This window comes from Prunus mume, linkage group LG2 (assembly GCF_029339155.1).
Source record: "Prunus mume cultivar Tortuosa linkage group LG2, ASM2933915v1, whole genome shotgun sequence".
Classification (NCBI taxonomy): Eukaryota; Viridiplantae; Streptophyta; class Magnoliopsida; order Rosales; family Rosaceae; genus Prunus; species Prunus mume.
The window spans coordinates 28,324,265-28,438,727 of NC_142699.1; the positions used below are offsets into that span (position 1 = coordinate 28,324,265).

At 36.8% G+C, this 114,463-nt stretch overlaps 14 protein-coding genes, 1 long non-coding RNA gene and 1 pseudogene across 29 annotated transcripts in view; 10 read left to right on the forward strand and 6 right to left on the reverse strand.

Moving 5' to 3' along the window:
- The window catches only part of LOC103324102 (putative inorganic phosphate transporter 1-3), a 3,777-nt gene extending 888 nt beyond the window's left edge, over positions 1 to 2,889 (forward strand). For both annotated transcript variants that reach the window (XM_008226140.3, XM_016792296.2), the window contains exon 2: positions 1,013 to 2,889. In XM_008226140.3, coding sequence (XP_008224362.2) covers positions 1,060 to 2,670 — 1,611 coding nt within the window. In that variant the 5' untranslated portion in view covers positions 1,013 to 1,059 and the 3' untranslated portion in view covers positions 2,671 to 2,889. The remainder of the gene's footprint in view (positions 1 to 1,012) is intronic.
- A 12,415-nt stretch (positions 2,890 to 15,304) lies between these two features.
- LOC103324101 (low affinity inorganic phosphate transporter 1 pseudogene) lies at positions 15,305 to 18,792 on the forward strand (annotated as a pseudogene). Its single transcript, XR_016124708.1, has 2 exons — positions 15,305 to 15,540; positions 16,985 to 18,792. The product of XR_016124708.1 is annotated as a low affinity inorganic phosphate transporter 1 pseudogene (transcript).
- Positions 18,793 to 21,211: 2,419 nt separating this feature from the next.
- LOC103324100 (phosphoenolpyruvate carboxylase kinase 1-like) lies at positions 21,212 to 23,025 on the reverse strand. Its single transcript, XM_008226138.2, has 2 exons — positions 21,767 to 23,025; positions 21,212 to 21,562 (listed from the first exon to the last, which is right to left on the reverse strand). The coding sequence occupies exons 1-2, from the start codon at positions 22,542 to 22,544 to the stop codon at positions 21,513 to 21,515; spliced, it is 828 nt and encodes a 275-aa protein (XP_008224360.1). The 5' UTR covers positions 22,545 to 23,025; the 3' UTR covers positions 21,212 to 21,512.
- A 5,863-nt stretch (positions 23,026 to 28,888) lies between these two features.
- CRY2 (cryptochrome 2) lies at positions 28,889 to 33,741 on the reverse strand. Of its 8 annotated transcripts, none has more exons than XR_016124709.1 (7): positions 33,456 to 33,605; positions 32,407 to 33,293; positions 31,511 to 31,732; positions 30,699 to 31,405; positions 29,874 to 30,549; positions 29,353 to 29,626; positions 28,889 to 29,257 (listed from the first exon to the last, which is right to left on the reverse strand). XR_016124709.1 is itself a non-coding variant. In XM_016792206.2 (7 exons), exons 3-7 carry the CDS (start codon positions 32,714 to 32,716, stop codon positions 29,232 to 29,234), a joined length of 1,941 nt encoding a protein of 646 aa, XP_016647692.1. In that variant the 5' UTR covers positions 32,717 to 33,100; positions 33,229 to 33,293; positions 33,612 to 33,741; the 3' UTR covers positions 28,889 to 29,231. The 8 variants fall into 8 exon arrangements, 7 of the variants coding, with proteins under 7 accessions (XP_016647692.1, XP_016647694.1, XP_016647690.1 ...); XM_016792206.2 differs by lacking the exons at positions 29,353 to 29,626; positions 33,456 to 33,605 and adding an exon at positions 33,612 to 33,741 and having other exon boundaries at positions 32,407 to 33,100; positions 33,229 to 33,293; XM_016792208.2 differs by lacking the exons at positions 29,353 to 29,626; positions 33,456 to 33,605 and adding an exon at positions 33,612 to 33,735 and having other exon boundaries at positions 32,407 to 33,084; positions 33,229 to 33,293.
- Positions 33,742 to 35,448: 1,707 nt separating this feature from the next.
- LOC103324098 (actin-depolymerizing factor) lies at positions 35,449 to 37,881 on the reverse strand. Its single transcript, XM_008226136.3, has 3 exons — positions 37,718 to 37,881; positions 36,513 to 36,778; positions 35,449 to 35,897 (listed from the first exon to the last, which is right to left on the reverse strand). Exons 1-3 carry the CDS (start codon positions 37,730 to 37,732, stop codon positions 35,747 to 35,749), a joined length of 432 nt encoding a protein of 143 aa, XP_008224358.1. The 5' UTR covers positions 37,733 to 37,881; the 3' UTR covers positions 35,449 to 35,746.
- A 1,373-nt stretch (positions 37,882 to 39,254) lies between these two features.
- On the reverse strand, positions 39,255 to 40,398 carry LOC103324097 (large ribosomal subunit protein uL18y-like). The gene has a single exon (XM_008226135.3). It carries the CDS (start codon positions 40,340 to 40,342, stop codon positions 39,446 to 39,448), a length of 897 nt encoding a protein of 298 aa, XP_008224357.1. The 5' UTR covers positions 40,343 to 40,398; the 3' UTR covers positions 39,255 to 39,445.
- Positions 40,399 to 47,915: 7,517 nt separating this feature from the next.
- On the forward strand, positions 47,916 to 50,240 carry LOC103324096 (transcription factor MYB14-like). The gene is made up of 3 exons (XM_008226134.3): positions 47,916 to 48,289; positions 48,451 to 48,580; positions 49,209 to 50,240. The coding sequence occupies exons 1-3, from the start codon at positions 48,157 to 48,159 to the stop codon at positions 49,708 to 49,710; spliced, it is 765 nt and encodes a 254-aa protein (XP_008224356.2). The 5' UTR covers positions 47,916 to 48,156; the 3' UTR covers positions 49,711 to 50,240.
- Positions 50,241 to 53,703: 3,463 nt separating this feature from the next.
- Positions 53,704 to 55,671, forward strand: LOC103324095 (uncharacterized). Of its 2 annotated transcripts, XR_016124368.1 has the most exons (3): positions 53,704 to 53,992; positions 54,088 to 54,320; positions 54,465 to 55,671. It is a non-coding gene; the product is annotated as an uncharacterized LOC103324095 (long non-coding RNA). The 2 variants fall into 2 exon arrangements; XR_016124367.1 differs by having other exon boundaries at positions 53,704 to 54,320.
- Positions 55,672 to 60,213: 4,542 nt separating this feature from the next.
- Positions 60,214 to 63,336, reverse strand: C-NAD-MDH1 (Lactate/malate dehydrogenase family protein). The gene is made up of 7 exons (XM_008226133.2): positions 62,777 to 63,336; positions 62,143 to 62,301; positions 61,876 to 62,051; positions 61,229 to 61,506; positions 61,011 to 61,146; positions 60,815 to 60,926; positions 60,214 to 60,729 (listed from the first exon to the last, which is right to left on the reverse strand). Exons 1-7 carry the CDS (start codon positions 62,817 to 62,819, stop codon positions 60,635 to 60,637), a joined length of 999 nt encoding a protein of 332 aa, XP_008224355.2. The 5' UTR covers positions 62,820 to 63,336; the 3' UTR covers positions 60,214 to 60,634.
- Positions 63,337 to 69,639: 6,303 nt separating this feature from the next.
- Positions 69,640 to 74,491, forward strand: LOC103324093 (pre-mRNA-splicing factor SLU7-like). 2 transcript variants are annotated; one of them, XM_089046828.1, is made up of 11 exons: positions 69,678 to 69,780; positions 70,668 to 70,831; positions 70,924 to 71,036; positions 71,224 to 71,291; positions 71,618 to 72,031; positions 72,169 to 72,304; positions 72,420 to 72,719; positions 73,419 to 73,635; positions 73,809 to 73,912; positions 74,059 to 74,127; positions 74,229 to 74,491. In XM_089046828.1, exons 4-11 carry the CDS (start codon positions 71,227 to 71,229, stop codon positions 74,304 to 74,306), a joined length of 1,383 nt encoding a protein of 460 aa, XP_088902954.1. In that variant the 5' UTR covers positions 69,678 to 69,780; positions 70,668 to 70,831; positions 70,924 to 71,036; positions 71,224 to 71,226; the 3' UTR covers positions 74,307 to 74,491. The 2 variants fall into 2 exon arrangements, with proteins under 2 accessions (XP_008224354.2, XP_088902954.1); XM_008226132.3 differs by lacking the exon at positions 71,224 to 71,291 and having other exon boundaries at positions 69,640 to 69,780.
- A 480-nt stretch (positions 74,492 to 74,971) lies between these two features.
- On the reverse strand, positions 74,972 to 76,091 carry LOC103324092 (cotton fiber protein). Its single transcript, XM_008226131.3, has one exon. It carries the CDS (start codon positions 75,952 to 75,954, stop codon positions 75,280 to 75,282), a length of 675 nt encoding a protein of 224 aa, XP_008224353.2. The 5' UTR covers positions 75,955 to 76,091; the 3' UTR covers positions 74,972 to 75,279.
- A 1,995-nt stretch (positions 76,092 to 78,086) lies between these two features.
- On the forward strand, positions 78,087 to 82,214 carry LOC103324091 (uncharacterized). Of its 2 annotated transcripts, XM_089047205.1 has the most exons (8): positions 78,087 to 78,207; positions 78,299 to 78,614; positions 78,712 to 78,795; positions 78,930 to 79,090; positions 79,982 to 80,099; positions 80,465 to 80,600; positions 81,187 to 81,365; positions 81,880 to 82,214. In XM_089047205.1, the coding sequence occupies exons 1-8, from the start codon at positions 78,173 to 78,175 to the stop codon at positions 82,117 to 82,119; spliced, it is 1,269 nt and encodes a 422-aa protein (XP_088903331.1). In that variant the 5' UTR covers positions 78,087 to 78,172; the 3' UTR covers positions 82,120 to 82,214. The 2 variants fall into 2 exon arrangements, with proteins under 2 accessions (XP_088903331.1, XP_008224352.2); XM_008226130.2 differs by lacking the exon at positions 78,087 to 78,207 and having other exon boundaries at positions 78,312 to 78,614.
- Positions 82,215 to 85,170: 2,956 nt separating this feature from the next.
- Positions 85,171 to 86,558, forward strand: LOC103324090 (putative glutathione S-transferase). The gene is made up of 2 exons (XM_008226129.3): positions 85,171 to 85,549; positions 86,012 to 86,558. Exons 1-2 carry the CDS (start codon positions 85,235 to 85,237, stop codon positions 86,369 to 86,371), a joined length of 675 nt encoding a protein of 224 aa, XP_008224351.2. The 5' UTR covers positions 85,171 to 85,234; the 3' UTR covers positions 86,372 to 86,558.
- Positions 86,559 to 86,856: 298 nt separating this feature from the next.
- Positions 86,857 to 91,157, forward strand: LOC103324089 (uncharacterized). Its single transcript, XM_008226127.3, is given in 8 exon segments — positions 86,857 to 87,062; positions 87,064 to 87,256; positions 87,354 to 87,437; positions 87,574 to 87,734; positions 88,626 to 88,743; positions 89,112 to 89,247; positions 89,812 to 89,990; positions 90,505 to 91,157. Coding segments are annotated over 8 exon segments (1,221 nt in total). The 5' UTR covers positions 86,857 to 86,952; the 3' UTR covers positions 90,745 to 91,157.
- A 695-nt stretch (positions 91,158 to 91,852) lies between these two features.
- LOC103324088 (PH, RCC1 and FYVE domains-containing protein 1) lies at positions 91,853 to 98,299 on the forward strand. Of its 2 annotated transcripts, XM_016791374.2 has the most exons (9): positions 91,946 to 92,144; positions 92,943 to 93,029; positions 93,266 to 93,355; positions 93,489 to 93,575; positions 93,669 to 93,773; positions 94,402 to 96,447; positions 96,550 to 96,696; positions 97,102 to 97,466; positions 97,834 to 98,299. In XM_016791374.2, the coding sequence occupies exons 1-9, from the start codon at positions 92,097 to 92,099 to the stop codon at positions 98,009 to 98,011; spliced, it is 3,153 nt and encodes a 1,050-aa protein (XP_016646860.2). In that variant the 5' UTR covers positions 91,946 to 92,096; the 3' UTR covers positions 98,012 to 98,299. The 2 variants fall into 2 exon arrangements, with proteins under 2 accessions (XP_088901515.1, XP_016646860.2); XM_089045389.1 differs by lacking the exon at positions 92,943 to 93,029 and having other exon boundaries at positions 91,853 to 92,144.
- A 1,535-nt stretch (positions 98,300 to 99,834) lies between these two features.
- LOC103324086 (putative E3 ubiquitin-protein ligase XBAT35) lies at positions 99,835 to 105,309 on the forward strand. Of its 2 annotated transcripts, XM_008226123.2 has the most exons (10): positions 99,835 to 100,314; positions 100,458 to 100,572; positions 101,211 to 101,291; positions 101,437 to 101,525; positions 101,674 to 101,765; positions 102,002 to 102,083; positions 103,277 to 103,379; positions 103,511 to 103,585; positions 103,839 to 103,924; positions 104,309 to 105,309. In XM_008226123.2, the coding sequence occupies exons 1-10, from the start codon at positions 100,213 to 100,215 to the stop codon at positions 104,948 to 104,950; spliced, it is 1,467 nt and encodes a 488-aa protein (XP_008224345.2). In that variant the 5' UTR covers positions 99,835 to 100,212; the 3' UTR covers positions 104,951 to 105,309. The 2 variants fall into 2 exon arrangements, with proteins under 2 accessions (XP_008224345.2, XP_008224346.2); XM_008226124.2 differs by lacking the exon at positions 103,511 to 103,585.
- Positions 105,310 to 114,463: the final 9,154 nt, after the last annotated feature.

Sequence of the window (114,463 nt, forward strand, 5' to 3'; positions counted from 1 at the left end):
TCTTCACTCAGGACCGACTCCTTGGAAATTTTGAAACTTCCTCAGTTCTGATTTGTTTTTTTTTCACACAAATGATATGAATTCCAGTTTCTGGACCAAAAAAATATGTGGTGTTCGTTTCTCTGTCTGCGTTTTTTCTCTTGTTCAATTAAAGCCATTCATAGAGTATGCCTCCAACTTGCAACTTGGAATTTAGCCCCATATGACAGGCCCTTGATGTTCCCCTTTCTGTCTTCGTTCATTCAAATCCCATAAAACCTACCATTTAATTTCTGTAAATAAAAAAAAATACTTTGCCGATTCTTCCTCCCTTTTTTAAAATATATTATTTTGTCTTTATATGAAAAAGTCTACGTACATTATGGAATGAGAAATTTTTATCTTTGGTACAATAATTGAGAAGTTAGGATATGTCACTTCTGGATGACGTTTTGAATCGAATTTGAAAAACAAAAATATATCTGTTTAAAATAAATAAAAAATTTACTCCTCCTTTGAAGTCAATAGTCAACCAGTCAATTTGCCAAAACGCTATAAACAAAACCAGCGCTGCATTGACCAAAAAAAAAACAGCGGTGCATGTACTATAATACAAAGTTTACAAACAAAAGAATGGCCTGTGTGAGCTGAGCGAAGTAGTTGGTCCATCAATTCCATCGATGCAGACCTGCAGACTGCAGTTAATAAAAACAAGCATTTCCTTTGAAAATTCAACATCCTGCTCCCCCTTATGTCAAAGTGATTACAAGCTAGAAGAAAACTTGGTTGGTTCCCATGTCATGTCTTTCTTTCCTTCTTCACAGTAACACATAGTCATGAGCTAATTTTTCCTCTAAGTCGTATGCTTCTAGAAAGTTATGATTTTGATTGATCTGGGGTCACCAAAAAATGATGGGAATTTTATTTTATTTTTTATTTTTTATTTATCATATGGTCAATTAAGTTACAGAAACAATATATTTCTTGTATTTTCTTGCTTCTGATGCAGTGATTATTGATTTTTCATATGCAGAACAATTTAATTTTCAGTGGACTGTTGGAGGCAATTACAAGCAAGCGATGGCTAAAGAGCAATTGGGAGTGCTTAATGCACTCGATGTGGCCAAGACTCAGTTGTACCATTTCACTGCAATTGTGATTGCAGGAATGGGGTTTTTTACTGATGCTTACGATCTGTTCTGCATTTCCTTGGTCACCAAGTTACTCGGCCGCATATACTACACGGACCTAAACAAGCCAAAGCCGGGCACATTGCCTCCCAATGTGGCTGCTGCTGTTAATGCTGTGGCTCTATGTGGCACCTTAGCAGGCCAGCTCTTTTTTGGCTGGCTTGGTGACAAATTGGGTCGTAAAAAGGTCTATGGGATCACCCTTGTTCTCATGGTCCTATGCTCCATTGCATCAGGACTTTCATTTTCTGATCACCCAAAGGGTGTGATCACCACTCTTTGCTTCTTCCGGTTCTGGCTTGGATTTGGCATTGGTGGTGATTATCCCCTTTCAGCTACAATCATGTCTGAGTATGCCAACAAAAAGACTCGTGGGGCATTTATAGCCGCGGTGTTTGCGATGCAAGGATTCGGGATTTTGGGTGGTGGGATTGTGGCTTTGATTGTGTCAACCGCGTTCGATCACAGTTTCAATGCTCCTGCATACTCTGTGGACAGAGCTGCTTCTCTTGCGCCTCAAGCTGACTATGTTTGGCGTATCATTTTGATGGTTGGAGCTCTTCCTGCTGCTTTAACTTACTACTGGCGTATGAAAATGCCCGAGACAGCTCGGTACACAGCCCTTGTGGCCAAAAATGCCAAGCAAGCTGCACAAGACATGTCTAAGGTGTTGCAAGTTGACCTTGAAGCTGAAGAGGAAAAACTAGAAAAAATTACTCAAGAGAAATCCAATACCTTTGGCTTGTTCACCAGGCAATTTGCTCGTCGCCATGGTCTTCACTTGCTTGGCACCACTTCCACTTGGTTCTTGCTAGACATTGCCTTCTACAGCCAAAACCTTTTCCAAAAGGATATCTTCAGCGCCATTGGGTGGATCCCGAAAGCAGAGAGCATGAATGCAATTAATGAGGTTTATAGAATTGCAAGAGCACAAACACTCATAGCAATGTGCAGCACTGTCCCTGGATACTGGTTCACTGTCTTCTTCATTGATTACTTGGGCAGGTTTGCAATCCAGTTAATGGGTTTCTTCTTCATGACAGTGTTCATGTTTGCATTAGCAATTCCTTACCACCACTGGACCTTGAAGCCCAACAGAATTGCATTTGTTGTCATGTACTCATTCACCTTCTTCTTCGCCAATTTTGGACCCAATGCCACCACATTTGTTGTGCCAGCTGAGATTTTCCCAGCAAGGTTGCGGTCTACGTGTCACGGTATATCAGCTGCAGCTGGGAAGGCTGGGGCTATTATTGGAGCACTTGGGTTTTTGTATGCAGCACAGAGCAAGGACCCTACAAAGACTGATGCAGGGTACCCAACTGGTATTGGTGTGAAGAATTCTCTAATTATGCTTGGTGTGATCAACTTTTTCGGCATGCTGTTTACTCTGTTGGTGCCAGAATCCAAGGGAAAATCACTTGAAGAGCTAACTGGTGAGAATGAAGAAGAAGAGGGGACAGAGCAGCAGGCCACTTCTGCTAGAACTGTTCCAGTTTGATGAGGTCGTTTAATCAAAGCTTCGTGAATTTACAATGATTTTTATTTACTTTATTTGCAATGCAATAAAAATAATGTAGATATATATATGCTTGTGGAAGCCTAATTGCAGACGCAATTGTATCGTGTTTTCGATTTGTTTCGATTGTGTATGTTATTTATTTGTACGATTTTTATTTTGTTCTGTTTTGAAATATATCTCCACCTCTTTTTGCTTGCACTTGTTTGAACAAGCCTAATGGATCTCTTGGAGTTGGGGGAAAGCATATGCAACCTAGTTTGCAAGCCCAAATTTGAAACCATTTCCTTCTGTTTTCTGAATTCAACCAGAGACGCTCGAATACGAAGGATTTTAGTCTAAAACTTTTGTTCAGGGAAAAGTGGTGTAGTTGTTTGTTGCTACTTGCATCTCTTCCTAGACAAAAGCATATATACCCTTCAACCAACGGCAAGACGCAAAATGCCAAAAACTCAGGAAAATATAGGTGCCCTTCATAGGCAGGGGCGGATGCACAGATGGACAAGATGGGTCAAGTGACCCCATAGTGGACGGAAAGCGGGCTGTGGAAGTGCTCAGGCGACCCCATGGTTGGTTGGTGTGCGACCCCAAGCCGCACACCAGGTGTTCGACAAAAGGCTTGAAAGAGTACATTTGTCGTTCAAAGATAATCAGAGCCACCGTCGACAGCACTAATGGAGTTACGACTCGTGAGTGTGATAGAGAGAGCCGTGAGAAAGAATAGCACTGGAGAGAGAGAGAGAGAGAGCCATGAACTTTGGAGCGATAGAGGGAGAGTCATGGAAAGAGAGAATAATAAATGTGGGCGGGGAGATATTGGAGTTCGAAGTGGTTGGAAATACATTGGGTCTTTCAATATCATAAAGATTGATGTTTTCCAAAGAGGCAATTGCTGGAAATAAGAAACGGGTATTTCAAAGTAATTATAACATTAAACTAAAAAATTATATTATATTAACTTTTTCTTTAAAATAACTAGTTTCCAGGTTGAGATAGTTAATGTTGTGTGTTTTTAAAACTTCATATGCTTTTGCTGTCTACATTCATATATTTATACATTTTTAATTTTCACGTACCAGGTAACTATGTGAAGGACCTTGCACTTGCTACAAGGTTTTTTTTTTGCTTTTCTTTTTTTTAAGCGCCAAGCCAAAATGACTTCACGAATCAATACAGATGTAAGACTCGTACTCAGTGTTAGTCCAACTAATTTACAACAAATTGGTTTCTATTTTTTCAGTGTTATTTTGATTTTGTTTAAAAATTTGAAACTTTTACACTATGACCTCATGATGTAACAATCTTGGATCCACCACTATTCACATGTATTTTTTATGATACTAAAGCAAAGTGCAGTGCGATGACCAACTAGCCCTTGGTCTAATGGCTTTTCTTCTCGATGTGAAATGATATTACAAGTTCGAATATAAAAATAGTGCAAATACAAACCAATTCTGTAAATGCAAAATTTTATGTAAGTTGTTGGACCCACCAACCGCTTAAGTGGATAACATAACTTATGTACGTGGGTTCTGAGGTAAATCAAGGCAAGTTAGATGGTAATCTCTTTCTTTCCAGGAATGTATTTTATAGATCAAGTAAATGGGCTTCACTAGAGGGAGAAAAAACCATGCTCTTCTACAAGAGCTCCCCCCCTTATTTATAGGGGGTTTTGATAATAAAATGTATTACAAGCCAACCACCTCGGCTAGGAGCCGAACCGCATATGTCACATCCTATTTTTGACAGGGAGTAGTTGGATGGGCTTATCACCCATGTCCGTAGTTCAAGGTGGCATGTGTCTTCTGTCTTTGCTTGGGGGGGCGCCACTGGCAGAGTAGCCTTCCTGTCAGGTGTGGAAGCAGTCTTATCTTGACGGGATGGGGTCTTGTCATCAGTGTGGGCGGTTCCTCATACTGTGGCTTTTGGGCGAGGTAGTGTTAGGAGCCAACGCCGAGACCTTTGGGTGTAGTTTTCTGCACAGGGTCCACGTGTTGTCTTTTTATTGGGTAGTTAGGCTCGGCGTATGCTGAGCATCAACAAGTCCCTTAACTCTCGAGCTGAGGTGAGGTGAGGTGGGGAGGGATGCCGAGGAGCCTGATTGTGCTAGGGTAGATTTGGACCGGGTGCTTGTGAAAGTGAGTACGACACGAGGTGTGGGGGAGGCATCTTGTTCATATAGGCAGGGTGTGCCCATGCATCCATATTTTTACGAGGATGGGGAGTGGTCAGCGGATATCGTGCCGACGCGCATGACTCGTGAGTTGATGGTGCGGATTCAGCGAGAGTACGAGGTGCCTATGGATATGGTTTTTGCTCTGCCACAACCGGATGACCGACCGAGTCATTGCCAAGAGGGTGGGTAACGCTGTATCTTGGGAGATGTTTAAAAATGGTATGCGCCTACCCTTACACCCGTTCGTGTAGAGATGGATCACCCCACACCAGATGAATCTAAATCTGCTGAGGACTATTTTTTGTATGTTCGTGTTGTGGAAGAGGCATCACGGGATCGAGCCCAGCACGAACATCCTGAGATGTTGCTATAGGTTGAGGAAGAGCCCAAAGCAAGCTGGTTTCTTCTATCTGCAAGCATTGCAGGGGAAGTTGCTGGAAAATAACCCAAGTTCGCAGAAGTTGTGGAAAGATCATTAGTTTTTTGCGACTAGGTGTTGGGAGGTGGCCTTAGGATGGAGAGGTCGAGGGCCTAGTGGCGAGGTGTTTTAGGTAGAAAGGAGGGGTTATTGTTTCCACCAATAGGCCTGTTGAGAAAAAACTTGCCGCTCTCTTTTTCCTTTGTTCTTTTGTTTTTTGTTTTTTGTTTTTTGTTTTTTTTTTGCGCTCAGAGTTTGGTTTGGACTAATAGGTTCTGTTGCAAATGGTAGTGGATTGGGAGAGCGGGGAGTTGTCCGAGGATGAGGAGGGACAACTAGAGCGAGGAGCTATCATGATCGAGCTATTGTTAAGCAGTTCCTTGAGAGAGTTTGGCTTCTTGGACCGGATCCCGAAGGTAAAGGCTTTCTTGGTATTGTGCCGAGGTTTTATTTTTATTTTTTGGGCTAACTCGGGTCGTGTAGTGATGAGTGTTGAGGAACGACCCAAAAGCTTGGCAAGCTGTTGGAGAGGCTTCTAAAGAAGGGGCCCGTCGGGCTCTGGGCCGAGAGTGACGCTCCTACCTCGAGCTAAGGCGAGGTGTGGCGCCTACCATGCGGTAAGGTAGGCTAAGGTTCGCTCGCTTGTTCGGTGAAGGGCCGGGACTATGGAAAGAGGCCGATTGTGGAGAAGGGAGAGCTAGCCATAGCGAAGAGGTGAGGCGAGGAGGGGAGGAGGAAGGGTTATCCCTCCGCCGACCATACATCCAAAGAGGATGAAAGACTTCTTGGATACGGCGGGATTGGTGCTATCAGGGGAGATGTTGTGGGAGGGCCTGGTAGGCAACAAGAGCACCTATGCTATTTCCACTGCCATGTCGTTCGAGCAGAGCGTGCGGGTAAGTTTAGTCGTAGTTTCTTGGCACGGGTTTGTGAGGGTTTCGATTTGGTTTTTGACGATTCCTTGCATAACGCCTAGCATCACTCTTCACACACTTCCGAATCTCCTGAATTCCACAGAGCCAAAACGGCCGAGAAGATGCCTTTGCCAAATTGCCTCGGCCCTCGACGGGGGGATCAAACGGTCCGTACCAATTGAGTACCTCACCAAACCTACCTTCACTGATGCACCTAACAAGACCATGACTGTAGGGATCGACGCCAACTAGATGACTCCTATCTATGGCTACCTTGTCGACATAAATTTACCTACCGATACCAGCGCAGCCCGTCAACTACAGCTCCAGTCCAGCCGGTACACCATCATCAATAAACAACTCTACAAACGAGGCTTTTCTGGTGCATAACTCCCAAGGAAGGACACGAGATACTCCGAGAGGTACACGAGGGCATCTGCGGAGACCACTCCCCTCTAGGGTGATGGCCTCCAAAATCCTCCGCCGAGGGTATTATTGGCCCTCCCTAAGAACTGACACTCTCCTCGTCACCCGCAAGTGTTGACCGTACCAGTTCTTTTCAAACATCATATATCAACCCCCCGAGCCATTCACAACCATGGCTAGCCCGTGGCCCTTCACCCAGTGGGGTTTGGATATGATCGGGCCCATCTTTTACTATTAGTCTATGCTCTTGCCCCTGACTTGGTATGTATTATTGATCTGGTGGACGATAAGCATTGAATCGCTATTGCGCTGATAGTTTCGGCCCCGAGGTCTCGAGCAAAGGGAAGCCCCGCTAGTAAAGCCTTATACTCTGCCTTGCTATTCATTGTTTTGAATTTGAAGCGGATTGCATATTCCACCTCGGTCTTGTCCGGGGCAAGAGCATAATCCCGGCCCCGCTGCTATGCACTTATGAGGTCTTGTCAGCGTCGCAGCGTCGGTGGTCCTCCGGTGGTGGTTGGCGCTAGCTAGTCGATTGTGTCATGTATGGCGGCGGTGCATTCAGTGGATAGGACATTCGCGTGGAATTCTGAGATGAAATTGGCCACCGCTTGTCCCTTCAGGGCTGGTCGGGTTTGTAGTAGATAGGAAACTCGTTAAGCTCTATGGACCACTTGATGAGTCGGCCTGACACTTGGCGATGGAGAACCTGTCGGAGTGGCTAGTTAGTAAGGACCAAGATAGGATAGGCCTGGAGATAAGGCCGTAGGCGTCAGGCTGTCACCACCAAGGCCAGCGCGAGTTTATCAATGAGTGCTCGACTTACATAATATACAGCCATTGGATGGCATCGGCCTCTCGGGTGAGGACCGAAGCGATGGCACAGCGAAGCAGAGAGATAGAGGCCCGGTCTCGTCAAATTCTAGATTATTCAGAATGGGGTAGTCCCTATATGTGATTTCAATTTTTGAAAGGCCTCATCGCATTCTTTGGTCTAGTTGATGTGGCAATGCGCCCCTCATATGGCTTTGAAAAGGGCAGGCAGCGTGATCGGTGAACTGTGATATAAAGCGGTTAAGAGCGGCTACTCGTCCGATGAGGCTTTGTATTTCTTTTTTATTTGTTGGCGAGACCATCTCTATTAGGGCCTGTATCTTTTCGGGGTTTGCTTTGATCCCTCGCTAGTGACCATGAAGCGAGGAACTTGCGGATTTGACACGAATACACATTTAGCTGGGTTCAACCTCATTTTGTACTGCCGGAGAACCAAGAATACCTCGGTGAGGCGGTCAACATGTTGGCAGGTTGTACGACTTTTGACGAGCTTCTCATCCTCGTACACCTCTATGGACTGGCCAATGAGTTGAGCGAACATTGGTTTACCAACCGTTGATATGTAGCGCCTCATTTTTAGTTCGAAGGGCACGACAGTAGCGATAAAGCCCTCGATCGGTGATGAAGGCGTGTTCTCGACATCGGCGGGATCCATGCAGCTTTGGTTATATCCGGAATAGACATCCAAGAAACTGAGGAGTGCGAATCTGGTAGTGGCGTCGACAAGTTGGTCGATCCGAGGGAGCGAGAAACTATCCTTGGGGCAATTTTTATCAAGATTCGTGAAGTCCACGCACATTCTTCACTTCTCGGGGGGCTTTTTCACCATCATCACGTTGGACACCCATCTCGGGTAATCTACCTCACGGATGAAGCCGACCTCCTTTAGCTTTTGTACTTCCTTTTTCATAGGGCCGAGTAATGAGAATTGTCATAAGGCCAGCGTTTATGACGGATTAGCCGGGCTCCTGGGCTGATGCCCAAACGATCCGAGTTTGTCCGTATGAAGGTGAGGACCCTTTCCTAGTCATCAGTCCCTAGGCTCATTCCTATGACCACGAATTCCAAGTCTTCTAGCGGCTAGGGCCGTGGGTACTCTTCAGGGGATCATCTATAGGCTCCGCCAATTAGTCTTCTGTGGAGATAGTGTTTGTGGAATGGTTGTGTTCCGACGAATACCGTTGCCACCCCCTAGTACATAGGGAGGCATAGAGTCCGCGTGTAGTAGTACAATGTTACGTGTAGGCTTCGCAAGAGGGGGCGTCTAAAGATTGCTAGGTATGGGCTCGGATGGTCCACCACTAGAAAGTGTGCCACCGTCCCGACCTACGCCGGGAACAACCTGACCAAGGCCAGGAGGTTAAGGTAACAAAGGACGCGAACCTATGTTCTATCAAAAACTTATAGCTTGCGATGGTGGGGGAAGAATATTTTGGATTCCAATCCGAGCATGGGTAGCGCCAAGGAGAACAGAATGTTGACGGAGCTCTGCTTTTCCAGCAAAACATTGGAGGTATCCAGTCACACTATGTCGGCCGTGATTGTCATGAGTCGGTTGCCATTACGCTGGTGTGACTAAGTGAGAGTGCTGGAAATACGGAGGTCCAAGCTAGTGACGAAGGTTTTACCTCGAGTGTTTTTGCTTCTTAGGGCTGAGATGTAGCAGTTTCGTCCCAAGACTTGGTCTCGATGGACCGTCCCTACCCCATGGGAGGTTCTAAATTTTAGCATAAGGGTGTGGTAGCTAATAGTGAAGCCGAGCTAGGTGATTACCGGTCACCCTAAGATTACATTATATGTGGTCGGGCAATCGACAACCACGAAGTTGGCGACGGTGGTTGCTTATCGTGGGCACTTCCTTATGGTCAAGGAGAGGTGGATGTTACCTAGGGTGTACGCGCCTCCCCCGAATGCGTAAATGGGAGGCGTTTTATCGAGCAGAGCTCGGTCTATCCCAAGTTGGTTGAACACCAGCGCGAAGAGGATGTTCGAAGAGCTCATTCCGTCGATGAGGACCCGATTTATGTCGTAATTTGCGATTCCCATTGTAATGACCAAAAGGTCGCTATGTGGTTGGGACATGTGGTCGTCATAGGGGCGAACCGTATTACTGATGGAGAAGGCGTGGCTAGTCTCTTGACCGAGCAACCGAGTGTACATTTTCTCGACCGGTTGGTGTCCCCACCCGGGGAGGGACCTCCGCCGATGGTGGATATTAGGTTTCGGGAGGCGACGCCCAAGTCAACCTTCCCGATGGGTTGGCGGTCCCCCGTCGCTCGTACTCCCTTAGTTTTCCCCGCCTGACTAGTGCTTCAATTTCCTCCTTTAGATAGTAGCAGTCCTCCGTTGAATTGCCATACGACCGGTGGTACTTGCAGTATCGGGCCATATCTCGCTTCCCTTGGTACTCTTATCGGCTCTATCGTGGAATCGGCTCTTTTCCAATGGCGGATGGCTTCTTTATTGGTTTTTAGGCGTATAGCTCGAATAGCGCTCGAGGGCGTAGTTTTGCCAATCGGTTGGCTTATTTTGTTGACTTTCTTTTCTTTGGGGATTCTCTTTGCGCTGTTCTCGGGGGCGATGTGCGGGCTCGTGGTCGTGTTCGGCCTTGCGGTGGTATTGGTTCGGGTCGAGTTGAGTTACTCGGCTCGGTGTAGCATGTGGTCTCTCGGAGGAGGTCCTTGTATGCCTCAGGTGGTTACTGGTGAGGTCAAAAGAAATCGTCGCCCGAGTCCTCCCATGAGTGCGTTGTGGGCTGTGGCCTCATCGTAACCCTCACATCGAGCATACTCGTTATATCAGGTTATATAGTCCCAGAGGAATTCATTCGTTTTCGTCTAACGGCCGAGAGATTGTTGGCCGTGTACGATCGGCTCGATATGATCATATATCTATCCAGGAAAGCCTGGTGTAGCTCAAAGAACTAGCCAATGAACTCGGGGCTTGAACGTTTGAACCAATTTAACGTCGCGCCCTTCAGGGGTTGTCGGGAAGAGTCGGCACTTAGTGGCCTCGTTCGCCCCCTGCCCTCTATAGCGTAGCAAAAGCTGTCGAGGTGATTCGTAGGGGTCGGTGAGTCCTTCGTAAAGGGCAATTTTGGGCGCCTTTGTGTCGCATACTATGACCAAGTCAAGGAGGTCCTTCGTATAGGGAAGGGGGATCTCGTCTTCGGAGAACGAGGGGATAAGTGGGTGGTAGGTCTTCTCGACCTTGCTGAGTCGGTCCCAGACGCTCCCCATCTCTCCTTTGATCATGGCTCTCATAGTTTCTCTTAGGTCAACCTCGTTGGCGGTAATGGCTGGGGCGTCGGGTCCAACCTCACCTCACCCTCCCTCCTGCGGGGTGGGTCCTCGTGGTGTACCTCCCTTGATTGATCTCGAAGTCTTTGTCGAGCCCGACGTTTCGATCGAGGCTTGTGCGGATGCCGTTTCCTTGCCAAACAGGCGTCGTTCCACCTACCTCGTGCGACTAGAATCCCTGATGGCTCTTCTCTGGGCTCTTCGTAAGTTCACCTGGAGGCCGATCTGCTGCTCCTCGAGGGGTTCATTTTGGTTTTGAAGAACCTTGTTTTGGTCTTGAATGACGTCGGCCTCGTTTAGGAGTAGCTCCATCTTGGCTTCGAGGCGTTCAGCCGCTGTTTTTCGCCCTTCGCGCTTCATGCTTTTCTGGCTAGGAGTCTCTAGGGTGGAGGCTCCCTTCATTTTCCGGCTCAACATGTTGGTAGTGAAGTAGCCAACGCGTAACCTTTGAGTGTGTCTTCCCACAGACGGTGCCAAATGTTGAACCCACCAACCGCTTAAGTGGATAACACAATTTATGTACGTGGGTTCTGAGGTAAATCAAGGCAAGTTAGATCATAATCTCTTCTTTTCCAGGAATGTATTTTATAGATCAAGTAAATGGGCTTCACTAGAGGGAGAAAAAACCATGCTTCTGCAAGAGGTCCCCCTCTTTATTTATAGGGGGTTTTGATAATAAAATGTATTACAAGCTGACCACCTCCGCTAGGAGCCGAGCCGTATATGTCACATCCTGTTTTTGCTATAGAGCAGTTGGATGGGCTTATCACCCATGTTCATAGTTCAAGGTGGCATGTGTCTTGTCTTTCTTTGTGTTGGGGCGCCTCTGCGAGTAGCCTTCTGTCAGTGTGGAGGCGATCTTATCTTGTTGTCAATGTGGGTGGTTCCTCATATTGTGGCTTTTGGGTGGGGTAGTGTTAGGAGCTGACGCCGAGACCTTTGGGTGTAGTTTTCTGCACAGGGTCCATGTGTTGTCTTTTTATTAGGCAGTTAGGCTCGGCATATGCCGAGCGTCAACATAAGTAATGTCTATCTCCGTCTTCCATCATCCAGAATCTGAGAGATATGATCAAATGACCGGTCTAGTAGTGGTAGTTCATAGCATTCATGATCATATGTCAAACACATGCCGGAATGTTAGAGCCATTTGTGTTGAACCATCTGAAATTGAATTTTTTGTTGCTCCTTCTCGATTAAGGTTAAACTAGAGTGACACTTCAGGTTTTCTGACCCCAAAAAAGTGACAATGGGGCAGAGTTAAGCTTGAACTCTTAGTTCCAACCCCACATACAATAATTACAAAACAAAACAAAACAAAAACTGTGAAACCAGAAAAATGAGCAAGTCTTTGTGACCCTATTCAAGTGACGAAATGTTAGGAGGAGAATTTGACTACCAAAAATGATGAAAAATAGGTCAAGATTTGAAGGGTTCGGCCGATTTTTTGTCCACTAAAAAATCTGTATGTTGCGAGAATATATTGTATGCATAATTAATATTAGAAGAGGCTAATGTGAAAAAAATATTTTGAACCTAATGGCAGCCAAGAAAATGCTTAATTATTGGACTGGTAAACTGGCAAAGTTTAAAACGAGATGGTTTAGACTGTTTTGGTGAAAATGGTGGGTAGGATTTCCAGTCATTGACTCTTACCAGCTTTGCTGTACTAGTAGCTAGCTTGGCTTGAAAGGGAAGGTCATCACTTCACTAGGATGACAAGTTGACTAGACATGTCAAAAAGTTTGGAAAAGAAGCCATGGGGACAAAGAGCAGGATGAGAGAAGGTGCATGTGCATCACTAATTTGAAATTAATTATGTGCCTCACACTACTTAATCATCTATAGCAAATCACTTGTAGATATTAATGATGGATTTGAAGGTTCATAACAAATGTATGAACAAAAGATCTATAAAATGTTAAAATATTACTAAAAGTTCATCCTATTGTGTCAAATTGTTATAAGCATTAATGCTTTGCAGGCAATGCGGCTGCATTCAGTTCAGTTATTTTCTCGCATGCTCACTTCACTTGGTGACAGATTTGCGTCTAAATCTCTTGATTCATGTGATTGGGATCGCTTGCTCCCAACACTTAGAAAATATGTAAACATGTTTTTCATGAATGAAATCATCTTTTTCAGATTTGCGTCTAAATCTCTTGGTCCAAAATTTTCTTTGACATGAATGAATCATCTTTTTCCCCTGTAGAGTAACATGTTAGCTGTAAGCGTACACAAAGAAGAAAAGGACATGCTGCAACTTGCAAGCATACCAAGACTCTTTGAGACAACTTGGTTGCATCATCTTTAGACTTGTTAGCTCTTCTTTCAGTTTCGATCAGCATACGAAAATTTTGGATAAAATATATACACTTCCTGCAATATTTTCCTTCACCAAAATTTCAAAACTTGCCAATCTTACATTTGGGAAGCGTGTTCTAATTATGTATAACTATAAGTTGGTCCACATAGAAATATTGAAACGCAATCCAACTAGCTCTCTTTCATGTGACTTCAGGTCAACAAAAACAATTTGAAACCACAAATACATGGGTAGGTAACAGTGGCGGTCCTACGTTTTGGTAGTACTAGACAAACATCCTAAATGAGGCCTTCTACTCTATGTGTATATTTATGTGAATTTTTTTTTTTCTGTAAGTTAAAAAAATATTATATGAACTCAAATTCACAATTGTAACATAAAAGAAACAGTCAATGTGTAAATTACACAAGAACTTTATAAAATGCATCACTTAAATGTCACTCATTTTTCATTTTTCGATTCAAAAATATTAATTAACATATTCAAGTTTTTCTCCCATGTATTTTTTAGTTTCCTAATTGATTCAACTAGGTTAATTGATTTAAGCTATAAGTTTTAAATAAAAAATAAAAAAATTGGGTCTTTATTGAGTTTTCTCTTTTTAATTTTGAATTGAGTAATTGGGCAATTTTTTATTTTCTTTTATCTATTTTTACAATTAGTGGGTCTTTATTGAGTTTACACTTTTTAATTTTGAATTGAATAGTTATGTAAATTAATTTACAATAATTGGTTTGGGCCTAACATAATATTTATATAATATAGTTTTTAAAATAATATAGGTATGTATATATAGGGTATTATACAAATTGGAGGCCCTCCCAATTTGGAGACCTTAGACGTCCGCTTTGTCTGTTTGTGCCCAAAGCCTCTCCTGGTAGGTTAACTTACGTGTAGCTAGGGTTATCTTTTTTTCTTCATGATCAGGTTGGTTGAATGAATATAATGACCTCACTTTCGTGAGAACTCAGAAACTTTGGTGGTCCAACTTTTCTTGGCATTCATGAGTTGTTTGAATCTATATGGCTAGCTTTTCTTTTGAAATCGTAGCTTTTTTACTTTGACGGACATATTAATCTGTGCTAAGCATCAAAACACCATGCATGCATGTTTTTCACGCGAATATCTCAATTTAGATGCTTTTTTCTAGACCAAAAGCTTTGCATTTTAGTTCAAAGATATATCAACTAATCACATCGACAGAGATGTTATTGATATATTATTTATTTAAGACTCCAATTAAACTTCTATTATGTGTTATTGTCATTTGACAATAACATTAGATAAAAAGAGCATTTTATTTTTTAGTTGTACATTTTTACTTTAAAAAATTTCTTGTAGTCCCGGTCTACTAGTACGATTCTTTCTCTTTCAAAAGTTAGGAGATATCTCAAATTCAAATCTCTCTCCTCATTAATCAAAAAATAAAAATCATTTTGGACAAGGTATATATTTTCTTCTTGTAATGCTAGGGGAGACAACTCGTCTCAATTTTTTTTTTCCCTATAATTGATCTGCTACCCACCCATAGTGAATGGGGTTATCTTATCTCAGTTTTTTATATCAACTAATATGACACATACCATAACAATTAGTATGAATAAAGACATAAAAATAAGTTCATGCAAAAAAAAATCTAGTTGAGTTAGGAAATCCACCCAAGTCTATTGTATTTATATATTCTTCTCTGATTTTAATCTTGATTTGATGTTCACAAATACTGAATGACAGCCCATAATTAAGTTATAGAAGCTCTCATAGAAATTATTCCAATTTTCGTTTTTCTTTATAATTCCCTCATATAGTCATCAAAAGAATAACACAATGGAATAAAGTTAGATGGTTGGACTCTAAAACTAAAATGGGTCTCGCAAGGAGCTTGTAAATCTTGTGATTAAAAGCGATTTTCCTTACACTTAAGATCTTGTGTTCATATTTCCGCCTTCAATATTGTTTCTACAAAATAAAATAAAAATGAGTTCTGTATTTGGACGTAGGGAATAGTCAGAGAATTTTTTGTATGGGTAAAAAAAACCTTTTTTGAGAAAAATAAAGTTACTATGTTGACTAATAGGAAAGATAGGGTCAAAGAAGAGAGGTGAGGTGAGTGAGAAATAAGGGGGGGAATATGCCTGGTAAAAACGAAGATTCCTCTGAACATTTACTGGGAGATGATGAGGGTCTGTTGCAGTTAAATACGGAACCAACCCCGCTTCCCTTCCCTCCACTCCCGTACTTTCGCTCTCTCGCTCCTCCTTTTCTTTCTGAGTCTAAATATAATAGAAAGAAACATACAAAGAAAACCACTCTCCTTAGCTTCATCACTCTCTTTAAACCTCTCTGTTTTCTTTTTTCCACTACTAATTGCATTAAGACAAGACATGGGTTTTTCTCCTTGCACTGTGATTTCCTCATAATTGCATTCAGATTCTCTCACCTTCGTTTTCAGCTACAGCTACAAGGTTTGCCGATTCTTTCCACTCTACCTTTTTTTTTTTGCTTTGATTTTTCACTCACGTGGGTTTGTTTTGTTCATATCTGTTCTTTAATTGCCTGCATAATTTGGGATCAATCAATGCCTGGAATTTTCAATTCCTTTCTTTCTCAGCTCTCACAAGCTTCATTCTTTTCCATGAAAGTAAATAAATTGTAACATATTGCAGAGATTTATCTAATGCGCAGAGTTTGTTTTGCTAAGCCTTGTGTTGCATTTTGCAACGTTATCAAGAACCCAATATAAAAATTTAGAAAAAGCAAACACTTTTTCTTGATTTGGGCACGTGAAAATCAGTTTCTTTTCATCTTTGGTGTTGGATGGTAATTGGGTAATTACCGTAATGTCAAGCAACTTGGGCATCTTTTGTTGCTCTTGTTCAAGAATATTCCTGGATGTTCTTTTCTGTTTCTCCATACTTCACGTCTGTTCTCAAAGAAAGCAGAGGAAAAAGGGAGATATTTTATTTGCGTGACAGATTTTTCAAGTAGTGAAATGAAAAGGTGTAACTGAAAATCATACTATATAATCTGGGCTTATAAAGCACAATTCTTTCATAAGTTTTCTGCTTCAAAGTAAATTATAAAGGTTTGTTGCTTTCAAATTTTGCGTTCTCTAAGCTCCTGTAGTATTGGAGATCATTTCCCTGTGTGTTTTTTTGTTTCTAGTTCTTTCTTTGTTGTGTAGTGAATCATTAATTCTCCTTTCTTTGATGGAAATTGAGTTGCATGATAAATTATTTAACTCTATGTTTATCCCTTTTATTTTGTCTGTTTAGAGCTCAGAAAACGAGTAGTTGTAGTTGTAGTTGCAGTTGTAGATGCAGATGCAGCTGTAGTTTGACCATATCCCTGCTTTCAAGAATTTTAAATTCACTGTTTGAAATCCATATGTTAATCCATCTGTCTGCTAATTCAGCTGCATCCATTAGCAATTTAATATATTCTGACTGATGAACATTTAATTTAGTTTCTGAATTTGACATAGACCAACTTTTGTTTTCTTCTTATAGAAGAAGAAGAAAAGTATTTTATTCCACTTTCTTTAGAATTAATTTCACTTTATTGACCCATGACTTCCTGTGCTCCGGGTCATTTTCTCATGTTTCTTTTAGTTGTCAATTGTCATCATTCTGGCGAACTTGGTCTAGCTAGTGAAAAACATCTTGAACTTCCATAATATTAGTTTTATGTGTGTGAGAAACTTCATCCCCTTTAGTTATAGCTTCTCCTCGTACTTCTTAAAGAAAAGGTCGAATGGTTCTCTTTAAAACTCATCTGTTCACAGAGGAATCATATCAACCCCTATTTTGTCCTCTTCTCAATACCTGTTTTCTTTTCTGTCTTTTTTTTGTTGTGCAGTCACAAGTTTAATAGATTGATTTTTTTTCCTTTCTGCAATCAAAATTTCAGGTTAAACAGTTGAAGAAAATACAACAGGGCAGACCAACTTCAGAGAAGGGGTGATTTTGTGATGGCCAAGGAACAACTGGAAGTGCTGAATGCACTTGATGTGGCGAAAACACAATGGTACCATTTCACAGCAATTGTGATTGCTGGCATGGGCTTCTTCACAGATGCCTATGATCTCTTCTGCATTTCCCTTGTCACCAAATTGATTGGCCGCATATATTATCAACAACCTGGAGCTGCTGAGCCTGGAAGTTTGCCTTCAAATGTCTCGGCTGCTGTTAATGGTGTGGCCTTCTGCGGCACCCTCACAGGCCAGCTCTTCTTCGGCTGGCTTGGTGACAAATTGGGCCGAAAACGAGTCTACGGCATGGTCCTTATGGTCATGGTCATATGCTCAGTTGCATCCGGCCTCTCATTTGGGAGAGACGCCAAGGCTGTGGTTTCGACACTTTGCTTTTTCAGGTTCTGGCTAGGCTTTGGAATTGGCGGCGACTATCCTCTCTCAGCCACTATCATGTCTGAGTATGCAAATAAAAAGACCCGTGGTGCCTTCATTGCTGCTGTGTTTGCCATGCAAGGTTTTGGGATTTTGGCTGGTGGAATGGTTGCAATTATAGTATCTGCAGCATTCAAGCACAGTTTTCCTGCACCCTCTTATGAAGCTGATGCAGCTGCCTCTATTTTCCCACAAGCCGATTATGTTTGGCGAATTATTTTGATGTTTGGTGCACTCCCAGCTTTGCTTACTTATTACTGGCGTGCCAAAATGCCCGAAACTGCTCGGTACACTGCCTTGGTTGCCAAGAATGCCAAGCAGGCTGCTGCTGATATGTCGAAAGTTTTGCAGGTTGAGGTAGAACCAGAGCAGGAGAAGATAGAGCAACAAGGAGGGAATGATTTTGGTTTGTTTTCCAAAGACTTTCTTAGCCGCCATGGCTGGCACTTGCTTGGAACTACCAGCACATGGTTCTTGCTGGACATTGCCTTCTACAGCCAGAATCTATTCCAAAAGGACATCTTCAGTGCCATTGGCTGGATCCCAAAGGCAAAGACCATGAGCGCTCTTGAAGAGGTCTTCAAAATTGCCAGAGCACAAACTCTCATTGCTCTCTGCAGCACAGTCCCCGGGTACTGGTTCACCGTGGCATTCATAGACAGGATTGGAAGGTTCACAATTCAAATAATGGGGTTTTTCTTCATGACAGTCTTCATGTTTGCCTTGGCCATTCCTTACCAGCACTGGACTCTTAGAGAGAACCGAGTTGGGTTTGTTGTGATGTACTCATTGACCTTCTTCTTCTCCAATTTCGGTCCAAATGCCACGACATTCGTGGTGCCTGCAGAGATTTTCCCAGCAAGGCTGAGGTCCACATGCCATGGTATATCAGCTGCAGCAGGGAAGGCTGGGGCAATTGTGGGTGCATTTGGATTTCAGTATGCAGAAAAGGGTATTGGGGTGAGGAACTCCCTCATAATTCTGGGTGTGGTTAACTTCCTAGGGCTGTTGTTTACATTCTTGGTGCCTGAGTCAAAGGGAAGATCACTGGAGGACCTGTCTGGTGAAGCAGAGCAAGAAAATGCAGCACCATCAGAATCAAGGCAGCAGGAGATTGAAAGTGGCACAAGAACTGCTCCAGTTTAATTAGGCTTTTTCTTTTCTTATCAGATTATTATAGCATTGTTGTGTAGGATTTTTCGAATGTTTGATCATGTTGCTTTATCTTCATGCTCTGAGCCTGTTTATTGTTTGTGGTAGCCTACGTTCCAATTAAAAGTAATTAAAAAGAAAGTTGGCTAAATGCTCCTAATTTTCCCAGTTGTAATTTTTTTTTTATATATCATTTATGCCCCCTCATCTAGCATACCTTCTACTTTCTGTCCAAATAATTGCATGAATGCACTCTCTGATCAAATTTATGCAAATTATTACCTTCATTTGGACTCATAGTCAAGGCACTCATGGTCAAGATACTCCCCAAACACGACCCATAGTCAAGACAAGGCATGAGCGATTTTGACATTTTTAAAAATAAAACGGGGTCAAAACGAAATTTAACAATCTGGGGCAAAAATTATAATTTCAAAACTCTCTTAAACTTATTCCAATTACCTTATCAGCCCCTCTTCTTTCTTTCCCGAGTCCGACTTCCCCCACATTTTTTTTTATTCTCCTTTTTTTCTTTTTCTTTTTCCTTTTCAGTTTTCATTATATTTTCTTCTCTTCTTGGTACTTGAGATCAATTTTTGTTTTATTTTATGTGGTTTAATTATTATGTGAATGAATCATGAAGAATACATGAGTACTTTTTTTATCTTATGGTATTAAAAATTGAAGTATGAACATGAACATTTTGTTTATTTAATATATAGAGTTTTTAATTCAAATTGTCCTCAAATTTATATCCGAATTGTATTTTTATTCATCAACTAAATTATTCGTTCAAATGGTCTACCAACTCTTTATTATTGGTGCATTGGCCCTATCGTTACATTTTTTATGAGATTTATTCATGTGAACGGCATATGAGGGGTACAAGAATGGTATATATGTCTTTTCATAGCTCATTTAAAAAAAAAATCATTATATAAAATGAGAAAATAACATTTTCTAATAATCTATATACATATATTAAAAAAAAACATAAAAATAAAAATAAAAGATAAAAGATCCTACTCTCTCTCTCTCTCTCTCTCTCTCTCTCTCTCTCTCTCTCTGTTTGATTAGTTTTGAACTAGGCTTTGCATCATCAATGGCTTCCAACAACGAAAATCGTAAAGCCGCTGATGAGTGTTATGATACCCCGTGAGGTTTTCCACTTTACAATTCCAAAACCAGAAGAGTATGAGCTCATGGATAGAAGAAGAAGAAGAAGATGTTAGTTGCCGCTGATGCGTGTTCATGATCAAACATAATCCCAACATAATCGAAACCATAAAGTAACCCAAGAGCCTAAATGAACTCTACCACCACCACCTGAAAAAATATCGTTGTATTCACCGCCACCTGAAAAAGTAACGTCATGCTCATTCTTTGTGCTCTCTCACGCTCGCTTCACTACACATAGAGAAGCTTACATATTTCTTGCTATTTGCATCCCTCTCTCTATTTCTCTCGTCGCATAACTAGTCACGTACATAAAAAGAAATAGTTATATTATAACTACGGATGCGTACGGATAAAACGGATATAAATGCAAATATGCCACGGTGCCACCCCACCATGGCCACCACCACCTCTCAGAAGGCAGAAGCAGCTCTATATTCCACATCTCTTTTGCACTAGGACGTTAAGGGTGATCGAATGGATAATTTGACGTTTGATAAACACAAAGAAATGGGAATGGTTGGGTGGCCCTTCCTCACATGGGTCGGTTTTTCTTTTCCTCAATGACTTTTGTTTTTCGACCAAAAAAAAGACTGGTTGTTTGATAGCATCAACTTGATCCTTGTATGGTAGCTAAATTAGTAGGCAGGCACGCACTAGACTTGGAACATGTAAAAAAAATCAGCCTTGTCACACCAATTTAGTAGGCCCATAGGCCCCAAATATTGTCCCTCTAATATCCAAATTGTACTCCGAGTAGTGATAAATAATCAGTACCATGCCGCCATTATTTAGGCATGGAGGGACCATCGTCACTATAATGACCATGGACCTCACTAGTTCTAATATCCATTTCATCCACATAAATCAAATCAAGGGTGATATTGCCATTCTATCAACAATGTTTTGACGTGCCCACATAAAACGGGACTTCATTCCATTTTTACGTGTAATATTAACGAAAGAAAAGCAATTTAAAAATAAAATAAATACTCTTAACCATTTAAACTATAACTTTTTCGTAAATCCAACCACCTGATAACATTGTGCCATCTTAAAATGGTTTCGAGGCATATTTGCTCGTGGCAAAAGGGGCTACATTACTCATTCTTAAAAACGAAGAGTAATACAGAGAATGCACAACATAATCAAAATTCAACATGGTTTCCACTTCCACGCAACACTAAATCTCAGATAGGCTATAGAAATATAGCATCCATCAATGACAAGTTACCATCAAAGTCTACTTCTATTTCACATCACTTCCAAATGTTTCAAGGATAAGATTTGCCTCTTAACCCCTTATCTGTTATTAGGATCAAAATTAAGATTTACTTTTATTTTTCTTATAGACCCCTTATCTGTTATTAGGATCAAAATTAAAGAATTCCAGAGCTAAATAATAGCAGAAACCAGAGGAAACTCAACTCCAAAGCTCTCATTACACATACCACCACCATATTAAAATTAAAAACAACCAAACAAAAAAGAAGAAAAAAACACAGAAAAACACTCCAATATATATCAAGCGCAGAGAAAAAAACAAACAAAAAAAAAAAAACTCGCTTTTTTCCTTTCTTCTTTTCCGGGAAAGCAACTACAAATGCTTTCATTTTCCCCGACACCATTGCGTATATGTACAGTAGCTAGCACCAAGCTTTTACAAAATCTATTTATAAGGAGGCTTAATTCGATGCTTCACGCTTAATCAGCCCCAGCTCTGGCCCCTCCCCCGCTTGTAATCCATGGATGTCCTGTACCCAAACAACCCCACATTAGATTTTTACTCTATAGTCCCCGTTTCCACTCAATTATTATGATTAACAAACTTTGAAAATTGGATGTCTCGCTATTCCAATTAAGGATATCAAATTACCCAACCTATCCCCGCAACCAAACAGTCTAAGCGGACGTGAAAACTGAAATTAATCAAACAAAAATCAACACAGACTACTTACTGAGAACTTGCTCAGCCGAGAACCTTCTGGAAACGTCCTTACACAGCATCCGCCTCAACAAATCTTTGACGGATGCCGAGACGCCGTTGAAAACCCTCGAAGGAAATCTCAAGTTCGCTCTGAGCACCGCCTCGAAGATCTCTGCTGCCGTTTCGCCGTAAAACGGAGGGAAACCGGCCAGCATTATGTACAGAACAACACCGGAGCTCCAAACGTCGACCTTCTCCCCGTACTCCCTTCCCGCCACCAATTCCGGCGCCACGTAGTACGGCGTTCCGACGAGGCCGCTCATCGTCTCGCCATCCCCGAACGTCTCGGCCGATCCGAAATCGGCGAGCCGGAGCCGGTCCCGACCGTCGAACAAGATGTTGTCGGGCTTGATGTCCCGGTGAGCCACGCCGAGGCGGTGGCAGTGCGCGACGGCGAGCATGAGCTGAGCCATGACCGAGGCGGCCTCGGGCTCGGAGAAGACTCCGAGAGTGACTCGGCGGTAGAGATCGGGCGCATCGCAGAGGTCGAGGACCATGTGGAGGTGGTCGTCGTCTTCGTAGAGGTCGTGGAGGTTGATGACGTTGGGGTGCGAGGCCAAAAGCTTCAAAATCTTCGGCTCCGTCAACAGACATTGGGCATCGAGCGAGTCGCCTGAGTCGGCGATTCGCTTGTCGATCGATTTGACGGCGAAAACGTCGCCGTTCCTCTGGGCTTTGAAAACGACGCCGAATCGTCCACGGCCGAGCTCCTCGCACAGCTGGTAGTCTCGCTGCAGTGCCTCACTCATTAGTTTAACTAAGTCTGTGATTTTTGGAGTCAAACGGGAGGTTGGGTTGGTTTCGTTGGGATTTTAATAGGCGCGATGGTTACGGGAATGTTTCGGGAGAATATTCGGGGTGTAAATGGAATCGTTCCTTCTGCGCCCGCCACGTGTTTCATGTAGAATCTAACGGCTGGAGATTCGAAGTGAATCAACGAACCTGTACCCGTGGGGTGGGTTGAAATTACGCAAATGCCCTTTCTTCCAATGGAAATGGAAAAGGAGAACGTGATTTCCGTACTGTTGCCGTCCTTTCTAATAATTGGAAGTCCGTGTCGTACACTATCAGGTATTTCTCCTGCTGCTTGATTTTTTATTTTTTGGTTTTTTATAAGGATTTTCTTTGTGGTTGGTTTAGTAGTTGGAAACCTATTCGACTCCCACCTATAAAAGGTAATTACAGATTGCCACAATTTAAGTGCGTATCTAGACATCGTAATGCATATTATTCATACAAGCACTAGTGCATGTTGGGTGAAACACTATTTTTTCTTTTTTGTCCGTAAGTCAAGACTCTATTTTACTGGACTAGATCCCGTTGATAACACTATCTTGTTTTTAGTTTGATATTATTCATAATAATTGTGTATGCCCACACGTTTATGAGTAGTCCGTTGATGTGCGGTGAAAAGTATTTGTGTTTATGATTGGCAATCACTTATGTTTTGCTTATAAGTTATGTTTCTATAATAAAACTAAATGAGATTAATATTGTTTGGGGAAGTATTAAGGAGCCTTAATATGTTGTTAAAAATTAGAGAAGGAAACAGCCTGGAAAACTCCTTACTCGATGAGTACTAATTAGGGTCCTTGACAATTAATAATTCACTCGCTAAACACCATAAAATTGAAAAGCGAAAATGATAAGTAACTATGGAATTAACACTTCAAGAACTAACTTCTAGAAAGTGATTAGAAGAGGATTTTCAATGTTTAACGTCATAAGATGACTTTATTAAGAAAAAAACAATTACCGGAAGCCTAAAAATTAATGTTGATGGCTCTTGGACAGCAGGTCACACAGATGGAGGTGTGGGAATCATGGTGCGTGATTCTAATGGTAATTTTGTTGTGGGAAGAGCGTTGTATGTGGACAATGTCTTCTCAGCTTTACAGGTTGAAGCAATAGCAGCTCGTGAAGGAGGAATTTTGGCGGTGGAAGGGGATTTTACTAATGTAATTTTTTAGAATGATTCTCTCCAGATCGTGTCAACAATCCGAAGTCTTTCTGTTGATAGGTCCCCTATAGGCCCAGTGGTTGAAGACACTAAGACGCTACTAACTCAAATCACTGGGGATGGTTTTACCTATATCCGTTGTGTTGCAAATGGAGCGGCTCATCGTCTGGCGTGTTATGCTTCCCACATTGGAACTACTACTACTTGGTTTGAAGAACCGCCAGATCTTCTAATATTGTCATTCTCCTAATTATATTTAAATAATAAAACACTTAAGCTTGCGCCGCTTGCGGTTGAGGAGGCAGGCTACTTCGTAGCCGACGATTACTACACTTCGTTGGGTGTAGAGTACTTACCTAATCCTCTAGGGCTTGGTCCGGTTTTTTGTACTTGTTACCCTTTTCTCGTCATTAATAAAACACTATCACCCTTGTGTTTCAAAAAGATAATATCTTATTGTTGGCCAATAAAAAAAACAAAAACAAAAACAAAAAAAGTTGTGAGAAGCGTGCAGCTTAAGTGGTTATGTGAATGGTTTGTTAATTTTTTTTTAAATATAATTAAGAGAATGACCAAAAAACTAAAATAACCAATCACATGGACTCTAGATAGTGGATTCTTGCCCAATTTTACATAATGACCATGGGCAAGCGAATTAATATTAATAACTAAATCAAAAAGTAAAGAAAATAATGGTGGTATGTATGACACATTTTTTGGGTTTTGTCACATGAAAATTCAATAAATAAATATAAAATCCGACTCACAAATTTGTATTCTGATTCAACCTGGATATGAGATTGGGAAGCTAGGACGTCAATTATTATTTCTTCATATATAGTAAAGGAATTATATTCAACAATATTCTCAAAATTAAACCCATAAAAATGTTAGAACGAAAATGTTTTCATCATGAAACCAACATAATATTAAGCCCCCAAAAACCAGAAGATCAAAATTGCCAGCCAGGTTTTCAAGTACAAGAAGTCAAATCAAGAAAACTCCACAAAGGAAACCGGTGGTCCTTGCCAGAAATCTTCCATCATTCAATTTTGGTAAACGGGCCAAAAGTGGTTGCACGGTTTGAAAGATATTTTAAAAAATGGAGTCAGGCCCATTAGCACTTGTTTGTCTCGATGAAATTGTCTTCCTCACGACTGGGCCTCTTTGGATGAATAAATGAAAAGGCCCAAGGTCAAGAAAGTCAAACCCTTATCTCACACTACACGTCAGAAATTGATAAACGTGTCTTCTGAACCCACGTGGGAGGTCGAAGGAGATTATCACATTTAATGACGAATTGACTTCTTACTCGCCCAGCAAGAAAGCAAGTCGTATTGAAGCCCCCAAAAACCAGAAGATCAAAATTGCCAGCCAGGTTTTCAAGTACAAGAAGTCAAATCAAGAAAACTCCACAAAGGAAACCGGCGGTCCTTGCCAGAAATCTTCCATCATTCCCTCTATGAACTGGTTAAGATCAACGAACTAGCAGCTGACTTTGAACCACAAACCAAAGGTCTTGTCGCAATTTCTATCATTACAAGTTCATCCCCCTCTATAAATAATAAGGGTCTACTTCAGAGAAAGGACTCTCTCTCCAAAACCAGACGAAAAGTCTTCAAAAGCTCTTTCAAGATAACAATCTGCCTACTTTGCCATCAAGATATCCAGTCGACAAATCCTGTGATTATCTCTCATAGCTTTGCCATGTCCATGGTATGATTTTCTTTTAATATGTATGTCGTTTCAATTCATGTAATCTCTGGACTGGATTGATAAATTTCCAGCTCCTTTATCTTTGCTCTTTTGCTTGAATTTAAGGATAAATTAATGGATTAACCAAAGAATCTCATGTTGTTTAATTTGAAGTTCTAAGTAATATATAAATTGCAGAAGATTTGGTAGTTAAATTTTAATTAATCATTTGACAAAGAAAGCTTTGAATAATTTTAATACTTATAATTGGATTCCCGTCATCCTATTCTTTGAAAAGCTAGGAAAACTGATATTCATGCCCGAAAAGGGATAGGGGCCTGAACGATACAATAAAGAAAAGGACAGGGAGTTGAGTTGGGCACGAACATTATATTGTCAGGCCCAAATTAATTACTAATTTAGTTCGAAAACGAGAAAAACATTGAAACAGGTTAATAAAGCCAAAGCAGGGTCTTTACTAATCACGAACTTGGTCTTACTCTATTGCCTGTTCAGATGCTGCTCATACCTGTTAGGGTGACATTCACGAAGAAAAGAACTTTGAAGTCCTCTTAACTAAGGCATAGAAAAGAATCCATCTAGGCCAGTACCCCTCTTAGAGCACAATGACCCGATAAAAGTCCATAAAGAAAGCGCAAACTCCACAAGTATCCATCATCCATATTCACACCAGATCTATTGGGCTAGTTGTATACCCAATAGTGGCACGCCTACACAACGACAAGAGTCAGTATTAAAAGGAGTTGTTCGACGAGGCCTCAGTCTGGCCCATCCATTCTGACAACTGATTCAACTTTCAATTTTGTTAGAAAATTGAAGAAGTCCTCTCCGCGATCCAAGAGACACCATCCGATCGGGGCATTGGTGTTGATCCGTCAACCTCACCTTCGTCCCTCAGAGCTGAGCTGACCCCTGCGGTTAGTAAAAGGAGCTGAGTTTAGATATTTTAGGCCTTTATATATATATTTTCTATTTCTCCAAAGTCATTGAAATGCGACAAAGAGACTCTCGCAAAATTCACAAATGTACAAATGTGAGGATGAGGAATCAAATGGCCTTTGGGAGGAAGCAAACGGTACATTGGAATCTTGATAGCTACTTCTTCAATTTCAGAGATATGCTTGCAGAGTTATGCAGTACAAACCAAGGACAATAATTGCACAAAAGGTTAGGGGGACGATTATGAACTTGCGGAAGAATACATGCGAATGTCCCTTTCCAAATGGTCCATGAAATACAAAACTTTTTCTTCTTTTTATTTGTATGATGAACATTAGGGTTGCGTATAAAATCACTCATAAATTATACGTATCAAATCATAAGATAATCATAACATTATATATATTCTATTCGTATTCATGAGAGTACGGTTTTTATTTTATTTTTATGCACATGTAAATCATAGAGTTTGTTTTTAGTGAAGAATGGAGTAGGGGAATCACAAGTTTTCAAGTAATCTCTTATATAGTCAGCTAGTTTCCAAACTTTAACTATAATTAGTCTATCCTAATCTCTTTTTATAGATGTTTAAATTTAAGTTAAAGTAGTGAACAAGTAATGGCATATCAACATAAATGACTGACAATTGGTGATCAGCATAAATTTTCTGATGAATCATTACCTCTATCAATATAAGTCCTGAGGAGAACTAAATCCTACAACTTTATATATATATATATATATATATATATAAGCGATATTGGGAGAGGGGGGAATCAAACTTAAAACTTCATATGCAGAAGTAAAATGCTCTTAACCAACTAAGCTACAAGCCCCTTGCCTAAATCCTACTGAATGGTGCAAGGCAAGTCATGGGAGACATAACACAATCTCTTAATTTAACGTATTGGATTAGTGAAGAGATCCAAATCAATAGTTAGGTAATGAGGGGGACACATTAACAAATACAAATGTATCAACCTAGACTTCCACTTCACAAGCCTTGTTTGCGTCGGACATTATGCCCATAATATAATGTTTATACATATAATGTCCAGAACAAGCGATTGTTTGTGCATCCAATGTGGCGTGCGCCACTCAATGCAAAATATTGCTTGTGTGGCTATGCTATTTTCGCTTTATTTTATTTATTTTTTAAGTGTATTTATGGGTGGTTTGTCTTATAGGAAATTGAGATTAATCGCCATGGCCAACAAGACTGTGTTTTAAGATTGTTTCATGATAATTTATTCTCAGCTGTCAAACTCTTGACAGGCACTGCCATGGAAGATTTTTGTTTTAAATTACAAATAACAAAAGCTTGGTATTTGATCTTGTATGCATGCATTGACGGACTTTTTCTTTTTCAAGATTCACACCATATTATATACTTGTCTTTGTATTGTTTACTTCCATCCAAATTGTATTGTGTACCACAAATCTAAGGTTTCTCGTTTATAATTTATAATTTAATAATAAAACTCAAAATAAAATATGACCCCATTTAGGATTACTATTAGAATGTAAATATCGAACCCGAAATTAATAATTGACAATAAGTCGAGAGGTCGAAGATTTTCTCAACCCTTTCGGTTTGTATCGAAAAGCAAGTTGTGAACTTTGACTTTAAAATAGAGTTAGCATTTCAAAAGAAGAAAATAAAAAAAGAAACCTTAGTTTTGGTGGTGATCTTCAATTATTTGAATCCATACGTACTTGGACCTAACCAATACGCCATACTCATGCCAAATTCTAAGTAGGCAAAGAAACATTTAGCATGCATGCTGGCTCTAAGGTTGTGCTTTTGGCGATTTTCTCAAGCAGCTTTGTTTAACAGAATTTTATTTTATTAGCAATATGCTAATTAAATATCTGGAGTATCTCTGGACTCTGGCTGTCAAGTTGCTTGTGTTTCTATACTATAAAGGATGTGACAAGCTGGCCCATTTCTTAGTGAAGGATTTGCAGCTTGTGTCTTGTAGTTATAGAATAAAGTTGCCTGTATCTCTAAAATAATCTTCTCTGACAAGACAATCTAACATTTTCTAAATACTGGTGGGTTATTTTACTAGACACCCAAATCAGGGAAAAAAAAAACAAACTCCCAGTCAATAACATAATAACATGTGGAAAAGTTATCTCACATCTCATTGTGTTTTTTGATCAGGGATACTAAAAAGTGATATCCCCATTGCATGAGAGTTTCTCTCCAAATCAGGACCAAGCAGCAGATGAAATCATGTCTGAATCTGAATGTATCAGATATTTTTTAACAGATAAATAAGAGTTGAGGAAAATAAAACTCAAGTGATTGTATTTTTAAATATAAATAAAAACCCTTCGCAGGGAAAAAAAACCACTCAGAAACCTTAAGTTAACCATCAAAGTCTACTGGTTAAGTGATTATTACATATGAAAGGAAGCAATAGAAATAGGAAGAACAAGATATTTGAGCCATGGCTCCACTGAGGCATATGATGCTTCAAAATTTACAAAATTTATTATGCCATGCCAAATCCTTAATAAAGCATATGATGCGTCCTTTCTCTTACAACAACAGTACATAGAGCAAGCATGCACCAACAAAGTTGGGAAGTTTTCTGTTTCAAGCTTGTTAGTTCTTCAATCTCTATATCTACTATTATGGAGGAAAAATGGACATCTTATCAGCCAGTAATCATTTACATGCTATGGATTTTACACTCGAGTTATTGTTGTCATACCTAAAGGACAATTGCACCATGCATACTGCATTACATTACTCCAAACGCAGAACCATCCTCTTTCTTGATGAACAGTACGGTCGCCAATGTATTCCGACTTATAGGCATTCATCTCCCGTAGCTCCTACTCCCACAGAAGTTTGAAATAATTAAATTAAATAGTGCAATACAAGCAATAACATTTAATTGAAATACTGACACACAACTAACTTTTACAACCATTGAATGGTAGAAAGGAAGGTACGGAGAGAAATTCTCAGATTTTGAGTCATTTATCATGCGCCAATTCATCCTTTCCACAGCCCAAAACCACCTGGCTAAAACACATACACACAAATCTGCCTCTCTAATTTTTGTTCTGGGGAGACAGTAATATGTAAACCTCGCAATTATTGTGATATAAGTCTGATCTAACAGCATTTCCATTAACTTTTGGTGGATTTTGTAGTCCAGAACTTTCTTTGTTTTCTTGTTCATATTGGTAGACTTGTTTCTGAAAGCCAAATTCACAAAGCTCAAACAATTTTTTGCATGCACCAGAAACTAAATTTGTCAAAACTATAGCTGAATTGAATAGTGAGGAGACCAGTGGAATGAACTGCAGAAATTTAATTAATAGAATGAACTGCAGATAGGTTTTCCAAAATAAATCATCAACACTAAGTCAAACTGTTCCTGCTTTCATATATTGGAATTTGGAATGAATTTAAACTCAAACAATTAGTTAATTCTTTGCTTACCATCTTTGCTTGAACTCTGTTCCATGTCAATCTGTTCTTGCCATGACTGCTTCATGTCAGAAGATTCACACTCCAAAAAAGAGTTGTCTTTTGATGAGGAACATGACTGTGGAACAGAAAATGAATTTCTGCTTGTTGTCTGCTTCTTAGACATTGAAGATTCAGCTGTAGAGCTGCAATCTTCATTTGTTCTCGAGGTCCCAGCTTCATTAGGATTGTGCAAATTATCTTGGAGTGGCCTTTCTTCTTGCATATGTTTGGATCTCTTCCTATTAAATTGGTTACTCTCGGAATTTTGACATGTAGGCACCTTCTGATCATTCGATGAGTAAGTAGGACAAGGAGCATTATTCTTTAAGATCACTTTTGGGATAGGCAAAATTTCAATACCATCGGAATTGTCAACAACAACTTCATCTGTGCCATTTGAGTTTGCAGCCTTTGCTGCTGCTTCCATTTCCCACATCTTGAATATAGCCTTGGTCAAATGTTCTCTAGCCAAATCTATCTCAATGAAAGGTTTTGGATAGTTAAATCCTAACTCTACCCCCGAAACTTTAAGCACATTATCTGGTGCATCCCAAGGATGATGGATCCACTCAGTTGGCAGACGCGCTAACTCAGGCAGCCAATGCCTTACATATTCACCCTCCGGGTCAAATTTTGAGCCTTGAACCTGACTCCCAAAATTCACATGAATTAAAGTTAGAATGGACTAAAATAGTTTTATGTTCCTCAAGAATAAATTTGTTGTGTTTTAGGGTATTCAGGTAGCTGCATTTTCTTTAGCTTTCAATTTATAAAGTACTGAAGCAAAACACTCACCTCTGGACTGTCCAAACGCTCAAGCTCATGGCCATCTGGTAAGCTCCCTGAGATATACTGCCAACCAAGGATATCACTTTCCAAATCAGCATCCAAAAGTGTGTCCCAGAAATACTTCATTCCCCATTTCCAAGGAAGAAGCAATACTTTCACAGCAAAACTTGATACGATCACTCTTATTCTGTTGTGTATCCACCCGGTTGCCCATAGCTCTCTCATTCCTGCATCAACCAAAGGGTACCCGGTCCGACCTTGTCTCCAAGCCTTAAAATTGTTCTGGTCAGCTTGCCAAGGAAAAAAATTCAAGTTGCTAAGCAGTGGTCTCTCATGAGTGAATGGAAAGTTAAAACAAAGATACCGTGAGTATTCTCTGAGCCCAATGGCCCTCAGGAAAAGAGTCACACTCTCAACCCCTATAGAGTTCCCTTCTTTTGCCCACAGTATCTGCTTCATTCGAGCTAACTGGAAAACTTTCCTCACGCTCAGTTCTCCAAAATGAAGATATGGGGATAAAAGTGATGTAGAGTTTTGCCCAACCTTTGTCCTGTTCTTTGAATATTGAAGCAGGTGCAACTCAGAAAATTCACTTAGAGCCTTATCGGCATTGCTCCAACCAGGAGACCATGCTCTTGCTAAGAGGGCATTGCTAGATTTTTCTGTTTCATTTTCAAGACCCAATTCCTCAATTGAACATTTTGCTACATTTCCTGTCAAATGAAATAAATTTGTCTTCTTTATTTGTTTCTTTCCCAGCAAATACACACACACACACACACACACACACACACAAAACTCAGAAAGTCGAAATGTACCTGTTGCTGGCACCAATTTCCATGGAGGAAGGAGTGTGACAAGTTCCCGTTGCATGTTTAAGGACTTGTCCCAGTACGCCTCAAAGGTTGTAAAAGCTTGCCCTCTTGCATCATATACTTCCCATGGCTCATTCAACAGATCTGCATTGTAGCTTTGCACAGAAATGCCTAGCTCCACCAGCTTTCCTTTGATGTTGTGATCACAAACAAGTGAAATAGGATCTGGGAAGGAAAAGCAATAGAATATTTACAAATTGGAAAGAAACGAAACACCTTGAAGCAATTTGCAAGAAGCATCAACACACCTAGCATGCATGACAGATAAGGGCTCTGTTCTCCAGCACAACGCTGATTGCCGACTAAATAAAATCATTTTCAATTTGATTTGTGACATGTGCCTTCGATTATAAGACAACAAAATCTTTGACCTCATTTCGTGAGTGAAATTTGTGAAATGTCATTGATATCACAAGAGAAATCTTCATTTTAGTCGAGCTGAAAAATAACCATTAGCTGTGGTGTATGTTATACTGGTCAATTTGCTAACACCTTAGCTTTTGGGATCAATGTTAACTTAACAGTTACAACTGCACAGGGGTAAAGCATTAAGGATGCCACAATCATCCTCTACAACCCTAAAACAAAAAACAAATATAGACGTCCAGAAAGGGACTGAAATTTCTAATTCAATATATAGAAATCCAGAATGAATGATGGACCTTGAGCTCTCTCTGTCTCTCACAGAGGGGCATTAAGTCACATAAACAAAAATATTGAGAGAACAAACGAAATAAGGTATCAGAAATGAATGAAAATTAGATCTTCACTATGCTTTTAGAAAATCAACGTTATATCAGTTGACTGAAACTACTTTGAGGGTTGGCTCCAGAACATACCATAAAGATGGTTGAATACTACTTTTGTAGCTCCAATGGCTTCAATGCACTCCAAGAGAGCAGCAAGAGTGCTCTGGGTTCTGATTAGCACAAGTTCAGCCCCAAGGGATCTCAGGGAATGGTCCAAGTGAGCAAGAGACTGCTTTAGCCACCACCTCGAAACTCGACCCGGGTAAAATTGTCCTTCATCTTGAGGACACCATATATAAAGAGGGAAGACGCTACCATCCCTAGCAGCAGCAGCTAAGGCAGGATTATCCTCAATCCTGAGGTCCCTTCTAAACCAAACTATAGTCTTGTTGCTACCCATCTTGTAATTCAGTTTCTTCAGGATCAAATTTCAGTATCAAGTTTTATAAAAGTCTCAAAAATTTCTCTTCCTCCTTCCTCTACTCATTAGCCAGTAGCCACAAATCCCAGAAATCAGACTGAAGGTCCTCAATCAAAGAAAACCATAAAGCAACTTACAATCACAAACTGCAGCTTTTGCCAGTAGAACGACAGCAAAAAACTTTGCCCAGTCAAGGGAAAGATCTGGAGATAATTCTCCGCAGCTGAACCTGGGAAGTGAAGATTATTTTGAACTACCAAGGACCCAAAAAGGCCAGCCTATCAAGATGTTCTGGGTCAAAGAAATTTGACTGTTCCCAACCTATCTGTGGACCAACTGAGCCTTCCCTACATGTTTCACCAACTGAAAAAGTAAAACTCTCCATGAAGTCATCAACCAAACAACAGAACTCCACAAAATAAAATCGCCAATACCCAGCCGACAACTTTTAAAGAGCAGAAAAAAAGCAACCCAAAGTGGCAAACACTTACTCAAGAAGATCCAAAGAACAGTTCATGCATTTGGGTGCACCTTGTGTCGTTAAACACAATTCCACCTGCAATAGAAGATTAGATTTCATGTGACTGAAAAATAAAAAATAAATACGAATCTGAATCTGAGTGAGACCAAACGAAAATAATTACTTATTCATACGCAATAAAGAATATTTTGGAAAGAGAAAAATAGAAACAATCATACAGAGGGCTTTAAACAATACCCAATTCTCTTTTTCTGGATTATCCAGAAAGATCTCAAATACCCACAACTTGGCTAAGAACCCAAAATCAAATATGAAGGATGCATAATTTTCCCATATTTCCTGGACATGGGAAAAGAAAATAGTGCACAAATAAATAAACAAAAAAAGCTTTACCTTGTGTACAATTTGTGCAGAGAGGTGGTCAATACTGTGAATCAAAGAAATGGCTTTACGTGACTGTATGATTATCCCATTAACGTAACATCACGTGGAGATAATGACAGTGATTATGGTAGGCGACGATTTCTTGTCTTCTTTGTGAACCCCACTGGTAAAAAAGATAAGGCTAAGCCCGTTTGGTTCATGGAAAAGGGGGTTTGAGAATGGGAATTCAATTGCTTTCTCATATTTGGTAAGTTCAAGCAAGGGAAGTAGTTGTCTTACACATGAGAAAATAGGGAAAGTGAAGCCTCCTTTTAACTTAGGTTTTGTTTTCCCTCTTCATGGGAAAGTTTGGAAAAATAAGCCAACATTTAATGCACAATTTTCATGATTATTTTGTCCCTATGAACAATTTATAATTATAACGTATCATTAAATGCATTCTTTTTTTTTCATTTGATTTAATATTGGTATAATTGAAAAATTATACAAACTTTGTTTATTCCTACTCAAAACAAACATGTGAAATGAAATAAAGTGAAATCTCCCGGTTACTTTCCCGACATTACCAAACGTGGGAAAGAAATCTTTCATTCCCATTCATTGGGAAATGACATGAGAAATTATTTCTCAAATTTATTTCGTGAACCAAACGAGGCCTAAAGGTCTTGTTAGGCCTCCCTTTAACATTTGCACCTATAGGGTCCTATAGTCCTTTAAACCTTACCTTTTGGTCCTTCAGAATTGCAAGACCAACCAAAGAGTCCTGAAAATCCTTTGAAGTTCACAGACAGCATCACATGTTTTAGAACTTTTGATTTGACCAAACTTCCAAACATTTGCAAATTATCTTGATTTTGTTTCTAAATTAAGAAATGGTTTTGCTTTTGTTACCACTTTCTTTAATGTTGTTTAGCCTCATTTTGATGGGAAGAGAAAACACGGACTTTCCGTAAAGTATTAATTGGTTTTGTCCTCTTTGCATGCAGATCATGCTCATCTTCTACCATTTTAGCATCGAAGAAACAAGAATACCTACCTAAGTATCCTCAATTCTAAAAGTTCTGTTTAACCAAATTCATAAAAGCTTGATGTACCAAGAGAAATTAGGCAAAAGGATTATCTGGGTTAGCCTTGAAATTTTCTTATCTGCATTTGCTTTTCCTTGAGGCTTCTTTTCTTTTTTTCTTTTTTAACTTAAAAGTAATTTAGTTCTCTTAGAGCACAAAACCATTTTCACTAACTGTTGGATCAAAATTTAGGCTGCATCACCAAACCGTTTCACACCATGTGATGTGCCTGAAATCCAACCTTGTACCAAATGGTCTGATGCTTGAGCATGGTTACAAGGCATCAGAAAGCAAAACAAGAAGACAACCAATATGATCCCTGACTTGTAACATAGTTGATCTGATTTTTAATTTTAATTTGACTCGTTTATGGAGACAGTCTAATTATATCAAAGCTTCCATAATGCCCGGGGACCATTCAAGAACTGAGCTAAACTAGCATTAAAACACATGAAAGCTAGAAAACAGGTGGCCATCTATAACATTCAGCTTCGTGTTGTTGGTTTCTCTTAGGTGACCCATCTTGCACCAAGTTGCCGCAAATTCAAAAGGTAAATTGATTAACGAAGAGCAATGAAACAATACCAAATGGGTTATTATTGTTTCGGATGAATAACCTAAAGGCAAATTTCTGTAGCAGCAAATGGATCCCTTCAACTATCACGAACAAAGGTCATAAAATTCATAACCGATCCATTCGGCTTTTTAGTACTCATTGCAAAACTAAAATGTACTATGATGAAAAGTGGTAAATGCAATGCAAGGAGAGACATCCCCGATAGAGCATGAATATCTATTCCATAGAACATGAGTCAAATTATCATTATCCATTACCATATCCAACGTCACCTGAGAAGCATCATGGTAATAAGGAAGCTCATATTCCGGTGTCATTGAGATCATAATCAGAGCCCCTAATCAGTCTTCCCAGGTGCTGATTATTAATTATATTAAACTATACCTAATTTCTGCCAGGAACATATAATGCACATATTCAGACCAGAAAAGTAATTCCCTCGAGTTCCCAAAGAAGCCTAGGTGCTTCTCTAAAATACCTAACCCTTTTAAAACAAGTGCTCAGTGTGCACGGTCCCTAAGGACTTCTAGTTCCATCTCGGTTGGGTCAGTTGCCTGGATTTCATAATGGATACCGTCCAGCTCCCTCCTGAACCTGTCCTTTGATGTTGCATAGAGCATCTTGGCACGGATCCGTGACACAGAGGGTGACCTGGAAAAGGAAGCATCAGTATCACATCAAAATTGAAATGGCAAGCTAATAGCAACTCAAAAGGGGGGAGAAAAGCAGTATCATACAGAAAATAGTAGAAACACAACCACATAGAGATCACAACGAGACCCAAATCATCAACAAGATCCATAGTGTTTATTCAAGTTTCACATAAACCAAGTGGGATACGATGATGAAAATAGGTGGAAACAATCCTTGGAAAAGAGCTCAGCAAGGAGCAATTAAGCTGAACTCGATCCAAAAGTGTTCTAGGCTACATTAACCCCAGCTTCCAATTCAAAAACCAAGCAAACTATAAAAATCCTCCAATATACCAACACAAAAACGATCCTCACCAAATGCTTAAGAAGTAAAGCAAGTGGAAAATGAAACTCATCGCTATGTTTGCCATCATAATTTGGTCCAGGGGAAGCATTCACCTACTTATGTGACAAACTTTCCAAAGGATAATTGCAATTAGAGAAGGTCAAAACACAGCATCATCTCGAATAAAACACAGTTAACCAAAAGAAGAGTCACTAGCATCAATTAGTTCGATTGGCAATTTCAACTGCATTTTGAATCAGAAAAAGTAACCATACAAAAGAAACTAACCATGCAATGAAAAAGATCTTGCTCTTTTGACAATTCTCGGAAGTGACAAAATCAAAGTCATAAATTGCATATCGGCAGTCATTCTCAGGCATTGAAGCAGTGAAATCATCATAGCTTTCAGCTGGACCTCCAGTCTTTTCAACCACAACCTCTTTTTTCTTCTCGTCAATTTTAAAAATCACATAGCGATAAGCCTTCTTCCTCTGCAGTTCCAAGAATGTGTTTTTGCAGTGCTCAGCAACACCCATGCCTGATGAAGCATTTCCCTGAAATGAAAACCCAGTGTTAAATACTTGCTCCAAACAGCATTAACTACCAGTTGTCATTTTTGCAGAGCATAATAAAATCAGAATTTCACTTCAAGACATCGTTAAACAAACCCGTCCAAGAAGAACAAGCACCAGGACGCTATACAGGATTAAATCAAACATATGCTTAATCCTTCCCAAACTTGAAAGTTGCCATTTGGAATTACACAGACATTGATGGCCCATAACAACATTTGAATTTGTAATTCCAATTGTGGATACTGAATTTCTTATTTAATATTTGGAGCCAACAGAACAAAACCCATGATCACTCCAAAGCCACCAAACCCAAATAAAAAAACTGATAATCCAATTCAAAGTCCAAGTCCCATGTCTCCATAACATGCAACGAAAGGAATCACATCTTTGTCAGATTCGGACACCCACATCCACAAACAAGAAACCTCAAACCAGATACTGCCTTTATATAAATTCTAATAAAGCCATCAAATTTGTTCAAGAAAATGGATTGCTACGACAAAAGTAAGAACAGAAGTTACAGCCACCATTATATATCCAGTGTACGAAAAAGAATAAACTGGACTTTTAGCACAAAAAAAATTTCTTAAATTTCTTCTTAATAAATTAAAGTGAAGTACAGACAACCCAGAAGAGAAAAGCTTTGCAACAAGCAGATTACTAACTAACGCCATTAATAAGTGCAAGTAAATCGATAAGCGACAAAAAAAAAATCTTAAATTTCTACAGAAAACAAAGAGAAAATGAGTTCGCAGATAAAAATCAAGCCCATGTGTTTATCGGCTGCCAAAAGCAAACCAAAACCCAGTAATCAGAACTTTAAAAGCACCAAAAAAACAGAAACCCAAATCTATAAACCCAGAAGAGAGAGAAAAAAAAATTATAAATAGATCTGAACAAGTAACAGATGAAACTTACTCCTCTGAAAGCCATAACTGTTACGGAGGCAGATAGAGAGAGAGGAAGGAGCTTATGGAGAAGAAAGAAGGAGAATAGGGAGCCACTGAAGAACAAAAGGAGAGAAGGGAAAAGAACCAAGATTCGCGTTTTGAGGAGGGGAAAGTAAAAAAGAGGCGCGTCTCGTATGTGTGTTTTCCGTATCTCGGTCTAAATATTAAGTAATGTATTATTCTTTTTCCAGACAACGACCCGCCATTCCGTGTTAGAGGAGAATTCATTGATGTGGTCATATCGGATTAGGTTTACTAAATTTTTCTCAAGTAGCATTTGCAATTTACCTGTTATAATATACGTAGGACATGTGTTTTTACTTATATTATATTATTATAAGGTGAATTAGTAATACAACGGTATTATTGTCACACTAAAAATTTCATCATATATAAACAACATGTATTAGGTCATTTACGTGAGAGTATATGTGACCGTTGACTATATACTGTGATAAACCCAAAATTAATTTACCATAGCTACAGAGTTGATGCTTGAATTTTTATTTTTTTTATAATCTAAGCAATAGTCTCAATTATAAAAGAATGAGGGTTTTTCACGCACACTATAAGGGTGTTATGGAGTTCAAACTTGAGATCACTAGTACTATAAATCACGACTCTTTTTCATTGAGCTAGACCTTGTTAGCAATATTTATGTAGCATTTGTGGACCATCAATCATTGTATACTGGATGGTTGTATAAACTATGCATAAGCTTTTCTAGTTACAAATAATAAGGATACAACCTCAACCAATGTGATGAAAAGACAAAGGGGCAAAGAAAAATTATACAATCCAAACACAAAACCAACTTTTGAGAGTCCATCGGCCGAAGAAAAATCATACAATCCAAGACAGAGAAACCCCAAACTACAGCCCATAAAAGGCAAGAAACCCATTTAATCCAAGATAACACCGGACAAACAACAAAGCTACAAAGCCCAAAGGCTAAACCAAGGGCCTGCCACCATTCGTTAAAGTTGATGCAGCCGACTACATGAAGATAACGTTTGAAGGGCCTAGACTCCTAGTTGCTCCACCAAGTATAAGGTTACCATGTGGTTGGATCATCGGGTATCACAGAGGCAGTGGAAACATAAATGTTCTGTTTAACAGACATCAAAATTAGCATAACCAAGTTCTTTTCGGGCGAACAATCTAATTATCTGCCTATAACTAATCTTCAAACCAGCCCCTCAAAAACTGATTTCTGAAGCTATCAAGCAACAGGGATGAACAGCATTGAAGGAATGGAAGATTCTCAGACCTTCAAGTAAAACTAGATTTTGAGGGCAAAGAATTTCCTGGAGGATCTGCAATGAAAATCTTGAATGCTTTTCACTCCATAATTTTTGTGTACGAATCTAAAAACCTCCGCAACCAAAATCACTAGTGTTTAGTTTCAATTGTAGGTCATTTCCTGTGAGGTGCTAATTCATGGAAATCAAAGTTCAACACTTGAAATAAAACTAGGGTTTAGGGGGCTTGAATAACAACAACACTATTCAAAACTTCCAATTGCATATTTCTAGCTCGGATTGTCTCAAACAGCAAAAACACCAAAAAAAGACTTGGAAACATAAAAACAGAAATCAAAATGCATCTTAAGAGTAAAGAATTGAAAAGCTGTCTACATAACAAAAACAAACAACTAAATCTCAAGCCCCAAACCCCCACTGGGCACCATCCACACTCACTCATCATCATCTTCATCCCCAGCAGCTGAGTTGAAAGCATTCAACCTCTCAATCAACTTCTCCTTCCTCTCATCATAAGTAAGCTTCTTAAGATTGAATCTCTTGTGCTCCTTCACCTCCTTCTTCTCAGTCAGCTTCACGGTTGGATCGGCACGAATGGCGGCATGAACCTTCTTGTACATCTCCTCAATCCCTTCAGCCTCAACGCCCTTCTTGATGTACCCACTGAAATGGGTCTGAAATTTCTCAGGCTCATCCTCACTCAAAATCCCCATGTAAGCAGCAACATGCCCGCCATAGATGTACTTCCTGTGGACATCAGAATCAAGCTGCTTGTTGTCCTTCGAAAACCCAGCAAACCTCTTTTCGCTGTGAGGCACATCAAGCCCACCATCCAGAGCTCCCTTCAAAGCACCAAACACACGGTTCCCAGTTGTGGTTCTGATCAAACCCACATCGAGCAGAGCCCTAAATGGCCTCCGGCTCTCCGATGGCTCCACAGAATAGTCCTCGCCGGTGGCCTCGACGTTGCCCTCATACTCGTCGGCCATTTCGAGCTTGTGCAGGACTCGGCGAGCCAAGAGAAGACCGGTGCAGTAGGCCGCAGCGTAGTTGGTGAGACCCACCTTGAGCCCATAGCGAGGAAGCTCGTGGGCGTAGGCGGAGGCGAGAACCAGATCGCCGGCGATGCTGGCGGAGACGATCTGGGCGACGATGTCCTTGTTGGTGAATCGGACGACGAACCGGTACTTGGGTGTGTTGTATTTGTTCTTGTCTTGGTTGATGAGGCGGATTCTGGCTCGGTAATCGGTCTTTCCCTGTCTTCTTCTCTTGTACTTGACCTGGAACCGCTTGAAGTAGGCCCTGGATTTCAGAGATTTCACGAAGGCCATGGCTGAGAGGGGATGGCAGGAAAGAGAGAGGAACGGCTAGGGTTTTCAGAAGGGTTGAAGAGGAGAAATGAGCAGCAATTTATACCCTTTTGATCAGGACCCTGCCTTGAATTTACCATTTTGGGAAATCCATTGGAGAAAGCCCAATAACTACAAAACCCTAAACCTAACAGACAGAAGATAGATCAAGCCCACAACAAAAAGCAACATCAGATAAGCCCGAAATCTAGAACCCAACGCTTCAGCCACAAAACCCTACCTGGACCGAAATTCGAGGCCCATATTCTAAGCCCTTAGACCCAATCCTTAAACACATTGCTGGCTACCTAAGGCCTCAGCCCTTAACCAAGCCATGCATACTAAACCCAGGCCTCATTTAGTGGCCCGGATTCAATTGAATTGGAGTCGACTCCAAAACCAGTCCTTATGAGTCTCACGTGTATAGGTGAGACTTGTAAAACACAATATGTTATATTGTTATTCAATTTAATAAGTGAAGTTTCCACACACCAAACAACAGTTAAAACTTTTGTTCATTTTAAGTGAAATAGTCAATTCCAATCCAGGATTCCGAGCCTCTATATTTAGCCACTTTGCATTTACCCACATTTCACTCAATCTGAACCATTTTAATAATCTAACAATTCAAGATATGACACATCAAATTTTTAAATTTGACGCCCATCCATATAATTAAAGGAGTTTCATTAATACACCCAAAATATGGGTTGAAATTATAAAAAAAAACCCAATATGAAAAACACTTTAGAAACACACTCAAAACCCATTTATTAAACACACTCAAAACTCATTTATAAACACACCCAAAAAATATACGATTGTTAATTTTTGGGTTGATTTTGGGTGTGTTTCTATGTTTTAAACAATGTTGGGTTTATTTATAAATTCATGTCTAGAATTGGGTTTATTTATAAATTTGTATATAATATATAATTAACTCCAACTTAACACCGTTAAGTCTAAATAAATTAAAATAAAGAAAAAAAAAACCATAAACCTGTAAGCAGCCAACCATGACATGCTCCACCCCACCCCACTCATGGCAACTCCCCTCCTCCTCACAACCAACCTTCTCTCCTATTCACCACCACCACCACCACCACCCCCTCTTTTCTTTCTATGTGTCTCTCTGGGGTATGTAGGATGGCTGCTAGGTTTTTAATTTTTTTTTTCTTCATTGTTTTTTTTTAATTTGTTTTAATAATTCTTTTGATTTAATAGATAGATATCAAAAATTAAAAATTGACGTGTCATATCTTGAGTCGTTAGATTAATAGAACGATTCATATCTAAAGGCACGGGATCCTTCCGGTCAAACCCACCAAATGTGACCTAAGTCTAAAACGTCGAACATGACCCAACAAGAAGGGAGCTGAAAACCAAAGCCCCAAGCTTGAGGCTTGTATTCCACAAAAGAAATAGAAGGAATATGTTATTAACACTCCAAAATATTTATCCTCTAAAAAAAGATGGAAGGAGTTGCACTTTTCCGTTACCAGAAAATAAGAGAGGAGAAGTAGAGGATGATTATTCCTGATTGCCAACAACAACAATTTTCTGGAATTAGTTAATTCCTTTCTTGATTATTTCACTCACCGTTCCATTTCTGCAACCAAACACAATCTGTATTTTATCACATTGTTATCTTCTTTTCATGGTTAGATTCTAGATAGTAATAATACTACATTAAGTTGTTCATGGCTTGATTTTTCTTCTGTTTAGGTGCAGAATTTTCTTAACACATACACATGTGCTTTGGATACAGTCTTTACGTAGACTTGTTATTAATTTAAGCGTCTGTAGAATAATCTTAACATCCTTTGGATAAAGTCTTTTTATAAAATTACGTACACTTGTTATTAATTAACATGTCTCTATGCAATTAACAGCATTGCTTGGACTTTTGGATTAGTTCACAAAATGCTAAAACACATGGGATGGGAATCATTTTTTTTTTCAACAATCGAATAATAGACATCAAACGAACCCATCGATTTAAGTTGTAAATTAAAGAAGAAAAAAACATCTTCAATATAAATTTATACAAGCAATATTGGAAGAGGGGAACTGAACCTAGAACCTCATATGCAAAATAAATGTTCTTCACCACTTGAGTTACAAGTCCCTTGCCTTCTTAAAGCTAATATTAAGTTATAATGACAGTGAATGCATTGAAAAAATTGAATGCGTCATTAGGGTTTAGTTGGCGGTAAACACATGAGATCGTTGAAAATCAAGAGATTCCAGAGTACTAGTATTGGCGAAATAATTTTCATTTAGTCAAAAAAGACCCATGCAATCTAAGAGATTAAGAAAAAAGAATGCTCCCAGAGTTGTTATATAGTCATCTTTTTCTGCAACTACTTGTGGTACACATTTGTGGAACAACATCCAATTTTGAACATACATATATAATACAAACAAAAATGGTTTGGTTAATATTAGCTTATCTGCTACAACCGTTTTAAATATAAAAAATTGACTGAAAATGGCACATCTCCCCTCTTCCTAAAAAACAACGATAATCTCACTTTCATTCAAATACTGTGCAAGTCCTACCACCATTGCATGCCTCAAACTTCTTACCTGCCCTATCACCAACGACCAGACCCAGGGCAAGGCAAAGTTTAACGATTGCTGGGTCAATCAGAAAGGTGGAAGTTGCGTATTAGATACAAAGGGAAGAAAATATGCGGTAAGTCCTTGTCCATAGAAAAGCCATCCAATAAAGATTCAATGATGGGATGGATGGCTAATCAACTTAAGATAGTGCAAACTGTCTAACCTAAGATACACGAAATAAATTTTTTTTCTTCGATCTTTTTTTTTTCCTTTCAAAAAGGTGAACCGTGAATGCATGCATCACATTAATTATTGTAATTAATTCTGGTTACTACCAATTAGAGGAAGAAGAGTTGAGGAAAAAAGCCCAACTAAAGAAACTGTTTGCTCTTAATTCTAACTACAATATGGTTGATGTGTATTTTACTGCGCGAGGGAGTCATATGAGATTATGTAATAAAGATGTAAGATGACAAAATAATATGAGAAAAAGATAATTAAAAACATCTCTATTATGTCAACAAAGTCTAGTCTAGTGGGAAAAAAAGCATTAATTTGCAGATCAATGGTCTCAATCTCGAACCCCATGAAAAACCTCTCCTTATAGTTTAGACTATTACTTATTAACGCAACGTGACACTTAGATTGGTTATAATGTTAGCCTACAACACACAACTCTGGAATCCACCAGGAAGAATGAGAAAACCCCAAGTTTATTGATAATATGAAATAACATAACATTACCCCAGCTACATGTTTAAAATTAGTTTAAATACCTTAAAAACCCTAGGTATCTAAAAGGAAATAAAATAAAAATTTAACGAAGTTTCCTAAAAATTGAAATAACACTAAAAGTCAATTTTGGACTATTAAACGATCTCAGATGTCTGAAGAAAAAAAACACTCATACATCATGACAAAACTTTTACGTGCTTTCGTTGCAATTATATAACTTGTGTCTCTCACACATTCATATCATGTTACTAGCGCATAATGAAAAATGTGAGATACTCATTGGAGCTAATTTTTCCTCCTCCATCTTCAGTATCTGCTCGGAAAAGATGGAGGAGACAGCCTTAAATGACATGCATACAAAACAATTGTACAAGTCCATTATGATGAAAATAACTGGCCAAGAAGGAGTAACGAAATATAAAATTGAGTTAGTGTTTTGTCGACGTGAATAAATGGAAGAAAGTGGGACGACTAGGGCAACATCAAAATTAATAGTGCATATTAAAATGGACTAAAATTTTACTTGGATTAGTCAATCATAATGAAATTAAACCAATTAAATTTAAACATCATTTTTTCAAGCATGGGACCGCAGGGTTCTATGAGTCTATGAGATACTAATTCAAATAAATTGGCGGATAAAATTTTATTTATTTATTATAAATAGCTAGTCAAGTCAACATTTTATATTGCTCTCATATTCTTATTCAATGTATCGCGACCATCCATGTTGCTTTTCCAACATTGCCTCACTTTTCTTTTTCACCTGGTATGTACTTTGTCATCTCTGAATTTATTGGTCAAAATTAAAATACGAATTATTAAACACTTCTTCAGAAAACTTAAGGAAAAAAGTCTTGGTAGTTCTCTTTTGGGGGTTTGCGGCCTCCTTCCTTGCCTCCTCCCTTCTCCCTTCATCAACTCTTTTCTCATTTCTCTCTTTTTCCTCAAGATTGTTAGTTTATTTTGTGATTTGGAAGAAGTCACCGTGAAACAATGTCGTCGCCCATAATGTAATCACCATATTTTGGCCCACATATACAAGGAGTTGGCTCCCTTCGACATAGTTTGGAGTTCTAAAGAGGGAAAAATGTCTGGTTGCATTGGGTTTGGGTTTAGTCAATAAGGAACTATGGATTTAGCAAGTATAATGCTATGATTTTCTTCCAACATTAATGGGAGATGGGAATGTGAACTTATATATATATATATATATATATATATATATAGCAGTCACAAAAGAAACTTATATGAAATTACTTCACGGCACGAATTCAAGTAAGATATGATTTTACAAAGTCTTAATTAGGATTTCTAACAGTCAAAATACACTTCAAACGTGTTGATTAATCCACTACCATGATACATATGAATTCAACGTTTTTGTTCTTCTTTTTTTTACGGCGGTGCCAGAATGAAATTAATTCAGTGAATGCATGAGATGAGACTTCTTCAATATAAGAAGCGCACCTATTATTGGACAATATGAACACGTGCATCTCCCCTCTCTCTGAAGATTGGCCACACAGAGCCTAGAATCACCACAAAGTCTAAAATTTCTTCACGTTTCCCGTTGACAAAACACATTGGGTTTTCTATATATTATTCATATTGCCAACTTGGTGGCCTGGTGGCCTGGTGGCCTGGTGGGGGAGAGAGCATATTTGATAGTGTGCTTCAATCTTGATGATGTGTAAGATATATAATCACGAGATCAAGTATTGCTTAATTATGGATCAACTCTTTCAAGTCAACAAGTGTAGGATGTTAATTACTTTCTAAAATCCAACTATAGTATTCCAAAATTCAATCATACTTTTCAAAAACAGATATTCGAAAATAAATGTAAGAATATAATGTGATTGCTAAATTAAAATCATTTTTTTTCAAATCCTATCACTCAAACAGAGCCTTTAAAGTGCAGACATGGACTTAACCAAATTGATTAGAACGGATGTGCTCTCCACTCTACACTCAAGTTTAAATCTCATTTCATGTAGTTTTTAAAGTAGAATATCGCTTATTAGAATAAATAAAGGGTAATGATTTTACCACTCCAATTTTATCCACTTACACTCATTTTTTAGTTATAAAATTAAGTATAAATGGATAAAATTGGAACGGAAAAATCACCACTCTAAATAAATAAATAAATCGGAAGCCTTCGTCTTAGAGACGTTGAAATCCTGGGGTTTTGACTCAGTGGCGCGCCATCCTCTTATGAAGTTAATGATTACAAAAAAGTTTATTTGAGAAGGTGACCGGCCAATCATTTTTCGTTGGTCTTGTTTCTGACTGGAGAATAGCGCATCCGCACGCATGCGTGTTTCTTTGACCCTTGAGAAGAATACCAGTCAAACTTGTTGACTTTTCATGTACCATCCTACCTTAGCTGTTACAATTAAATTCAACTATAAGAATTCATGAAAAAGCTTGCGATTTGTGTTTTGATTTTGACCAACCATGTGAAGATTTACAATTACACTACAAAATTCATTAATTTTTTTACCAAAATTTTTGTTGATCTAGTTGCATCTAATAAATTACTCAATACATTTTCGTTTCCTTAAAACAATAATTTCTAGATTTGTTATTTTACTACCATTGTATTATGTTTTTAAAGTTAATGAACTCTAGGCCCTTTATAAAAAGTAATGAAAAACTTATCTCACCCCACCCGCTTCGGTGTTTCCCTAATACTAATTAATGTTCACTATTTTTTTTAATTATGATTGTGACCAAATTAATAATCATGATAAACGTAGGAAGAACCGACGAAGAGGAAGGAGGGCCAACGGGAAAGAGGGAGGCCTTCCCCTTCTGCCCTCCAAAGTCATTAGACATGACAAGAAGGATAGGTAGTTTTATGTCTTCTAGTCTAATACATTGTTGTAGCACGTGAGAGAGGAGTTTTCTATCTTTTCCCTCATGCCATGACTATTTTTTTGGGAGTTTCACTAAAACACCCAAAATGGGGGTTGAAATTATAAAAAAACCCAAGCACTATTTAAACATATAAACACACCCAAAACTCATCATTATACATTCAAAACCCATTTATAAACACACCCAAAAAGTTGACTTTGGGGTTGATTTTGGGTGTGTTTCTATGTTTAAATAGTGTTTGGGTTTTTTTATAAATACATGTCTAGGATTGTGTTTATTTATAAATTTGTATATTTTTTTACCTTAGAAAAAATTAACAAGAGTAGAATTGTCGTTATTAAATTTAAAGAGTGTGAGTGTGTTGAGCAGATTAATGGGTGCAAATACACTTAGTCGATCAAAACTATCATACTTCAATTTTTTTATTTTTTATTATTATTGAGAATTGATTGTCAGGCGAAAAGAAAATTTGTGAATTGGTTGACTTAGTTTAGGATTTTTTAGAGTTGACCGATTTATATATGAATAAAACTTGTCAGAAATAAAGATGCGAAACGAACCTCAACTTTTCAAATATGAGGTGATTTATCAGTAAGTCAGTAGTAGTCCATTTATTAGCTTTGGGAGATTTGGGAATCTGGAGGTTCTCAAATATGAAATTTCTCCAACCTAACCTTCTTCTTTCAAATCCTCCCTTTTCTCAATCTGACTAACCCTTCCTCTCCTTGTTAAGAGATTAAAAAGAAGTCGAGGCCACATCAGCTAACAGAATTTCTCTCAAATCTGACGGAATAACTAATGTGAGACACTTACTGAAAGTATAGGTGGTATATTGAGATATTTCAAAGAACATGTGGTAATCTGAGACTATTTTGATAGCATAGAGGGCATATCCATAAATAAGCCAATAATTAATTGAACAAATAGATCTAGTAAGTAGATACTTTTATATTCATGTCAATGACAGTATGATATGTGTGTAGAAGTTTTTCTTTTTGTGTTTTCTATGAATTATTTTTACACATTTATCAAACCGTAATTTACAGAAAAGAATATATTCTGTCAAGAAAGGAGGCAAGAAGTATCCAATAGAAAATTGCAATTACGAAAAGAAAAAATTGTAATATTTTCAGCAAAGCTACAGAGAAAAGGTTTGTTACTTTGGCTGCTTCAACCATCGAACGTCACACCATTTTCTTATTATTAATTTATGAGATAATGGGAGTGATATTTTGTCTGCTGCACGTCCCGGGTCGTGTACTTTTACTATACTCACTATATGACAAGCCTTGTAATCTCTGCAACTCTTAATTAGTCTCTCCACTCTTAATGAAAAGCTTAAAGTCTTCGTATTCTAATCTCCTTCCCGGAAATTGCAAGTGCGCTTTGAATATACATTGTTTCTTTGTCTTGGTCCAATTCATACACCTTTTTTGTATGAGGGGATATCTTATAGGATAAATAGCCATACCAAGGCCTCAAAAATATTGAGCTCATCAAACTCTCAACCAAACTAGCTACTATATCTTAGCTTCGCTTAGCTCCCTTGAAAGATAGAGCTGTAGTGTGTACATTGACGACCAAATTATTCAGCAGAGAGAGAGAGAGAGATGGTAAGAGCTCCTTGCTGTGAGAAGATGGGATTGAAGAAAGGGCCATGGACGCCTGAAGAAGACCAAATTCTAGTTTCCTTCATCCAAAAATATGGTCATGGAAACTGGCGTGCCCTGCCAAAGCAAGCTGGTAATTAGCACAAGTTCCAAATCTGGGGGTTTTTTCTCCATAGATTAATAAGATCATTTCTTTCACATAGCTTGGTGCATTGCAGGATCACAAATAGTAGCTAAACTCTGTTTGATTTGAGCTTTGGACTCATATTTTTCTCCACTTATTTCTTTAATCAGGCTTGTTGAGATGTGGGAAGAGCTGCAGACTCCGGTGGATAAACTATTTGAGACCCGATATCAAGAGAGGAAACTTCACAAGAGAAGAAGAGGAAGCTATCATTAAGTTTCATGAAATGCTCGGTAACAGGTATTTTTCATGAAACTTTTGTAATTAAGCTAATTTAGAAACATGTTTTTTTAGGACCTTTCATATTGACAGAGGCGATAACATACGAAACTCTCACACACTGCACAGATCGTAATTTAGAAACACGCTGTTAATTAACCTTTACATGATGGTATTGTTTTTTTTTCAAATTTTAGCTGGATATTATGGGTTTAGGTTCCTTATATATATATATGTTTATCAAGTGGGATGTTAGGCTATAGACATTGCTTTGAAGTAAAGGATTATACTCCTCTCTTCTTGCCCTTAATTAAGTGGGCATGATGACTAGCTAGAATTAACCACAACAATTTCAAGGAAATTCAAACCACGATCGTTTCTCGAACACACAAACAAAGGCAACTGGTTTCTATATATCTATAAAAGAATAGCCAGTGGGCTGATCAAAAGATTCTCTCTAGATTAATTGGAAGTCACCCCAATAAATTAAACCAAGTGAACCACATGCAGCCAGAAAATGTGGTCACAAGTTGCAGTCAAATTCAAAATCAAGCATAAATTTTTGTACTTGCATTAAAAAAATAAAAATAAAAAGCCAAACTCTCATGCAAAATATTTAATTTTATTAATTTCCTCCATCGATTTTCAGGTGGTCAGCAATTGCAGCAAGATTACCAGGACGCACAGACAACGAGATAAAAAATGTATGGCACACCCACTTGAAGAAAAGACTCAAAGATCAGACTTCAACCTCATCACCAGCAAGCAGTGCTTCCAATGTCACAAGCCAATCTGCTGAGCCAGAAAATATGAATTCTCCACAACCATCTTCCAGTTCCAGTGATGTTTCCTCAGTCACAGAAGTCTCAGCTGCATTGACTCATGATAATCACCAGGACATGATAACCATCAAAGGCGAAAACATGGAGCTTTCGGAAACATTCCCTGAAATCGACGACAGTTTCTGGTCTGAGGCACTCTCAGCTGATAACTCCAGCATCCCATTGGAATTTCCAGAGGCCACAAATTATCAATATTCAGGGGAGTTGGGTTTTACTTTTTGTCCAAACATGGATGATGGCATGGAGTTTTGGTACGACCTTTTCATTAGAGCTGGCCATGGGGACACACCAGAGTTACCAGAATTTTGATCAACTCTTTTACCATACCCTGAGGCAATTTTTAATTGGCGATTAGAATAGTTATTAAATATTTCTATTCTTCAAATTTGACCGTTAAGAAAAAGCTAGCTTATTGGACAGAAATTTCAATAGTGGGGGCAAAGACTTGTGCATTGACGAAGAAACTAAAAAGCTAGCTAATACCTCTTCGTATAAAGGAGAAAGGATATATGTATAATCTAGAAAAGGTGATTCGGGTCGTCTTCACAATATTGGTGGTGATTTGAAAGGTGGATAAAGAACAGAATAAAGTGTGGGAGACAATTGAAAAGATTGAGTTGATGGAAACAGTTTTGTATATATAGTTTATGGCTAGCTAGGTTTTAGTGATGATCCTCCTTAGCAGCTTGTTATTATTTGGTCAAGTTTATGTAACAATGAAGACGACGATGACAACGACGACGATGGCAAAATCGATGATGTAGTTGAACTTTTTTCACAAGGAAAGAAATGTAATTATCATATGCTATGAACATATTTGCATCGGATTATGTTTTGAAGTAATTTGTTTGATCATGGATGCAAGGATTAAAATATCGGCCGTGCAGATAATATCGGGCCTCTAATTTACAGATATTTCGAGGGATATATCGTTATCGTTTTGGGTATCGGGAAAAAATCAACAAAAATGACAGATATAGGCATTAAAACACATAATTTTGGTGTAAAACTTTCATAGATGTTATGTACATTGTCAATGAATGTATTGAACAAATAAAACTCAAAATTTACTAATAATGAGATATATATATATATATATATATATGATGAAATATAAGTGGTATGTAATACGCGTTAATGAAAAGTTTGAAAATAAAAAGTTGATTAGAATGAATAAATCATGCATAAATCCATAGTTTATTTGAGCATTGGATTACAATTTAGATGAGTATCCAACTACATAAATGAAGAGCTCCTATGAGGTTCAAACAATGTGGAACAACTATCTAGATTCATACAATAATCATACCAAGTCATATAACCCGAGTAGTTTGTAAGCCATGTTTGAACATTGTGCACATATGTCTCTCTTGAGCTCCCTACTGTCATCCAATATATGGGATAGTTAGGATTAACCCAACTAGTAGGTCCATAATCTGTTTCATCATCTTGAGCTCTATATCTAGTTCCACTATAATCAGACATGACATAACCATAGCCATCATAAGATTCATTTGAGTTAGTACTAGGTGACTAGGTCTATATTCTTTTGATGCATAGTCTATATTCTTTTGATGCATACTCTAAAACATGCATACTCCAAAACATCTTTTGAATTGAATATTGCCAAAAGCCTTCACACATATATCTAATCACTGCACATATACCTCCAAAAAATCTTTTCAGTTTCAATTTGCTTCAAAACTTTTGAATTTTTTTGGGTTTTGTTATAGGTATCGGAAAATATCGGGAATATCGGCAAAATATTGGGGATATCGCACTTATCGGGGATATATCGTCGATATCGGGGAAGATATGACCTTACCCCCCAATATCGGTGTCGACAGTTCAAAATATCGATATATCGGCCGATATATCGGTGTATCGGCCGATATTTCAATCCTTGCATGGATGGATGTTTGGAGGCTTATCAAAAGGCCATATGAGCTCAGATTTTCACCACTAATAATAGTTTTTTTGTCGTATAAACTTTGTGTGATCCAAAATTCGCGTTCCCATTTTGGTCTGAACACCAGGCATGTACTATCTACATTGATCTTAGGAAAAAGCAGAACAACTTCTAAACCTTAATAAGTTTGTCTCTATCTTGTCCATCAGTTCATTTCAATTTTTCCACAAACTTTCCAAGCCCATGATTGATGACATGCTCTTTTAAATTGTTAAAAGTAAAGGGAATAGGAGTGTTTTTTCCAAGATGGTACCAGTATAATAGTGGTCACAAAGGAGCTAACGACTTACAGACTTGTGGTCTTGTTAAAGACTTCAAAAAAGTTGAATCAAAATATCCATTTTTGTGGTCCTTGTGGATTTACTGAACTTAGTCGTCAGTGTAAATTTCTTCTTTCTTTCCTTTTTATTTTTTAAATCACCATCAAATCAATTTTTAGGCATCGTCAAGCATTAATTAGTCTTGACTACTACTTCTTTGTGAACCCAGTCAAGAAAATGAGAGATTGAATTCCATGAACAATAACAGGAAGGTGTGATTTTGGGGAGGAAGGCTAGTTTTTCTGTTGTGGTAAACACACAAAACAACCTTACAGATATTGACCCAAAGGCTGTATGTAACGTGAGTTTTGCGCTGTTGACTGTTGACACTTTTACCTCTTCAGTTGAAGAATATCTGAAAATGCTATATCTTATCGATAAGTTATAGAGTGAAAGGCATACATCTTCCTAGTAAAGTATAGAGTAAAAAACATATATCTTACGGGTAAATTCTTGAAGTAATTGTGATAGTTTTTTGGTTATGCTCTAAATGCAGTTCTCCATATTGCACCATGTTAATACTAGCTAAATAAATAGTATAATGAAAACATTTTTTAGTAATAATTGTTATACCATATGTTGTGATTTTTTTTTAAATTCAAAAGAAAAGCTTGAATGTACAACTGAAGAGATGTATTTTGCTCATATTCTAATTTAACTCTTAATATCTTGCGGTAAAAATCTATAACTTTCTCCGGTAAAGGTTTGAAGAAAATATGAATTTTTAGTTTTTTGCTCAAGAGAAAATTCTCTATTATGCTCAAGTAAGTTGGGCTCATTAGCCTCTTTTTCTTGTAAAATCATGCTTAAATTTTGACATCTTAAATTAATAATTTAAAATTTCTTACTCTTGAATCATACTCTTCATGTTTTTCCTGCAAAAAAGAAAGCTGTCATTTTGCTCTTTTATAATCATAATTATATGCTAAAAACTATTGGCTCAAGGGCTTTAATAAGTTTTTCATGCCCTCTTCTCATGCTTTCATTATTAGTTCTAATATTCCAAAATTTGTCTAAAAGAACTTTTTGTTTATCTGTTAATGATGCTTGAGTACAATATTTTAGAACATAATTTTTAACTTCACTACTACAATTATGTTAAACTGCGACACCTAATAGACGATCGTTTATATAAAAACTGTCATGATGTTTTGAAAGACGACCAGTGTTATAAGAGCAAGTCCAGCGCTGCAGGTTTGCCTGGGCAGCAAGGGGCCTATGCCCATCTTTTGGCTCCAGCGCACAAAGGCAAGACCAGGCAATTGATGGGGGCCACAAGCCTGGGCATGCCCAAAGGCAAATCTTGCATGGGTTTGCTAACGTTATTAACGACGTCAGTAACTAAAAAAAATTGAAAAAATTGAAAAATTTTCAGATTTTTTTATTTTTTATTTTTATTAATACCTAGTCATATTTTTCACTTTTCATGCAAAAATTAATGGTTTAAGTATAAAAAATATATAATAAATAGTAATTTCCCTTGCTCTAGCCTTTTGGGTGAAACAAAAAAGGCAAGGTTGCCACTACTCATGTGAATAGTGGCAGACCTTGCCTTACCTTTACCTTTTGGGGTGGATTTTCTCTAATACCATCGTGGTAAGATACCTAAGAGTATCTCCAAGGGAGATGTCAATATCAAACATCAAATTTAAATTTGATGGCTTATGTGGCAATTTGACATTTTCACATTTATATTTCACCTTATATGTCAAATAAATAATTATTGTAACAGTCAAATTATTTAAGATAAAGAAGAAGAAAAATAATAAATGAAAGTAACAACCAATTATTTTTAAAAAATAATAAAATATTTATTTGACATCTTGCTTTTGGGATGTCAAAAATAACATCTCAACCTCCAGCCTTCATTCTACATCAACTTTGACACATCGGTTGGAGTGATGTAAGATATTATTTTAGCCATTAAATATTTATGTGACACCTTTAACACATTAGTTGGAGATGTTTTAATACATCGATGCGTTGGGTTAATTTTTAAAATTACGACGATACCTTACAGCTTTTCAAAAAACCCTCTCAAACACTGTACTATCTCACGAACCGTTCAGAAAACCCTCTCACATCTATGAAGCACATCTCCCTCGCGCCGTCCACCGAACTTGCCTTGATCACTATCTTCGTCGCGTCGTTCGGGTCAACGAGTTTGTCGCGTTCGCCATCTCCCTCGCGCTGCCCATGGAAGCTACCCTTCCTCATCGCAACCATTTTTAAGCCCCCATCTGGATTCCCATCTTCCATTTCATAAGCTTTAGATTAGATCTTATTCTCGTGGGCCAGAAAGGTACGAAGCTACTTTAGATTAGTTTAGCTTAGATTTTCATGATTTTTTGTTGGCAATGAGGAGATTTTGAATCCTTCAGTTCTCATGGCTCTCAGACTCTCTAGGATTCTCATGGGTAGCCAAACTCTCTCTCTCTCTCTCTCTCTCTCTCTCTCTCTCTCTCTCTGTTCTCTTCGTGTTGTGTGTGCGGCTGCAATCATTGGGTTGTTGATTTTGGTCATTATCAAAAGGGAAGGGCAGGGCAGAGGAACAGAGAAGATAAATTTGATAGATCCATGGTTGAGAAAATTTCTGTTCGAAGCTCCCCAAAGCCTGAACATCGATGCAAGTAAGACCTCTTTGTTTCCTTAATTCCTTTGAAAGTCTCTAACTTTAATGACTGAAAAAAAAACCCTGCAAAACAAAGATGCATGCTTTATGGTTTTTAGTTCGTGAAGCATTGAAGCTGATTATATTGATTTGGATTTTTCAGGGCATGTGCCCCAGATGATGAGGTTACCAACACTTGGGCTCCCACCATATCGTGTCTTTACATTGGAAGAAATTGATGATGCAACAAACAATTTCGATGCCACGAATTTGATGGGAGAAGGATCTCAGGGACTGGTATTAACATTGAATTTGTGCTGTTTGTTGGCTTTGAATGCATTATTTGATGAAGCCAACATTATTATTCATCAACTTGATGTCATTATTTCTGTGCAATATATACATTACCGGTCTAAAAAGGCTGGCTCAAAGATGGTTTATCGGTACAAGTGAAATGTGTGAAATTAAAGCAGAAGCAGTTGCCCCAAAACTTGGACCAGAGCATGGAAGCCTTGCCAAAACTGAGGCATAGGCATTTGGTTAGCCTTCTTGGACACTGCACTGTCACTTATCAGGACCATCCAATTGCAGCTAGAAATGTATTTATTGTTCTTGAGAACATCTCAAATGGCTCTTTGGTGGACCATCTCACTGGTAAAGCTCAAACTAAAAGCAATAATCAGATCACCAAGAAAAGGGTTAATTAAAATACTCAAAGCAATTCTAATACACTTTGGTTTGGCAGATTGGAGAAAGGAGTGGCTGAATTGACCACAGAGAATGGCTGTTACCATATATATATATATATATATATATGTATGTTTCTTTAGAAGAATTAAAAGAATCTTTGTTTTTTGAGTTCAGTATTGTTGTTGTTGGTGTTGGTTATAGGTTTGGATTTGGGTACTGGTTACAGATATAATTGGAGTAGTTCAGTTAAACCCCTTCTCTTACTTTGGCTCTGCCTTTTATCCCTATTATTGTTATTTTCAGGAATACCTTGTTTATGGTTATCTTTTCTCAAAGCTCACATAAGGCGCACTGTGAATGGACAAAAACAACATGATTGCTAAAGTAAGATTTGTGTTTGTGGAGTTTGATGTTCATTTTGCAAGTCTTGTAGAAGGACCTGTTGTTGCTGATATTGGTATAGGGGAGGGGAATACAACAACTTGGAAAATGTGCAAGAAGGCAGAGCTAAGTCAATCCAAGAACAAATTAATAAAGTTCAGATCAAATTTGTAGATTCCGTGAGCTCCTTTATTTCTAATTATAAATAGGAAGTATGTATGTAATAGAATAAAGATTAGTTGACTATGTAATAACTATTGAATCTTCATATTTTATGAAAGAAATAATTTTTGAGTGTATATATTCTTAATAAAGCATTATAATTGGTTTTCTTGTTAAAATCATTGTATAGAATCATAGGAAACAAAAAACTAAAATGTACCAGCTTGAGAACTTATTAGATAACATATTTAAAGATAATAAAACGATGGTTTTATTGGAAAAATCATCGTTTGTGCATATAATTAATGACCGTTTTCAACACAATATCATCTTCTTTATATACAATCAGCGATGGTTTGTAACAAAATATCTACATATTTACCCATAATTTACAACGGTTTTAAACAAAAATCGTCGTCTTTACTCATAAATGACGACGGTTTTCTATAAACCGTCGTCTTTACCTATAAAGAACTACGATTTTTAACAAAAAAACGGTCGTCTTTACATATAAAACGGTCGTCTTTACAGATAAACAATGACGGTGAAAAGCCGTCATAGTTTGATAATCCAAAAAGAAGCGGTTGATTTAACGACGGTTTTCAAAGTATTACAATGACGGTGGATCCCCGTCGTCTATTTCATTTTTTGTAGTAGTGCTTCTTGTACTGGAATTCCATTATAATAAGACTTATTTATGTACATGTCCCCTGTGGTTTCAAACTTGTCTCAGATTACCACATGTGTTTGCAAACGTCTCAAAGTATCCCCACCTTTTAAAAATCGCTTCACGTTACCGCTCACGTTTTTAGCCGTTCCGTTCTAGCGTTGGGCCCCACTTCGTTTTAACCTTTAATCTCTTCGAATAAGGGTTTCTCAGTTATAAGAAAATGGAAAATTGGGTGAGAAGGGGAAATTGGAGAAAAGGGCTTAGGGTTTGTGAAAATCTGAGGGTGGCTTCGATTTTGGAAAAAGATGGAGAAGAACAATCATATGAAACTAACTAACATAATAAAACAGGAGCTTTAGGATTTTAATCAAAGTTCAAGTATGAAATTCATAGAGCCTAAGCTCAATTCACGGCTAATTTATCATTAAAAGCCATTGAAGGCAGCTGGAGCTTCATGAATAAGTAAACAAAAGCTAAAAAACAGCTCACACCACCGACTTCACAATCAAAGCTCATACAATTCCAGAAAACCCCAAGCACTCACAAGAAAAGGTAAAAAAAGTCTCTGGCTGCCCAAGGAATTCAAGCACAGAGCTTTGTTAAGCCTCTAGAAATGGACAGAGAGATGAAATGAAAGTGAGGGCTTGGAAAACCAAAACCCAAAGAGAAGAACAAGTGCACCCATCAAAGGAATGCACTTGAATGCAATGCTCTCAGAGATGCTTAGAGAATCTGGAGGCCAACCTCAGATTTTCACAAACCCTAAGCCCTCTTCTCCAATTTCCCCCTTTCTTAGAACTGAGAAACCCTTATTCGAAGAGGTTAAAGGTTAAAACGAAGTGGGGCCCAATGCTCATATGAGAACGGCTAAAAAACTGACGGAACGGGTAACGTGAGATGGTTTTTAAAAGGTTGGAGGGTACTTTGAGACGTTTGCAAACATAAACGGTAATCTGAGACAAGTTTGAAAGCACAGGGGGCATGTACATAAATAAGCCTTATAATGATACGTATTTACTACTGGTCTTGGTTGCCTACTCATGCTTAATGGTTTACCACCTTGTGATGGTGTACCATTATTTTTGCTGCTAGAGGATAATGCTCCAAAATATTGCATACATGTCAGTGAATAATACGGGATAAGATGGGGAGTTTCACTAAAACACCCAAAATGGGGGTTGAAATTATAAAAAAATTCAAGCACTATTTAAACATATAAATACACCCAAAACCCATCATTACACACACTTAAAACTCATTTATAAATACACCCAAAAAGTTGACTTTGTGGTTGATTTTGGGTGTGTTTCTATGTTTAAATAGTGCTTGGGTTTTTTTATAAATACATGTGTAGGATTGGGTTTATTTATAAATTTGTATAAGATGTATGCTAAATTATTATCCATACCTTTAATATGCTCAAATATTGGTCTAAATCCATTTATTGTAATAGAATCAACAAAATTAACATATCTTCGGGCTGCTTGTTTATTAATAGTAAGTTTATTATAATGAGATACAATATTCTGACAATATGTTCTAATAGTAAATATCTCATTATGTAAGAACAATGAAAATGCTTCAAGGAGTTTATTACTCCTAAAATTTGTAAGTCAGTGGCTGAAAGTCTAACATGTATATCACTAAATTTACCTAATGCATATCTACAAACTTTTTCTTCATATTTAGGTTTTTCTTTATGTTTCTTATGATATAAAATTTATGACCATCCTAAAATGTGTTATAATCCTATATTATTAAGTTTTTCATTTCTTTATATGATAATCTATATAATCCTAAATCATAAGTCTTATATTTTTCTATATATTGTTCTTCATTTAAATTATCTATGTCATCTACGAGTTTATATATTATCAAAATTATGCTCAATCATATTTATTTCTAAATTATCAAATGCCATGTGTATTTCTTCTACTTCACTTTCTAAGTCTTCTATATCATTTATTTTTTATAATTAGTAAATCTTACAATTGCTTCACCTATACGATTTTCAAAAATCTATGCTTTATCAGGTTGTCTATTTTTTGCTACTTGCAAATTGGTTAAAATCTATTATGTTCCTTCTAAAAAGCTATTATCTACTGATTTTGCCTCTATCACATTAACATGTTTACTACCAAAAGTTTGTACTAAATTTTGAAATTCTACATTAAATTTATAATTATAGTTGTCTGGAACTTTTCCTACATACAAAAGACTAATACTTAAAATTTTATATTCACCTTTCATATTATAATTTTTTGTTCTTATGCTAATTTTAATATGTTTACTAAATTCTCTAATATTCATGACATAATTAGGAATACATCCTATGATTGCTAGGTTTGTGCTAAAGTTTACTTCTACTGTGGCTATAGTTGCTTGCTGATGGTTATTCCATCTATTATCATATATGTATACTAATGCTTTAGTTCCTACTTGTGCTCTTGTGAGTCCAGCTATTCCTATCATAATTGCTCCTAATGAATTTGTTTATAGTGTAATTTTTTGAGCTGCTTTATTGCTGTGTTACAAAGTAAATTAAGAGTTACTTCTTTATCTATACAACTTACTTCATGTTGACTAATGCGACTTACAATACTATGTTTATTTTCAAATCTTCCCAATTGATATAAATTATATTTATTTTTTTGTGATTTTTCAAAACCTTTTCTAAGAAATTCTTGTTCACTAGGGTTATGGATTGATTCTACTTTTTCTTTTATAAGGATTATTTCCTAAGGTTAAATTTTCTAATTTATCAACTAATTCTTTGGGTAGTGTGGAAGTAGTATTGTGCACTACTTGATTGATTTCTACTATTTGTTCTTCTAATTGATCTACTTTTTCAGCTAGGTTTAAAATTAATTGGATAATCAAATTATTTTGTTTTATAGAGATATTACTACTTACAACATATGTTATAAATTCTGTAAGGCCTCCTAGTTCGTTATCTAGTTTACCAACTTCTTCTAATACTTTGTTATATTTATTATTAATTTTTGAATATGTCATTAAACTAAAAGTCTATCTATTTTATTATGTAACTTTTCTACTTGTTTAGTTAATGTTTTTGTACTAATTGTATTTTTTGCACTTCTATTTTTAATTGCTCAACAATTTCATGGCTTGCTATCTATAAGATCTATTAGGTCTTTGATTTCTTTCTTGCTTAAAAATCTTTGAATTTGATTTCTTTCTTGCTTGAAATTTTTTGAATATTTTTATTATCATCTTCTAATTTAGATGTTGTATAGTCTAAGTGTTGTCTAATTGTTTTTTGGGTATTTTTCTAAAACTATTCTAATAACTATTGAATTATTCTATTATGTATATTGCGTTCAAATTTTATACTTCTTGCTTGAAATTTTATTCTATTTTATAATGGATTGTTACTGCAATGTAATAGATGTTTATGTTCTTTTTGTGGAAAATAACAAACTAATGTATTATTATCTAAAGTTAATTTTCTCTTTTGTTGTTCACTGATTTCTAAATTAAGGTACTGTATCATATAATTAAAATTTATCTAAGTCTATCTTTTTATTTTAATATGCCTAAATGCTCTTAAAATGCTTCTATGGATTCTTTACAAACTTGTAAATGATACTGGTTTCTTATTATGCTATTATATACTTCTAATTTTCTTTTTGGATAATTACTTACTTCTAGTGATTTTCTTAATTCTTCTAGATTCCTAATTTTAACTTGGTATTCAATTTTCGCCAAACATGCAAAAGATTCACTGTTCTTAACCAGTAATTCTAGTAATTAACAAAACTTCAACAAGTTATAAAAACGTTGGTTTTTTTTATCAGTTGTGCTAATTGACTTCTATCCTCAAGGTACTTTCCTGTTATAATTATATTATAATTATATCAGTTGGGACTATAATGTTCTTTTTCACTGTAAACTATTCTGGGTATGAACGATTTGTCCTCTCTTTCGCAAAAACACAAACCAAATCATTTAGAAAATGGAAGCAAGATCGCGTTCAACAATCCCTATATAATGCACAATGCAGATTAACATTTAAATATAACCAAAGATTGTAGACACCATTATGACCACAAACAGCGGTTCATATATGTTATCAAACTCTCAGGGCTTGAAAGGTAATTTAAGTCACATGAAACCCGTGGACTCTTTTTGAAGTCTTAGAATCAAGGCAAATATGGGTTATTTTACGTCTCAATCCCACATTCAAATTTGCAATTTTTCCAAAGAAACGAAAGAGAGAAAAAAAGTCGAGCATCCGGGATATAACAATGGGTTCAACAACTGTAAAACCCACAGAAGCAGCCTCTGCATCATTAACAGATCTCTCTATCTTAACAATGGCATTATTCAAAACTTCAGCTACTTCCATTTGTCACACATTGCAGGCAGGCCAACTTAGAACCACGCCCAGGAATAATAGACGGGAACATTCAAGAGAGGCAAGAGTATGCCAAAGCCTTTTCCTCACTGAGCTCGTCTGCGGTTGCATCCAACTTCTTCCTAGAGAACTCGTCAATAGAGAGCCCTAGACAAAAATAAAAAATATTAGAACACTGAGAATTTCTCATTGTATTAAAATGTCAGGGAATGCAGGAGCTGGAGGGTTTTACCTTGAACAATCTTCCACTCCCCATTTTGGCAAGTGACTGGGAATGAGTAAATGAGACCAGAAGGAACATTGTACGAGCCATCAGAGTACACACCCATGGAAACCCAGGTGCCCTGAATGTATGGACATATAAATCATAAGCATGCATACATGTGTCTAACATGATATAATTGAAAACCAGACAGAATCATACACACCTCGGGGGTTCCAAGTACCCAATCACGAATGTGATCACAAGCAGAGCTAGCAGCAGATAATGCACTGGACAGCTTACGAGCCTTGATGATTGCAGCACCGCGTTGTTGAACAGTGGTAATGAATTCTCCTGTCAACCTACCGAAAAAGGAGTGCGTCAATGTAAGTAAACCTCATAACAGGACTAAAGCTAGAATTAAATATTTGTCCATTCTCATACCATGCATCATCAGCAACAAGCTCACGGACAGCTTTCTCTCCAGATGGTGTCTTGACAGTTGCATGGTTGACATCAGGATACTGTGTCGATGAGTGGTTTCCCCAGATAATAACATTTTTAACATCAGAAACTTGAACGTTCAATCTCTCTGAAACCTGGCCCAAAGCCCTGTTATGATCAAGTCTAGTCAAACAGGTTATGTTTTTCTCAGGAATTGATGGTGCAAATTCCTTCAAGATCAGTGCATTGGTGTTTGCAGGATTAGCAACAACCAAAACCTGCAAAAGAAAGGAAAGGTAGCATATAAATGTTAAATCAATTTGAAATTTTGAACTGCAACAAATGTCTTCATGTTGTATAGAAAACCTAAAGAAAGGAAAGCTAGTTGTTTTCCAAGGGGGGTTGATCACACCCCTTATACAGATATGACAAATTTACAATCTCGCATCTGTGGAACCACCTTAAGAATTTCATTGAGAAAACAAAGAGATACATGGCACAGTCCGATACAATGACAAATTAGTCATGATTCTCCATGAAGATGGAGTTGTGTATTTGGGACGTGTACAACACTCATCTCATAACCCAGTAACATGGATAAAACGCAACAAACTAAAAAAAAATTTGTTTGAAAATTTGGCACTTACCTTGCAGTTAGCAGCTGCGTGCTTCTCCAGAGCAGAAGCTTGTGACTTGTAAATAGAAACGTTCTTTGACATGACATCTTTTCTTTCCATGCCTTCCTTCCTTGGGAAGCCACCAACCATAACGGCAATGTTGACTCCAGTGCATGCCTCCACAACATCAGTTGTAGCAACAACACCTGATAAAATACACAAATATCAATTACATCACATAAACAAACACAGTACATGTGCATATAACAGATCAGTTGAGTGTTTTTCCCTATTTACCTTTAAGAAGAGGGAAAGCAGCATCGACCAACTCCATCTTGACACCATTCAAAGCCTCAGCAGCTGGTGGGATATCAAGCAGGTGAAGAATGACCGGCTGGTCAGCTCCCAGCATCACTCCCCTTGCGATCATTGGTACAAGCGCATATCCAATTTGACCTGAAAATCCAAGAATATACATACTTTTATACACCACTCAAAAATTCAAACTGATCAAATCTCGTATCGCCACTTAAACAAATCATACACTACATGATTTGAAAGCATCAATCTAATTACTACTTCAGTGAGAAAGATACACACTATCAAATACCACTATAAAAGACAAAATTCAAACTCATCCAGTTTTGGATCAATACTTCAAACAAATCATAAGCCGTGTGATTTGACAACATCTACTTACTACTTCAGCGATCTTCTGAGAATCTCAGCCCTACCATATGTAAGTTTTATACCAATACCTACCAGATCTAAACGGCGCATCAAGAATATGCAAAACTACAAGCTAAAAAGCATGAACAATATATATTTTTTCAGAAGAATTTCGCAGATCTAGAATTAGAAGATCGCTCAAAACTAGTTAGAAGTGAAGCTGAACAGTGAGATTCCTATTGTAAAGGAAACGTTACAGTACCTGCGGCTCCAGTAACGAGGACGCGAACTGGTTCTTTCGCCATGGATTCTGATTGAGGAGAGAAGAGGAAGAAGATTCGATCGATGAAGTAGATTCGTAGATGTGGGAGAGGGCTTACGGTGAGAGAGTAAAGAAGATGATGAGGAAGTACTTTTTATAGGCGTGGAAATTATGTTGCCAAGGAAATGCGATATGTAGACGACGGCGTTTTTGTGGTTTGAGAAAGGGATCAGGAGTGGAACGGTACCGTTTCCAGGTTTGGAAACAAGTGGACCGTTAGACGGCGTCATGTTTGGGCATCAAGGCGATGACTTGGAGAGGAAGACGCGCGTGCGGGGGAAGAAGCGGAGGAGGCATATTCCGTTTAGATTCTGTCTCGTGATTTGTCCTAACGACAATCGTCATGATCCATGCGTAGCGCATAAAAAGTAGTTTTAAAGTTTCTAACTAACGATTGGTCCTCGTTTGAGCTGACGTTGCCACGTTGGTTAAGAATACACCAATAAGTCAAACAGATGAGTGATAATAATTCAGAAAAATGAAAGGTACCAAACAAAATTAAATCATGGCATTGCTTATATTCCGACTAAATATCAAATTCTTTATCAAAACTGTTTGGATGTGTTGCTTCTGATTCATAAGATCCAAACAATATTGTCTAGATTGATTATGAACACTCCCAACACCTCCAATATGTTGCCTAATTTTATCTTTCTTCTTCCAATTTCTAAAACTCATCTCTATGAAGGCATTGTTACATCCTTGACCAATTTTGAAATTGTATTTGAAGAGATAATAATAAAGGCAAAATGCAGCATCTTTACTAATACTGTACTCCAACCAGTCAAACTCATCAAACCACTTGACATTAAAACGTCGATCATACCCTGAAAGATCGGTTTGTGGAAATGTATGATCCTTAGGTTGACATGGACCCTTTTGTAGATATACTCTTCGAATTTCGTCTCGAATGTTAGAATCATAATCTAACAATTGAGGCCGAAGTCCAGGGTCTGCAGGGAGATTAGTCAAGATATCTTGCAACTCACTTTCTTTCGAACTACCCACCACATCTCTCGAAATACCCACATCTCTTCAACTTGAACTACCCACATTATCTGAACTCGAAGTAGTTGATGAAAACTTTCTTTTATAATATCGATCCATAATTATATATGTATGGGTAGAAATAATCAATATAGCATACAAACTAACAAATATAAATACAATCTATTAAACAAATCCCTAATTTATTCAAACTAACCAAAATAAAATCACAACAACTAAAAACAATAATATAAGAATCTTCATACATTAACAAACACAAAAACTAATCCAGTATACCAAGATATAATCTAACTAAAACATATAAAATCTAATTATTAAAAAGCCCTAATTTATTTAAACTAACTAACCAAAATAAAAACTCAACAAAATAACTAAACAAGAGAATAAAAAACATATAAGAATATTTATTAATGAATTAAAGCAAAAAGATATTAAAAATTGAAAGAACATACTTTCAAATTTGATGGAAAATGACAAATCCACCTTTGAAATCAAATTGAATTTGGGGTTGATTTTTTTGCTTTGTTCCTGCCACTTTGAGGGTGTCGCCGTCGCCGGTGCCGGATGGATGGATTAGGGAAGGCGTTCGTTGAATTGGGTGAGGTGAAGATTGATTCAATATGATAAGGGGTTTGGGGATTTAGGGTTTGACATTAGAAAAAATGGAGCTGAAACTGATATGGGGAGGGGAGGTATCGGGCTGCTATGTTAAAAGAGTCTGCTCCTATATTTTTATTTATTTTAAAACCTAAGCCAAAATGACGTCGTTTTGGCCAGGTTTAAAAAAAAACCATAAGTAGAATGACGTCGTTTTGACATTGACGATGAAAAAAGAGGAGTAAGCGAGCGACCTTCTTGCTGAAGAAGCAAAGACCAAAGTTCTTTGGGGACTTTCATCAAACAGTTTGCAGGGGTCAATTTTCTCCCTTTCAATGGCAGATTTTAGAGGTTGCAGAGGTCACTTGACCACCCTTGCTCCTCTGTAGATCCGTCCCTGCCTGTGCCCCCCTTAAGTTCTCTTATTTATTTATGTATTTATAATATATAAAAATAATAATTGTATGTGTATTGATATATTTTATGATACCTTTAATATTTGAAAAATCTCAGTTTCATGTCTACTTCTTATTTACTATTCCTATTATTATTATTGTTATATATATATATATTCTTTTTTAAACACAAATCTTTAAAATCTAAGTCTTTTTCACTTATTTCTCTTTTTTTAATGGGCAACAAACTTTCTTTTTGCTCTTACAAATATATTTGTGACTTTTATTTATTATCTTATTTTCCATATAATATATTATCAAGTTTCAATTGATTTAACTCATAATTAAGGTTTGTTAAACTTTCTCCTATTTTTTGTTGTTTTCTCTTCACCTATGGTTTGTTTGGATTTGTGAATTTTTGATTTATTGTCTCTATTGAGTTTAAATGGGTTTTTGTTATAAAGCTAGAGGTAGAAAATGTAGAGAGAAGTGATATACTAAAGACAAAGTTTCACCATGTTTATTCTTCTCTTAATCTTTGGCAGAACCACCTATTTATAGGCTTACAAGATAGAAGATTGAATACCATCATTCACAATATACCTATATGTTACAAACACTAATTACAAATACTTAGTGCATAGGTTACATAAAATCTAACGATGGAATACTAAGAGGTATGGTGGTCATCCACCAACTCATGCATTTACAACACTCCCCTTTGGATGTCCACCATACAATGACGTAGTTTCTTCATTAAAAACATTGCTTGGAAAACCCAGTGGGACAAAATCGAAGCGAAGGGAAAAAGAGTGAAACTTTCTTCTGGATCATTGATATGGTGTTGGATGCTCTTATATTGCCTCATTAAAACCTTGCTAGAAAAAACTCAATGGGACAAAAACCTAGTCTAAGGGAAAAAGAGTAAAATGTGCATATGTCCTGTATGTAGTAGAATTGGGATGCTCCCCCTTATTGATATCTCTCCATGATTAATACCTCCCCTTGATTTTCATTAACTTCTGGAATTTTGGCTTTAGAAAAAGCTTTGGTAAAAAGGTTTGCTAGATTATATTGTGAACGAATTTGTTTAACTCCAATCTCTTGGCTTTTTTCTGAAACTATGTCACCATTGATGAACCCTTTTCTGATTTGAGCAATACAAGCAACATTGTCTTCATACATGATCGTCTATCACACTATTCAACCTGCTTTTCAACTTTCAAATGATTGAACTCTTTAAGAGTATCAACAACTAATTTAATATCTATAATATGTTACAACAATATCAAATTTGAATTCAAAATAATCAAACTCTTAGTGTTAACTCTTAATTAAGAATATTGTGGTACTTTATATCATTCAAAGGGTCGCTTCATTCAATATATCTCAAATATTTCATGAGCTTTGATGATCTCTATGTACCATACAGTCTTAATAAATATGCATTTAACACATGCTATAAGTTTCGCGTTAAAATAACAAAATGTACTTATAGAAATGTGGATATGCATCTACGATGAGATGGGAGACTAAAACCATGTCTCTACTAGGAAACCTTATGTCATATTAATGATCTTATTTCACTTCACAAACACCAATTCGCAACCTTCATACTTAACATTTGTAATTCGGTGTTTCAGTTATAGGTTCAATATCCCACACTTCATATTTAGTGATAAATGGAATTTCCTATTTCCATTTTGGCCAATCACTTAACTTGTTGACATTCATAAGGCAATTTAATATAATCATAGCCCTTGATGATTGTAGTAGCTACTAATAAACCAAATGTATCATCAATTCATGATCCCACAATTCTCATGCGCATGCATAATTTATAAGCATCTTATTACTTTGGGGTACCAATGCCTCTTCAGGGGCTGATGTTGTCACTTATGGGACAAACATCTCTTTTACGATGAATTAATTAGAATATGTGGATCATAACCTCATATAGAGCGTTATTTTTTTATAGGGCTTGAATTTTTCAAATAATCTCCATTTCTAGGGAGTTAAGTTTTTAGAACCTATATTTTTGTCATGCTCATAGTCACTTATTGTCATGTTAATGGATTGTGATACATGAATATCAATCCATGCTTGCATATTCATAACTTTATATATGCATTATCTTGATGAAACAAAAGCAGACTGATTCAACACTATTTCACGACGTTCTTCAGAAACTGTCATTTCTCCCCCTAACGGTGGGAAAATTGTCTCAAAATGTAGGAAAATAAACTCATCATCATTATCAATTCAAATTTACTAGATTGGATAATGTGAGAGTTGTGCTCGTAAGTGTTTGACAAGAGACAAATATTTGACCATTTTAGTAGGCATATTCAATAAAACTAGTGAAGCGATCCATAATTAAATGTTGTATATGCTCACAAATATCTCCTTGAATTATTTCAGGAAAGAGTGCTCAAAGTCAATTTTTGACTGAGATGATCTTATGACAGCTTTTATTTATGAGCATTCTTTGTAATGATATTTGTAAAACGAAATTAACTAATAATCCAACATAAATAAAATAAAATGAGTAAAGTCGTATAAACGAGGAATAAAATAAATAAATTAAAAACTATGAAATTCCAAGATAAACCAATATTAATGTGGATTCAATATGTAGATAAAACTACAAGTTTAAGAATTGAATTTCCAACCAATTTATGTTCATATAGGCACAAATAAGTAATGAACTTCATATTCATATATAGTATTAGGATCCATGAAAAACTATGAACTTCAGGTTCATGTCAACATATATTCAAAACTGCAAGTTCGAATACATAGATCTAAATAATTTGAATTAATAGTTGTTCTTTAAACTTCATACTCAAATCGATGTATATGCACTCAAAACTTCTGGTTCGAGTTCTTGACATATGTAGGCCTCATAGAATTCTGATTTTGATTAATACAAAATCAAGGAGTTTTATGTCCTTATGTGCTCTTTAAATTTGCGGAACTTCAAGCCCTCAATTATTTGGAATCAAAGAACTTCAGGATCTGATTCAATCAAAAGGACTCGAGGTCCTAATCTAGTTATATGATGAGGATCGAGGAACTTCGGACCCTGATCATTTGTATAATACAAACTCATCGTAACATATTGTAATTGCCACATAATTTCCGTTAATATGACAAGACAAAAGAAAAAGAAAATAAATTAAACAAGCATTGTAGGAAACGTGCGTACATATTTAAAAAAATAATAATAATAACTCTCGGTTATATCATGTCAGGTACATGATTCATAAAGTGAACGTCATCATTGAGTTTCTTATATTTGCAATAAAAGAAATTAAAGAGAAAAAAAACTTCAATATGATCTATGCTAATTATATGATTTGCACAAGGGTTAGCCAAACAAAATTTAACATAGTAAACTAAAGCGTGAAACATATCATGAAACAATAATAAAAATATGTATATATGATACCCACATCGTACAAGCTGCATCGTCTAAGTTGTATATATCATTGTGGTGTAAGAAAGGAGAAAATATTGAGCAGTCATGATGATAACGTGTTATAAAACTAGAGGGAGAAAATGTAGAGAGAAGTGATATGCTAAAGATAAAGTTTCACCATGTTTATTCTTCTCTTAATCTTTAGTAGAACCACTTATTTATAGGCTTACAAGATAGAAGATTGAATACAATCATTTACAATATACCTATAGATTACAAGCACTAATTATAAATACTTAGTGCATAGGTTACATAAAATCCAACAATGGAATACTAAGAGGTATGGTGGTCATCCACCAACTCATGCATTTACGACAGTTTTCCACTTTTTGTGTAGATTACCAAAGGAAAAAAGTTGTAACTATTAATGTTTTGGTCCTCTTAATTACTTGGCATGTATTGTGAGTTCAAATATTATATATATATATATATATAAAGTAAAAGGTAGATAATTGTGAAACATTCAAAATATCAGAAAATGTTATTGGTTAATTCAAACATTAAAAATTAAAATTATTAATTAAATAAGGATATTATGGTAAATTCACACCTTTTCATATTAAATGAAATTAAAATTAAAAAAAAAATTAGATAATAGATCATATTTCTATGAAACACAACTACCCACTATATTTTTTAATACAAATTTATAAATAAACCCAATCCTAGACATGTATTTATAAAAAAACCCAAGCACTATTTAAACATAGAAACACACAAAATCAACCCCAAAGTCAATTTTTTGGGTGTGTTTATAAATGAGTTTTGAGTGTGTGTAATGATGGGTTTTGGGTGTGTTTATAAAGTATTTTTGTTGGGTTTTTATAATTTCAACCTCAATTTTGGGTGTTTTAGTGAAACTCCCATTTTTTAATTCTAAAATAAATTTAATTTTTTTTTAAAAAGCCTCTTGCAATTGTGGAAGTGCGTGTGTAGATCTAGTATATGTTATGTGAGAGATTCTTCTACACATGAAATTCTGACTCCGTCACTAATCTAGTTGTATTATTTTCCAATTTGTTGAGACATATATGAAGCTGAAATTTTCCATCGCCCAAAATAAAAATGTTGTTGGTCCAATATTGATTTTTGGTTTTACTCAATAACTGTGGTCATAAAAATTCAACCTTGGACATCGTCAAATAAAATAAAAACTATACTGCAAAACCAAATCATCATTCAAAGGATACTATAAAAAAAAGAGATACAAATGTAGAGAAGTAATTCTAAGATGAGATTCATAACCAAAAAATAATATTATCATCTCATAAAAGGACCAAAGTCGGTGCGAGTAAAAACACCGTAACATTCCCCCCCGGGAGCACCTCATATAAAAGGAACTCGCCACCTGGTCACCAACACTTCCAAAATCGCTTTCGTTGTTCCTCTGTTTTTCCAGAAGAGTCTGGTCCTTTCTCCTTTGGTGCTTCTCTTCCTGCATTCAGTTATGGCTACGGCATCAGGTAAAGCTATAGACTTTACAATTCTCTTTGCCCCCAATTTCTCGAATATCGCTGCCTTTTAAATCGAAATGACGACTTGGGTTCTTTGTTGGCCAAATTTTAGACGATATACAATGTAGAATTGAAATCAAAGGCTTAAAATTTGAGGAAATTTTCATTGTTTCGCGTCAATTTTGAGAAGTATGGTTTGGGTTGAATTTGTTGTTTGTTCTTTTGCTATAGCCTATATGCATTGTACCTTGTCTCTGTTATTAAAGGTTCGATTTTGGGATGTGTGAATTGTTGGGGAAGATTGGTCTAGGTTGCTGCTGGCTAACTATGAATATAATGGCACCCCATTTATTGAAAATTAAAAAGGATTGGGTGTTTATGATTTTTGAGATACATAATAATACGATATTATGAGATGTAGATGTATAGATATAGAACTCAAAAGTTAGGATTTATGTTTATGTGTGACTTTTATGTGAAGCTTCACCGGTGCAAAGCTGAGGGATGACAGTAGGTGAACGTAGGATGGGATTGAGAAATGGTATTTCTGATATCTATCTTTGCACAATAGTTGGTGATTGGTGAATGAAAATGATCCCTTTTGCTAATTTCACAATGTACTAGCACAAATGTGGGTGATTTTTAGAGTATAGTTACCGAACAATACAAAAACATTGTACACGTAAAACTAAAGAACAAAACATCATATTCATATTAATGCTTCACGAAGGTGGATCTTCATTCCAATATTGGAGTGAATAATTTCAATTCAAATTCTTTTTTTATATAAATGTTGCAAGAAAATTTGCCTTGGTAATTTAAACTTCAGTAAGAATGTTGTATCACAATTTCATTGTTTTCTAAAGTTTTGTTATTCTATTTCGTGGTGTGTGCAGTGGCATTCAAATCAAGGGAGGATCATCGGAAGCAGATTGAATTGGAGGAAGCACGTAAAGCTGGGTTAGCACCAGCTGAGGTTGATGAAGATGGGAAAGAGATTAATCCTCACATTCCTCAATATATGTCATCTGCGCCTTGGTATCTTAATGCTGAGAGACCAGTAAGCTAACATTCAAAGATTTGTAAACCCTTTCTTACTGAGATGTCAAAGCTGCATATGCTTATGGGGTTTTTCTTTCTATTTCTGTATAGAGTTTAAAACATCAAAGGAAATGGAAATCTGATCCGAATTATACAAAATCCTGGTATGACAGAGGTGCAAAGATTTATCACGCGGATAAGTACCGGAAAGGAGCATGTGAAAAGTATGTGGATGATGCATTGCTTATAATATTGGTCCCTGATTGTTTTCCTGCTATCATACTTGCTAATTAAATCTCGAATATAATATTTTTGTTCAATAATTGTAATGTGTGTTTAATGATCATGTCTTTCCACTGGGGAAGTCATTTTTTGTGTACAGTTGATAATGGGAAAATGCTTTTCATATAGGGAATGACAAGATTGCTGATGGTGTTATGGGCTCACAACATTCGTATATCCACCCATGTCCAACACTGGTTTGTTACCTGATCAAATAATTTACATGCCTTTACTTGATAATTCTCAGATTTATGAGGGTTCCATGAGTTTTTTTTTGGGATATTCTGTGGTTAAATTCAAGAATGCCTAAAAACAATTTTTTGTCTGGTTTTGTATGGTCATATAATTATGTCAGCAAACAAAAGTTTGTTTATTATTTATTTATTTGGGGATAGGATCATAGGATACATGTTTTAGCTCATGATTTTTTAAAAACTCTTCTACATTCCTGTATTCTTATGATGTGCTGTGTTGAGTTGGGATTCTTGTAGTACCTTGGGTTTTCATCGTTTGCTTTTGACAGCTGTGGGGCCATGACACATAGCGCTAAGTCCTGCATGGAGAGGCCTAGAAAGAAAGGAGCAAAGTGGACAAATTTTCACATTGCACCTGATGAAAAGATAGAGATGTTTGAGCTGGATTATGATGGAAAACGGGATAGATGGAATGGTTTTGATGCAGCAACTTATGCTCGTGTCATTGAGAGATACGAAGCAAGGGATGAGGCTAGAAGGAAATACCTGAAGGAGCAGCAGCTGAAAAAGTTGGAGGAGAAAAATAATAAGCAGAATGGGGAGGGGGAGGTTAGTGATGATGATGAGGATAATGATGCTCTGAAGGTTGATGAGGCCAAGGTTGATGAAAGCAAACAAATGGATTTTGCAAAGGTTGAGAAGCGTGTTCGAACAACTGGTGGTGGAAGCACTGGAACTGTCAGGTACGTATTGCAATTTTGTTTGCTATCTCCTTGATTGTCTGTATGTCGCTTAGTAAGAAACTTATCTTATTTTGTGTATAACCTTCCTCCAAAAGATGATATACGCCTTATTTTGATTTTAATTTCTTTTGGCTCAGAAATTTGCGTATTCGGGAGGACACAGCTAAATATCTTTTAAACCTTGATGTTAATTCTGCTTATTATGATCCTAAAACCCGATCCATGCGTGAAGATCCTCTTCCTGATGTTGACCCGAATGAGAAGTTTTATGGAGTGAGTGCCTCTGGAAATTGTGGAATATACTTGGATTTTTTATTATTATAAAACTTTGTCCTTTAATATAGTGACTGTAACAAACAATTGATTTGACAGCTTGCCATTATTACAGGGAGATAACCAATACAGAGTTAGTGGGCAAGCTCTAGAGTTCAAGAAGCTTAATATTCATGCATGGGAGGCATTTGAAAAAGGACAAGACATCCACATGCAAGCTGCTCCATCTCAAGCAGAATTGCTGTATAAAAACTTTAAGGTCATTAAGGACAAATTGAAGTCACAAATGAAAGATGCCATCATGGAGAAGTATGGCAATGCTGCAACCGAAGAAGTACTTCCCAAGGAGCTTCTTTTGGGACAAAGTGAGAAACAAGTTGAATATGATCGTGCTGGCAGAGTTGTAAAGGGCATGGTATATATGAAATTAAATTCATTCTCAAATAATCAGCTCTGTTTTTGGATTTTGCCTCGCGTTGTTTATATTTATACCGTTTATGTTATGCAAAAAAAAAGGGCTTAGCTTTAAGAGTTTGTGTGTGTGTGCATGCATCCAAGTGTTTGTACGTACCAGCTCATATTTTGGTACTAGTCAATACTTTCATTGGGATTACTTTTCAAAATGTGACTGTTCCAGAGAATGTGATATATGGTAGTGGACCAAAATTATTTTGAAGCTATTTAACCCCACCTTAGTGTGGCATTGCTTGAGCCTCTGAAATATCATGTGTGGGTATCTATTTTTGTTGTCAGTGGTTACATGTTGACTTCATGATTATTGGATAATAAATGTTTTGAAGGAATTTATAGCAAGTACTGTTTTGTTAGAGCAGCATCCATGGTGCTGAAGTACAGTTATAAATTTTAAAGTCTTTTGGTCTGGTGTAGATTGTTCTGTTCTTTCTATTAATGCTATATGCAAAGTAGCTTAAATGTTGTGTGCTAAACTAAGTATTTTGTTTATTAGATTAATTAATCTACCTAATTGTCTTCCACCCAAGTTGTTCATCTTCAAAATATACATGATAATCCAGACATTTTCTTTTAAACTTTTATGTGTAGCGTTTTGAATGCAAATTTAACTTTTTTTTTCTTTTCTGGTTTTCTTTTGAAGGAGACTTCCCTTCCCAAAAGCAAGTATGAAGAGGATGTTTACATCAACAACCACACAAGTGTTTGGGGATCATGGTGGAAGGATCACCAATGGGGATACAAGTGTTGTAAGCAAACAATTCGGAACAGTTACTGCACGGGTGCAGCTGGAATTGAGGCTGCTGAGGAAGCAGCAGACCTAATGAAGACGAATGTTGCCCGCAAAGTGGCCTCAGAAGGTTTGTACCTTTCATATTGTGGCTGGTTTTAGTATGTCCTTTATTTCATTTACAGTTTGTGCTTATGATATTGTTTTCCATTTATATGTTGATAAGTCTTGCTAGTTTGATTATATGTTGATTTTTATACAAAAAGTTCCATTCTGATTGGATCTTCAAAATTGATGATGCAGAGATGCCTGCTCCAACAGAAGAGAAAAGGCTTGCTACTTGGGGAACTGATATACCTGATGATTTGGTTCTTGACCAGAACAAACTTGATGATGCTCTTAAGAAGGTGATCTTGTGGCTTAAATTTCCAAGTTACCTCTCTTAGTGTCATGCAATATATTTTAAGATGGAATTGATGTGACTCAAATTTCACATCACCCTATTTTTCCTGAACTTTGTTGGTTGTTTGCTCATGTGTTTTTATTTTGGCAGGAGGATAAGAGAAGAAAGGAAGAGAAGGATGAAAGAAAGCGTAAATATAATGTTAAATGGGATGATGAGGTATAAGGATCTCATTATACTTCAATTGGTGATATATTGCTTGATTGTTAGTATTTAGCCTTTTTGATAAATGTCTTTACACCATGCAATGCACTTTGTAGGTTACTCTTGAGGAGATGGAGGCATATCGGATGAAAAAGATACATAACGATGATCCCATGAAAGATTTTCTGCACTAGGTGTCAACTGGGTTTGCCTTTCTTCTGGATACTGTAAGCTTGAATAACTAAGTAGCATTTTTGTTGGTTAAGCTTGGGGAAACATTTGCAGAAACCTGCTGTTGTCTGAGCTCTTTGGACCTTGCCGTTTTGTGTACATCCGTAGAACAATGAAATCATACAAGTAAAAAAAAAGATTAAATGTACTCTTTCTCATGGATATTGGGGTTTGGGAATTGGGATTGAGTTCCTTCAATGTTCATAGTGATGCCAATTGCTTCTAAATAGCTCATTGTGGTGCACTAATGAATTTGGCTGCATAAAGCCACAGTAATTAATTGAATAATTTAAAAATAAAATAGTTTCCTGTGGGACAATTCACCATTAATTTACTTCAATAAATCATTAATAAAAAATAATGGGAACTTTATCCGAGGCAAGTAAATAAATAATGAATGATTTTGATATTATTACAATCAATGTGTAGACTTGGGTTTAGAGGGAGTGTGTTCATCTCCTTACAGTCGAGTTCAATATCCATTTTCCGTAGATTAAAGTAGTTATACCATCACTTGAGTAAAATAAATAAAAGGACTTACAACCAATGTGAGACATTCCACCATTAATGTCCTTCAATAATTGACTTGCCAAGAAATAATCAAGTAATTCATTATGCGCCTGTGCACTCTTTAAAACACTCAAACGAAAATCTTTTATTCATGTTTTCGATCAATACACCAAGCCACACAAGCAATCCATGTATGTGTAAAACCAAAAAAATAAAAAGAAAGAAAAATTAAAAGGAAAAGAACCTCAAGTTTCTACACATCTTCACACTATCTGCAGCAGGAACCACTGCGTCAATCACTTCACCTGAAAGCCACAGCCAAAAACTCACAAACCTTCAAGCTTCTTGTATCACTTCCAACTTTTGTATTGGGAAAAAATGAAACTAACAAATCTAATAATAAATCATAATCAATATATAATCAATTTAGGTACTCCGAGCCAACATCTCTTGGAACTCAAGAAGGGACTTCTCCTTCTGAAGTTTCATGTCTTGCCTAAACTTGGTAATGAACTCCTCTGCCCTCTCATCCACCACCCGCAGCTGCGGTGACTTAGCAACCACTGCCTGCCATGCATCTTCAACGCTATACAAACTCTTTTTATCTCTTGCTACAGCCTTCCCATCACCGTTATCCTCGACCACTTGTTTCCCTTTGCTTGTTTCTGCCTGCTCACCTGAATGCTGGTTCTTCTTTGTGTCCTCATAGACGGTGGCAGGCTCTGCAAAGAGCTCATCTATGTGTATGGCTGCAGAATTCTTATTATGAACAACCTTGTTGTGGTACTGATAGCTAGATCTACCCAGTGCATAGCCCATATGGGATTCAAAGGCCTCATAGTGATGGTTGTAAAACTGGTCTCTAGGAAAGGTAGAGGAAGCTTTGGTGAGAGCTCGGAGTTTGGATGGGATGAGGAAATGGAACTTGCTCCGCAAGGCACGGAGGTGTCTGGTGGTTGTTTCGACAGCTTTGGGGATGTTGAGCTTGTGGAGTTTTGATTGTAGCTTGTTGGTGAAGCTCTTCCACGCCTTCTTGGCGCAGCCAAGCTTCTTTGCGAGCACCCGGCGTGACATAGAACCATCAGGTCGTGACGAGATCATTGTTTCCTCTCTAAGCAAGGAGTTGGTTGCAAATGATAGGCTATGAGGCCGTGATGATGGCACTTAAGGAAGAAGCTTCGATACCTTACTCTTGTATTCTGGTTTGCTAAATGTTCTTGGTTTTTGAGAAAATTGCTGGAAATGCCATTCTAGTCACGGCAGCCAGCCAATTAAGAAAGATTCAGCTTGTGGGATGCCAATGGCAAAGCAGTAATAAAAATTCAATTATTAGGTGTTTGCTTAGCCAAAGTGGTCTTCACTTTCGGCATAGCTTGGAGGCCCCAGCTTGGAGCAAGCTTGGGTCCTAAGTTTGGTGAGAGACGAAGACCAGCCAAAGTGTATTTAGTATATGTTAGTTCTGTACTGTAAAGCACTCATTAATTATTTTGGGTTGTATTTATATATGGTGGGGTTTCCAGTACGTCACCTTGTGTTTGTTTTGTTGTGGGCTGTAGAAACTGTATGATATGACAATTTTCTACAGCTCCTCTTTTTCTGATCACCAACTAGTTGCAGTATATGAGTAGTTGAGTACAACAAGTACACATATTCTCTCTCCTTATAAGGTTATAGAATAATACAACATTTAGTTATACATGCAGATTCAAATTCACATTTTGGTAGGTGAATTAGTGTGACAAAAAGGTCTGTATTGATGGTATTCTTATGCATGAGGTCCCTTTTTATATGGGAAATTTTGACTTCAAAATTTGTCAGTATTGATCTTAGATCAAGAAATCGTACCGCGCACGAATTAGCTCGTTTTGCTCTTTCGTACTCTCAAAATTTGGTTTGGATTGAGGAGGGGCCAAAATGATTTGCTTCGATCTTGGATGACGAGGATGAATTGTTTTCTTCTTAATTGTTAAATGGAAGTTTACCAAGAAGAATATAGGAGGAAGGCTTTGGGGTCCTTTAGAAGAAATTTGAAGAATACTGTCCCCTCACCATTTGTATAATTTATCATAAATTTAATGCCTTCTTTCAAAACCCAACAGATACTTAATTCTGAACCCAATTCATAAGTCACTTTTCCAACCAGGTAAAGGCGGTGCCTTATACTTGCCTTTTCTCTTTTAGCTCCATCAAATCCGGGCTTTGGGCAACCATGTATGTACGGCAAGGCACTTGCTTTTCTAACTTGTAAAAAAATAACTTGAAATGTTTCAAAGTAGAAAGAGAGTGGCCATTTTTTTTTCTGATTTGCTTTCCAGGTCAGTGTAACCCAACCCTTCACACAAATCCTTGGTGTGATCTCGACCTGATTGCTTTAAGTTCTACTTTTTCTTTTCTTTTCTTTTTTGTGTGAAAAGAGGGGGGCCATGCCCAAAAGAAAACACTAAACTACAGTCCAAGGCCTACAGAGACCACGCAGGTCATCAACAACAGAGGACCTAATACTGTCGGGAGGCATATGAAAGGTATAGAGACCCAAATCTAGGCAAGAGCCTAAGTTAGCAAGTCTATCAGCCACCATGTTGCATTCACGATAGACATGATAAATAGAGCAGCCCCAACATTTTTTGATGTAGTCCTGGCAGCCCCATAACAATGTAGCAAGAGGGTGGAAGGCATCCACAGCTTTATTGAGAAGATGCACTGCAACGGCTGAGTCAGATTCCAGCACAACATCATTGCAGCCCATATCCCAAGCAGATTTTAGACCAAGTTCTACTTTTTTCGTATGCATAAAATGGTCCACTTAAAAAGAGTTCTTCTGGTGTGATCACGGCCTCTCAGGCCAAATTTGATCTTGCTTATCTCAAGCACTGAAATCATGGTGTATCGCTGGTGTGCTTTCTCTTATCACCCTCATTATAGACTAATCATGTATTTAGAGTCATAAAAACTAGTTGCCCAACAGAAGTGGGTGTTCAAAAATGTAAAGTTACACGTCGAAAACTTCACAAAATAAAATACTATATGATGAGTGGTTCATTTACTAATAACATCAAAACCTTTTATATAAAAGGCCGCACATACCACACTACGCAGGTAGTTAAGTTGTTTAAATAATTGAACTACAATACATAATAAGCTTCATCCTTGAAGAATCACACACACAAAAAAAAAGAAAAACATATAGGAAATATTTGTCAGTAGAAGTTTCAGGATAGAAACTTGTGACGAATCATCTAATTAAAGAATAGCTGGTGTCGGTGACCGGACACCAGCCACCAATTATGATATTATTGAAGTCTGGTTGACCCAATTATGGATGTCCGGTCCACGTACCCAAGCACTTCCTTTCTCCTTAACACTAGTGTCTGTGTGTCTCACAGGGCTCCATTGACTTTTGAAACGGTTGGAATTCGACAAGGCCTAAGCAGCGGAGCAAGAAAGCCTTATCGGTCACCATGGCCTCTTGCCCCACCGCCTTTTTCTGCAACCACGCAGCAACAGCAGCACCGTGGTCATCTTCCAGAACCGGAACCAGAAGAAGCTTCTGTAGGCGGAGCTCTGTGAAAACAACCATCAATGCCAAGCTCGACCAGAAGACGTCGTTGCAGTACAAGAAGCTCGGAGACTCAGACCTTGTAATTAGCGAAATCACTCTCGGAACCATGACATTCGGCCAGCAAAACACAGAGAAAGAAGCTCATGAGATTCTCAGCTACGCATTCGAAAATGGGATTAACGCTTTGGACACTTCAGAAACCGTAAGTGCTTGTAGATTGCTTGAATTTTGTTGGCCTCAGTTTAAATTTGTTTCGTTTGGGTTTTGATTAATGTTTATATCTTTTTTGTTTTTTGCAGCACCCATTTCCAATGAAGAAGGAAACTCAGGGAAGCACTGACCGTTTTATCAGCAGCTGGCTCAAGTCTCAACCCCGTGATAAGGTACTTGATGGTTGTTGTCACATTGAATTAGGACCATTGATTTGGTTGAATGATGTCTGAATGTGCGGTCCTGGTTCACAGTGATAACAAGGCAAGGACCATCATTTTAACTCATTACTATGATGTGTAAATAGGTGATTTTGGCAACAAAAGTAGCCGGGTATTCGGAGACGGCAAGTTACCTGCGTGACAATGCCACGGTCTTGCGGGTGGATGCTGCAAACATTAAGGAAAGTGTAGAGAAAAGCCTTAAGCGCCTTGGCACAGATTACATTGATTTAATACAAATTCATTGGTAAGTTTATTGATCAAACTTCACACATTACACAAACTTACATGCTACATTCTCACCTGGTTTGTGATTTTTGTAGTATCACACACTACGTACCCGTTCCGATAATTAACTGGAACTTTACATGGACTCACACTCTAATTGCAAAATTGTTCTTTTTTTCCTGACCCACTTGTGGTATCACACAACTCATCAAATGAACTTAGGACTGGGCCAACTTTTTAGTCTGTTTTTTATTAGACATTTCAAGCGTCTTTTAACTCTACATTTTGCTTGTATCTATGAACTGAAGATATTTTCTATGAAGCAAACCAGAGTCCTTTGGTAAGGACTGGTTTTCATGCTGTTCCATTTTTGTTTTGCCCTCTCCTAATCGAGCAATCAAACCAACCATTCTGTTCGAAAACTTTTAAGACTCTAAATGGAAATTGGTCATGTGACGTTCATATGAACACTTAACACATCATTGGACAAGTTTGTCAATTTTTATGTATTAAATTTACAAGTAACTTCCATTTCCATTGAAGAAAATAAGCTGAAATAATTATTTCACTTTGGAAAATCATTAATTAACGTAGGTTGGGAGTGCAAGAAATAATGATAATAATAAGTGAGTAACAGAAAATGTATATTTCTTCATTCATTTGGTCTTAAACCCTTCCATATTGATTCACATTTCCATTCTTAGAATCACTTAAAAGTAGGGGTAAAGGCAAACTAAGCATTAAACCAGCACTGTTACTTCTTTTTGAATTTGAAGGCTTCCAATTTGTCTCATGATATGTTGGAATGACTAGTGAAGATGTTTGCTCTTTGCTTTTCAGAAAAAGAATCTGGATGTTAACTAGTTTAAGGTGGTGATTTTGGGAAACTAAAGTATTTTGTTTAAACCAGGCCAGATCGCTATGTGCCACTATTTGGTGCGTATTCTTATGATTTTTCCAAATGGAGACCAAGTGTGCCATTCGTGGAGCAGCTGAAGGCTTTTCAAGAACTCATTGATGAAGGAATGGTAACAACTATTCACGCCAATGAAAGTTGTGACTTTCGGGTTCAACTGTAAAGCACCTGCATCAGAGGTGGAAGTTACGGAAAAACTATTAATTTTTCCAAGACTTGTTATAATGTGAATTTAAACATAGCATCATAGTTCTCTTGAGTTTGTCTTTGTGAATTCCTAGTTGCGTCTGCATCAATGTAGATGGAACATACTGGGGATTTATGAGTTGGTACACTCATAACTAGAAAAAGAGTGAATCTTGAAAGCGTAACTTCTGAATATTACTAAAAATTGGAGTGTTACATGCTCTGTGTAACTGCTTGATGTCTCTAAGCATCTTTAACTTACATGATATAGATTCCTTTTGAATGGTATAGGTACGCTACATTGGTGTTTCCACTGAAACTTCATATGGAGTGATGGAATTTGTACATGCAGCTAAAGTTGAAGGACTACCAAAGATCGTCAGTATCCAAAACCGTTACAGTCTGCTAGTTAGAACTCGTTTTGAAAGTAAGTCATATTCTGATGCTATGAGCAGATAAAATCTTTTACCTTAATATTAGTCAGCTTGACATAAAACTTGCTGTTGATATTTCTCTTTAGATAGTTATATCAACTCCATGATGTGAATAGGCTAGTTAATACATCAAAATATGTTTGAACTAAGTATAATATACCTAAAATGGTAAAGTAAATGCCTCCATTTTCTTTGATTACTAATTTGCAATCTTAGTCCTTTGAGACACATTTAAATAATACAATATGGTTCATTAGTTGTTTCCTTTCTGTCAGTTTGTCTGACCGTCTTTAACCAATCTTTGCTGAACTTGTTGAAATTGAAATTACAGTGTTTTACTTGTTTGAGTGCTAAGCTAAGTTATACCTACCTCACTTGACCTATATCTTCTCATGTATTGGGATGTCGACATGGTTGGGCTGTGTATCCAACCTGTTGCTTTTACTGATCGACACCTTTGTTGTGTGCATTGGATAGAGATGTTTACATGATGCCATGTTTACCTTTTCCCTCCCTGTTTTTTGTATGCCATTCTCTTAACTTCATTGAGTTTGTAATTCTATGCTTGATGATTTGCAGTTGATCTTGTTGAAGTTTGCCACCCGAAAAATTGCAACATTGGCTTACTGGCTTATTCTCCACTGGGTGGTGGAACTCTTACTGGAAAGTACATAGATATCAATTCCGAAGCTGCAAAAAATGGGAGGCTGAACCTTTTCCCTGGCTACATGGAAAGATATAACAAATCTATTGCCAGGGTATGTTAATATTCAACATGTCATATAGATAATAGATCATGTAGACTAAATTCAAATAAACACCAAACATGCACGATATATTTAGTTATTTTATTATCTAATAAAAATATGAACTGCTCTGATATGGGGATTTATCATCAGTGTTTACTGTTGATTTGAATAAAGCACATGCTGACTGTTTATACTTTCATTAGAAGAAAATTTCAAATTTAATTTAATCCCATTATTGATACAAGTGCCCTTGTTTGGAATTAAAGGCTAGGACTCCTAATTAGAAGGCCTTTGAACTTAGCACCACCCACAAGTAGGTTGATTGCTTCCAACTTGTCATTGGATATATTAAAAACCATGGCCGGACAGCAGCATGAAATATAGTTTGTACACTGGATGTTTTGGAAATAGTTGGTTTGCCTTGCTTGACGAGTTACTTTATGTTCTGGATATAGATTGATGAGGATAATTTCCATTACAACTTGTTGATTTTCTGCCTTAATGTTACTTTTTCTGTTTTCAGGAAGCAACAATAAAGTATATCGAGACAGCCAAGAAGCACGGGCTAACTCCGGTTCAGCTTGCACTTGGGTTTGCACGGGACCGTCCTTTTGTGACAAGTTCAATCGTTGGTGCAACTTCTGTGAACCAACTGAAGGAAGACATTGATGCTTTTCTGTTGACCGAGAGGCCTTTGCCACCAGAAGTGGTGGCTGACATTGAAGATATTTTCAAGAGTTACAAAGACCCTCCCATGTTTTGAAAAAAGTAGCCTAGGAAGTGTAATTAGGCCCTGTTCGGTAATGTTTTAAGGAGTTGTTTTCATTTTAGAAAATAAAAATGAGACAAAACACGTTCGGTAGCAAAACAGAAAACATGAGAATGTTTTCATAAAATGAAAACAAGTTCATGTGTACTTGTAGAAAACAGAAAAAAGTTGTTTTCATTCTCATGGGAAACATTTTCATAAAAAGAACTCACATATTATTATTTCAAATTACTACGTTTCATTGTTTTTGTTTTGAAGATGTTTTCTAATTAATTTTCGTTTCAAAATGCAAATTCTTGTTTTCATTCTCGAAAATATTCTACAAGCATTCTGCCCTTATTGTTTGATACATGTCTGGTTTAGATGACAATCGAAGGTCAATGATATCCCTTGTTTGACCTTGGGAATTCGGTTTTGTGCGGTGAGCAGAAGCATAAGATTAACAAGGCCTCGACTTCCTTTTCAGGAATTTTCTGTATCCTCCTTTGTTTTCTTTTTCTTTCGTTTCCTCTAATTTTCTTAAGTGTTGTCTTCATGCTTGATAAACTGTCTAGGTTGATCAGTATGGCGGGGCGGGGTCATGATTTGTAACTCAACTCTATATTTTTTGTGTCTTTCTTCTTTCCCTTTTCACCAATGGGAGAGCTTGGGTTAACATACTGAAATGGTGTCATGTCGTGTTCAATTTGGCTCACATATATTATGAGGTAAAGTTAGAAAATTAGGATATTGTCAACATTGATCTGCTAATTTCATGTAAGTGTTGTATCATGTTAAAAATTGCTACCTATAACTCCAATATTTTGCTTCGATCTTGGATGACGAGGATGAATCTTTATTGTTAAATGGAAGTTTACCAAGAAGAATATAGGAGGAAGGCTTTGGGGTCCTTTAGAAGAAATTTGAAGAATACTGTCCCCTCACCATTTGTATAATTTATCATAAATTTAATCAGATGCCAGTATGCCTTCTTTCAAAACCCAACAGATACTTAATTCTAAACCCAATTCATAAGTCACTTTTCCAACCAGGTAAAGGCGGTGCCTTATACTTGCCTTTTCTCTTTTAGCTCCATCAAATCCAGGGCTTTGGGCAACCATGTATGTACGGCAAGGCACTTGCTTTTATAACTTGTAAAAAAATGACTTCAAACGTTTCAAAGTAGAAAGAGAGTGGCCATTTTTCTTCTGATTTTCTTTCCAGGTCAGTGTAACACAACCCTTCACACAAATCCTTAGTGTGATCTCGAGACCTGATTGCTTTAAGTTCTACATTTTTTGTTTTTTTGTTTTTTGTGAAAAGATGGGGCCATGCCCAAAAGACAACACTAAACTGCAGTCCGAGGCCTACAGAGACCACGCAGGTCATGAACAACTGAGGACCAAATACTGTCGGGAAGCACATGAAAGGTACAGAGACCCAAATCAAGGCAAGAGCCCAAGTTGGCAAGTCTGTCAACCACCATATTGCATTCACGATAGACATGATAAATAGAGCAGCCCCAACATTTTTTGATGTAGTCCTGGCAGCCCCATGACAATGTAGCAAGAAGGTGGAGGGCATCCACAGCTTTATTGAGAAGATGCACTGCAACGGCTGAGTCAGTTTCCAGCACAACATCACTGCAGCCCATATCCCAAACAGATTTTAGAAACCAAGTTCTACTTTTTCGTATGCATAAAATGGTCCACTTAAAAAGAGTTCTTCTGGTGTGATCTCGACCTCTCACACCAAATTTGATCTTACTTATCTCAAGCACTGAAATCATGGTGTATAGCTGGTGTGTTTTCTCTTATCACCCTAATTATAGACTAATCATGTATTTAAGTTTGGCATTGCTATGCTGTAAAAATAATCGCCGTCAGATTTGTTGTGAGAGAAAGCAGTTTGGCTTTTGGTAAATGTTTTGTTAAAAGTGTTGTTGATATTGATTTTACGCATAATCAGAAAATGATTGCCACATAATCATTAAATCTAGCGCTCTTGGCGATTCTGCATAATCGAAAATGATTGCCACATAATCATTAAACCAACGCCTCTTGAAATTGATTCTGCATAATCGAAAGCACCTCATTATTTTCCTTATAGTTTTTCTCACAACAATTTTTAACAATAAGTGATTTTCTCACAGTTTACCAAACAAATTGGGCTTTTCAATTTTTTTTTAAAATCACTTATCACATCAAATAAGCAATGTCAAACGGACACTTAGAGTCATACATTTTTTCAAAAATGTAAAGTTACACATCGGAAATTTTACAAAATAAAATACCATATGATAAATGGTTTATTTACTAATAACATCAAAACCTTTTATATAAAATGCCGCATATACCAAACTATGCAAAATTTCTACAAAATAAAATACCATATGATAAATGGCAATTACTATTCATTTACTTTATTTCCTATTTGTTTATACTTTAAACTATTAATTTTGATCTTTTAGATTATAACGTGTCACTATTTATTATAAAATTTTTATTTAAAATTTAAGATAACATTTTGAATAAAATTTTCAAATAAAATTTTTGGATAACATTTTGAATAACATTTTGGTTTTGCCTTGACTAATCTATTAAAAAAAAATTGGAAATGCAAAAATATATATAAAAAAACATTAAATTGAATAAAGCAGTTTTTTTTTTACTCGTTAAGATTTTGATGTGGAAAGTGAAAAATATTGGAAGGAGATGAGTTTTATGAAGATTTGGTGTAGAAAGTGAATAAAATGGTTAGGTTAAGTTGTTAAAATAATTGAACTGAACTCGGGCTGCGTCGGGCAGCCTTTCCCCCCTAGCCCGACCTGCGCTGGAGATGCTCTAATAAGCTTCATCCTTGGAACGATCACCAAAAACATAAAAAACAAAAAAACATATAGGAAATATTTGAGGATAGAATCCTTTCATCATTGCGACTAAAACTTGTGACGAAATCAGTGACGTAATCAACTTAAGATAATGAAAGAATGGCTGGTGTGCCTAGCCCTTTTCAGTCAAATATGGCGTCTGCTTCCCAACGCATTGTGAGAGAAAAACACTATAAATACGACAAGAGCAGGCAACACCAACAAAGAAAGATGATCTAATTAAGTACTAGGAAAATTGTCATGGCAACAGATAAGGTTAAGCTTTTAGGGTATGTTTTCAGTCCATTTTCCCGTAGAGTGGAGTGGGCTCTGAAGCTGAAGGGCATTGACTATGAGTATGTAGAAGAAGATATCTTCAACAAAAGCCCTCTTCTTCTGCAACTCAATCCAGTTCGCAAAAAAGTTCCAGTTTTGGTTCATGGCAACGAAGTGGTCTCTGAGTCATTCACTATTCTCGAATATATTGATGAGACATGGAAGCAAAACCCATTGTTGCCTCAAGATCCTTATGCAAGAGCCATATCACGCTTTTGGGCTAACTTCACGGAAGAGAAGGTGAGCCATATGCTAGAATTAATTTGTTTCAATTTTATCTAGTAAATGCATCAAAATCATCTTAATTAAGGCATGTTTTGTTGCATTAATCACTCATGTGCATATAAACGACTTTGAATGGTTGATGGATGTGGATATGGACGATCGTTGTGGATAGCATTTTTCCTTACCACATTTACTTACTATTACTACTGGGTTGAAAACTTGAGTGGGAAAATATGTGGAGAGAGGTTCGAAATCCCTACGCAGCCGATGAATATTTGTGTAACATCCATCCTCCAATCGCTTGTACTAAAAAGAAATTAAAAAAGAGTACAAGCTTATAGTTTCTCAAATGTTGCACAGAGCTACCGGCCACTCAAGTCTAACTTTGCTTCCACCAATGTTATACCAAGTAAGAGATATGATCAAATCTTTTGTGATATGATTTCATATATTGACTAACTTTTAATTTCTTGTTAGGTTCTGGATGCTGCATTTACAGCTTTAATATGCTCCACAGGAGAGCAACAAGAAAAGGCTTTGAAATCAACCATTGAGGCCTTGGAACACATAGAAGGAGACCTCATGGGAAAGAAGATTTTAGGAGGGGAAAGCATTGGGTATTTGGACATTGCAATGGGATGGATCTCTTACTGGCTGCCTATTTGGGAGGAAGTAGGCTCCGGGCAGGTTTTGGACCCTTCAAAATTTCCTGCAATCATTTCATGGATCAACAAAATTCTTAGCCACCCTGTGATCAAGGACAACTTACCTCCTCGAGACAAAGCGGTTGCTTATTTTCATGGGAGGAGAACTTTTTACACTTCTGGGAAGACTTAGCCATAGATGCTCGTCTGCCCATATTGTACTAATTTCTAAAACTAGAGTTACAATAAATGTGATATATGTAATATATGGTTAAGGTGTGTATTAAGAGTATTTTACCTTTGCTTCTGAAGTGTTATGTTCGAATCTCTCATCCTAATTACAGTTGTTTAATAAATTCTATCGGCACACGCTTCATGCATGACAATTGGCCTTTTTTATATTAAATATTTGTTTTATTTTATGATAATTTTCAAATTAAGCTACTAAACGCATTCTTAAATCTTAAAAATACTAATTTGTTTTCCCGTTTCATTTTCAAAATAACATTTTATGAAAATAATTTTAGAAAACATTACCAGACGGCTCTATAAATGTTTCACAATAGTCTACTCCCTTACACTTTAATGTATTGGGCCTAAAATGATATTATTGAAGTCTGGTTGACCCAATTATGGATGTCCGTCCACGTACCCAAGCACTTCCTTTCTCCTTAACACTAGTGTCTGTGTGTCTCACAGGGCTCCATTGACTTTTGAAACGGTTGGAATTCGACAAGGCCTAAGCAGCGGAGCAAGAAAGCCTTATCGGTCACCATGGCCTCTTGCCCCACCGCCTTTTTCTGCAACCACGCAGCAACAGCAGCACCGTGGTCATCTTCCAGAACCGGAACCAGAAGAAGCTTCTGTAGGCGGAGCTCTGTGAAAAGCAACCATCAATGCCAAGCTCGACCAGAAGACGTCGTTAAAGTACAAGAAGCTCGGAGACTCAGACCTTGTAATTAGCGAAATCACTCTCGGAACCATGACATTCGGCCAGCAAAACACAGAGAAAGAAGCTCATGAGATTCTCAGCTACGCATTCGAAAATGGGATTAACGCTTTGGACACTTCAGAAGCTGTAAGTGCTTGTAGATTGCTTGAATTTTGTTGGCCTCAGTTTAAATTTGTTTCGTTTGGGTTTTGATTAATGTTTAAATCTTTTTTGTTTGTTGCAGTACCCAATTCCAATGAAGAAGGAAACTCAGGGAAGCACTGATCGTTTTATCAGCAGCTGGCTCAAGTCTCAACCCCGTGATAAGGTACTTGATGGTTATGTTGTCACATTGAATTAGGACCATTGATTTGGTTGAATGATGTCTGAATGTGCGGTCCTGGTTCACAGTGATAACAAGGCAAGGACCATCATTTTAACTCATTACTATGCTGTGTAAATAGGTTATTTTGGCAACAAAAGTAGCTGGGTATTCGGAGACGGCAAGTTATCTGCGTGACAATGCCACGGTCTTGCGGGTGGATGCTGCAAACATTAAGGAAAGTGTAGAGAAAAGCCTTAAGCGCCTTGGCACAGATTACATTGATTTAATACAAATTCATTGGTAAGTTTATTGATCAAACTTCACACATTATACAAACTTACATGCTACATTCTCACCTGGTTTGTGATTTTTGTAGTATCACACACTGCGTACCCGTTCTGATAATTAACTGGAACTTTACATCGACTCACACTCTAATTGCAAAATTGTTCTTTTTTTCCTGACCCACTTGTGGTATCACACAACTCATCAAATGAACTTAGGACTGGGCCAACTTTTTAGTCTGTTTTTTATTAGACATTTCAAGCGTCTTTTAACTCTACATTTTGCTTGTATCTATGAACTGAAGATCTTTTCTATGAAGCAAACCAGAGTCCTTTGGTAAGGACTGGTTTTCATGCTGTTCCATTTTTGTTTTGCCCTCTCCTAATCAAGCAATCAAACCAACCATTCTGTTCAAAAACTTTTAAGACTCTAAATGGAAATTGGTCATGTGACGTTCATATGAACACTTAACACATCATTGGACAAGTTTGTCAATTTTTATGTATTAAATTTACAAGTAACTTCCATTTCCATTGAAGAAAATAAGCTGAAATATTTATTTCACTTTGGAAAATCATTAATTAACGTAGGTTGGGAGTGGAAGAAATAATGATAATAATAAGTGAGTAACAGAAAATGTATATTTCTCCATTCATTTGGTCTGGAACCCTTCCATATTGATTCACATTTCCATTCTTTGAATCACTTAAAAGCAGGGGTAAAGGCAAACTAAACATTAAACCAGCACTGTTACTTCTTTTTGAATTTGAAGGGTTCCAATTTGTCTCATGATATGTTGGAATGACTAGTGAAGATGTTTGCTCTTTACTTTTCAGAAAAAGAATCTGGATGTTAACAAGTTTAAGGTGGTGATTTTGGGAAACTAAAGTATTTTGTTTAAACCAGGCCAGATCGCTATGTGCCACTATTTGGTGCATATTCTTATGATTTTTCCAAATGGAGACCAAGTGTGCCATTCGTGGAGCAGCTGAAGGCTTTTCAAGAACTCATTGATGAAGGAAAGGTAACAACTATTCAAACCAATGAAAGTTTTGACTTTCGGGTTTAACTGTAAAGCACCTGCATCAGAGGTGGAAGTTATGTAAAAACTATTAATTTTTCCAAGACTTGTTATAATGTGAATTTAAACATAGCATCATAGTTCTCTTGAGTTTGTCTTTGTGAATTCCTAGTTGCGTCTGCATCAATGTGGATGGAACATACTGGGGATTTATGAGTTGGTACACTCATAACTAGAAAAAGAGTGAATCTTGAAAGCGTAACTTCTGAGATGATTCATGAATGTTACTAAAAATTGGAGTGTTGCATGCTCTGTGTAACTGCTTGATGTCTTTAAGCATCTTTCACTTACATTCCTTTTGACTGGTATAGGTACGCTACATTGGTGTTTCCAATGAAACTTCATATGGAGTGATGGAATTTGTACATGCAGCTAAAGTTGAAGGACTACCAAAGATTGTCAGTATCCAAAACAGTTACAGTCTGCTAGTTAGAACTCATTTTGAAAGTAAGTCATATTCTGATGCTATGAGCAGATAAAATCTTTTACCTTGACATAAAACTTGCTGTTGATATTTCTCTTTAGATAGTTATATCAACTCCATGATGTGAATAGGCTAGTTAATACATCAAAATATGTTTGAACTAAGTATAATATACCTAAAATGGTAAAGTAAATGCCTCCATTTTCTTTGATTACTAATTTGCAATCTTAGTCCTTTGAGACACATTTAAATAATACAATATGGTTCATTAGTTGTTTCCTTTCTGTCAGTTTGTCTGACCGTCTTTAACCAATCTTTGCTGAACTTGTTGAGATTACAGTGTTTTACTTGTTTGAGTGCTAAGCTAAGTTATACCTACCTCACTTGACCTATATCTTCTCATGTATTGGGATATCGTCATGGTTGGGCTGTGTATCCAACCTGTTGCTTTTACTGATCGACACCTTTGTTGTGTGCATTGGATAGAGATGTTTACATGATGCCATGTTTACCTTTTCCCTCCCTGTTTTTTGTATAATGCTCTTAACTTCATTGAGTTTGTAATTCTATTACTTGATTATTTGCAGTTGATCTTGTTGAAGTTTGCCACCCGAAAAATTACAACATTGGCTTACTGGCTTATTCTCCACTGGGTGGTGGATCTCTTACTGGAAAGTACATAGATATCAATTCCGAAGCTGCAAAAAATGGGAGGCTGAACCTTTTCCCTGGCTACATGGAAAGATATAACAAATCTATTGCCAGGGTATGTTAATATTCAACATGTCATATAGATAATAGATCATGTAGACTAAATTCAAATAAACACCAAACATGCACGATATATTTAGTTATTTTATTATCTAATAAAAATATGAACTGCTCTGATATGGGGATTTATCATCAGTGTTTACTGTTGATTTGAATAAAGCACATGCTGACTGTTTATACTTTCATTAGAAGAAAATTTCAAATTTAATTTAATCCCATTATTGATACAAGTGCCCTTGTTTGGAATTAAAGGCTAGGACTCCTAATTAGAAGGCCTTTGAACTTAGCACCACCCACAAGTAGGTTGATTGCTTCCAACTTGTCATTGGATATATTAAAAACCATGGCCGGACAGCAGCATGAAATATAGTTTGTACACTGGATGTTTTGGAAATAGTTGGTTTGCCTTGCTTGACGAGTTACTTTATGTTCTGGATATAGATTGATGAGGATAATTTCCATTACAACTTGTTGATTTTCTGCCTTAATGTTACTTTTTCTGTTTTCAGGAAGCAACAATAAAGTATATCGAGACAGCCAAGAAGCACGGGCTAACACCGGTTCAGCTTGCGCTTGGGTTTGCACGGGACCGTCCATTTGTGACAAGTTCAATCGTTGGTGCAACTTCTGTGAACCAACTGAAGGAAGACATTGATGCTTTTCTGTTGACAGAGAGGCCTTTGCCACCGGAAGTGGTGGCTGACATTGAAGATATTTTCAAGAGATACAAAGACCCTACCATTTTTTGAAAAAAGTAGCCTAGGAAGTGTAATTATTGTTTTCACTTCACATGTCTGGTTTAGATGACAATCGACGGTCAATGATATCCCTTGTTTGACCTTGGGAATTCCGGTTTTGTGCGGTGAGGAGAAGCATAAGATTAACAAGGCCTCGACTTCCATTTCAGAAATTTTCTGTATCCTCCTTTGTTTTCTTTTTCTTTCGTTTCCTCTAATTTGCTTAAGTGTTGTCTTCATGCTTGATAAACTGTCTAGGTTGATCAGTATGGCGGGGCGGGGTCATGATTTGTAACTCAACTCTGTATTTTTCGTGTCTTTCTTCTTTCCCTTTTCACCAATGGGAGAGCCTGGGTTAACATACTCAAATGGTGTCATGTCGTGTTCAATTTGGCTCACATATATTATGAGGTAAAGTTAGAAAATTAGGATATTGTCAACATTGATCTGCTAATTTCATGTAAGTGTTGTATCATGTTAAAAATTGCTACCTTTAACTCCAATATTTTGTTTAACCATGTATCTTGTGCAACCACGAAGTAGGTAGACTCCAAGTTATTGGCAAAGGATCCCGACCGATGATAGGCGTGCACCTGGTCCGGCTGTGACGGCTTAGGCACTGCCTATTTCTTTTATTCAACAATTGTCGTCCATTTAAACACACGTCCTTAAAAATTATCTATACGACTTACCCATAAGTCACACCAGTGCAGTGCCTTATTTACCTTGAAGCGTCTAACTTACGTTGTGACGAATTATGTCATCCACATCTACTAATTTGAGTTCCCAAATCATATGACGCGGCATACTGGGTCGAATTTATATATTTGTTTTTTTGAAAAGCAGTTTAATTCGTTGTTAGACGTGGAGGAAGAGAAAGAGGCGCGCCAATATCTCGCCCCCATTTCTTTTGAGCTGCAAACGTCCCTAAACATGTGATCGCTTACTGCCCTCTCATTTCCACTCTCTCTCTCTCTCTCTCTCTCTGATTGATCTGCATTGTCTTCATGGTCAATCTGCAAGACCCAATTTGCTAAAACGCTCAGAAATCCAATATTCACACTTTCTGCCAAATTTTATGGTGAATATATATAACTTGGTTGCATCTTTTTCCTTGGAAATTTCTTTATGAAGGGCACTTTAGGGTTGAAGAAGCTATCAATTTCAACAACCCAATTGAAGTATTTTTCTTTTGGAATGTATATGGTTCTCATTTAGAAGGATAATAGGAATTTTGATGAGAGGCCAAAGTGGAAGAAAGCATATGCATCTATGAAGACTGGTGAAGGGAAGTCGCCGATGCAGTTGTCGGTTGAGCTTGCTTCTTCTTCGGTGTTTAATTCCTTACGAAAGTTTCAGATGGAATGGCAGATCCGGCTAGCTATGGGAATTACGAGCGTGATATTGAACAAGTCAGTTTCCCATCAATGCTCTCTTTATTTTCCTTAGATCATCTGGTCTTGTTTGTTTTGCCTAGAAAACATCTGGTCTTGTTTGTTTTGCCTAGAAAACAAAGTCACCCCATACATTTTTATGCAGTTTTTCGTTGTGAAAAGAGGGTAATTGACTGTATTTTTATGAGGATAAGGTTATAATTGTGCTATGCAGATCACATGTTGGCCGACCTTGATATGATAGTTTCATAAGTCAAAGCATTTGTAGATTGAAAACGATACAAACCCAATGGTAATAGAAACATTGACAATATGACAAACATAACCAAATGTAAATGTTACTCTTTCGCTCAGTTTGCAACTAATGATATGGATGACATACAGGAAAAAATTAAAATAAAATACTTGAATTTTAATGTCAGAATTAATAAATTAATGTAGTACACATACAAAAAGGGGGAGAAAGAAAAAAAAAATAGATAAAGGAGGATGAAAATAGGATCTATATGTACTTGTATTTTGATGTAAAGTGCCCCTTTTTCTCATGCATGGATCAGCCTTCTCCCTTGAAGTTACCTGTACTACTCAAACAATATGTTTTTGGATTCGAGATAGGAACTGACAACTGCATCCTTGAGATAGGAAACCCAATTTCGTGGTAAACATTTAGTAAAAGTAAGGGAAATAGTTTGTCTGCGTTTTGCGCAGACTGCATCCTTCAACGCTCTCTCTTTTATATGGCTAAGTCTATTGGGGATTTCGATCTCTGTGTACTTTGCCAATACTTATCCCCTAATATTGCTCCCTCTTATGAAGGCACTCGTTGCATTAAAAAAAGGTTCCCAGTTAATCAAGTATAGCCGAAAAGGGAAGCCAAAGCTTCGTCCATTCAGAATTTCTACTGTGAGTAATTTTCTTTACAGTAGGGATATTGGATTTATTTCATACCAATGAGTTTATCATGCTGCATCTGCTGCCCATTTAGTTATTCCAGACATGTGCTCATGTATCTTGGTAGTTCTACACACATATTTTGGATTGAGCAACTGCCTTGATCATCTATCTATGAGTGCATTTCCGTGAAAAATTATCACATATCTTAACCGCTTGAATGACTTCAATTTTCATATTATTAACAGGATGAAACTACTCTAATCTGGTACTCACATGGCGAAGAACGAACTCTGAAGTTATCTTCCGTCTCTCGAATTACCCCTGGACAGAGAACAGTGAGTTAAATACTCAACTCCTAAGAGCTAATTAATATTTTGTTGTTCCAATTCTCTAATCCTGTGTTTCAGTATAATTATGAACTACTTTTGTTTCCTAGTTGACAGAATATATACTTTATCTACTTTATAGGCTGTGTTTCGAAGATTCTTGCGCCCAGAAAAGGATTACTTGTCATTTTCTCTTCTATATAACAACGGTGAACGATCACTTGATCTGGTCAGTAAAATCAAGTACTAAAGTACTAGTTTCAATTTTTTCTATTATGGTCAGTTAGATGAAAGGTTTGAACCCAGACAATTATTGTTGTAGATCTGCAAGGATAAAGCTGAGGTAGAGGTATGGTTTGCTGGCCTTAAGGCACTAATTTATTCTGGACAACAACGTGGTAGACGTACTAAGAGTGATATTTCTGATGTAAGTTTCTGTTTTGACCAAATGTATATATGACTGCTTATATTTGTTCTCGCTCTTTTTGTCTCCCAGTACTTGCTCATTTTCCCTTATATTCTGACATTAATTACTAATTTAAATCTAGAAAACTAGTGGAGTATGCAAGCCTTTGAAGTAACATCGATGTCTAGATGGTTAATTTTGAAATGAGTATAATAGGTTAGTTGATCCCAGTTTTTCTTTTGAAAGGGCTGAATGTTTCTGGTGAAATACTTAGAGATGGTATAAAAAATCTGCTCCAAAGTTGCATGACAACCATTTTATATTTCTTATGTAACTGGCTATCTTTATTCTTATACTTACTAAATTGTATCATTTGCAGATTGGTTTTGGCAATGTTTTGAACATGAACTCAGTTATTTATTAATGTAATAGTGGCCTCCATGGTTCAACTACATCTTCTCAACTATGGATAACATTATTGCATTAAAACTGAATTCATGTTCAACCATTAAGTTTTCTTGCACTATGAGAAACCACCAGCACTCATATTTGCAAAGTGAACGTTACACAATTTTCTTGGTCTACCCAGATTTATTCTGCATTCATACTCTTTCTGAAGATCCAATCTAGTTGTTTGCTTTAATTTCAGTTGCAAGACACTGGTGACTCTATTAATGGCCATCCTTCTGGTGAGACCTTAGAGTTCACTTCAAGCATTGCCCATGGTAGGGTATCAGTTGATTCTCGTGAATCAGTGAATTCAGGCTCAGATGTGGGTTCAGAACGCGCAAATATGCAACTAAGAACAAGTGCAGGAGATGGTTTTCGGATTAGTGTTTCAAGCACTCCTAGCTGTTCAAGTGGAGGGTCTGGACCTGATGACATAGAATCACTAGGAGATGTTTATGTGTGGGGAGAGATCTGGTCTGATGGAAATGTATCTGATGGGTCTGCAAATCCAATCCCTACAAAAACGGATGTGCTGATTCCAAGGCCCTTGGAGTCGAATGTTGTTCTTGATGTTCATCAGATTGCTTGTGGTGTGCGACATGTTGCTCTTGTAACGAGGCAAGGTGAGGTTTTCACATGGGGAGAGGAATCTGGTGGAAGACTTGGTCATGGGATTGATAGAGACTTTAGTCGTCCTCGCCTTGTTGAGTTTCTTGCAACTAATAATGTAGATTTTGTTGCATGTGGCGAGTATCATACATGTGCTGTATCTACGTCTGGTGATTTATTTACTTGGGGTGATGGTACACATAATGCTGGACTTCTTGGTCATGGAACTGATGTTAGCCACTGGATCCCTAAAAGGGTTACTGGTCCTTTAGAAGGACTTCAGGTTCTATCTGTTGCATGTGGCGCGTGGCATTCAGCTTTGGCAACTTCCAATGGAAAAATGTTTACATTTGGAGATGGAGCGTTTGGTGTTTTGGGTCATGGAGATCTCGAGAGTGTTCCATATCCAAGAGAGGTACAGTTATTGAATGGACTAAAGACAATAAAAGTAGCATGCGGAGTTTGGCATACTGCAGCTATTGTAGAGGTTATGGGCCAGTCTGGTCCAAATGCTTCATCTAGAAAGTTGTTCACCTGGGGTGATGGTGACAAACATCGTTTAGGTCATGGAAGCAAAGATACTTATCTTCTTCCCACCTGTGTCTCTTCCCTTATTGACTATAATTTCCACCAGCTAGCATGTGGACACACTATGACTATTGCCCTCACCACATCAGGTCATGTGTTTACCATGGGTGGCACTGCATATGGTCAGCTAGGCAATCCAAGTTCTGATGGGAGAGTACCATGCTTAGTACAGGATAAATTGGTTGGTGAGTTTGTTGAAGAAATTGCATGTGGGGAATATCATGTTGCTGTCCTGACATCAAGAAGTGAAGTATTCACTTGGGGAAGAGGTGCTAACGGAAGGCTGGGACACGGGGATGCAGAAGACCGGAAAACTCCAACTTTGGTTGAAGCTCTGAAAGATAGGCATGTGAAAAGCATTTCATGTGGCTCAAACTTCACATCAAGTATATGCATCCATAAGTGGGTCTCTGGAGCTGATCAATCAATTTGCTCAGGTTGTCGACAGACATTTGGTTTTACTAGAAAGAGGCATAATTGTTATAATTGTGGACTGGTCCATTGTCATGCTTGTAGTTCCAAAAAAGCACTGAGAGCAGCATTGGCCCCCACTCCTGGAAAACCACATCGTGTATGTGATGCTTGTTATACAAAACTTAAAGCTGCTGAGGCTGGTTATTCTTCTAATGTTAGTAGGAGAGCTACAATCACCCGTTCAATGGATAGCAGGGATTTTCTAAACAGGGGAGATATAAAATCTTCAAGGATTCTGCTTTCTCCCACTATAGAACCCATTAAATATCTTGAGGTCAAGTCGACAAAGCCTGGGGTCAGATCGGAATCTCCTTCTATAGTCAGGGCTTCCCAAGTTCCATCTCTTTTACAACTAAAAGATATGGCTTTTCCAAGTTCATTGAGTGCGCTTCAAAATGCTTTGAAGCCTGTTATGACAACACCTCCTCAGCCCAATTCAAGATCTACTTCACCATATTCAAGGAGACCAAGCCCTCCACGGTCTGCAACTCCTATATTTTCTAGGAGTGTTATTGACAGTCTTAAGAAGACAAATGACATTCTGACTCAAGAAGTATCGAAGTTGCAAAATCAGGTACTAGTTTTACACCTTTTTGTTGCATCATTTTGTTGGTTGGTATAGAAATGTCAAAGCCGACAAGCCTTCTCTCAATAAGCTTTCCTCCGTTTACTTCAGGTTAAAAGTCTGAAGCACAAGTGTGATGCTCAAGATGTAGAGATACAGAAACTACACAAACATGCTAAAGAAGCTGGTTCATTAGCTGATGAGCAATATTCTAAGTGCAGAGCTGCCAAAGAACTCGTCAAATCCATCACAGAACAGGTTTATTAAATTTTCTCGATATTCCAATTGTCATTTTTTTTGTAGAGAAGATGCTCGTGGCAATAAGACGGGGTAATGTAGTCATAACAATAATTAAAAACATTAAATAAGGTTTTCTATATGGTATAATGTACTCACCAAATGTTTACTACTAATGCCTGGTGCAGTCTCTGAAATACAATTGTAATTATAGGGAAAATTAGCTTTTCAATAAAGGAAAATATTTGTCGCATGAATATTTCCCTTGACAGAATAACAATGGCATTGAAAAGATAATCATCTGCTCTTTTCAACCCCCTGCCCCCATTGAGGTGAAATATGCTGATGTTATGTGTTCTTGAAATATGCTGATGTTATGTGTTCTTGAAATATGCTGATGTTATGTGTTCTTTCTTTGTCGTTCAGATGAAAGAATGGGAAGAGAAGTTGCCTCCTGAGGTTTCTGACAGTGATACTTTCAAGGAATTGCGTACTCAAGCTGAAGATTTTATAAACACAAGTATCGGAAGATCAAGCTTAGAACTTGAACAACAATATGCAGCCGATAAAACTTCCTTGGATTTTGAGTCTTCTAAAACGGAAGACAACAAAGGAGAAGACCCTGGGGAGGCTGAACCTCAAAACAGCTCAGAAAGCCACTCGAGATCACCCGAATCATCAACAATGCGGTCAGGACAAAAGGAAGTCATTGAACAATTTGAACCGGGTGTTTATGTAACTCTCCTTCAACTACAAAATGGTGCTAGGGTTTTTAGGCGTGTTAAATTCAGGTAAACTTTTCTTTTCTTTTCTTTTTTCAAAATTCAGTAATTATGTGTTTGTGTTAGACAGCCAACAGACCCTTAATCTTTTGGGTCAAATGGTTCTCTAACATGGTATCAGAGCTCTTTGTGTAGGAGGTCCTGAGTTCAAAACTTATGGTCCTCATTCCCCACTGCTATGTTGATTTTCAAGGTGCATAGTGGGGCTGCACTTATGTGTTTCTTCTAGGAGTCACATTTTCTGCACCTGCATACTTCATTCATTTCCTTAAGTTAATTTGTTATTTATGACAATGCAGTGTACCCCGAAGTCTTCGATCATTTTAATGCCGTTCTCATTTAATTGTCTCTTACCAATCTCCAATATCTCTTGCAGCAAACGAAAGTTTAGTTCGCAACAGGCAGAAGAATGGTGGACAAATAACAAAGATAGGCTGCTTAAGAGATACAGTCAACTGAAGGCAAGGGCAAGTCCTGCCCCAAGTCTACCGCCCAGCAGTCCTGTACCTGCTGCTGAGGAAAACAGTGAGGCTGCCTCACCTTCCACTACATAGTTTCATAACTTAGTCTCTTACATTACGGTTTAGAAAGTGGGTAAGTAGGATCAAGAATCTGCTTTAGAGTGGCACTGTATGAATCAGTTTAGGTGTAAACATATCTTTGTTCAGAACAAAATAGATCAAGAACCTTTTTTCTTTTTAGAGGAATGATTGAGATGAGTTCTACTTCACCATAAAAAAAGAAGGGAACATACTTCATATTCAGAGGGACAGGTCAGAACTGTGAGAGTTATGCAATTTAAAGGCATGAAAGCTTCACTATAATTCTTTCATTCAATTTAATCTGGTGATCTCTTTTTCTCCTGTGCTGTTTCTGGCATCTGATACGATTGTAATTGTATAGCAGGTGAACTTCTTACGATGCTTATACGCTGTCGGTCGATTTATATAGCTTAAATACTCTTACAGACATCACTAAATTGAAGTTTTTGCATGAACCTGTTGACTACTAGAGGTGCTGCTATCAATTTGGGTGGTAAAAATAAATAATAAGAAATCATATTCACCTAAGTAACATTAGATTGAAAAACTGGAAAAACCACTAGTTGCCTTGCCTCTACATAGTTAGCAGCAGCACCTTCATATGCTTTATATATCTTAGACCAATTTTATCTGAAGATGTATCTTACTACAAATTCCTTTGCTTTTTCCCAATTTCACTTTCTAAAATCTAAATGCCTCTTTTGGAAACCATGAGTTATGAGTTTGGTGTGGACAGGACAGGTACTGGTTCAGAGTTATGATTTTGGTGAGAGATGTGAGCTTTTTTCCCTCTGTTTTTCTTTTTTCTTTTGGCATTTTGTTAGTTTGAGGAAGGCCATCCGATTTCTTACCCAACTACGTCTCCAATCCAACTAATGTTATCTATCTACGTCAGGCAAGGCCAACCAAAGTGTCGACCTCAATATTCATATGCATTGGTGAGACTAAAGTTATAAACGTCACTTATTTCTCAATTATCACAACACGGTTTGAATTCAATAGAGCATGTTTGACTTTATTAAAATTATTAGATTTAAGGTGGTTGGCAATATCATTTCACCATATTTATACCACCTATTTCCTGTCTAAATCATTTCTTGTCAGTGGGGTTATAACTCCGTTAGTCGAGTTCTTGCACCTCCATCCTTGTGTGCAGAGATTCAAAACTCCCAAACACCCCGAATAAATATTTGTGTAAAACCTCTCTCCCAACATTCAATTCCACCATATTCCACCAACAATCACCTTAACATGACACGTATAAAAAAGTGTTGTGTGCAGACACAAGTTCAAAAAGCAATCACCTTAACATATGTATGTATTTTTTTTAAATATTTTTGTTTTTCATACACATCATAAAAATATGATAAAATACATATTATTTAAATCAAACAGACAATTCACAAATTATACATGTTCTTCATGTATAACAAATGTAATTTTTTTTTTACAAATTTATTCCTAGACATGTATTTATAAAAAAACCCAAGCACTATTTAAACATAGAAACACACCCAAAATCAACTCCAAAGTCAACTTTTTGGGTGTGTTTATAAATGGGTTTTGAGTGTGTATAATGATGGGTTTTGGGTGTGTTTATATGTTTAAATAGTGCTTGGATTTTTTTTATAATTTCAACCCCCATTTTGGGTGTTTTAGTTAAACTCCCTTCTTTTTTTCCTCTAATTTTCAATAAAACAGGTTGAAACCACGTATTTTCACATATTATTAAATAAAACAAATATACACTAAAAAATTTAAATAAATAATATTAAAATATTACATAATTACCAAAATTTTCAGCATATTTTAAAAAATTGTGCCCAATAATACACACATGACTTGTTGTAGAAAAGTATTTTGTGAGGACCTTCATATGTTATAAAGTAAAATAAAGAGTTTGACTCTTAAACTCTCCGTTACTAATTTGCCAATATTTTCGCTATAAAAAATATCTTCGTTGCTAAGGAAACGAATTGAATTAATTTTCATCACCCACTTGTTTCATTATTTGTGAGGAATTATTTATATTTATTTCCATTTGGAACAAGTTCCGTAGAAAGCACAACACTTTCCATTCCATTTTCCAGGGAATCCGATCTGATTTTCCTGGAAAAAAATTTAGTTTCTAGTTTTTCTGGATTTAAAGCCCTCGCCCCTCAAGTTTTGCTTCCAAAACCCGCAAGGTTTTTTCGGTTCCTGGTGGGATTTCGATGGGGCTACAGCAATCCAAAGACGAACTGCTCTATCAGCAAGTTAGCTATGGAAACATCGAAGGGATCAAATCCCTTTGCAGAGAAGGCGCAGGCCTTGAGGTAATTAAAATGGAGGTTAATTTCGATTATTGTTAAAATTGTAATCATGATGTGTTTATTGGTAGTGAAAATTGTTGTAAATTTTGGATTTTTTGGGTAGTTTTTGTTGAATTATTGATGATTTTGGTTATTTTGGTGGTCAGTGGATTGATAGAGAGGGGAAAACTCCATTGATCTTGGCATGTATGAATCCCGGGCTTTATAATGTTGCGAAAAGCTTGATTGAACTTGGCGCAAACGTCAACGCCTATCGCCCCGGTATGTTTCACTTCTGAGTTTAGAGCTTCTGTATTTTGTTTTGTTTTTTTTTTTCCTATCACTATCACTCTTGTTAATAAATTAATTGCAATTTGATAATTTCTTAGTTGGGTCGATCATGTTGAATTTTATGTAATTGTATAGGGAGAAGAAAGAATGGTTATTGAAAATTAACAAAAAATTTGCATTTTGTGGTCATAGATATTGAGGAACTGTACCAACTGCAGTCGTCATCTAGAGCAGGACCAGGCCATAGTTAGTAGGCAAACCTTTCCTCTAAAATGCAGATTCTAAGTCCGAATCCTCCCTCCAAATATTATGTGATTATGGGGAACTCATGTTGGATTCACATGTATACTACAATCATAATGGCAATAGCACAATGGATCTTAAGTCCTACCGTTGTACTAAAAAAATTTCCAGTACAATATACATTTATTTCTTCTGATCTCTCTCTCCTCCCTAGAAACTTTGCGTAATATTTGCTGCTTATTGTGTTTTACCAAACATATAAGAAACTCATCTTGTAATTCCCAGTATTCTTGAGAAATGCTATTATATACTCATGCACCTTGATCTTTAACTTGCTTCGACGTTTTTTTTATTATTTATATTTTCCTCTTTTCAATGCGCTTTAGGTCGCAATGCTGGGACTCCTCTGCATCATGCAGCTAAAAAAGGGCTAGAAGATATTCTTAATTTACTTCTTTCACATGGAGGTCTGCAATTCTGTCATCAGTTCATCTCTGCAAAGTCTTATTCAGAAAGGAGTTTATGACTTATGATTTTAGAAAAAAAAAATTGCAGTTTCTTTTCCTGCTGTCTTTATTGCATTAATATATAATCTGTTCAATTTTTTTTCAGCAAATGTGTTAATCATGAATGATGACTGTCAAACTCCTCTTGACGTTGCTAGGGCAAAAGGGCACACCAATGTTGTCCGTGCGATTGAGGTATATTCAAACATTAGTTTGCAATGTCAGTATATGCATATTTTTTACGTTCCAACAATGTGTTTTTCATTTTCTTCTTTTAAAGATGATTCTGCACTCTTCATCTCTTGCTTTCTTTCGTTTTTCTTTTCTTTCCCAATGTTTGTAGAGGCATATTTGCTTATTCTCTGGTTGGTTGCGGGAGTTTTATGGTCCTGGATTTCTTGAAGTACTTGCTCCTCAGTTGGTTTCAAGAAAAGTGTGAGTATTATGTACAACAAGTGATTTCATCTTGAAGTATTTATATTTAGTCGTTTTAGTTTTCTATTCATGCTCTATGCAGCAAGATGTCTAAGCAATATAGGCAGATTGCTTTGACCTGCTTTGGAGAAGTTTACATAGCTCTCATTTGTTTTATCTATTTTTGTATCTTTATTGAGTAATTGTCTGAAAGATCACTTAATATGCGTGCCTACTATTGCCTTCATATTTTGCAGCTGGGTTGTTGTTTTGCCAAGTGGTTCCCGCAAACCTACCAAGCCTTTCAAGTTGGAACTTGCCATATATTCTAGTATGCAGGTAATACTAAGTATACTCGGCTATTCTTAGGTGGATTAGGCATTATGTATGATTTTACTTCTTTCTACATTTTGTGCCTCTACTAATACATTGCATTCAAGTCGTTCCTAATGTAGGCTACATTGAATGGTTTCTTGCAGATATCCTGGACACTAAATTGAGTTTATTTTGTTAAAAGAAATAGCACTTGATTAATTCAAAACCTACATGAATGTCTGGATGAGTTAAATCTGATGGCTAATTTTTGAAATTGGATAATTTCTATGAATACTACTACTTTTTTTTTTTTTTTATAGGAGACGTTCTTAAATCTTTATTATCGCCATCATTTTAATTGACGAGCTCAGGCCTCTTTTTAGGATTGAAGATGTATTAGGCATTAATTTATAGCACTGTCACATCGTGATAGTTTTCTCAATCATTTAAAGTTTATGCACTTGGAATGCTATGTCCTAATTAATACTTGAAATAAAATGACTTCACCATTTAATATTGCTTTTTGTATAACTCATAACAAATAATGATGTTACTTGCCCTAGGAAGTTGGTGAGTTGGTAGCCTCACCACTGAACTGGGATGTCCTTTACCCTTCATTGCCGGAAACCTCTTAATTTTTAAATTTTGAGCTAATATTTCTTGTTAGGATTAAAGTTGAATCCTTGTTTATTGCCAGTTGTGGGGGTCTAAAACTCCTAGTCAGGACAAATAATGATGGGAATGATAAAAATAAAATAATAATGCCAAGAAGTTAAGTATGTGAACTCAATTTCACTTTCAGAGAAAGCAAACTAGTTCAAGTAGTTTCTGCTCAATAGGTACTCCCTAACTTGAACTGTATATTCATCCGAATACCTCCTACTATACTCTTTACTCAAGTTCCATCGAAGTACATTCCCACTCAACTCTTATCTCAGCTCTCTACTGCCATTCTTGGTTGAGAAGCTTTTGAAAGGCTAGCTTGTCTCTCTGCATGCATGCAAGCTTGATTTACGCTGTTGGCTCATTTCCTATTACCCGAACACTTTAATAGAATTAGTTGTCCAAAATCAATTATCTACCTTTCTCTACTCTAGATTGATGTATTCAGGGTGCACTTTATTTCTATGTTCTGCATTGTTTTATATTTTGACGATAAGTTAATTGATCTCTTAGTTTGGTAGTATTCTTATATTGAACTCTTTTGGGATAAGCAGGACGCCCGACCACGGACAGTTGTTGCGTTGTGGAAAGTCAATTTGGAAGAACCGAAGTTACACCATTCTGATCCTTCTGTTGTAATTCAAGATAGCTCCACAAGTAATTCCTTGATTCCAAAAATATTCTTTAGGACTAATTTTAAACCTTAATTCTATAGGCTATAAATCTGGGAGTTGATGTCACATTCATTTCGTAGCCCTTTTTTAATTGAATTCTATGTCCGTGCTTAGTCCCAAGAGGCAGGAGGCGGAGAAGAAGCATTTACATCTCCCAAGAGGCTAGGTGTAGGCATCAAAAAGTTAGGCGTAAGTACATTGTTTGTTCATTACTTCCAATCAATGTAAATGATGAAAGTGATTGAAGAAGCTCTTTAACAGAAGATATTGGACATCTTCCAATATCTTCCAAATTAAGTGCTGCAGTAATGTACTCATGCCTTTCTCCAGCCTCCTATCTATAATAGGCTTGCCTTCTAGCTAGGAAGAAAAGGAAGTTCCCCATGAGTTTTAGGTTTCTTTTGTTAATATCCTATTCAAACTCAGCATGCCTTCTTTGCAGAAACACGCATCAAACTTGCATCTGCAGATGAAAATGATAAGAAACAACTTCAGTGGTTTTGCAATGCATGCAAAGGAATTCCACAGGTAAATCTCATCTGCACAGATCTTATCTTTTTCTGCCTATGTCTAGGGCAATCGCCTCGATAGTTAAATGTGACGAATTTGTGGATAGAACCATGAAAGTACTTTTGAAGTACTAAAATCATTAGTTTTCCCAAAAAATTGATTCTTTTGTAAAAATGATAATAGTGTTTGTAAATAAGCACTCTATCAAAGGGCTGCAGATAGAAAATGTGGAAAAGAGTGCTTATTTACAAGCTCTGCAATCATTTTCTCTTAAAACTCGAAATAGAAACCCTGTAAATTTTATCTTGCAGACTAGTGATTCACTAAATTTTTAGGTCAGTATTTTATCTGTGGCATGATGATTGGGAGGCTATCATAATTTAAATTTGTGGAATTTTTCAGGCGCGTCCTGCATTTTTGGCTAGCAACCAGCCCCCAGTTCCAGCAACTGCACCACCACCTGCAGAAGATTTTGAGTTAGCCATGGCTATCAAGGCCTCCATTGAGTCTGCTTTGCAGGAGGGACCGTCCTTTCCTGATGCACACCTGACCAATGAAGCAAGTGCATCCAGCAGTGATAATGGTTGGGGCAAATCCTCCATGAATACTGGCAGCTATAGTGGTGCAGCTGCTGCTCCAAATGCAAGTAGTAGCAGTGAGCGGCCAGGGAATGAAAGTAGCCAGAAAACGGAAATCCAGGATATCTCTTCCATCCAAACTGCTCCTACTTCTGATATAATCCCATCAGCTCCACCGGTTGCAGATGAGGAGCCTATTCACTATCCGTCAATTGATTTCAGTCCTATTGATATGCCATCCTCCCCAAGTGTTGAAGGTATACCTGCTAAACTTAATGAAAAGAAGGGTGGAAGTGATTCTTCTTCATGTGTGATTTGTTTGGATGCTCCGGTTGAAGGAGCTTGCATCCCATGTGGGCATATGGCTGGATGCATGTCTTGTTTGGGTGAGATTAAAGCTAAGAAATGGGGTTGCCCTGTCTGTCGGGGCAAGATTGACCAGATTGTAAGGCTGTATGCTGTATGATCTTCGAACCAGCATATAGTGAAGCTCTACATGGTTACTGCAACTTGAATACCTTCATGAAGCTGTTTGTATTCTTTTTTGTGTGTAAAGAAGCTGCTTGTGTTTGTATTAATAGATGAAGTTCTTGTTGGGACCCCCACCTGAGTTTTCTGTACATATTATTACCACATATTAGTAAACCTTTCACCGTGCTTTCTTAAGTATCAGTGAGCAGCAGCCTCTCTTAATTTTGATTTTTCATTGTTGTAAGTTGTATATGAAAATGATATGCATTTCCCAAAAGGTATATTTTCAAATATACTTTTTGGGGTCTTCAATGAATTCAAGCTATGGATTTTACTCCATGCAATTAGGGAGAACGAACTCTTTTTACTTCTGAAGCTTTAAACTAGTCTAGTCTAAACAGTTTCTTTTATTTATTTATTTTTTTGTTTCAATGGAAGAAAATCAAACCTTACATAATCCCAACTCATTTCAGCATCCATCATAAATATAATGAATTTCATCAGACTCTGATATAGGACCACAATTTATGATATTCTTAAAGAGTTGAAATTTTGCATATGATCAAATATCGTATGGCATTGGGAAAAATTGAAGAAAGTGGGACTGGTTTCAAATTGTGCTGTTCCTAACTTTCCATGACGCCAAGCATTGAAACAAATGTGAGGTCATGGGCAGTGGGTTGTAGGGTACCATGTTCATGTTGAGGGATTGCTTTTTTCGATTGTCAGCCACAAACTATTGGTGGTATGCTGGATAGCTACGTTTCCTTGATTGCCAATAGTCTTTTTTTTTCTTTTTTTCTTTTTTTCCTTTTTTTTGACCTTTTGGGTTTTGTATTTTGAGAAGGAAAATACTTGCTTTGAAAGTAGGAACTTCTACTTTCTTGCCAATCACAGTTTGACATGTGTGTAGGGATTTTTATTTTTGTGTTTTTGATTAATTATTTTTGCATGTATCAAACTATAATTTACAAAAGTAAGAATATCTATTTCGTGGAAAGGAAGAAAACCATGCCTTATTGAGAATGTCAAAAGATAGTGTGATCTAGTTATGAGCCATACATATGATTAAAGGATCTTAGGAATCTAGCCTGTTATGGGTGGCCATGGCAGCAGGGTCCAATTACTACATTTGTTGCACCTTTTTACTACAAAGAAATATATATATATGTACATTTATATTTCATCATCACCAGAAATCCATTACTCTTTTATATATAATGGTTGTCAACCACAAAAGACCTAATGGATGGTCGTGTTTCGTTATTATTATTTTCCTTTTGCTAGCTAGCTAGCTTCTGACCCAAATAAAAAAAAAGCTAGCTAGCTAGCTATCTATAGCCTATTCCGTTGCTTTTGTGTGGTTGGAACAAGAAATTCCACTCAATAGCAAATTTACTTGAACTCTATAATTTTAAGTTACACTGGGTGGCTCAGCTAGTAAGGAGCTGGGGTACAGTAGGGGTTTTTTTTCAACCACACATCTTGCGAGCCTACGAGCTAAGCTTCTATTGTAATCATATCATGTCACAGATTTTCCAACCGTTTACTCATTAAACCTCCATGGGACTTACATTTAAGCAAGGGCGGAATCAGAGATTTTTCAACGGGTGGGCTAGTTAAAGTTATTAGCTTTAAAATTTAGTGATTATTTTTTTTGGTACTTACAATTTCTATAGTCTTTCTAGAAATAAAAGTAAACATTAAATCATATAAACAAAGCTAGTTCATAGCTCCATAAACTAATTTTCAATAAGTTTTAACATAAACCAAATAAGATTTAACACCATAGTGGATTGAACATCTAAGATTTTTTTACCTAGATTGATCTTAGGTTCTTTCATGTATTTATATTATAGATGAAAAGTTATTTTATGTAAAAATATTGACTAAGTATGAAAAATGGGTTTTCAAAATAATCATTTTCTTAAGATAATTTTTGGCGGCTTTTATTCCTTACACATCAAATAAGAAAACTTGATTTTATGGGATTTTAGTATGAAGTATATATTGACTTAATGAGCCATTATTTTTAGCCTAAATCGTATTTTGCACTAAAACAGATTTTTCATATTTTGATTTAGTGGGAATTTGATTTTCTAGTATTTTTATTTGAATCCAAATGGGGGGTACTTCCTTATTTATATTGTAAACTTAAGTAAATGGAGTAATATAAAAATAAATAAAAGTAAAATGACAAAGACATTTACTTAAATGTTGAAAATGGAAATAAGGTAATCTGTACACCACTTACTGGGCTAATACTGAAAATAAGTTAAATATATATAAGTTTTATATTTTTTTCTTAAAAAACCACCTGCTACACACTGTAGCCCTTAGTGTGGTTCCGCCCCTGCATTTAAGGTTATAAAAGTGTTACTAACGCATGGGGCTCGCTTACCTCTCTCATCAGTCAATTGCTAATTAGTTATGGTTTGTTTTTGTTCAATGGCCAAAGTTAATTAGACTTAATTTTATTTAGTAAATTTAGGTTTTAGCCACTAAAAGATTTTCATTTTTGGAAAAAGTCAAAACTTTTTTAAAAAAGACAAAAAAATCTCTCAATTTTCAAACCAAAGACATGCAAATGTAAAGGATTCCTTAGGAAATTCAAAAATAAATAAGGGCAATTTTGTCCATTTTGGCTTCTTTTAAAAAAAATTCTTTTTCCTTTGGTCTTTTCCAAAGTCTCCCTTGGACTGGACTAGACTGGGTTAAATAGCACTCGAAATCCTTGTTTAGTAAGAGACGGGACTAACATAAATAAGATTGTATAGTCCAATAGTGAAAGAAGAAAAAAACGCCTCACTCGCTCGTCTAATACAATGAGCATGACAGTGGTTCGCTAAATAGCACGCTTGCTAAATAGAACACGTGAGTCCGACGCCTCTCTTTAAAAATATTAGAATTTTATTTGTTTTCTTTTAATTATTGTTTTAGATCTTTGAATGGTTTTTTTTTTTTTTTTTTTTTGCAGCATTTATTTATTTTAGATAAAAATCATTAATTAAATTTAAATATTATAATAACTATTTTGATATTGCATTTGAAAAATCAAACTAAAGTAATTTATAATTTTTTTTTTTTTTTTAAGAGAATGATATTCTTGCCCTTAATTTCTGTGGTACATGCAAGCTAGGCTGAATGTCGTGGTTTGGCGATTTCTTATATATTCTTATCTTTTTACCTTCCAAGAAGCACTCGTTGAGCTGGCAAGAAAAACAGAGAGTATTAGAGAGAACCTAAAGTTAAACGAGATCCTTAAGGATGCAGCCAAATAGAAATTGGCAGATTGGCTCATTGGTCACGGCAAGTCTCACGCCTTATACGTAAACAGCTTTGACACGAATATTATTGTTGGATTCTGTCATGGAAGATGTGAGACTCATGGAAAACAATGAACGCACATTTTTGTGATCGTTTGATGCATTGTAACTAGTCAACACAAGCATGCTTCATTACAAAAACATATCACTAAAGTTCAAATAAGATTTCAAACCAAAAGAGTAATTGGAATCGGTGAGTTTCTTAAATTAAATTATCTATTTCTCTTTCACTATTAGCGTTAGAATCTCACACACAAAGTGCGGGATCCACCATAAACCATAAATTTAAAACATGTTTTCTATTTTCTCGAAATTCCAATAAATGATAAGAGGTCTAAACAAGAATTCCTCATTACATTGTAGCTTAAAGATTCTATTGTGTTCATAAATATACAGTGCATCTGTAATTCTGAACGCCCTTGAATGAAACTTTTGGTTCACTACTGTGAATTTACACCACCTGCTACTATCCAAGAAGAGTAAATTCCATGTTTGCAATTTAAAATGGTTTAGTTTTGTCGAAAGTTAACCTTTACTTCACATAATGTCCCATACTTGAAAAGATGGAGACATGATATCTCTATGCAAGTTACTTTGCTTTTTTCTTTTCAATAAAAGAGAACAAGGAAATAGGGAAAATGCGGGTAGGAAGCTATATATGCTCTTTGCCCCGTACCCCTGCCCGGATCTTGATTTTGATATCTCTTTGCTGTAAAATTGAAGTTTAAGCCCTTCATTAAAGAAGAAACACATGTAATCATGCTTGTACTAACTCGAATATTATGAAGATTTACACGTTTAATTAGTTGGCGTGTAATCGAAGTAATTCTCTAATCACCTCTTAGTATATTCAACTGTGTGAGTGTGAGTGTGAGTGACAGAGTGAGGGAAGGAAAAGGAGGTGAGAATTCGAATTTCAGGATTTTTTTTTTCTTTTATTTTTTGGATTTTGAAACTTGATTCTGCAAATCAAAATCAATCAAAATGTTGGACAAGGCAAGCCTGATGCCTGCAACATATTAATGTTGTTGTTAATGTCTCCACGCTTTTAATTGACTTCCCTTCTTAGACCTAGCAACGGTTATGTATGTGCAATGTGGGATGTGTGTGGGAGAGCTAGAAGGGTGCAATGTATAATTTCCCCTTTATGAAATTATGAATGGAGTTCTTAATAATTAAACTTTTTTGTTTTTTTGGGTAAATGACTTATAACTCAAGTGATTAAGAACATCAAGGGTGTTTTGTGATTTTAGAGGCGACGTGCCAAAATAACAATATGACCTTCTAAATATAAGTCTTGAACGAAAATATTTAAATATATATATATATATTTGAGCCACCTAATGATAATTTACAATTAAAACTCATCGCTAACAGTTTTTTTTTTGGGAGTTTCACTAAAACACCCAAAATGGAGGTTGAAATTATAAAAAAACCCAACACCCAAAACACTTTATAAACACACCCAAAACCCATCATTACACACACTCAAAACTCATTTATAAACACACCCAAAAAGTTGACTTTGGGGTTGATTTTGGGTGTGTTTCTATGTTTAAATAGTGCTTGGGTTTTTTTATAAATACATGTCTAGGATTGGGTTTATTTATAAATTTGTATTTTTTTTAAATACTATAAAGGATTATTAAACAAATCATTAAACGGGAAACCAAAATGTTGATTTTCAAATTACTAATTATCGTTATATTAATATATTATAATATAATTATTACATTTATATATTAAACTACATGCTGGTTGTTGGGGCCCTGCCGCCGCCCGAAGTTTGTCGCCTATATAAGAAAATAAAAATATTGAATATTTTCTTTTCATTGATCGTGAACAAAATGTCACATATATTCTTATGATGAATAAAAAGAAAATGAGAGTAGCCAAGAGATAGTATAGAATAAGGGACAGCATGAGGGTGTGCAAGTGGTGTCATCGTACAGGGCTCCTGATTTTTAAGAGTTCGAAATTTTTTGATGCGTATATTATATATATGCTAAAAGTCAATTTTGATCCCTGTAATTTGACACTTCAACCAATTTTGACTTTGTAGTTTCAATTCCGTTACTTTTGACATTGTAGTTTCATATTTATAGCAATTCAATGATAAGTTCGTATTCTTGTCAATTTCTTTGAAGGTGCAAAAGGCAATTTCGTCAACCCAAAATCCTTGAGCATAAAACCTCGTCTGAAACTCCCATCATTTCATATTAAGGCTTGAAATTGGTCATTTGGGTATAGGGTTCTTCAAAAATTGGGATTAGTGGTTGAATTTCGAGCCCTAATATGAAATGAGGAGAATTTCAAACAAGCTTTTACGCTCAAGGGTTTTGGGTTGATGAAATTGTATCTTGCATCGATAAAGAAATTGACAAGAATACTAACATGTCCTTGAATTGCTACAAATAACAATGGCAAAATTGACGAAATTGAAACTACATGATCAAAAATGATTGAAGTGTCAAACTACAGGGACCAAAAGTGACTTTTGGCCTTATATATATAGATGGTGATTTTCCCACTCCCTTTTGTTTTTTTAATACTTTTTACTATAAGATAAAAGGGAGTGTAAGTGAACAAAAGAGGAGTGAAAACATACTATTTAAAAAAATGGAGTGTAAGTAAATAAAAGGGAAGTGAGAAAATCAGTACCCATATATATATATATATATATATATATTATAGGTATTATATATACTTGAATGTGCATGACAATAACACAAGCGACTCTTTGGTTGAGTTGGAAATCAACGCGTTGATTTTAGTAGGCAAGTCTGATTTGAGTTAGTATTGTGTCATTTAGTAGTTGTATCTACATTTCTTCTCTTTTTGTTAACAAGAAAAAAAAAATGAAAAACACGCCAAAGAAGAGGAAAGCAATATGTACAAGCTTTCTCCAATCAACCAAAAAAATTTGTAGTGTATGTTTTCACCCACTCAAAAAAAAAACAAAAAATGTTATTGTCTTCTTTTTCCTCTTCCTTTTTCTCAAATTGAAACATTAAATTTTTGTGAATTTGATTTATGATTACCATTGAATGCTAATCGATGATGAATTTTAGTTATTAAAAAAATTATCTTATTTTATTAAGTCATGAAAAAAAAATTTATCATAAATATTTTCATATGAGATGATGTGAAAGCTCCCATTTAAGTTTTGCACAAGGCCCTCAAAATCTCAAGACCGGCCCTGCATAGAATGCATACCAAACTTGTTTAATGGAATTTGTATTGACATGCCTTCTAGCCAATTTCTTGGTATAACAAAGAATACTAAAATTGCAATATAGTGAAAAAGGCCTTGACACACAAATCAGTGGTCTCAAGTTCAAATCCCCATGACACCTTAGTAATATGTATGGGAAACAATAACCCCCTTGTAGTTTAAATTTAAAAAACAGAAAACTAAAATTGAAAACCTCAAGAAAGAGTCCAATTCCTTAGTAGCACCCAACTTCTTCCATTTAGTACCACTCTTGGGCACAATTACAATAGGCTTTTAAATTGTTTATAAGGTTTATTAGGAGTTATTGGGATTTATTAGTATAGGATTTAGTATGATTCAAAAGATTTATGACATATAATTTAGTATTCATTACTTTAGGGTGTAATAGTGGTGTCATTTTAGAGTTTATGATTCAAAATAGAGGAGCTAAACGCTAAACCATAAACTCTAAGTAATGAAAACCCTAACCCCCTCTCTCCCAAAAGACCCTCCTAGAGCCGTTTTCATTTTGAGAAGGGAAGAAGCCACTGTTCTTCCTCCCCACTCCCCTCTCCCCCTATTCTCTTCTTCCTTAATTTTCAGAGACAAAATGTTTTCCCTATTTGTCTTTGTTTTGTTATGATTTTCCTCTAACCATCACAGGCGGCTGCATCTTGAAGTCAGATCTCCACATGCTTTTCGGCGTCTAATCTCCACTACTATCCTTTTTGCGGTTTCTTTATGTTCAGAATAAGTCACAGAAACTCTTTGGGTTCTTTGTGTAGTTTTCACCTCTCCTTTTGTGAGAGCTTTCATCTCTCCTTTGTGAGAGTTTTTTATCCCTCATTTGTGAGAGTTTTATTTCTATTGTTAAGCCTTGGTTTTTTCCAGCTTTATCTTCTTTTTTTTATTCTAAGTTTGCAATCTTAGTTGGGATGCCTATGCCAGAGTTTCTTCGATCCTACGTGATCATTAGTGTAAGCACACCAGATTGTCTTAATTTTGATGTTAAACCGCTCCGTTATTGTATAGTGGCTTTTATGGTTGAATTATTAATGCAATCCTAGAATTTCTCAACAACAAAAAAAACTCTAAGTAATGAACGAGATCTTAAACAATTTAAATAAGTAAAAATGTAAAATTTGAGGTGTAATTGTGTCACGATTTGATATGTGGCTATGAAACAATTACAATTGCAATGGTTCGACCTATATATCCAAGCCTTACTTGAACTTCATCATATATAGCTTGAAAAAAATAAAAAACAGAAGTTGAGAAATAAAAAAAACAAGGAGAACATTTAAAAGGAAAGATATATAAAAACAATAATAATAGTGGGGAGTCAATTCTATCATCACACTTATTCAAGACCCATGAGTGCATCTTTGAATAAAGTCATTACACTGTTTCTTTGGCTTTATTCGTAGGCTAAGTCATCATACATGCACAAAGGTTGATAAATGTTATTAATTTAACAGCAAAAATTATCCCATTCATTTCCCTTTTTTGGGTTGGGGAAGGTTGATTATCACCTTCCTTTCCTTAGTTGAATCCAATCACTCTTTTTCATATGAAAACAACTTGTACGTCTTGACTATACATGATTGTCTGAATCCCACATTGGAATTTACTTTCGTTCATATCAATGGATCTTGACATGAAAGATAGATCAGCATATTTGATTCTTGACATATGATAGATCGCAGACGAGGAAAAGCATATAAAATATGGCATCATCTTAGAAATTTCCAATCTTCATTCTTGAGTGCTTGACAATCCAAATAAAGAAGTCGTGTTATATACAATAAGGTAAATAATTCAATCATTGAATGTTGAAAACTGGGAGCAAGCAGCATACAAACCATGAAACCTGAAGTCTGAAATTTTAGTAAACTTGTAAAATTTCCAAGGTTACATTTGGTGGGCAAAAACTACCTGAACAGTTCCACCCGGCCAAAACCAATCCAAGCAGTTTGTTGATTTGGCCGGATCCAACTAAATCACATGAATTTTATTTCAGTTTGGTCCATTTGTTCCCACACATCAATATCGAACATTTAATACCACAAATTAAAATCTCTAAACCATTGCATTTGACATCCTCTCTCACAAGTTATCAAACTAGTGGTAAAAGTTTTCTTAATTATCGTTCAATTTATGGTATGAAGTTTCTGATATATGCAAGAGAATATATATAATATTTACTGATGTATAACAAATTATAGGCTTGTTTCTACAAGGGAAATTTAGAAAAGGAACAAAATTCAAAATCAGAACATTGGGGTTCAAATACGGAAAATCATGTTTGTGCATCAATTATGGCGTTAGGAAAACAAGGAAAGCGTATCGTTGGGATTTTCTGATCAATTGAGGAACTTTGAAGCAATTATAGATTCTGTCAAGATTTATATTTACTTTAATGTTTTATTTTTATTTTTAGAATAAGTTATCAATCAAGATATTATTTTCCTGATATGATTTTAATTAGGATTTTTATTGTTTTCTTGTTAGCTAAGTTTTAGGAATATTCTAGAACTTAGGGTTTCCAACGATTTTAGGGTTTCTTTGTTTTCTATTTAAGTCAACTCATGGTATTGTATTGTCGGTTAATTCAGTTTATTATCAATCAAATACCTTTGAGTTTTACTCAATTTTCTTGTGGATTCCAATTTGTTGTTGGATTCCTACATTGTTACTTTAAGGTTATTATTCGATCTCCCTATCCTCTTATATCTCAATGCGTCAGTTGGTATCAAAGCAGGCCTTGCCTAACTCGAAGTGCCTCCAATGGCTCATCCAGAAGAAGAAGATATGACCCGTGGAGACGGGGAACCAACCACTCTTAGAGAATTAGATGTTGTAGTTGTTCCATACTTCATGAGAGTGATTGCATAGAAGGCTTTCTCCTGCAAGTTGCAGATATAGCGGAAATATTTGATTCAAAAGCGATATGAGAAGAGAATATGAT

Coding starts and splice junctions, on each gene's coding strand:
- LOC103324100 (XM_008226138.2), bottom strand. CDS start 22,544: ATGAGTGAGGCACTGCAGCGAGACTACCAGCTGTGCGAGGAGCTCGGC. Junction 21,563..21,766: donor CTCGGCTGAGCAAGTTCTCA/GTAAGTAGTCTG, acceptor GTTTGGGTACAG/GACATCCATGGATTACAAGC.
- CRY2 (XM_016792206.2), bottom strand. CDS start 32,716: ATGGGTAGCAACAAGACTATAGTTTGGTTTAGAAGGGACCTCAGGATT. Junction 31,733..32,406: donor AGTATTCAACCATCTTTATG/GTATGTTCTGGA, acceptor TTTCCTTCCCAG/ATCCTATTTCACTTGTTTGT. Junction 30,550..30,698: donor AGCGTTTGGACAGTCCAGAG/GTGAGTGTTTTG, acceptor TTTGGGAGTCAG/GTTCAAGGCTCAAAATTTGA.
- LOC103324098 (XM_008226136.3), bottom strand. Junction 35,898..36,512: donor AAGATCTTTTTCATTGCATG/GTTAGTTTCTTT, acceptor TTCCTTTTCCAG/GTCACCCTCTGTGTCACGGA.
- LOC103324097 (XM_008226135.3), bottom strand. CDS start 40,342: ATGGCCTTCGTGAAATCTCTGAAATCCAGGGCCTACTTCAAGCGGTTC.
- LOC103324096 (XM_008226134.3), top strand. CDS start 48,157: ATGGTAAGAGCTCCTTGCTGTGAGAAGATGGGATTGAAGAAAGGGCCA. Junction 48,290..48,450: donor TGCCCTGCCAAAGCAAGCTG/GTAATTAGCACA, acceptor TTCTTTAATCAG/GCTTGTTGAGATGTGGGAAG. Junction 48,581..49,208: donor CATGAAATGCTCGGTAACAG/GTATTTTTCATG, acceptor ATCGATTTTCAG/GTGGTCAGCAATTGCAGCAA.
- C-NAD-MDH1 (XM_008226133.2), bottom strand. CDS start 62,819: ATGGCGAAAGAACCAGTTCGCGTCCTCGTTACTGGAGCCGCAG. Junction 61,147..61,228: donor CTTGTTGCTGATGATGCATG/GTATGAGAATGG, acceptor CTTTTTCGGTAG/GTTGACAGGAGAATTCATTA. Junction 60,927..61,010: donor GGGTACTTGGAACCCCCGAG/GTGTGTATGATT, acceptor CCATACATTCAG/GGCACCTGGGTTTCCATGGG.
- LOC103324093 (XM_008226132.3), top strand. Junction 72,032..72,168: donor GGAAGCACTGGAACTGTCAG/GTACGTATTGCA, acceptor CTTTTGGCTCAG/AAATTTGCGTATTCGGGAGG. Junction 73,636..73,808: donor CCGCAAAGTGGCCTCAGAAG/GTTTGTACCTTT, acceptor TTGATGATGCAG/AGATGCCTGCTCCAACAGAA.
- LOC103324092 (XM_008226131.3), bottom strand. CDS start 75,954: ATGATCTCGTCACGACCTGATGGTTCTATGTCACGCCGGGTGCTCGCA.
- LOC103324091 (XM_089047205.1), top strand. CDS start 78,173: ATGTCCGGTCCACGTACCCAAGCACTTCCTTTCTC. Junction 78,796..78,929: donor AGTCTCAACCCCGTGATAAG/GTACTTGATGGT, acceptor ATGTGTAAATAG/GTGATTTTGGCAACAAAAGT. Junction 80,100..80,464: donor AACTCATTGATGAAGGAATG/GTAACAACTATT, acceptor TGAATGGTATAG/GTACGCTACATTGGTGTTTC.
- LOC103324090 (XM_008226129.3), top strand. CDS start 85,235: ATGGCAACAGATAAGGTTAAGCTTTTAGGGTATGTTTTCAGTCCATTT. Junction 85,550..86,011: donor CTAACTTCACGGAAGAGAAG/GTGAGCCATATG, acceptor ATTTCTTGTTAG/GTTCTGGATGCTGCATTTAC.
- LOC103324088 (XM_016791374.2), top strand. CDS start 92,097: ATGGCAGATCCGGCTAGCTATGGGAATTACGAGCGTGATATTGAACAA. Junction 96,448..96,549: donor TATCGAAGTTGCAAAATCAG/GTACTAGTTTTA, acceptor CGTTTACTTCAG/GTTAAAAGTCTGAAGCACAA. Junction 97,467..97,833: donor TTTAGGCGTGTTAAATTCAG/GTAAACTTTTCT, acceptor TATCTCTTGCAG/CAAACGAAAGTTTAGTTCGC.
- LOC103324086 (XM_008226123.2), top strand. CDS start 100,213: ATGGGGCTACAGCAATCCAAAGACGAACTGCTCTATCAGCAAGTTAGC. Junction 100,573..101,210: donor CGTCAACGCCTATCGCCCCG/GTATGTTTCACT, acceptor AATGCGCTTTAG/GTCGCAATGCTGGGACTCCT. Junction 101,526..101,673: donor ATGTTGTCCGTGCGATTGAG/GTATATTCAAAC, acceptor CAATGTTTGTAG/AGGCATATTTGCTTATTCTC.